We start from the raw sequence: 144,179 nt of genomic DNA, 5'->3' as shown, positions 1-144,179 counted from the left end.
TGCGTGTGCGTGTGCGTGTGCGTGTGTGTGTGTGTGTGTGTGTGTGTATGTATGTGTGTGTGTGTGTGTCCATCTATATTGGTTTCTCCCATCAGTGTGTCTATACACTGTGTGTGCTGTTTTGTAACTGTGTGATTTCTGAGTTGATTTGCTCATGCTGGTGTACTCACATGCCTCCATATGTTTCATAATCCAGGAGACTGGCACACATCATAGAGTTGGGAGCTGGGGAATTCAGAGCTGTTCTGCCACATTCATCAGTCAAAAGAAAACAGAAAGAGAGAACTTATGTGGTTGTGTTTAGCATATTACACAAAATAAAGAAGGATTCTGGCTGTGCGCAGGGAATGGCTGCCTCACTGAATGAGGAATCTGCTGTGGAGAAGATTCAAAGGGGCAATTTTACACCAGCTTATGAGTAAGGGAGTGAATAGACGGATGCACACAGCCTAGGGACCGCCAGATGTTACACAAGGGAATCCAATCACAGCAAGACTGACCAAGGGTGGAATGATTCTAAATTGGCTCTGAAAAATTGGGTCCTCACATACAAAGATGAAGGGAATATTTAGTGAACAGGGTGTCTTATAAAAATGGTTGCCAGTTTAATTCAGGTTCTTTTTCATTATCTCTGCCAAGGAGCTCCGTGTCTGCTTGTTTGTTTGTAAGATATCTCAAAAACTACAAAACAGATTTTAATCAAATTGGGTGAGAAGTCAAGGAGGAAGAGGGAACAAATAGTTTTTGGTGTCAGATTTTTTAAGGATTTCTAAACGCAACATTCTCACTATTTTTCCATCAACTACTGCATAAACTTGAACACATTACCAAACATATGTATCCTCTTCACACAACTACTTCAAAACATCCCTACAATACATTCATTGAAATAATAACACACGAATATGCTCTGACTGCTTTCCTTAGTTGAGTCAGCAGATACATGCTACCATGCTTTTTACAATGTGAATGAATGTGAGTGTGAAGTGAGATGGATAAATAAAAAAACAAAAAAAATATAGGTCACATAGGGAAACACACATGTGCAATACAATATGCCCTTTATGAAGGTTTGCTGTGAAATCCATTTGCTGTCATTACCTCATAAGTCCCACAGGAACAACGTCATAGTGAGGTTAACACACAACAAAAGTTTCAGAGAAATAGCCACAAACAAGAACTGTCAGATTAACATGGTTACCACAGTAGATATTAACAATTTAACCTTTTTTTAAAGCTACAATGGTGCAAAAGAATGAGATGAATTTCTACTCTAATTCAAATACACTGCTTCAGATGGCTAGTCCTATAAACACAATAAAACACACCTCAGTGTGAGACTGCTGTTTGTTCAAACTCTGTTATCTATCTCCAGAGAAGATGTGATTCTATAGCAATTGAGAGTAGTGACAGGGAACATCATATTGCACACGTATCATTACATTGTGTGTGTGTGTGTGTGTGTGTGTGTGTGTGTATGTGTGTGTGTGTGTGTGTGTGTGTGTGTGTGTGTGTGTGTGTGTGCGTGTGTGTGTGTGTGTGTGTGTGTGTGTGTGTGTGTGTGTGTGTGTGTGTGTGTGTGTGTGTGTGTTCATCCTTGAGATTAATCATTCACTGTGTTAGCTACGGCAGGTGGCTGGCAGTAAGGCTTGCTCCATGTTAAATCCAACTCCTGTTGCGTTTATTGATCTTTTATCTTTTAAGAAGTAACAGACAGGGCTTTTGTTTTTGCATCTGTAAACACTGGTGGGGATTGTAGGCCATGGAGTTGATTGGTTGTGACTGATTGCAGGGTGCTGTATATTAATTTAGTGCGTATAGATATGAAGAAGTTGCCCCTTCAAATTGGTGGTACATTTCTTGTGAAACCATAAATATACATGGATTTGGATAGGGAACGTCCTTCAACACAGGCTAACATAATCTAAATCAAGCAGCCATTTTTCTTAGCTTGTGTTACAGTGCATGTTGTTACCTCACTATTACTGTATTGTAATGATGTGGCTCTATGAGATAAACACCCAAGCTACTGTGGTTCTCACATTCAAACTAATAAGTTCTTCATTTATTCTCTCTGTTTTAAAAGGTTTTCTCACATTCTGTAAGCTTTCAGTCCTTCTTTGACTTCCTTCTCTATCTTGCACCAGCTGGGAAAAAAAAAAAAAAAGAAAACCCACAGAGATGAAACCGGAATGGAAATTCTGCCAGGCACTGCCACCTCCTCAGATGCAGTGGTGAACTAAGCAAGGGGATCTTAGGGGAAGCAAAGAGACTTTTAATGAACAGGCCCTTTATTGATCTGTGGACAAAATAGTCGTTAATTATGTGTGGATGGGCATTTAATTGAGGGAGTGAAACAAGGTCCCTGCTTGCTAAGCTAATGCATGGTCAAGAATGAGGAGAATTTGATAGAGTCCTGTGCCAGTGGGGTAAAGGATGAGACACAAACGATCACTCAACCAATGCCTCCGGATCTTCCTTTCTCCCTCTCACACTTTTTTAACTTCAGACTCTCTGCCTCTCCTTTTGTTACCAAATTTGGAAGACTTGCCCTCCATCTCCTCATTTTCCTCAACTCTGCATGCTCTTTATCATCTCTTCATCCCTGTCTGCGTAGCACATCTTTGATATTCTGACTTGTGTTATTGGCAGCAGGGAGGAGGTATTTTAAGCTACAGAGAATCTGAAAAATGAGCACATTTACTCAGTATGTGTATGTTTGTGTTATTATGGAACCCATGTTTTTGTATTTAGTGTAATCTCGTGTCCGTCTTTGAGTTGTCAGTCATCATCAGTCATCAGCAGTCGTAGTTTTGCTTAGTGAGTCTTACTATGCGCAACTCTCATCATCATGTGTTTTATTGCCTCTGTGATCCTCTGAAACTGATGGTCATTTAATAATGTCTACAGTTATTTAAGTCAGGGATTCTAACTGTTGTTTACAATTTTAATGGTTATTTCCTTTTCAAAGAGTTGAGAAATAAAGCAAAAGAGATGGATTAACTGAAGATAACACAAATTGCAATAGGCAATTGCTAATGACAAATAAACGCAGATATCATTGAGATATGACTTTTATATACGAGAAACAAGATAAAGTAACAATAAATTACTACATTAATTTCTGACCTATTGTTTCAGAAAAATAACACAATCTGTGTAGGGCAATTGGGTGAGGCTTAAGCAGTCAGTCTCGGTGTGGTGTATAACATAAGCAACAATATAACCACAGTCACTCACATGACACACAAATCTGGAGATGAATGGAAGTGTTTAACTGAAGCACTACACAAGGTGTAATCCCTACAGGGGATGAGTTGTGTTGCAGGAGCATGAGTATAAGCTCAGCATGAGTTAGATTCTCATTAAAAGAGGCTTATTTATCTCTACACTTCCTAAAGAATCAAGGCTGGCGTCTTCAAGTCTTTGGGCTGGCAGCAATTACCATACCGATCAAGTAGCTTTTATAACGCCTGTTCTGTGTCATAAGAAAGATGTGCCAAGCTATTACTCAAGCTGCTGGCACTTTTCACAAGGTGCAAGTTCTGAATGTGCTCTCAGAATGGATTTATGTAAAGGGATCAGTTTCTGTGCAAGCAAAAAAAAACAAAAACATTTATTTTAGAAGTTAAAAATATAGCTTTGCCATTTTTGCCTGACTGAAGAAAGGGAAGTGTAGGTTGTAGTTGTAATTTGTTAGAACATCGTGTGATTTAAACTGCAGCTTTTGTCAACACTAAGTTTAGAAAATGTTTTACTCATCAATCAGGAATGTATTACATCAAACAAGCATTTGCCTTGATGATACTGGCAATCAGCTACATATAGATATAGAATATTAATTACTTTTTAATAGTTGATTTAACCATTAATAAATCATCCCAGTTCAGCCAAAATTCATGCCCAATATTTAAGTTCCAGTGATTTCAATAAGAGGTAATGTAAAGAAAGCGGGTCATTAGTGCGAATTGAACCCAGACTTATTCAATGTCTGTTATTCAGAAATAACAGACTGCAGAGCGCTGTAATTGACCAATCCGAATAGAGTATTTAACAAAGCTGTGCAAAAACACAAAATAATACACAGATTTTTTTTAAAGTAATTAGCGATACAGTAGATTATTTGGCATACATCACGACGGAACAACTAAAGCCTAATTAAATGCAATTTTGTAAATTAAAGAAACTGTACAACACATACTGTATAATGGCTGGGCCATATATCTCGCCTGAACAGCGCATTTTTGTGGCCAAACCTGTTGCTTTTTTTTCAGTGCCCATGTTAACAGGTTTAAGCAGCCACAGCCCGCCTGAGCAGCACAGCTTAACTGCGTGTCCACTGCGGAATCTCCCGAGATTCAAATTCTCGCCTTTAATTACTGTGATATATGCGTGGTTCAGAGCACAAAGAGACAGTGAATGGATATATTGACATGATCACATAATGATAACATGTCCACTACAGTTCTGACCTGTTTATATCTAAAATGTTTCACAAATATTCAAAAAATGTAGATATTTATATCTAACTCAACACATTCTGTGTTTTTCTATGGACAGAATCTTACCCTTCTCTGTCTAAAACAAAGAGAGATGATATTTATAATGAAATGAAATTAAACATTATTTTATTTATGGCCATTGTCATAAGAAAAACTCGATGTAGAAAGACAGGTAGCGCTGCAGCAGTATGCAGCAGCAAGTGTTTGGACACGCACATGTTGGCTGCAGCAGCGAGGCAGCTGTCATGCACTGCTCATGCAAGATGGTATGGTTAGGGGCTCAGTCTTCATTTGTTTATTCAGTGTGAAAATGCACAATGGTCATCTTTACTGTGATGTGTGCTATGGCACAAGCAATTTCAAAGCCATGAAATAATTTCCATTGCATCTCTTCCATCTCACGACAACAACATAGTATGGGTGTCGCAAACAAAAATATAATTCATTCTCAAATTAAAATGTTTACTCCATGCTTAGAGGGAATTTAGGATATCTCACAATTGAGTCAAGTCATGCTGGTAGTATTGTTGGTGCTAGTTTAATTTCCAGCGCAATTATTGTGAGTGAGAATGCAGTGCTTGATAAATATGAGTTTTGACCCTATATGATAAAACCAAAAGTAACTCCTTGGACTCAGGGTATCCAAAGTAAATTTATCACATGTAAAGATAAATCCATTTATTAGTCCTAGTTGAGCTAGACCTCTTTAATAATACAATTCAGTCCTCCAAATGTTCACCTAATGTCAGGCTCTGGTTGTAGAAAATTCCTCTGCTGATATTATTGTGACTAGCCATAATATCCTACTGCTGCTTGGAGGGCTATTACTGTCATAGTAAACCAACAGGGTTTCATTATATTGCTAGCAGCTGCAACTATTTGTTTTTTCCTTTGTTAGCACAGCTTCACAGCTGTGATTGTGTCTGTGTATGAGCATGGAAAGAAATGCGTATGTGAAAAGTTGCTTGTGTGTGTGTTCAGGCCTTCGCATTTGTGTGTGCTCAACATGCATTTGCTTGTGCAGCATGTATCAAGTGCGTCTGTGTGTGTAACCTAATGCGTTTTCTCCCAGGTCCATAACCTCCGATTGCTCTATGATAAATGTGTGGTACTTTGGTGCACGTGTGGCCTTAAAATGAAACGGCCGTCTGGCTATTGTGTTTAGAGACATCATTACCCCTATGGATTTATTGATTGTTTGTTTGTGTGTTTTTTTTCTTTCTTTTTTTTCTTTTCAATTAGCTGCACTTCCACACACATTAAATTCAAATTCAAAATGATGCCCAACTGAAGTATCAATTGAGGTATTGTCATTTTAGACTGTCCTCAGTGGAAAAAAATAGCACTGATCATTTAAATGCTTAAAATGACCTGTGTTGTACATTTTTCAAATAGGCAGCCTTGAAGGTGTGTGAAAAATTGTTGTTGTTGTTGTTGTTGATTGTAGGTAGCTAACTGTAGCTGTAGCCATAAAAGGAGCAGTTGGCTGGAGAGCAGTGGGAACACAGGGTTTATGGTCCCTCAGCCTCACTCCCCAGCGCTAAGTGCCAACTCTTCCAGCGGGGAATGAGTGCTTTGTGACGGAGCAGTGTATCCGGACGTAGCTTTATCAAGCTTTAAAATAGCTTCATCATTGGCCCAGCAACTGTGATTCATAACGAAACAGAGAGAAAACAGGTGGAAAGCATTACTGTAAATTTACCTGTAATTGTGTCTAAATCTGCTTTTGTCCATGAGGTCGGAGGAGAGACATGCGAGTACAGCGAAAAAATGAGCGAGCAGTGTGCAAAGTGCTGTTTGCCTCACTAATCACATTTCCTCTGCAGGGATATGTGTTCATGTGTTTCAGGCAGAAAAAAAAATCTTTTTACACATAGGTTTACACCCGCACCCGCTACTGCATTCCTTAGACTTTGCATGGCAGCTTTTCACCGGCCCTATACAGTTTGTGGGGAAGGTTATGTGTTGCTTGTCTGTAAATAGATCATTTCTTACTTGAATAGGAATACAGCACTAATTTCTGACCTTCTTTACACTTGGTTTTGAAATGCGTCTTTGGTAGGCATAGGAATCGAGAACCAGTCAAAATTGAGAACCGGTGACAAATGGAAACAGAACTGGAATTGTGTGTGTCTGAACTTCATCTCATCTCATCTCATCTTCAACCGCGTAGCCGGGGTCAGGTCACTGGGGCAGCAGCTTTAGCAGGGGACACCAAACTTCCCTTTCCCGGGCCACATTAACCAGCTCTAACTGGGGGATCCCGAGGCGTTCCTAGGCCAGTGTGGAGATATAATCCCTCCACCTGGTCCTGGGTCTTCCCCGAGGCCTCCTCCCAGCTGGACGTGCCTGGAACACCTCCCTAGGAAGGCGCCCAGGGGACAGCCTTACTAGATGCCTGAAACACCTCAACTGGCTCCTTTCAACGCAAAGGAGCAGCGGCTCTACTCCGAGTTCCTCACGGATGGCTGAACTTCTCGCCCTATCTCTATGGGAGACTCCAGCCACCCTCCTGAGAAAACCCATTGCGGCCGCTTGCACCCGCGACCTTGTTCTCTCGGTCATGACCCAGCTTTCATGACCATAGGTGAGGGGAGGAACGAAGATTGGCCGGTAGATCGAGAGCTTTGCCTTCCGGTTCAGCTCTCTTTTTGTCACAATGGTGCGGTAAAGCGAATGCAGCACCGCCCCCGGGGCTCCGATTCTCCGGCCAAACTCACGCTCCATCGCCCCCTCAGATTTAGAGGTGCTGATCCTCATCCCAGCCATTTCACACTCAGCTGCGAACCGATCAAGTGAGTGCTGAAGGTCACTGACCGACGATGCCATCAGGACCACATCATCTGCAAAAAGCAGAGACGAGATCCTCAGCCCACCGAACTTAAACCCCTCCCCACCCCGACTACGCTTCGATATCCTGTCCATGAAAATCACAAACAGGATTGGTGACAAAGCGCACCCCTGGCGGAGGCCAACCCCCATCGGGAACAAATCCGACTTACTGCCGAGGACCCGGACACAGCTCTCGCTTTAGGTGTACAGAGATTGGGTGGCCCACAGAAGTGACCCCCTCACTCCATACTCCCGTAGCCCCTCCCACCTTATCTCCTGAGGGACCCGGTCATATGCTTTCCAGATCCACAAAGCACATGTATACTGGATGGGAATACTACCAGGCCCACTCCAGGATCCTTGCGAGAGTGAAGAGCTGGTCCGTTGTTCCAAGTCCAGGACGGAATCCGCATTGTTCCTTTTCAATCTGAGGTTCGACTATAGGACAAACCCTCCTTTCCAGCACCTTGAAGTAGACTTTACCAGGGAGGCTGAGTAGTGTGTTACCCTTGTAATTGACACATACCTTCTGGTCCCCCTTTTTAAACAGAGGAACCACCACCCCAGTCTGCCACTCCCTTGGCACTGTCCCAGACTTCCACGCAATGTTGAAGAGACGTGTCAACCAAGACAGCCCCTCCAAACCCAAAGCTTTCAGCATTTCTGGACGAATCTCATCAATCCCTGGGGCTTTGACACTCTGGAGTTGTTTGATGACCTCAGTGACTTCCGCCAGAGGTATTGACAGCTGTGTAAAAGCCAATGTAGGCCTACTTTTTTCCCACACAGAAAATTGATCAGGAATCACTACAATAATTAATAAAGTAACAATACTATCAATTTCCGTTGATCAGGTTAATAGTTATCAATGCAGGACATGATGGTTATTTTCGTGGCAGTGTTTTATGTGACTGTTGATTATTTTTACCTATGGAAGAGATGTGTTGGATTCAGCTTACAGTGATAGATCCAGCTGTACTGAAATACCTGCTAACATGAGTGGTGGAGGTGTGGACGTAATAAATGTGTAGCTTTGACCTTCTAGCAGAAATGATGTTCGCAGTAATGAAATCTAAACACAAATTAAGTCAGTTGCAAATGCATAATAGAAGAAAAGGTATGAACCAAGATGTCCCTCAGCTGTCCACTTGTGTTCAGAGTAGGGAAATGCATTTAAAACCTAGTGTAAATAGGGCCTTTGATGCAGTACCAATTTGCCTTCACGTATCATTGCAGTCGTACCCTCTTCTCCCCTTCTCATAAAAACTTCAAAAAACTGACAAGAGACTTTTAATTTCCAGCAGCGATTTTTACAACCTGGCCTACCAGAATCTATAAGGCCATTATCATTCATAGGAACAACAAGAAACGAGGCAGAGCAGATGTCCCATAAGACTAACAGCAAAGCTATCGTCTTGTCTCCTTGTGTTTTATCAGCATCATGCTCTGAGAAAATAGTTTATCTTGAAGTGATGCTCCGACTGTTTGTATGTTTGCTGTCTGTGAAAATGTGTTTTCTCTGAAGTAGGATCAGACAAGCCCTAATTCTTTATTTTGGCAAAGCGGCACGACTAACTTAGAGGACTCTGATTGCTTGTGTCCTCCACTCTAATGTTCTTGTTAATTCTCCAATGAAGCTGATTGCCACATTCAGATGTGTGCATGAGGTTAGAGAGGAAAACTGTTAGCGGTGCAGTGACGAGGTCCTGCAGCAGCCTGCTGTTAATTCAGCTACTGAGTTGTTTCACCTCTTGTCTTTCCTTCTCCTCTGACCCTCTCTCTCTCTCTTCCTTTTTCTGTCCCTTAACCGCTTCACATAATGCTCTAGGAATTAAATTAGAGCTTGCAAAATCTTTAGACATGCTTATTACCGGGCTGGCATTGTTGTAATGTGTCTGACCTTGACCTGTTAAGGATTAATCCAAGCAGACAGGGCTGAGCAGGCATCCTGGCTGATTCCCATGCAGAGCACAGACACCAGTTGTGTTTACCAATCTGAGATAGAAGAGAAGAACAAACAAGTACCAGCTCCTCACTCAGGGAGAGTAGTTTGAACTGAACTCACTGTGTCACATCAGATGACAGGAGGGGAGAGATGTGACAATGACTGTCGCATGTGTGTGTGTGTGTGTGTGTGTGTGTGTGTGTGTGTGTGTGTGTGTGTGTGTGTGTGTGTGTGTGTGTGTGTGGTAAAGCTGCACCAACCAATGTTCTCAATGTCCCTATGGTCCACATCCACATCAGTGTGTATTTTAATATTCAATGAGTAAAGGTTAAGACAGAAAAACACACTTATCTCCAGCCATCATGTCCATGTGCTCCAAACTTAGGATCATGAGAGGCTGGCATTTGGTCTCAGTTTGGGCTGCGAATATGAGCTCCATGTATGTATGTATGACAGTGTTGTTTGCTAAAAGGGCCCACATAGGGGCCATGTGAGCAACCATCCTTAGCTTACATGGGTCATTTTGTCTGTTAGGGCCAATGTAGGCTAACAAAAGGTAGAATGTAAATGAAAATGATTGTATTATTTTTGCACTGTATTCTCCTTTTCATCCTAGCCGTTCCCTCTCATTTTTAAACACAGAAAGCAAATATCAACAGCATTTACCCAAGGAATTATCCATATGTTTTCTTACAGAAAAAAACCCCAATAATGAATCAAACAAGCCTATGATTTGAAAGCAATACTGATCCCCCATGAGCAGCAGAATAGACTATACTGCAATAAGCCTCTAATAAAACAAACCTTTGCATGCAGCCAACTTCAGCTTTAGCAAAAAACAATATTCGTTATGACATATTTAGTGGGAGCAAATAAATTCTGTAGATGGAGCTATCAACTAATCTAGATTTGTCTTTGTATGAAAGCAAATTCAAGGCAAGGCAACTGTATGGCATATGGTTAGGTAAAAGAGAAAAGTAAATGCTTGGGAAAACAAAAATGTTAAATGAAAGGTTCAGTACCTATCCCATTAATGATTAAAAACAGCGATGAACAAACACACTGTTGGCTTGATTTTAAGGTAACAATTCTTGCTCTCAAGTCGTTGCACTAAAGCTAAGAGCAGCTTCATCATTATTGGAATTTGGAAACAAGCTTGACCTGAGAGGTGAAGTAGCTTGATAATGAAGGAGGTCAAAGATGTATTTTCGTCTGTAAAACATAAAAAAGGGGCTGAAAGCCAGTGTAGAGATTTGAGAACTCAAGGGATGGGATTTGCTTTCTTTCTCTAAGACTGAAGCAACAGTGTTTTGAATTAGCTATAGCAACCAGAGGGCTTTCAAAGAGACAAAAATCCCATTACAATCAGGGAGGGAAACATTATGCAGAATTCTATGTCAACATCATACAGTATACGACCATCTTTAAGGCAACGTTTGAATTAATTGTTCCAGTGTTTAAACAGTTGTCACAGTCAGCCATTGTTTACTATGCTGTAGGAACATTTCACAAGGTATTTTTGTTTTTTCTTATTTTCTGTTAAGAATTTTAATGCCGTGGAAACGACAGGGGGTTTTAGTGCCAGCAAGTAAATTATTAAGTGGAAAGGTGATGCTTTTCCAAAATAGAACCATATACTCTAGGTCATTGGTTCTTAAAATCATCTACTCTCAACAGTGCTAAGCGTTTGTCTAAATTTGGTAATCCTGTTGGCACTGAGGGCAGAGATTCTCTGAGTTGTGGTTCTGCAACACTTCTGAGGAGCCTGAAGAAATGTTGTCTCACAGGTTTATCTAGTTACAATGTTTTTAAATGCAGAAATAGCTCCCTGAGTTATACAGTTATTTTTGTTGTTTTGTTGTCAGTGTGACATAATTGAACAAGTATTTTACAAAAGGCAATAAAATCTAATACAATATGATTCTGTGAAACTTTTTTGGGGCTACATGGAAGAGGTGATATTTGAGGTTTGTTTATGGGGGTGAAGAAAATACTATAGGCTACACCTAACAATATAATGCCAAAAAACTGGTGCTGGATTAAATTAGACTGTACAATGTGCTACAGTATGTGTCGTCAAATGGCACGTATCAACATGACAGCTCCATAACAGCTTAACAACAGAAAATGTGTTAACTGTTAACTGTTAAAATGTATTTTCAGTTATTGTATATCATGTGGTTGTGTCTATGTGTTTTAATTGCATTCACATTCTCCGAAAATTCCAACAGTATAGACTCATGTTTTACATACCAGTGTAGTGGCATCTAGCATTGAAGTTGCAGATTGCAAACAATTGAAACATCTCCTATGTGACAGGCATGTAGGAGAACTACAGTAGCCCATACAAAAACATCAATGGCCCTATCTACAGCCAGTGTTTGGTTTGTCCATTCTGGGCTACTGTAGACACATTGCGGCTCAACATGGCGGACCCCATAGAATTGGACCTGTACGATATGTAGATATATGGGGATTATACACTAAGTAAAACATACTTATTATCATTCTATTCCACTTCTGCCAATAGATCACCCTCTGGAGCCTCATTATTTAGAGTAATATCATACTGTAAGCAACCCCCCCCCCCCCCCCAAACACACACACACAAACATCTGCATTTTCTTGTGTCTTCATGTGAAGGAAATTAAATGTTGATTTCCAAAATAAGGAGGCAGCACCGATGCATACAACCCACCGCTGCATGGTCTTTGTCTCTGTCCTTCTTTCGTGCAATCTAATGCAAGTGTTTACCCAGGCTTCAATTAGAATAAAATATTCTATGAATTTCTAGCACGCTGAGTCTTATCTACGACAGAATTATGGAAAACGAAAAGGAATTAAATGATCTCCTTTTCCAGTCGTTTCCATAGCAGCCAGCAAACTTGAGTCCCTGACCCCTCATTTGGCCCTATACCCCCTATTAGCCCTAAAATATTCTTTCTCTTTTCTGTATCACTTATTCAGTAGACTTTTTTTGCCTAATTTTATATCTTTTTAACTCCGTTACTGCAGTGGCTTATCCTTTCTTTCTGGTTCTGCTTTTTACATTTCTGTGTCTCACACTCTCTCTCTATGTCCGTTTTTTTTGTCTCCATTTTTCTTTTCACCCTAAGCAATGTTTTGTGATTGGCAGCTGAAGCTAGACTGCAGTGAAGTTAATAGAGAATAGAGAGGAATACCTTGAGGATTTACAGCTGGGTAGAGACGTACAAATAAGATAATGACTTGGGAATAACAATTTTGCTACACCGTTTTGGAAAGCACTGCAGAGAGAGAGAGAGAGAGAGAGAGAGAGAGAGAGAGAGAGAGAGAGAGAGAGAGAGAGAGAGAGAGAGAGAGAGAGAGAGAGAGAGAGAGATAGAGAGAGAGACACACAGACAAACGACAGACAAAGAAAGCCTTAAAGACAGTGAGGAAGAAGGAAAAAAAAGTATGCATAAGTGAACAGATTCTAGGGGCGGGCGACTTAACAAGATTTTTCTAAATTGGAGAAAATAGTCTGAATCCCCTGTGGGTTTTTCCGAAAAGATAAAGCTTTGTATTTTTAGACAAGTAGTGTGATGAACTGAAACTGTTATTTTCTGTCCTGATGCATTTGTCCAGTTGATTGCTGACCATATCTTTTGTTTCCTAACGGGATACAGTAGACATTTTGAATATTAATACTTTCAAGGCAATGCTCATTGAGTGTGTGTTTGGTGAAGAGTGTCACTACATTTGTCTTAGCTTGTTTGTGCATTCCTCATCTGAAACAATGGCTAAGTACCAATAAAAGGATATTTTTCCCTCAACGGAGAGGCATCTGGTGAGGAGAGATAACCCACTAAAATTCATAACACCCAAGCATCCCTTTAACTTGCCAGACAGGAGTGGGTCACCCATCAAAACCATAATCTATAGTCATTTGGTTGTCAGAGTTATTGGCTGAGTTATAGAGGCTGGCGGCACTCAGAAGGGACCTAATCTCAGACGAAAGACAAGGGCTCTTGGTGATATCATTTCCCCCCTCTCGCCTCACTGCTCTGTCCCTCCATCATCTCTTTGACATCACTCGGTGCTCAACAAAGTAGCTAATGAAGCCGAAGAGAAGAGAATATTTGCCCAGTAATTAGGAAAAATGAAAGGATGTGGAGTTTGAAAACTGACATGGGTGCATACTATAATTGTCCTCTCCTTGATGTCAGAATATGGTGTAGGCTATACTTTTCCAGTACACCCAGTTCAAGTCTTATTAGCTTCTCACTCTTTTTTGCCCTAAGATCTCCGCCTGTCCCACAATATCTTTTTCATTTAATTTCTCTGTCTTTCTCAGTGTCTTTGTCCACTGCCTCAGTTAAGTTGGCATATATTACATCTGCAAACAAATTGAAAGGGCTGATTTAAAAAGTATATATGTTTTAAAAGATGTATCAGCCATTTTCTGTTGAATGTGTTCATCTTAGACAAGTTCTGTCTTTGATTAGGACAAACTACACACTGTTTGAGGTATTTCTATAAATCCTCAAAAACTCTAAACAAAGCACTGAGTTCAAAGCTTTCATATTAAATCATCTCCCTAAACCCATTCTGGAAAAACTACTTAAAAGGCTGAAATGATGACCTCAGATTATTAGTATTATGCTGCTGAATACAACCAGCATTGAATGCAAAGTCTCGTAAGTGTGCTAAGCCACTTTTGCACAGTATAGGAAATGTTGCTCTTGTTGAGAACATAGTTCACAGTCTATTATTCAGAAACTATTCAGAAATGTACTATTACTAAACTGGCCCCAGGTTCCAATTTCTCACAGTTTCCTTATAATCCTTGGTGCCCTATATGTGGATATAGGCTCATTTTATATTTCAGGCAATGGCAAACACCTGGTAGGTGTCACAGTCTGCCCTCTCATTCACCTCACCTCCCAGTACATTTTCACTGGCCCCTCCCTCTACTCACCTGCCTGCCTGCTACTCCCTCCTCATTAGGCCAACTCTCCACACCTGTTGCACTTCGATCACCAATTTAACCAATACATAAACTCTCCTCACCATTCATTCTCTGCCAAATTGTTCTTAGCTCTCATGCAAGACTCGCCAGCGATTTCCGGACTGCCTACACGGTTTCTAACCTGCCTGCCCCTAACCATCCTGTCCTGTCATCTTCCTGGATATCTACATTATCAGAACATCACAAATTACACTTTAACCTCTCATGATAGTTGTGATTAATACATGCAGGAATCACACATGTTTATATGTGTCTTATACAGTGGTGTTTTCTTTTCTCTGGGATTCAGAGGGGATACTACAGACACATAGCAACCATTGGTGGCTGGGTAATCAAAGCAATTTATAGTTAAGTAAAAGCCTGAACACATTATTATATCCCAAAGGGAATAGTTTGGCTATGTAAGCCACAGTTTAAAGAGGTTTAAAATGGATGACTAATTTGGTGCCAAGTGTAGAATTTGACCTTTAGTTTTTACATTGATAAACAATATTTTCACATCATAATTTAGTTACATTTTTCTTATTTCAGGGTATTAGTATGCAAATTGCATGAGATTGTTTATATTTTTTAAGCTCATTATTAAATAGATGAGTATACTAATGTGTAATGTTTAAATAGTGTCTCTCTTATATTCACCATTTTTAAATCATCCTTATCCTTAAAGTAGCTTCCAATGTATCCACTCAAAATGAAAAAAAATAACAAATGAGTATACTAGATTTCCCTCTCACTGGTAGTCCAGTTCCTATATTTTCCGAAGGCTGCAGACTAATGTATGCACATTTACAGCAATTATTTTAAAGCTATAGTAGTTTAAAAAAAAACATATAAAACCGATTTTTTATTTCTGCAATGTTCCGTTTGCATCATACTGTAAACACCAGTGAAATGAGGTGTTTTTACTTGCTAAAGAAGTCCAAAAAGTCAAGCCAACTCAGTTGAATTTAACCCCACTATAATGCAGTCAACCCTCCTCCTGCCGGTCCACTTCTGGCCACATGCCGTGATTCTGATTGACTTCTGATGGACATTATTCTTTTTATGATGGTAATAATAACTTCAATGCCATCCTAATGATAGTGATCATAACGCTATGAACTCACTCTCCCAACAGTTGGCTGATAGCTGTGTGGCAACCTCAGCAGGGAGTGAGTGAGTTGCCTTTTAAAAGGTGTGATTTACCTCACAGTGGAGTGTAGGACATTGCAACACCCGTGGGCGGCTGTCATTTTCTCAGTGAACTCGTCCTTTTTGATCCTGTGGTTCAATATTGGTGCCGCTCACTGGCCAGGTACTTGAGGACTGAGAAAAGGGCTTGAAAGGTCTTTTCTGATTTTGTTTCAGATAGTGGAGCTTGTACCTTCACCTCCATATACTATATTTATAGATAGTCCATCCATTTTGTAATATTACTATTATGCTGATCTTGACCATGCACTGAAGTGCCAATTTGGATTAGATAGAGAAGGAAAGTTATACAGAGCTCATCTTGACATTGATATTGATCAGTTCGCCAGTAAACGCCACAACTCTGCTCGGCTGCAAATTGAACCCTAACACTCATCCACTCCCCTCATCTCTCCCTGAAATCCTTCCTGCACTAGCGTGGTCATTTTCATGCAAAAGATTGCCTTTTCTCCCTTGAGGAGAATACAATGAATGGATTGATTGGGCAATATTGTAATGGAGATAGGGTAATGAGCCTGTCAATCATACAGCAGACAGCTTCTGCCAGACAAAATATGCCCATGCAGCAGAATTACTTTGCAAGTATATAGGACAAAAAATAATTTTAGGATGAGTCAAAGAAGACAGTGAAAACAGAAACTCTTCAGGCAATAGACTCTTTCGGCAAAAGAGAAAATAACTCAATACAGAATGGAAAAGAGCCACAAATTGCAGTTGAGGCTTTATTAATTTCATCTATTATGTACTTGCTTATTATGTACACAATGAGGATTTGTATTCATCAAGGAAAGGGTTAGGAAAAGATCACAGAATTGCATAAAATGAGTCATGGACACAACTACGTCAATGATGTAACTACGTACGTAACAGACTTCTGTTCCTGACAAAAGCTAACTTAAGTTAACTTCTGGTTTCACATGGCACATGAAAAGTGGTCTCTTTGGTGAAAGTTATGTGCTTGTTTGACCGATCTTCCAATCTGATCTTCCTTGCTACATGGACTTTGGCACTCATGCCATAATTGCTACGGCCACTAAATGAGAGCACTGTTTGGGAATTTCACCTGGTATTCTCTATCATGCACCTTTGTTTTGCAAAGCTGTACATGCAGCATACACTGATATAAATTTCATTCAGTGCCCGGTGTGATCAAGTGCTTTATAAACCTAAAAGGAAAGAAACCTTCTTCTTGCCATCTCATTAGTTTTGCTGCTGGGCACGGAGAGCAAATTTGCTTGTATCCGAGGCTGAGGCAATTTGTTTTATTTGACTTCTCGCCCCATAAACTGTCAACTCTGGTTCCCCTAACCCAGAAGAGGTTTGCTACGGAAACAAATGGGAGCTGTAATGACCCTCTCTAACAGAGTTCAGTTTTAGGGTGTGATCTATGTAGTTATCCAGGTTTTATCTACGGCCAGGCAGATAACTAGCGATTTTCTCCTTCTGTGCCTCACTGCTTTTCCTTATATATTTTCATGTATCATATCCTCAGAGGGTTTTAAGAAATTGGGGAACAACTCAAAATATTTATAGGTCTTCAGAAAAGCTGTTATAAAATCCACAACACTTTTAAAGTTGTGTTTTTCACAAACACCTTTAATACACTTTATGGAGACACTAGTATTGGTGTTTGTCTTTTTGTATTTGTGTCTTTGTATGCTGCAGAGAGACAAAGTAGAGAGAGGGAGAAGAATTTGTGTTCACTTGTGTGCAACTATGAAGAAGGGAATGTTCAGCCAACTATTGATTTTGGTAAAGGCTTTTACTGAGATGATGAGAAGGTGTGTCCCGTGAAGTGGCTATTATGTGAAATCAGTTGCCATTGCCTGATTCTAGGCGCTTTATATTCATTGCTTCCAGTTCTCTAAAACAGCTTAGGCTGCATCTGCTTAGGATGCACACATTGCATTCAAATTCCATAGTTGAAAGAGCACACCAGTGCCTAAACATTGTTGCAGGTGCATCCAGCTCTAAACAGAATTATATTAATCGTCTTGTTTTTCTTGGCTCTGGCAGATTCGAAGTGAGAAGTGAGATTTGTGTGGAAAAGTCACTAATTTTAATGTTCATAAATTATTTAAAGAAAGTGTTAGTTGCTGCAATGAATTTTCACTATTAATCCATTTGAAAAAATTGTGGGAGGACGTTTTTTTTCTTTCTCTTAAAATGATCCAGGATATAGGATCCAGGATTTTAAACACAATTGATAGCTGGTGTTTGGGGTAAGGCGTTACTGTTAATTACTCCTCCCACTGTAGTCTAATGCACTATATTTTCCTCATGCCCCATCTTCAACCACTTATCCGAGGTCGGGTCACAGGGGCAGCAGCTTCAGCAGGGGATCCCAAACGTCCCTTTCCCGGGCCACATTAACCAGCTCTAACTGAGGGATCCCAATGCATTCCCAGGCAAGTGTGGAGATATAATCCACCTAGTCCTGGGTCTTCCCCGAGGCCTCCTCCCAGCTGGACTTGCCTGGAAAACCTCCCTAGGGAGGTGCCTAGGGAGCATCCTTACCAGATGCCCAAACCACCTCAACTGGCTCCTTTCAAGCAGCGGCTCTACTCCGAGTTTCTCATGGATGGCTGAGCTTCTCACCCTATCTCTAAAGGAGACGTCGACCACCCTCCAGAAAAAACCTGTTTAGGATGTTTGTACACGCAACCTCCTTCTTTCGGTAATGACCCAGCTTTCATGACCATAGGTGAGGGTAGAAATGAAGATTAGCCGGTAGATCGAGAGATTTGCCTCCCGGCTCAGCTCTGTTTTCATCACAACAGTGCGGAAAAGAAAATGCAATACCACCCTGCTGCTCCGATTCTCCGCCCAAACTCAGGCTCCATCGTCCCCTCACTCGTGAGCAAGGCAAGTACCCAGGGTACTTGAACTCCTTCACTTGGGGTAAGGACTCATTTCATTTTTTGTAATTACAGTACAGTTACTAGCCTGATGAAAATTCTAAATCTTTGTATGCTTTACAAGAGATGGGAATCAGACTTGCACTTATATTACTTCACCGGACTTTAATCCATTGCCCTCACCATAATTACTATGACCAATATAGGTCACTGTCTGACAAACATAAATATGGGTTGTAATAATAATTTGCTTGCAAAATTGGCCTATACGGCCGTTTTTAGTCAGAATAGTTCGACACTAAATTCTTGAATGCTCACAACGAAGTGTGCAAGAATTTAAAAAGCAATTATACTTGTAGTTAATGTTATAGTTATAGTAGTCACGTTGAGATCAAAATACTGTTACCAAAAATGTAAGAAGTGAAGGCCTACAGGTCAGAAAGGCATGCCTACAGTGGCAAACTTGGAATACCATACCATAATGGAATACCAATACTAGGCAACAGCCTTGGTCCTATTTAACTTCCTGTCAGCTGATGTCGTTCACATTCACTGCAACAGGAATCAGACTTGGACACATTTAGAATATTTATGTTTACAACTTTGAAACTTGAGTATTTTCTTTCCATGCTACTTTATACTTCTACTCCTCTACAAATCAGTGGGAAATATTCTACTTTTTAAGCCACTACATTTATCTGATTACGTCAGTTACTAGTAATTTTGCCAGTCTTACAAGCACATATGATAATTTTTTATTCATCAAAAACTGGACTGACAAAAATTAATGTAACGTAATTGCAGAGTATTTTTCACAGTTCAGTGGGAAAGTGGTGTTGAAGTTAGGATTTATCTTAAAATGCCTTCTCAACTTATATTCTTTACACACCTATATGGCTGCAGATTAAACACAGGCTTCTAGGTGACAGAAACAAAAAACCTCTCTGTCTATTCACTGGTGAACTGACGGTTTTCTGTGTCATCCTTTCTTTTTTTCAGAGTAAAAAGAGACATTGCGGTGGTGATTTAACCACAGATTTTACCAGTCTGAAATTATTGAGAAAAACAACAGAGCGGAGCTTGGCGAGCTGTTGCAAAGACAATTCAGAAACCCACGAAGAAGAGTGTAGCAGGAGCGTGCGGAGCGTTGTGGCCGCGCGCCTACAGGCGTGAAGCAAGTCTCCCAGCGTGCCGGTATTTGATGCGGTGAGATCAGAGAGGACAGTAGTCAACATCGGCCACCACGGCCATGAATTAGTTTCACACATCAAAGGACCAGAAAATATTCCATTGTTCCTCACATGTTGGTAGTTCACTGATACCTGGTATACCTCCATGTCCCGTCCATAACCCCCCTCTCCACTCAAAAATGTTTTCAATATTTATAATATATTTCAGCCGATCTACACGATTCAAATAGGTCACCTATTTTGATTTCATAATGGCGAATTTCGCCAAAAAGTGAGTGATTCCTGACATACCTTTCATCCCAATGCTGTCGTGATTGAACGCTGAGAACCACTCGCTGCTTGTAGTACGGCTGAATACTTCCACATGCATTTGCGGTCTTTGTCGTCATCGACCAACTTAAAGTGGCTCCATACTGCGCTCCATTTTGCCCTCTTCATCCTGTCAGTGTACCGCTTCTTGTTTGTTTTGTTGTTGTTGTCAGATAACTGTTTCGTTTGTGTTCCCGCGTGTACGTCTGGCCCAAATCGTGCCGTCACACGGACTGGCAGGGAATTACAGGTTCAAAACGCAATTAATTGCATTTCATTTCTTATAATTGAGTTATTTCTTATCAACAATTAATCGATAATCAAAAAATAGTTTGCATCTCTTATTGCTATGTTATATTTTGTGGTTATGGTTTCTTGGTGGTTCTTTGAGGATCAGCAAAGTGAAAGGAAGACTACTGATGAATAAAAAAATATTTTATAAAAATAAAAAAAAACTTTGCGAGACATGGTTTTACATCAATATATAAATTTAGGTTGGTGGCTTGAATGAAGTTTTGTTTCACCATCATAATTCTACTGTTTTAAATATAACATAGCCACAAATAGATGCATATCCTTATTGCTATGCTATATTAAAAAAGAAAAAAAGTTTTTTTCATTTCCTTTTAAAACAAATGCACACATTAGCCAGATCATGCTTTTTATGAATTAAAGAATTCATTGGCTCGACTTCCTCAACGAGCGTTTGCAAACTGAAAGATGATAATAACAGCCTGTGCCTTGGTTCTTGACATTTGACATGAGGTTCCCTGAGCAGCTACATAGTAATTGCTGCAGTTGTACAACCTGTCCCCGGGCTTGGAGGTTTGACCTTTCTGCAAATAACATGTTAATTTACCTTAATGTGAAAACAAGGATGTCCCTTCCTATTGTGTACTCCAAACACAACAACACGGATGTGTACCTTTGTAAGTGCATGTGAGTGTGTGTGTGTTGTGTTTTTATGTGAACTGACAGCAGTGATAGCATCATATTCACCATAATGTGCCCATAATTCTTCTCTGTTGATGTTTTTCTTAATATGTTGGATTTTGATATCATCCAGCCTTGGACTTTAAAGAGAGGCATTTGGCAATCCCACACACACACAGACACTCAACCATCACAGAGTTGTAGAGTGTGAGAAGAAACAACCAGTCAAGTCAGGTTAGGTCCTTTTCGACCACAATGTGGCCTAATGGGAATCGTATGGCTCAGTGCACCACACAGCACACACAGTCAGGATGTATTGCCACCTAGTGAAAGCTTTCCAGCAGGAAAAATGTACTACAATGAGAAGAAACGTGGGGGCATATTATGGAGGGAATGATGTGATGACTGAGAGATGGTGGGGGGGCAGCTGGTTGGTGATGAAAACAACAATGTGCTTCTCTCCTTTATAAGACAGGAGAGCTCAGGGTCTCACCTTGTCTTTTCACGCATTTTAAAGGTCTGCGATCAATTATTATTCATAAAAACGCAGATGATTATTTTAAGTCAAGCTGGAAGAAGATGCCTAAGTACACAGCAGGCAAAGCTGTGTACATTGTTTTGACTTTGTACATATTTGCTCTTTGCTTTGAGATTTGAAATCGGCTGTTGTCTCAGCGAATAGCTTCGCTGGATTCACACTGTGGTAAAAAGTAAAATATGTTTATTCCTCTGAATATATTCAAGGATTAAAGATCACATGTTACATGATTATGAACAAAGCAGCTGAAGTGTGATCAAAGTGAGGGAGAGTTAACACACACACACACACACATACACACACACACACACTGATACACAGGCAGCAAAAAAGGTGAGGGATAAACAGAAATTATGATAAAAATAACAAAACAGGTTTTTATGTTAAGAGAATTCTTCCTAATTAACTTCCATTGGGCACTTACTATATGTTTCACAGTTGCAGGTTCCGCTCACAGTGTAAGCATTCAGTTAAGTGGCAAAAAATGATATGATTTGCAACCAATAATTAAGCGTGTTGTTATTCCAGCATGTTTTTTTTTCCCCCAACATGAATGGTTTTTGTTGTTAATGATGTAAAACATGCAGATGCTTATACGAGATACAAGGCAGTATTGGCTGAGCCAAAAGGCTGAAAAGTACAGACATGAAGTTTTACTCATGCATGATTGGGTTTTAGTAACTTAATCATTGTAAATGTCCTATTATTGTGTTTTATTCAACCGTGGTTAGCTAAATTGCTATTTAGTCAACAGTTAAAATGGATTTAGTGAAATAGATGTTGTCAACGAATTTTGATCTCTTATTTGTATTCCTGTGTTTTAATCTTTGAGCTACATTTTCTCACCTGATTTGCACTGCTTATTGCTTGCTTGCTTTTGCATTAATTAGATAAAATACATAATCATGTAGTTTATGTAAAGTCTATCCACATGTCTTGCAGAAGGTCTCAAGTCCATGCATTCAAGTTCAAAGTGGTATCATTTCCTGGTGTTATATTACAGATTAAGTCAGTAGTTTGGTTGCTCCTTCATTTAAAGCCAACACAACAACAGTCAAAAGAAAGCTGTCATGAGGTAGAACATCTAGGTTGTGTCTTGCAGTCAGGCCAGCAGGGTGCAGGGTAATGTGTGGAACAAGATAAAGCAAAGTAGCTGCCGAATAAGTCTCAATTAAATCATGTTCTTTTGATTAGAGTCCTGGATTATAATAATGTCCCTTGTGTTTCTACTGACATGGAGGTACTTTACTGATTTCCCAAGAGCCTTATATAGCCATAAATAATTGTGTAACTACTTCCTTAAGTAGCTTTGAGACTTGACTTAAATTACTAAAAAAATGTAACATCCCCAAATCCCTGATCCTGATCACTTCCCCCCTTTGGCTCTTGACACTGTGCTTTCTCTAAAAACATTGGGAGATATATAATGTACAGGTGACAGATGTGGCGAATTATAATTTTGCTTAGAATGGAAAAAAGCAATGACAAATTAAGAACTACAAGCAGGTATCAAGGGGATCCAAGCCCCCAGTGCAACTTGGACCTGGCGACATGCAAAGGCGATGCAATTTGGAACCGCAGGTCCATAGGAACGATGCAGGTTGCAGCTTAAACGCGGCACTGATTGTATTTTGAAAAAGTACATGTAGGTATTCAAATTAGTAGATATTGCATTTGTTCACATAATGCATGCATTACTCGTACATAACAGCCAAAGCTTGTCGCCCATTGATGTCAGATTTCACACAGACCCTCAGTGTGGCACGGGAAATAACTTTACCAAGTTGTGTGATAATCAGAGAAACTACTTCAAAGTAATGCACCACTTCCTGTTTTGACTACAGTGCACCAAGTCTTTCCTCTATAACTTTCATATGGTTTTGATTATGAAAATTATTTTGATAACTGTTGATTGTAGGGTTATAAAGATTATTTGTGCAAAATATCCTGATGATAAGACTCTTGGCCTACAACGAGTTCGCATAAGTATGTTTTGAATATTTTTTGCATAGTTTGTGTATTTTTCAATTTTGTGTAACAGCGCCAACTAATGTCAGATTGACCTCAAATTTTGCATGGTGCCTGAAGTTTCCATGGAGAACTACCACTCCGAGTTTGAAGATATACAATACTTCCTGTTATGAGTAGAACATACAGAAAGTTGTTTCTTCATAACAGACAGGTTTTGGACTATAACAATTCTATGATAACTTATCATTAAGATGATTAAAGGATAAATCCCGCAAAGTTTCATCGTGATCGGACTCTTAGCCCAGGAGGAGTTAAAAAAAATATTTTGTTGAGGCACCAATCTATACCTCCCCTGATAGTTTTGTTTCCATAACTTGCACAGTCAATGCTCCAGTATGATTGATATTCAAAACAGTGCCATATCCTTGCTGATTATGTCATATTTTTCTCAAAGCCTCAGACAAGAATCAGAAACTATTATTCTAATTTTCTTGTTTATCTGATTTATAATTGCTAAGATATGATGAATTCTGCATAACAGCGCCACTAGGTAGTTGGTTCTTATCAAATTTTGTAGCAGGCCTCAGTAAGACATAGGAAACTAGATTACCAAGTTTTGTGTTGATTCGACAACATTTGGAGATGTGCATCACTTCCTGTTTTGACTGTAATTTACAGGACGTTGTTCCTTTATAACTTAAGCATTTATAAGAGTATTTAAATTATTTTGATAAGCTTTGGTCAGGACAATCCAAACATTACTTGTACCAACTTTTAACTTGATCGGACAGTCTGCTTTGGAGGAGTTCAAAAAAGTAGCTTTTGCATATATCACGATCCTGTAAATAAAAAAGGTCTGGGCGGAAATGGGCGTGGTCTATATCTCGAGATTCACATAGGTTCAGGGAAAGCCTGAATGTAAGAATTTTGAATGGGGGAGCTACGATGTGGGAGTTACAGGCAAAAACGCGTTCAACTTGATTATAGCACCAGCTGCTGGTGAACATGTGTCATTTTTGGTGTCAGCCGTACATGCAGGGGTCTTAACCAAAGTTCAAAGTTTCAACTTCCATAACTTGTATTGTGTAGGCTTCACTATGAGTTTTACTGATGGAAAAAAAAGAATAAATAAATAAATAAATAAAAATAGAAATCCGCTGGTACTGGGAGCCATGCTGCTCCTTGCATCGCTTCGCCCCAGCCTCCTCGGGCTTGACCCCTAATAAGCAGGCATTCAGATTTGGATCAGACATTCTGGATAATACGTCCTCCCAATCATTTTGAAGACTTGTCAGTCTGTTTTGAGCTGGTGTGAAGGTACACAAGAGGTCACTTGTGGACTCTTGTGTACAACATTCCCACCGCCACACAACCCTGTTGCGAATCGTCAGAGCTGCTGGAGGCTGTGTGTATTTGGCTTAAGAGCAAATTGGATAACATGATGTGCAATGCTGAATTGGCCCTCTATACCTATATGTCTATTTTTATGTTTTAAATGAGTAACACATAGTTCAAATATTTGTTGTTTATCTATCTGTGTCTGTCTTGCAGCTTTACACGCCAGAACAGGTAGCAAAGGAAGCTAGTGCCCATGGCTCAGTATTCCCATTTTAAACAGATGTTATCAGGACTTCATTACAAATGGACCCAGGGCCATAGTCAAAGATTTCATTGGCTTAAAATGCTTGTTGTATGAAATTAATTCCTTTTCTCCAGACTAGACTCAGAAAGAGCAAAGAAACCCGTCATACTTGTTATGCAAGATGTTCAACTTGTTGACATCATGGCAGTCCATCCAACTCGCTTAGGTTTTCATTTGCATTGCCTGGAAGCAGCTCTGATAGGCACCAGTGGTCTCTGGTTATCCTGTGAGGGTCCTAAGTATAGTCCACCTGAAGCTATAAGGGCAGAGTCAGAGCAGTGTGTTGACAGACACCAGTGCTCTTTTACCATCCTGGACCCATGTGCACTGACAGCTGTCAACTACCTCGGTCATCACCTGTCTTTCACAGAGACACACACATGTACCCGCATGGATGCGTGAATGCATACACTGATACTCAGAATATTTCCCTTGCACACATGCATGCACGTACTGTTGCGTAGAAACACACAGACAAAGAGGGGCAAGCTTTTGGCTTGGGCTCTTAGTCAGATACCACTACCCTTTCCTTTTTTTCTTTCATTCATATGCCATGTCTTTTTCTGTCTCCCTGAGTGCCCAACGTCTCGCTCTCTTTCTGATTATTTTCCTTCTCTCTCTCTCTCCCTCTCTCTCTCTCTCTCTCTCTCTCTCTCTCTCTCTCTCTCTGTCTCTCTCTCTCTCTCTCTCTCTCTCTCTCTCTCTCTCTCTCTCTCTCTCTCTCCCAACCAAAGCTTGACATACAGAGCGCCAGCCACCCGTGAGATGAGCGATTTAGTAATTGTGCAGCTGGCAGCCCAGGCATGGGGCTTGTGCAGCAGTAGCGATCCTGTGGCATATATGGGCACAAAGGCTAGTCCAGTGGGGAAAGGAAAGTCAAATAAAAAGACGGAAAAGCAAAGGTGGAGAGACAGACAACAATGACTTGAAGGGGGTAGTTTGTGAAAAAGAGATTCAAGAACAATTAATGTACGTAAAGCCTGTGGATGTTCTCATTTGTACAGGTCATCGCTCTCCCCAGCTTCTTCCTAGACAAATAACCAAGTCCAGTTGCTTTTGACTGAAATTGCTTTGGGGATAATGGACGTAAAGAGGAAGTGAGAAAAAAGAGAGTGGGTGCATGCTCATATGTGGGTGGAAGCTTTTGAGTTTTGAAGAGTAGTAGCGGTATTGGCATTGGAGAGAAGGAACAAAGGAGAGGGAGGAAGGGGTGGTAGAGATTTGAAGAGAAAGGGAGGGATGGGGGTGGAAAAGCAGCAATTAGTGTAATTAGGAGACCAGCTTTAGCAAGGCACTGACAATATGTCACCTCTCATTATAACCCATAAGCAAACAGCAGCCTAATGCAAGGCAGCACCCATTCTCTCGACAGTTCCCTGTGTCAATGCAGATTTTGTTCTCCCCAGTCAAGCTCCGCTGCATATCATTGACTTGCCAATACAACATGGGGTTTTAGATTCAGAATATAGAGTCCAGTTGGGGAGACCCAAACAATTGCAATGTCGAACTAGCATGCTGCTGGAGTACGGGATGTTTTGCAGCCAAACAGAAAGGATCCTTGTTAAACTACATTGGGACTGATTAATTTTCATGGATGAAATATCTTACATGTTTGTGCAGAGGTGGTTTGAATGGGGGATTACACGTTGTGGTCCGTTGGAATTGAATTTTGGATGATCATGGCATGAGATCTGACTTGTGCTTTAAAGTAGTGCACAAGTATTATTTTTTTTCATACAACATAACCAGTATACAACATAACTTAATAATTTTTGAGTTGCAGACATGTTTATCATTGTTGAATGTTTGCCTGTTTATAAATATTTACGCAGCTTCCATGAACCAGTACACTTGTTTTCATGGCAAGTCTTCTGCCCTCCTTATTTCTTTTTATATTGTGAGTCTCACAGCAAACAGCCCATTAAAACTTTACCATTGCTTTATAAACACTATAAAGAGACATATTTTCTGTTATGCATTTTTTTCACTCATCTGTGACATGGCACGGGGCCGCTGAACCTAGTGACTGTGACAAATTGGGATTGGAAATGACAAAATGGGCTATTTAATAAGCATGGCGTAGGGGATTGAACTCTGGTGTCGGGTTCATTCGAACAAGCAGACTGTCTGAACTCCTCCTGGGCCCGGCTTTGATGGCAGCTTTCATCCATCTGATGTGGAGATTCTGGCAACGGAAGATGAAGCCGGGCCTGTCTTCCTATCTACGGTGTGTGTTAAGTTGGGCATGCTTGTGTGTGTGTGTGTGTGTGTGTGTGTGTGTGTGTGTGTGTGTGTGTGTGTGTGTGTGTGTGTGTGTGTGTGTGTGTGTGTGTGTGTGTGTGTGTGTGTGTGTGTGTGTGTGTGTGTGTGTGTGTGTGTGTGTGTTTGTGTGTGAATGCGTGCGCTCGTATGCACAGGGATGTTTTTTGAGTAAATGCATAATCAGTGCACACATCAATCTGAGGCAAATGTATATACGGTGGAGAGGGAGTGGCGGGGGGGGATGAGTTAACCTCAGGCTTTTCACTTTAACTTTGAACTCATATATAAAATACTTCGTTTAGATAGTAATCATGTGTGCAATTTTTGTTTTGTTTTGTTTGTTTGATCTTTTTTCACTGTGGCCTCTGAAATGAATTATTATTAGAGAGCGTTGCAGAGTGATGATTATATTCACTAATGGCACCATGCTCATTTGAGTTGTCACATTGTATATTTTAGCATGTGAGGATACAGCGAGAAATGTTGGCATATGCATACAGCACGTGTAAGAATGTAAAGAAAACACAAGAGGAAGTTGATGGCTCGTCATACAAGACTGACATAAGTAAATATGTTTTAAAGTAATACAGGATGGATTTGAAAAACTATAAAGAAATGAGAGGGGAGATCGATAAAAAAAAAACATTTAGAAAAACGGGACAAACATAAAACTACGTAGGAAGCCTAACTGAAGGAACCTGCCAAGACTGTCAAGCAGACAACAGGCAAAAAAGGCAATAAAAGAACAAATAAAAGTGACAGTGGAGTGCAAAGGAGAAATAAGTGTGAAAGACGGTGTCGATGGGCAGAGAGCAAAAGGGATGATAGAAAAGTGGTAAGGGCAGGGTGACGAAGGAGAAAAGTGAGCAGAAAGCCAAAGGAGAAGACAACAAAACAAAATGACACAGAGAAAGAGATGAGAGTTAAAGGATGAAAGGCAATAGGTTTTAGAACTTGTTGCCAGTGAGTTAGACAGAGACAAACAAAGATAGAAAAGGCAAAGAGGTGCATCGAATGATGAAGGAAAGTGAGAAATGAAGAGTGAAGAAGAGAATTAATGTAGGATGGGTGGTGGATGGAAAGGGAGTGTGCGTCTGTGTGTGTATACTTGCATGTATTACTAAAATCAAATGTTTTGTAAGTTTACGTTGCATTTTCTGCACATTTGTTTTTGTGTTTTGATTACACTAGCCTCCCAGGAAGGAAAAAAGTTTCAGCCCAACATGAGAACTCTTTTGACAAGCTTCAACACACACCAATGTCTGTATAAGCATGAATTATGAATAAAATACATTTTCTACTAATGCGCAATTCAATCCTATGAGGAATTTTATAATTGCAGTCTGATTCATAATTTTTTTCCCAAGTTAAACGGTGTGTCTGTGCAAAAAGGAGAAGCCTTGTATTTTTCAATCAATAATTCACAGTACTCATGTGCAGTCCACACAACTCTCTGAAGTGGCATCTAATCTGATTGGTCAGGGAAGGCACAATAGAGAGTGGGCTAACGGCAGAGCAGGGAGGCAAAGATAACAAGCTTATCACAGTTTGGAAAATAAGTAAGACAAAACTTGTTTTGGAGACAAGCTCAAATAAGCCACTGACCAATTAGCTGGTGTGTCAGCCTCATTCAAAAATCAATCCTGAATATTGAACCTGACATAGCATCAGGAAAATCACAACAATGGATTATTAGCAGCTGTGACATGACACTGGTATTATTTCTAACTTCGTAGGCTGTGTGTGTGTGTGTGTGTGTATGTGTGTGTGTGTGTGTGTGTGTGTGTGTGTGTGTGTGTGTGTGTGTGTGTGTGTGTGTGTGTGTGTGTGTGTGTGTGTGTGTGTGTGTGTGTGTGTGTGTGTGTGTGTGTGTGTGTGTGTGTGTGTGTGTGTGTGTGTGTGTGTGTGTGTGTGTGTGTGTGTGTCATCAGGGCAAAATGTGGTCCTGAAGGCGGTTTCGCATACTTTGGGAGATGTTTGTCTGTCTGTGGCCAGATTCTGTCACCGCAATAGCATCATAACCATGCAAGATACAGTCGCGAAACGTTACAGGTTATGGTTGCTGTGATCAAAATAAAGGTTGATTTCAAAGATGAGTGTGGTCCAAGCAAGGGTGCTGGAAGTATGGGGGGTAGGAAGAAGGGAAAGGAAAATTGGCCCTCTATTTTCAGCATCTGGCTCGATTTGGCTGATGTGATCCCATCGCAAGATGCTCTCTAGGGTTATAATCTATTACTAACTTGCACTACTTAAAGTTTAAACGTGTTCTCACGAACACATTCGTAGGAAATCCTACGTAAACTAACGCACAGAAATTCAAAGAAGTTCCTACTAAAAAAAAAAACAAGTTGGTGGACCGCAGGACGGACCGGAAGTCAAAATACGCTCAACCGAGGTGCAACAACATGACTGGTTTTAGACAACAAAAGGTTACGGTTAAGCATAAAAAACACTTGGTCAGGATTAGAAAAAAAGCCGTAATGGACCAATAGTCCAGAATAGTGCAGAAAATCGCCAACTCAAAAGTGCTCATTTTGTTCTTGCCTTATAAGCATTGTTGGAGGGAGATTTTCTTTGCCAACGACTGGTTGCCAGTCATTGTTGTGCACATGATAAATAAAATAAGAACCTTGAACCTTGAATTTGCTAGAGGTTCCATTTATTTCTCTTTCTGTTGTTCAAATATTTTCTATTGTGTGTTTTGTATGCTGCATTTCCCCACAATGTTTATTCAACAATATTCAATTTTTTTTAGATACAAGCTTTCGAGAATATGGGTCATATTTTCTCCAGTAAAGGCAGGCATTTGAATGTATTCTCCCCTTCCATCTTGTACTGTTCCCAATCTACAAAGTCTGATAAGGTGTATGTAACATGGAACAAAATATTTAATTCATCATCACATGCAATTACATCATCCTCTTGCATTTTTATGATAAAAACACATTATGTAACATTAGTATACGCTGTAGACAAAAACATAGCATTAGATTCTTAGTCCATAAAAACATACTTTCCTCCAAGCTGAACAATAGATACAGAGAGAAAGTTATGGATTTATGAATTCATGAAGTGTGTAAAATTTGCTTAAAAATTTAAACTGGCACGTATTTGAGTCATAATCCACTTCCACAACAACCATTATGAAGCTTTATTTGTAAAGCTACATTAATCTTACTGAAACATAGTCAACAATAAGCCAATTACAGCTAAAACGGTCACCAGTTGACACAGTACATGTTCCAAGATACCCAATGTAATGTGATGAAGCGGGTAATAAACAGGATGTAAACACACTTTGCTGCAATATGGACACATAAAAAACACAACAGTCATGCAACATATCCTTAGTTTTAGGCAAACATCTAAGCCAAACATAATTACTGTGTCATCCACAACATAATTAAGAACAGCTCACTTTACATCATGTTACATCAATGGCATCATTGTGTGCTGAACCTGAGCTTTGCAGGCTATTTCACAATGATAAGGATGTATTTTATTTTTGATTTTAAAGTACTATTTTCTTCAGTGTAATATTGCTATCTATTTAGTTACCAGCATAAAGTGACACAACCTGTGTGATCCCATTGCAAGATGGTCTCCAGTTTATTTATTCAGTTAATGATAACTTATTCAGATTTTTGCTCAGAGCAGCATGTCAGCAAAAGGGGGCCAATGATTTGAGCCACTAGGGCCACTGTACTTTGCATGCTGCGGGTCAAATGCATTGTAACACACACTGCTACATTACGTACTTGCATGCCCTTAAATGTTTGTGCATGTAAGACTGTGTGACAGAGAGACAGAGAAGACTGTCTGCCCACTCTTGGTCACATGCTTATAAGTTTGCAGTGATCAGCCTTGCCTGGTTGTCGTCTGTCTATTGCCAACTGTCAAAGGGCGTGCTCTGGGCATGCCCACAAATGAGAGGCTGCATCCATGCTCTAGAATCAATCCAGCACTCTAATAGGTCACGCATGGCTGCACAGTGCTTGCCAATAGCTTTGGATTGGAGAATGACTAGAGAGTGGAAAGAGGAAAGAGATACACAGACTGATATGTCAGCTGCATTTTCATTTTCCACAACAAGTTTTGCTGGCCACGGCTAGAAAAGAGAGGCCATTAATTGACATGTTACAAATTTACCTCCACTAGCGATTGCTTCTGACTCAAATGTAGTGAGGGCCAAGTTTGAATGAAACCAGAATGCACTAATGTAAATCTCTTTTTTTCTCCCCCTCTGACTCATTAGAGCTCCCTACTTTTAGACCTACATGTAATTATGAGTAAATGTGTACACGCTTAATAAAATTCCCCAAGTGGGAAGGCAGATCAGAAGGAGGAGATTCATTGGAGGAGTGAGTATTTTGTTTTTAGATACCAAATAGCTCGGGCTCAGAAAATGTTAAACTTCACAAAGCAACTTCTGGGCCATTGGTGCACTCATCACAATATTTGATACAAATGCTTTCTAATTAAACATATTCAGTCTGCCTGCCGCAATGTTACATCATCTACTATAAGGGAACAGTCAAAGTGCAGATAGGCAAAAACAAATTAATTCTATCCTCCCTGTGACATTCGCCTTTGAGGCACAGAGGAATAAACATAATGTTTTTTTTGTTTTTTTTATTTCTTTGAAGTTATCACTCCACAGCTCAAAAATATCTAATAGGAAACTTGAGAAGAAATATTTTTGATCAATTTAAGTCAAGCAATGATTTTTTATATACTGTCATTCAAAGTTCAAACAGACCCCTGCACGTACGGCAGACACCAAAAATGACATGTTCACCAGCAGGTGGCGCTATAATCAAGTTGAACAATCAAGTTTTTGCCTGTAACTCCCACATAATAGCTCGCACGTTCAAAATTCTTACATTCAGGCATTCCCTGAACCTACGTGAATTTGGGGATACAGACTTTTTTCGCGATAAATGCAAAAACTACTTTTTTAAACTCCTCCTAGGCCGAGTATCAAATCAAGATGAAACTTGGTTCACGTAATGTTTGGATGGTCCTGTCCTAAAAGTTATCAAAAGAATTCCAATAAAATGCAGAACTTATTAAGGAACAACTTCCTGTAGATTACAGTCAAAACAGGAAGCGCTGCGTATCTCCCTCAAGTTGTGTCAATCGACACAAAACTTCAATTTCCCACTAATCAACCCTAGGTGGCGCTGTTGTGCCAAATTCATCATATCTTAGCAATTACAATTCAGATTAACAAGAAACTTAGAACAATAGTTTCTGATGCTCGTCTGAGGCTTTGAGAAAAATATGACATCAATCATCCAGGAGGTGGCGCAGTTTTGAATATCACTCATACTGGAGCATCAACCGTACAAGTTATGAAAACAAAACTTTCAGGGAAGGTATAGACTGGTGCCCCCACACACAGCGAAAATGACACGTCCACCACAAGGTGGCAAAGGCTTTTTGGGATCTAACTTCCACATCGTATATTGCAAATATAGATTTATTGTACGTTGTTCTTTGAAAGGCGCTGAATCTTGGGATTTAGACCACAACACATTTCTACCTAGTATTTTTGCACAAAATTGCAAGAAATTAAAAAAATATTTTATCAAACTCTTCCTAGGCTAAGACTTCGATCACCACGAAACTTCGCAGGAATTATCCGTTCGTCTTGATTTAAAGTTATCAAAATAATTGTAATGGTCCAAAACATGTGTCTGTCATGAAAAAACAACTTCATGTATGTTCTACTCATAACAGGAAGTATTATATTTATTTGCAATTACTAGTCTGATTACCTTCAAACTCGGATTGGGAGTTCTCCATGGTAACATCAGGCTCTGTGCAAAATTTGAGGTCAATCTAACATTAGTTGTCGCTGTTACACAAAATTAAAAAATACACAAACCATGCGAAAAATATTCAAGACCTACTTTTGCGAACTCGTCCCAGGCCAATAGTCTCATCAGCATGAAATTTTGCACACATAATCTTTTTAACCATAGCATCAAAAGTAGAATTTCACAATATGACAGTTATAGAGGAAAGACTTGGTACACTCTCAAAACAGGAAATGGTGCGTTACTTTTAAGTAGTTTCTCTGATTATCACACAACTCGGAAAAGTTATTTCCCGAGCTGCACTGAGGGTCTGTGCAGAATCTGACATAAATCAGTGACAAGCTGGGGCTGTTATGTAAAATTGAGTAATGCATGCATTATGTGAACAAACACAAAATCTACTCATTAAAATACCTACACTTTCTTTTTTCAAACTACAATCTGTGCTGCGTTTAAGCTGCAACTTGTGTCTTGCCCATGGACCTGCAGGTCCGAATTGCATCGACTCTGCGGGTCGCCAGGTCCAAGTTGCATTGGGGGGCTTGGACTCTGTTGTTACCTGCTTTCAGGTCTAGTCATTATTATTATTATTATTAGGGAAAGAAGAGGGAGAAACATTATTTCAACGGATAAGAGATTACTAACTCCAAGGTTCTTTGCACCTCAGGTAGGAGGCAACGAAGCAGACAGGATTGTCTTTTGCAGACAGTCAGCCACAAACAGCGACTGTGGAACTTTAGGCAGTAATGTTGGAACTTCCTGTTTAGCAATACAACCAGGGGTGGCCTGGCTGCAGAGCGACACAGCACTGCTTTACCAGAAAGTGATAATAATGTGTCAACTCCACTGCCAGGCAGCCTCGATTGGCCATCATCCTCCTCTGCAGTGGCAAGTGGTGGATCTTAAGAGATGTACACAGGGCAGTCGGAAGAGCCCAGTCTCATTCTGTCTGACTGCTGTCAGAAAAGGGATAATGCTGGAAAAAAGGGCCACCACTGCCAACAAGCACAATCCTACTGTAAGTGGATGCAGGCAGTGTGGCATGCTCATTGCTGAGGCACACAGTGAACCACTAGTGATGGTCTGCCATGCCAAATCCAGGACACAAGTATGTCTGTGTAGAGAGACAAAGTGGTCCATAACTGCTGAATTGTCTCTCTGGAGTTCAGTGTTGTTATGTCTAGTACTAAATCAATATGTATGGGGAATGGGGTGATCGTAGCCCAATGGCTGTTGGCAGGCTTATCATTGATTTTCTGACCATACATGTTTTTTACTTGATCCATATTAGCAACTAAAAGACAACATACCGCCTCTTCTTTAACTTATTTTTTTAGCCGCACGTTGTTATGTTGGCCAGTCAAACCCTTTTATCCTGACTGAGATATCTATACATGATATAAAACTAGGTAATTGATTGCCATGGATGCCCTTGCTTTGAATGATGTCAGCACATCTATGTCCACAGGACATCACTAGTTTCTCACACTGTTCTGGTTTGATCTTGGTCCATTCTTCTTGCAGTCTCTTCTATAGTTGGGTAACTGTAGTGGGTTTCGTAGTCATTACTCTGCTGCTAAGGATTTTTCGGAGATTCTCTATTCAGTCTTTCCCCAGTCCTACGCCAAACATAATAATTCCCATCAGAAACAAATAAAGTGCACTCTGGATCACTTCTTCTCTGTCCACACAACATGCTCCTAAGCAAAGGCAAGCCTTGCCTTTTAAAACTTTTGCTGATGAGAGATTTGGTCAATGCAGAGTGGGATTTCAGTCCAAAAAGTCTTGAACAGCGAGACAATGTGTGTCGAGATCGATCCTTGGGGTGTTAAGCATCGTACTGGCGAGCAACTCCAGCTGCAGTGTTGAACCGATTCCCCATTGAGTCTTTGCATAATCCTGTGCTCTTGTGCACTTGTTTAACATACACAACCGGCCTTTTTGAGGGACATGAATTAATCTGTGATTTAGTAAGTTTTAGTAAGTTTTACTGTTTTTGAAATCACAGACACAGACGCCCAACCTCTCTTGCAGTGTATGAGAGGGTCATCCCTTTGGCCTTCATCTGGACAACCTGCTGTCGCAGGATTTCAGTCACCTTAGAGCGGCTTGTCATCTTTCAAAGTAACCAGGGGTGCACTTACACTGTCCATTTGTATCATGCCCAAGGATGCTTCACGGCTAACGTCTAGTTCATTTGATCAACGTGAGTACAACTGTACCGCTCCCAGGCGTGGCAAGCTTGCCGGCCGCGGCCCGGTTGAGAGAGGTGGGCTTTTCAAAAGCACGGATGCACATGTAAGGACATGAGCGGGTGCACATGTATGAGCACAACTGCGAGCATTGACAGCGGTCCTGATGTCTATTCATATACGACTGTTCCTCGCGACGGACATTTAAAAAGATGCCGCCAAATTTACTCTTTTATCAAATTCTGAACCAAAATAATAACTATTTCAGAATAAATCAAGTATTTATAATTTTTTCTCTAATTTTCATCTCCATTGTATGTATATAGATACATATATGAGTACACAGTGGCAACGAAAACCTTCCCTTTGACCAGCAGGAACGTCGGACAGACCCAGCTCTATGAAGGACGGACATCTGTCTTGATCGGTTGGGGAGGAAGAAAAGGAGAGAGAAAGAGAGAAGAGACAGACAGACAGATGGACAGAGAGAGATAAAGACAGACACTAAGACAGAGAGAGAGACAATCCAAGAGATGCAAGCAACCACAAAAGTAAAAGTAACTATAATAATATCTATAGTAATGTGAATATGCAGTTAATATAGTAGAATTTTATAAACAAGCATAGCTAAGCTGGTAGAATATGACAGTGACAATGATTATGGTGGTAAATATGATCAATAATGAGTAGTGGTAATAACAGCTGTGACACAATTAGATATATTACTGTTGATGTTTTTATGGCTACAAATTTATAATTTATAAAACTAATTATTTTATATGAGTTATAGTGATAATATCAGCAGGAAGCGTCATGCAGGAGCACAAACCACTCCGGGGGAATAAGTTGAATTAGTAACATGCATTAAAAGGACATGAATGATACAGATTGACAGGATAGAAGCTCAGAGTATCCGGAAAAGTATTATCACATGGCAGACTAGGCCTATAGCAGCATAAGCCCTAACTATAAGCTTTATCAAAGAGGAAAGTTAAAGTTTACTTTTAAATATAGGGACGGTGTCTGCCTCCCGAATAACACTTGGGAGTTGGTTCCACAGAAGTGGAGCTTGGTTTGCTTCCCATTCTACTTTTGGGGACTCTAGGAACGTCTAGTAGCCCGGCATTCTCAGAGCGCAGCCATCAGTAATACGGTACTATGAGCTCTTTAAGATACAACGGAGCCTGACCAATAAGCGCTTTGTAAGTAAAAATAAGGATTTGAAATTATATTCTAGATTTAACAGGTAGCCAATACAAAGAGGCTAAAACAGGAGAAATATGTTCTCTTCGATTGGTTTTAGTTAGTATACAAACTGCAGTATTTTGGACAATTGGAGACTCTTAACACACTTATCAGAGCAGCCTGATAATAAGGAGTTGCAATAATCCAGCCTAGAAGTAACAAATGCATGGACTAGTTTTTCTGTATCTTTCTGAGACACAATGTTCCTAATTTTCGCAATATTACGCAGTTGAAAATGTGCAGTCCTTCCGTTAGTCTTATGTAAGAGAGCATATCCTGATCAAATATATCGCCCAAATTCCTTACTGTGGGACTGGGGGACAACACAATACCATCCAGAGTAACAATATATTTAGATATCAAGTTTCAGAGGCCTAAGGTTCCAAGTACAATAACTTCAGTTTTATCTGAGTTTAAGATAAATTGTCTCTAATAGTTATAATTTTATCATTAAAGAAGGTCATAAAGTTGTTGCTACTGAGGGTTATAGAAATACAAGGCTTAGTCACCTAACAAGTGCCAGATTTCATTGCGGTATTGCTACTTAATTGGGTGTAGCTAATCAATTCCGGCATCACATGACTTAATACACCATATGCACTATAACATCACCAATATGTTATGCATATGTTATGTTATGTGCAATCCCCACATAGTTCCTCTATCAACTGTACGGATTGAACAAAGAGGGCTAAGCTGTTTAAGTTGCCCCTCAACTGTTGAGATTGGACAACCCTAGAGCAGTTGGTTTCCAATACCACGGACATTGCCTTGACCAACAGTCTGAGAAGGAATTATTTCCGGAAGCTCCAAGAGCGCCACCAGGCAGGAGGAGAGTGAGATTAGAAGTCCTCTCCCAGCAGGCAGAAATACAATAGGTTTAACCACCTGCTGGCCTGAGGATCTTTTATTTGACTGGTGTTGCAATCATCCTTTCTTGAGGTCACAAGGCCAGAGACATACTAAATGTTATTGTTTCTTCTTTTTCTGTTATCCACCTTTTGTTCTGAATGTTTCAAAGAGACCATTAATCACACCAACAGCCACACTCAGTCTATTTCACTCATTATTTTTCAGTTCTCTTTCATTTTCCTTTTGTCTTGCTCTTTTTCATTTACCCTTCATCCTTCTAACCTCTGTGTGTGTGTCTCTGCTCCATCAGCTCTGTCTTTCTGTCTAACCTCTGTGCATGTTTCACAACAGCCGAGGACTGTATCTGCTCCCCCTACTACTCTCCGGTGTTTGTCTGAAGTATTAGGGGGTTGTTGCCTTATTGGATAGAATTAATAGATTAATACTTTTATCCAATTAGTGCTCCCTCATGCAATTAATCAGCTGGCTGATGTAAGGGCCGCTTCACCAGTCGGACGAAAGGCAGACAGATGCTTTGGATCTGGTGTGTGATGAACAATGACCTCTCTCTTGCCTGTTTTCTCTCTCTCTCTCTCTCTCTCTCTCTCTCTCTCTCTCTCTCTCTCTCTCTCTCTCTCTCTCTCTCTCTCTCTCTCTCTCTCTCTCTCTCTCTCTCCTTCCTATTTCATCACACCTGTATTTTCTTTCCCTTTTTCATTCTATTGCCATCGCTCTCCAGCTTGCGGCACATTGTTGAAACTTTTGCTGAACACAAAAACTCTGGCGGGCAAACATTTCCTTCAGATATACAAAATAATCTCATCTCATCTCATCTCATCTTCATCCGCTTATCCGGGGTCGGGTTGCGGGGGCAGCAGCTTTAGCAGGGGACCCCAAACTTCCCTTTCCCGGGCCACATTAACCAGCTCTAACTGGGGGATCCCGAGGCGTTCCCAGGCCAGTGTGGAGATATAATCTCTCCACCTAGTCCTGGGTCTTCCCCGAGGCCTCCTCCCAGCTGGACGTGCCTGGAACACCTCCCTAGGGAGGCGCCCAGGGGGCATCCTTACTAGATGCCCAAACCACCTCAACTGGCTCCTTTCAACGCTAAGGAGCAGCGGCTCTACTCCGAGTTCCTCACGGATGGCTGAACTTCTCACCCTATCTCTAAGGGAGACTGCAGCCACCCTCCTGAGAAAACCCATTTCGTCCGCTTGTACCCGCGACCTCGTTCTTTCGGTCATGACCATAGATGAGGGTAGGAACGAAGATTGACCGGTAGATCGAGAGCTTTGCCTTCCGGCTCAGCTCTCTTTTCGTCACAACGGTGCGGTAGAGTGACTGCAACACCGCCCCTGCTGCTCCGATTCTCTGACCAAACTCACGCTCCATCGTCCCCTCACTCGTGAACATGATCCCGAGGTACTTGAACTCCTTCACTTGCTTACTCCAGGTAGGGAATGAGTCCTTACCCCAAGTGAAGGAGTATACAAAATAAAACCAACATATTTTGGGTTTTGTGACTTGGATCACACATATAGGTGGTGTTGTTTGTGTTTGTTTTATTGTTTACAATTTCCAACGCATTTAGAATTATAGGGCATACATACCAATGATGTCATTCTAAATCCCGACTGATTTTGAAGGACCTTTAAAAGTATCGAGTAGAAAACATCTTCAGATTCAGCCTCTTTGTAATTATAACATATATTTCCTTTTCTGTCTTTCTGACAGGTTTTCCCTGTTCCTGCCTTTGAATCACTGATGGAGTTATCATGATGGCCGAAAAAATACCATAGGACCTTTTGAAGAATGAACTTTCCAGACCACTGGATTGTTCTGGAGGGAAAAGCCATTGAATATCAAACAAAATCACCAACAGTAAAATTAGTTGGCCTTTTCTCAGTTCAATGATTCTGTTTGAGAAGGCAAAACTGTTCATAACTTTTCAAGGAACTGGATAACAGAAGAGGTTTCTTTGCAAAAAAGTTCCATTTAGTAATTTTTAGACAGCTTAGTATTAAAACACTTGAAAAACGCACCAACCATAGGAATGTTTGGCTAGAACATCAGATGCAGTGAAGCAGTAACAACTGAGTCAAAAATGGATGGAAACCACCACTCTTCAAGGGCGTGTTTCTCAAGGCCATAGTTTGCCTGTCTCTCCCTGATTCCCCACTGATTAGTGAGACAGCTCAGTAAAATCTGATCTTTTTGTTTCCTTCAAAAATTTCAATTAGAAAGACAGTCCTTCACTACTTTAGGTCATTATCGGAAAAGGTGCTATACGAGGTTGGGCAGATACTGACTGTGTTACAATACAAACCTGCACTCTGCAGGTGGTAGGAATCCAATATGCTACATGATGTGCCCTGTATTCAAGTGATAACCTCAGATATATTTGTGATCCCATGGATTAACTTTCAAGTTCTTACTTTTAAGTTTGCCCTTGCAGAGTTTTATTTGGTATAGAACTACAACTGAAACACTCTTCTTGTCTACGTCTTTTATATTCCATGTAGACCCAGAACAAATTTATTTTTTATCTTTTCCTATTAACTTATTTGCTTTATTGAAAATGACGCCTTCTTGGACAACAGGGGCTTGGACACTGTTGGCTTTTCTTAGCTGCTGTAGTTTTGGCTTGTGCAAGGCCTCAAGGACTAGTGGTTCGACCACAGGAGGGAGTAGACAGGAGCAAGGACCCTCGTCGTTGGATCGCGTGAAGAGAGGATGGGTGTGGAACCAGTTTTTTGTGGTGGAGGAGTACACAGGCACAGAGCCACTTTACGTAGGAAAGGTAAGACATTTACTATAATTATCATCATCTTATTACCATCCCATTCATCAGCTGTCTCTCGAAAAAAACTTCAGCGAGTTCATTGGAGTAGACAGCATGTTAGATTTGATTGCCTTATAGGACATGATTTGAAAAGATAGGATATTAATGCAGGCAGCACGAGACTCAGCGATGAGTCATACACATCCATCATGTGATCCCCTTGTTTCTAATCATTTAGACATTGCGGTTGACCGGCTAATATTGCATCTGCATATATTGATCTCTCTATTCCTACAAATTAATGGAGATGTTTCTACAGAAGGGTTGGGTGTTACAGAATAATTATCATTTGGCCATTAATTGTCTGCGATTGTGATTGTGCTGTATTTCTGTCTGTTGGGAGACGGAGAGATAAATAAAGAGAAACTGAGTGGTACATGAGGAAAGAGTGGAGGAAGAGGGGAGGCTGCTAAGAGATACTTCATACACTGACTAGTGATTCATTAAAGGACAGGGTGCCAGGGAAGTGAACAGATATAAAAGAGCTGATGAAAACTCGTGGGAGTGACACAGCAGGAGGTGGAACTAGATGATTTTATTAATGATTTTATTAATAACATTATCTAACGTTATTGCACTTCATGTGACTAGGACATCGACCAGTGCTATCGGTATAATAAATGGTTTGTGTGAGTGTAGTTGCAGTGTTGTCTGTGTGTAACTCTCTCTCTCACACACAGATGGACAATTTTTGGTGTCAACACTTTAAATTGAGCAGTAGAGGATTAAAGCCAAGCAGTGTGCCTCTGTACTGGATAATTACAACAAGGATTTTTTTCACATTAATTACATAACTCAGCAAACTTGCCAAGCTGGCTCACACTTTGGCTGCCACTATTCTGCTAATGAAATCAGATCTACCAATAAAATGACCACTCACATGGCATTAAATTGGCAGCTTTGGTCAGTAAGTTTGATATAATAAATCCTTGGTGACTTAAATGATTCAACTATATTTTTACTTCTTGCCATTTACTTTTCAAAAAAATGTGTTGTAATAAAATGAAGGGAATAGGGAACACTCAGAAAGTGGACTTTTGTCAGAGGCAGAGCTACTGTTGAGCCCAGATAATCCTAAATGGCTGTTGTTAAAGGCAAAAATGACACATTCTTTTTTTCCTCTGCCATGTTTCTTTATCCTCTATCTTGACAAAAGCTGACAGAAATAACTCTATTTTAAGAGAGTGTTTGTGTGGAGTTTGTATGTAGCATGTGCTTTTATATTTTTTGCAACAATTTTTATGGCTGTATCTGACATGGATTTCTTTATCCTGTCTCAGCATGAAACTTAAACACACTCCTTGTCCATGTCCAAGGTGATTTTTTTTTGGCCCTTTTGTTTTTACTTGTCTTTCAACTTGAAGCCAAATGAAAAAGATGGCTCATCTTTTTTGTCAACCAAAATGTCTACATCCTTCTTATATAAAGAAGATATATCTTTATTATATATATTATATATTTATTATTATTATTATTATATATATATAATTGATTTATGGCTTATCACATCCTTGGTTTGGTGAAGTTTAGTATGGTGTAATCCTCAAAATAAGCATATTCTAAGTAGTTTTCAACTTGCTGTTTCCTTTCCTTCTATCATAGCAGTTGTCAGAGGAAATACGTTAAAAAAAAAGAAGATATTTATGAGATCTTTACTGTCTGTAGAGTTCCTTTGTGATACCCGAGCAGCCTTGGGTGACATAATTTGAATGCCTTGTGTGTGTGTGTGTTTATGAATGAGAGGAAAAAGTCTTTGGCCATGGACACAGTTAATCAAACAACAGAAAAATACACATACTATGCCAGTTAAAGAAATTCTCCTCATTGCAATGATCCAAGCTATAATTAGTCAAACCTAGGTCCAAACATCGCAAGGTTGTCATCAAAGAGAAACAAAAAAATATCAGAAGCTGCGGTGCTGTTGTACACGGTGTTGTATGGAGCCACATTTCCCATTTAAAAGCATAAGAATGCTTTTTGTTGACTCTGCTCTGACATCTTTTGAAATTGTTTTTAAATAATGTCATTACCATTTTATGTGGCTCTTTTCTGTCCTATGTGCATGCTTCCATCCACTTACTAGTCTGCCACCTATCCCAGCATGATCGCCCCCTGATCTTTATTTGTCTTCTCCCTCTGACTTTCTTCTTTATCTTTTACTCTCCACTATGCCACCATTGATTCTCCCCTCTCGTCTTTGGCTCTGTCTCCCATGGTCTGTAACCTTCCTTCCCCATAGCTGTCTCCACCTTGGCTGTCTCTAATACAGTCACCTTGTTAACACTTTGAAGTTGTTAAGATCAGAGAGCTTGACAAGCTGCAGTGAAATGTGGCAGGCCTACTCCTGATTATACAGACTTAAATATAAGACAGCCAATTTGCTCCTGCTTTGAAACCCTCAATAAACCAAGGATTCAGTGCAGTCCACATTTTGATAGCTCCACTGGAAATGTGAAATTGTGCTCCACAAACGTCTCGCCATTCTATTCTATTCTTCTCTACTGTTATGAGATTCTGTTATTAGATAGTACATTTGCTTGTGCATAGAGTCTGTAAACATCTTCGATTCAAATTCACAAGCGTGTCAATAGACTTGCAGGGTTTGGGTTGCAGATCCTACAGATGTAAAAGCAATGTCTTTCCAATACTAAATTTTTACTAACCACTCCGTCATGCATTTACTTAAGATGAGTTTGTTCTTTCACATACTTTTGATGTACAAACTCAAAAGAGCTGACTACCAACAAGGAAACTTTCCATCACTGCATGTGAGTCATATGTCACCCCCTTCAGTGACAGCTAGACACTGTTATGACCCAAAGGTGAACCTGACAGGGCATCAACAACCTCATTATGCCCTTAGTCACCCCACAGCCCTCCACTGTAAACCCGAAGGCATTGCCAACTACTGCTTTTGTAACGTTTAACTTAAAGCCAGATGCTGAATCATAATAACTGCTAAGTTATGATAACAAATGCACATTTTTTGTTGGTTTAAGGAATAGGTTCCGACTTTTAGCCATCTACCCTATATTGCTATGCCCTACTGTATGTTGAGGGAGTTACCGGTTGCTATAATCATTCTTTCCATGCTGGTTATGAAGTAATTTGAATTTAAAAAATCCACATTCTTTCTATATTAATTGTATTATATTGGTAAATTACCAACAATTAGTATGCCAAATTACTTAGAAGTTCATGTTTCCTGTTTAACCATGGATGTACAGACAGTAATCACTGAATTCATTTTATGTGGAAGAAAACTTGAAAATGTAATGATCTCCAGCACGATACGGTGTGCATGTTCCTGACCAAACTGTCGGAAACAGTTGCCATTAATGTGCCATGAGGGCCCAGCGTTCTCTTGTGGGGTCTGTGCTCCCAGCCCAGCACTGGACTGGCATCCGCGAGAGAACACCAGAATTGGCAGGTCTGCCATTGGTGCTGCGTTCTCTTCACAGACGAGAACAGGTTGACACTGAGCACATGTGACAGACTTGAAAGAGTTTGGCGGTGCGTCTGTGGTGGTCTAGGTAAGGATTTAATTGTAGGCTCGCACAGACCTCCATGACATGCTGTTAGGTACAGGGATGAAATCCTCAGAGTGATTGTCAGATCTTCAGTGGTGCAGTGGGCCTCAGTTACTCCTGGTGCAGGACAATGCCTGGGCTCATGTGGCCAGAGAGAGTAGGCAGTTCCCGAACAACGAAGGCATTGGTGCTACTGACTGGCCCTCAGGTTCCCCTGACAAAAATCCAATTCTGCATGTTATGTATCAGTGCATACATTGCCAAAAAGTACAGTCACAGACTGCCCAAGAGCTCCCTGATGCCCTGATCCAGGTCTGCGAGGAGATCCTCCAGGATACTATCTGCCAACTCATCAGAAGCCCAGACGTCGTCCAGAGTGCATACAGGCACATACACACTAGGTAGTCACATTATGAGTTGCCATGATCAGTGTGATTTTGAAATCCAGCTTTCAGTGGGATGATGATTCTGTTTTCCTTTGACCATTGTTACATAATTTTGTTCTCAACAAATTATACAGTGTACTAATTGTAATATAATGTTATTATATATTAATTGAGCTTTTCAACTTTATTTATTTGATCTTCAAGATCTGATTTGTTATTTAAGTGTTCCCATAAGTATTTTGAGCAGTATTTTGCTAGGGCACTGTTGCTGCAACAGGGGCTTAGGGCTGTCCAACCCCCACAGCAGTTTGCTGCAGATGTTGAAGGACTGCAGTCTCCTCAGGAAGTACAACCTGTTTGTGTCTTCCTGTACAGGTGGCTGGTGTGAGTTGTCCAGTCCAGCTTATTGTCCAGCCACAGCCTGGGATATTTGTATGAGTGCACAGCCTCCACCTCAGCACCTTCTAGCAAGACTGGTAGTGGTCTTGGTCTGGACCTCCGAATATCAATGAACAGCTCCTTTGTCTTGGAGGTATTGAGCTGTAGGTGGTTAGTGTGGCACCAGAGAGCAAAGTCGCCCACCAGACTCCGATAACCCTCCTCTCTGTCACCCCTGATACATCACAAGATGGCTTTGTCATTGGTGTACTTCTGTATGTGACACAGCTCCGAGTTGTAACAGATGTCCGAGGTGGCAGGTCCTGAGGTGCTCCAGTGCTGCTGACCACAGTGTCAGACGTGGTGTGCTTCAGCCTGACGTCATGTGGCCTGTCAGTGAGGTAGTCTCTGACCCAGTCCACCAGATAGGGGTCCAGTCCCATCCTGTTCAGTTTGTTCTGAAGTATAGGAGGCTGGATGGTATTAAAGGCACTGGAGAAGTCCAAAAAGAGAATCTTCACCTCCCTTATCCAGATGGGAGTGGACTCGGTGCAGCATGTAGAGGCTGGCATCCTCCACACCAACATCTAGCTGATACACAATCTGCAGGCAGTCCTGGAACTTGTTGTACCTGGGGTCTGAGGAGGATGAGGAAGAGCTGCTCCATCGTCTTCATCAGGTGTGAAGTGAGTGCCAGCGGTCGGAAGTCATTCAGCTTGCTGGGCCTGTTCTCCTTGGGAACCAGGACAATGCAGGAAGTCTTCTAGAGGGTAGGCACTCTCCCAAGCTGCAGGCTAAGATTGAAGATCCATTGTAGTGGTTCCCCGAGTTCTGCAGTGCAGGTCTTCAGTAGTCTCGGACACACTTTAGCCTGCTGCTTTCCTGGGTCGGAGCTTCCTCAGCTGTGCTCTGACCTGGTCTGTGGTGATGTGAGGCGGCGATTGTGTTGAGGTGGAGGAGGGGGGTGTTGTGGTTTCAGGGTGGAGGTGTGTAGAGGGAAGAAGGAGAGATGGCTGTAGTGAGGGTGGGGGGGGGCAAGGATTGGTTAAATCTGTTGAAGAAGTCATTCAGCTCATTTGCGCTCTCTATTGTCTCCCCTGTAGCTCTGGTCCTTGTGTTGTGACCTGTGATGCTCCTCACACCTTCCCAGACCTCCCTCATGTTGTTCTCCCACAGCTTCTGCTCCACCTTTATCCTGTAGCTGTCCTTAGCTTCCCTCACACAGTGTTTCACCTCCTGCTGTGCTGCCTTAATGGCCTCCCTGTCCTTGCTCCTGAAGAAAGCCTTCTTGCTGAGGACAGCCTTAACTTCCCACCTTACCCATGGCTTCTTATTAGGCTAACAGCGGACAGTCTTGACAGGGGAGACCACGTCTGCGCAGAAGTTCAGGTACTCCGTCAGACAGTGTGTCATCCCCTCTATGTCCTCACCGTGCGGGTAGATCCGCACATCCCAGACTGTGGAGTCTCTCAGGGCACTTTCCATCTCGGGACCAACTCCTGATGCTGTGAATTGTCACCAGCTGTTTTTGGACTAGGGGGGTATACAGTGGCTAAAGGTCAACTAGGTTTTGATCAGACTTCCACAGTGGAGGGAGGGGAGTCGCTCTGTATGCATCCCCTACATAGCATGCCTCAGGGTGATGGGCTGCAGCCTTGCAGTGACTGAGTGGATCTTGTCACAGGCAGTGGCTACGTCCGCTCTGGGAGGGATGTAAATAGAGACGGTGATCACGTGACTGAACTCCCTTGGCAGATAATATGGCATAGGCAGCTCGAGGTCCCGGCAACATACGACTGTCTTTACTTTAGATATGTCCTGGGTTACACCAACGGTTGTTCACATACATGATGAGTCACCTACCTTTGCTTTTTCCGCTCGCTGTGTTTCTGACGGCTCTCACGGTAGTGAATCCTGGCAGATCCACATTAGCATCCCGTAAGAGGTGGTTTAGCCATGTCTCAAGCTGCTCTCATGGTAGATCCACTGGTTGTTCAGTGCGGACAGCTCGTCGATGTTGTTCGGCAGCGAGTTCACATTCCCCATGATTACGAATGGAATCGATGGCTTGTAGCGTCTCCGATTCTCCGCATGCTTGGTCTTTAGCTTCACTCCAGCCTAGCTTTGCCCCAGCCTTGTAGCCCCTGGGTCTTCCCCAGCTCATCCCTTTGTGCACAGAGCCAGCAGTTCCTCTCTTGAGTAATTGAAAAACTGGTTCTTGGTTGCATTTTAAAGTTAGAAATATCCATAGGATATACTGTATATAAAACACATGATATCTTCACAAGAAGAGTAAAAAAGTAGAAAGAAAGAGGTTAAAATAGGGTAAAATAACTAAAAAAAAACAGTGCTACTTCTGATGCAAATGAGCCTGAGCTTTTTTCCCCTATCCAAGAATATTAAGCATTGTAGCCGGACTCTACAGTGCTGTGTCAGCTGTGCAGTCTGACTACAATGGGGATTGAGCTATGAATTTGAGAAGGAGTATACATTTTCACACAAATTGTGCATTAAGTGTTCTAACATACCTTTATTGTCTCCAAAGCTGTGTCACACCCTGTGATGCAGCAGGCCAAACCACTGACCTAAACAACATCGACTTAATTCCTATTGTTTGTCTGTCCTTTTCACCTCAGGCAGTATCTTTCACTCACATGTTTCTCTCCATATTCAGTCACATCAAAGATTTACTAAATTAAGTGGAAAAGGTGGAATGTTTTTTTCTCTCCATCTTCTTCTCATGTAAATTTGTTAAGGGTGGACTAGGTATTTTTGGCTAAAAAACTGATGTCCTGTCTCTGACCTTTTGTTTGCTAAGAACAACTTAGCTAAGCGTAGTGTGTGTGTTTTTCAAGCTGTCAACTTGAATCACTCCAGTGAAGATAGACTGACTGACGGACGGGTATATCCCGCCGGAGGGGGGAGAAATGGCTACATCCCAGCAGAATGATGAACTCACCATGTATGAATATGTGCATGTGTGTGTTTGTGCTTATGTAAGCAATGATGTACAATAGCCACAGTGTGTGTGGCTGGGTGAGCACATGTACAGTCGGTAGAAACTTACACGCATGGTGCCAGCATTTGTGCAATTGAATTACATGATGACAAATTACACACATTCTTATCTGCAGATTCTAATTTGGAAATAGAGAGAGAGAGTAAGCATCTGGAGCAAACATATCCAGTAGTGCATGACTGTGCACACTTTTATTGGATAACTTTCACAGTTTGGACCAATGAAACTTCCTTTATTATATCTGAAATATTGATACCGCCAAAGTATGTGGCAGTATATTTCCTCTGACTGTTCATGTATTTGTCTTCAGGATGATTCAGAATGGTGCGAAAAGGAAAAACAGATAGATAAAAAGGGAGGGTAAAATGGATGAGGGAAGCAATATCAAAGCACAGGCTTGCATTATTCTGTGGTTTTACGACAAATACTTAATGAAAACCCCTGCAAGGGTGATAGAAGCCTGTATTTAATTAAACCTTTATAAAATATTAACCAGGGAGGCCAGGGCGATTTCCCCTCTCCCCTGGTCTGCTCAGTAGATTGAGTCACAGTTATACGGCATAGACAGCTCTGAATTATAATTTCAGCGAGAGAGCGAAAGAAAGAGAAAGAGAGATAGGGAGAGAGAGCAGGTCTAGTGCTCACTAAAGAGCCAAAGGGGAGGTTGGGATGGGGGACCAATGCTGCTCCTATTGCTGCCTCTGGAATGTCTTCTAATCACATTAGGGTAGAACTTTAGCTCTGATTTATAAGGGCTCTTTTAAGTTCATTTTTCAGCATGGCACCTCTATGTCTCTACCTTTACCAATCTTTGAAATGACTTTGATCTCCTAATTTGGGCATCACATCCTGTGAAGGGCACACTGTAAAGAAACGGTGTAAATCATCACTAGAACTGTGGGGCCTTTTTTTCATGACAACGATGATGGTTGGTCTGTAGGGAGCTCTGAGAAGCCCTTAAGCTGCAATTGCTATAGGGGGGGATAAGATAAGGGCATGGGTGGAGGGAATGTATTAATTTCTTTTGGTCACGGCTGGTGACCAAATGTCATTTTCTGACTATCAACACAAAACACAAACCATCAGTATTCACAGCAGTATAAACAAAACAGAAAAGTCCATGCAAAATGTGTGATGTAGTAATCTCAATGAAAAATAGCTACTGCAACACTATGAAACCATTTTCAAGAAGGACAACTTTGTTTTTATTTATGTAGCAGTATGAATGATGTCTAATTAAACAATTTATCCTGCCTTTCTTTAGGTTTTGGCAACAAATTATTTTGGTTGGGGAGAGATTTTGGTTACGTTTACATGATAGAATAGTACATTTGGCCTATTTTGTTTTTCAAATCACTATTGAATTTTGCAGCATTAACCAACTCTGTTGGTAAAGGAATGGAGCTTAAACATGACCATAAAAAAATGAAATCAGGCTTTTGTTGCTACGGATGGATGTTGTAGTGCAAGAGCCCATATTACAGGGAAAATAAATGTAAGACATTTTCTGTGAACAATTGTCAATATCAACATTTTCCTCCTTGGTAACAACATAATCTTGGCACAGTATTGCTGTAGGTTTCCTATAAAATGTATTTCATGTTGCAAAGTACTATTAGAAACATTACTTCAGGGTGTAAGGATTGCCATTATGTTACAGTGAAATAAAATAAAAATATAGGCCTATGGGGGTGCCTCCTTTTTATGAACTGTCCTCACATTTATTTTGTGCTAATTTACAGATCCATACAGACTCTGACGAAGGTGAGGGCAACATCAAGTACACTATCTCTGGAGAAGGGGCAGGCACCATCTTCCTCATCGATGAGCTAACAGGAGACATCCATGCTACAGAGAGACTGGACCGAGAAGAGAAGGCTTTTTACACACTTCGGGCTCGGGCCCGGGACCGACTTTCCAATGATCTTCTTGAACCGGAGTCAGAGTTTGTCATCAAGGTCCAAGACATCAATGACAGTGAGCCCAAGTTCTTGGAGGGTCCTTACATCGGTAGTGTGGCAGAGCTGTCACCCATAGGTAAGGCGAGAAACATGTAGTTTGGTCACTGGGTAGCTATTTAAAGCATTGAGCTCAGGATGGCCCAAAGTTGCACATAATATAGCCTACAGGGATGTGTAATGAGGTCAATAACAGGGTTATTAGGCTAAACCTAATGGAGTGTTTCTTCTTTTAGACAGGTTCAATATTGTCTAATATAAAGTTATATAAAATGTACACTGACTCACCAATCTTTGGTATATATCTTTATCCGTTTTAAGGTTGTGCAGCTCAGAGATCTCTGCGGTTGCCATGATGACACTGATATTGTTTGCCTATTTATGTTAGCTGCAAAGAGCTGACGTAGAGACATTGAAACCCAACTGTGCACATTTCCAGTGTGGAATCTCTATTTTCATACCTAATGAAGAGCATGTCTGGCATATTCATATAGGGCATTTCAGAATGTTTGTAAACAACAGGCGTCAATGTGTGTGCCATGTGTCGTGTTAATGGCCTAATTTAGCTTTGTGTTAGCAAGAGTGTTCAAAAGGACGCTAACACCGGTGAATTAGCCGTGTGCTCCTCTTGGCCTTAGTCGGAGTCGGACACCCCGATCTCCTCGCCGTAAACACTGGGAGCGGCTAGTTGTTCAAATTAACATCTATGCTGTTAAAACATCCGGGGTCATACTTCAGTCCTTCACACTAAAATAACATGCTTTAACAGCTCCAAAATATATCATAAAATCCTAAAGTAATTTTTAATGTAAACCACCGACAAGGTTCTTACAGCTTTCTCTCGTCAATGTCAATTTCTTATACTAATTAGACATGTAAATACCCATGCACAACTATGAAATCTACTTCCACTTTGGTGCAGATCACCCAGTAATACAAGCCATTTACCCTGGTTAAATTACACAGATGGCTTGTTTACTAGTGGTGCCATCCAGTTGCCATCAAGCTTCAGGCTTTTGCCAACTGGAAGAATGGATATTATTGTTGTGACATCATGGTGAATTGTTGTATAGGGAGGCATAGACGCATTCCAATCGAAGTGTCCACTCTCAACATGATTTTTGCATTCACAATGATCAGGTATTAGAAGAACTGTTTATTTCCCCATTTATTGTCATATTGTACACATAAATACAAGTTTATTGTATGAAACATTAAAACCTTTTCATGATGCATAAGTAGGGTATGTAACATAATGTTTTGTCCAGGACTCATGGGAAGTCAGAAAATGCCAAGAGCAATATGCTAAAATTCTCCCCAATTGTTGAGATGGAAAAAAATCAGTAGATCTTAGATGAAAATAGATGTGCAGTCAGTGAATTCAGTGTGGATGAGAGGGAAGTAGAATGGTGACATGGGCATTTGAAGGGGATCCCCCCGTCAGGGCTCTGACCCATAGGTAGGAATGATATGGGAAATGAAGGGGGCCAGTGAAGACACATAAAGAAAGGAGAGGCAAATTGCATTACTCCCAGATGAGCTTTGTAGCTGTATCCTGACACACTGTTATGAGGCAAATGATGAAGGTGGAAATAAAGGGGAAACAGGAGCAGAGGAGAGGTGCTCCAGAAGAGTATGTAATAGTAAGGGTGCACTGTATTTTCATAAAGGCTTTTGACATTGAAACCACAATGCTTTTAATCTTGATGTGTGTTTATTGTGAGCAACAGTATTAGTGGGACACGTGGCTGCTTAAAATTCTTAGGGAAATGAAAAAGACGGTTGAACAAGGGTGTCAGGGGTTTCAATAGCATGGTATTAATGTCAAAGACACCGCTGATGTTTAATAAACTAAAGTCTGTTTGGCTACCAAGCGGTATCAAAATACCATGTGTGCTCAGACGTTTGTGCGTGATGCTGATTTGTGGTAAATGGACTTGTACTTCACCCATTCACACAGACATTCACACTGATGGCAGTGGACATCTACATACCATCTAATCTGATCGAACCATTCACACCACATTTACACACCCATGCGCAGCACGGGGAGCAATTCAGGGTTCAGTGTCTTGCCCAAGGACACTTCGACATGTGGACCGGGGGGAGATGGGGATCGAACCACCAATCTCTCGAACAGAGGACGACCCACTCTTCCACCAAGCCACAGCCGCCCTTGTGCATGTGTATGTGTGTATTTGATCATGCATATGTAGCAGAGGTGGGGTTACTTCATATTTGAGTGACTCCAGAAGAGGAACAGAATAGAATGGCTCTTTCCTGTTCAAGCTGATTGGAATTAATTCCTGCTTCCTCAGCATGATGCAAACCGTGGGCATTTCTGCCTACATTGCTCTCTAAAAGTGGATGGTCTGTGTGTGTGTGTGTGTGTGGGGGGGGGGGGGGGGGGGGGGGGCAGAGCTATTGAAGGGTAAATAAAATAGGATAGAGATAAATAGAAAAAAAAATGCAGAGTTTTAGAGAAAGATGGAAAACCTCCTCAAGGAGATTGATGTAGTCATAGAAACTATGCTTGGTAATGTTAGTTAATGCGATCTTAATGATCATGACCCTTCCACTTTGGCGGATCTCCCTTGTTCGACCCTGTTGTACCTCAGTCAAATTACGCACAAAATGAGTGTGCAGTTCATGTTTTAAACATCGTTGTGTCCTAATGAGGTAACAGCTACTGCTTAGTCAGGCATTTTCCTGCCCTGTCCCTGTTTCTTTTCTTTCTGCTGTTCCCCTGTGGAACATCAGCCAAGGCTTGCAGTATTTTTTTGGCATGTCAGTGATAAGGTCACAAGCACAAGGGCAATAAATGAAAGGAGTAAGAACAAAATAAAGGTGCTACAACAGCTTAACTGCCACCTGTCACTCACCAGCTCATGGGTTTTGCTGCAGATTATTGCCAGGTTGGAAGCACAGCTCAAATAGGTGGAGAATACCACTTAATGGAGAGGGCTTGCCATATTGAGTTAGTCTTAAGGTCAACAAATCCCAAACCAACTGGAATGACCTTACTAACAAGTATTGCCTTTGTAACCAAGGCCTGATATAGACTTTATCCATATTTGTCCCCAAACTAAGACATCAGTGTCCACGTATTAACGTCTAAAAATAATCCCCAACAAATGTACTGTCTCCTTGGAAATGGGTTTTCGGCTGAATTCTGTATACAAAGGAGTCAGAAAATATATTGAGAGACAGAATAAATGCATTGCTGCCTTTGTCTTTAGACGTTTATTTGCTTTTGCAATGTGTCCTTTGAGCTGTCTCAACAGCATCCAACAATTGCTGTCTTTTTTCAGAGCTGTGAGCAGGTCCTCTATTTATTTTGTTTGTTGCATGATCCGAAAATACTGTTTGTTAAAACCACATACAGTAAGCGTGCCATCTTTTTAAGTGAAGACTTTATTTTTTTTTAAACTTTTACTAGAATCAGTATTTTTTATGTAATCCGGACACAGCTCCTGTGATCTTAGGCAGGGTTGCATTTTATGCCCTTATGGAAGCCGTTTGCAAGCATAAGTCACACCAGTCATATGCTCACTGTGCTGTTTTATGACCAACCACAGAGCAAACTGCTTTGGAAAACGTGAGGCCGTAATAGTAAGAAAGTAATCAGTAGTCAGCTGCCTGAGGCATATTAATTTTTACTTATCACTCCCGTCATGTCTCCCAGTGCACATCTTTGTCATAGCTTTACAGCCAAAAGGGGGAGACTTTTTTGCAGAGGCATTCTGTCTGTCTTTCTGTCTGCTCAGCATCTGCGACCAAAAATAATACTTGTGTATGTTGTCCATTTTTTAAGGGCTGGTTAACTCTGCAAAGGAGAAGAGAGGGCAAATAAAAAAGGGGAAGCAAAGATGATGATGAAATGTGAGGGCATGAGCTTCGGTGTTGTCCTTTGGAAAATGTGCGGCTAATGAAATTGCAGTCTTAAATCAAATTTGTAGTGTGCGGATGATTGAATGTTACTCTGAGAACCGTGCATGTCTTAATGTTGGATAAGAAGAGGGAACATGGATGGATTAAACTCTGCTAGCTGTGTCCTCTGACTCATGATGATAAAGACTATGAAAAATAAATTTAATACAGTGTCTTGGTAGGGGACATCATGGACCGAATGCATCCAAAAAGAAACTGACTAGTAGATGTGGATTAGGGATTATTTGTATCCATTACAGCTCAAACAAATGTGTGTTCTATTACTTTAATATACAGATTTGTAATATATTATATGCAGTTTAATTGAAGCAAACTGAGACAACAGTGTGTCCTGGAGGTAAAGCGCTTCACTGACAAATGACAGTTTGCTCACTAACTCACCACCAATGGGAGGGTGTATTTTTAGCTATTGCTGAGCAAATAAATAACACACACACAATACAAATCACACACACAAGAAATTAGTTAACCAAGAGTTTAATTATAGTGTACAGCAATAGTACACTAACCAGCAGGACAGTGGCTCAGTGTTGAGCACTACAGCAGGAAGGTGCTTGGTTCAAGGTCAACTGGGGTAAACACAATATTTTGTGTAGTTTGCATGTTCCCCCATGTTGCCACTCTGTAGAACTGCTGGCTGCCTATTTCATGGTGTTTTCCTGCATCACTCCAAGTGAGAGCATCAGGTTGAGAGAATTCATGGATATGGCTATGTCATTTTACTAACATAGAGGTGTGTTGAAGCCATGAATCCTCCATCTGCCTTTTTTTCTACCTTCCCTGGCTTTGGTATGGACTTATACCCTTGAGCTGCTTTCTTTTGTCTCAAACTGTTTTCAAGGTTAGATGCACTTCATGTGTAAGCACCTTGTATGTGGAAAGACATTCTTTTTTATCTGATATGAGAATTGCCTTGTATTTTAGTTTTAATTTATTTCATATTTCAGTATGTTTTTCTGGCTTGTATGTTGATTAATGGGTACTCATTGGGCATTTTTTTTTCTTTATGGCTCACCATCCACTGTATCTTCTGAAAAAATATCCATCATTGTGTACTGTAAATCACCTGTAATGTTAAAAGCTAATGTTGCCTAATACCTAATAACTACTTATCTTCTCTTGACTTTGGTTTAAAGATAGGAAAAATTAAATCTTCCCATAACAGAATTGATCTTTACTGAAATCCAAACTCCAATATTTAACTTGATTCTTAAATCGGCACTCCTACTGCCATGCCTATACCTTTGTAGAATATAATGAGTTTAAAGGATTTCCAAAAAATCAATCAAATGGTTTTAAAATAATTTTTCTTTGGTCAAATTATTGATTACTTTATCACACCCCTATTTAGTAAAGCAATTACTTATTAGTCTACTAATAAACCAAAATGGGGAATTTTAAGCATCATCATTTGAGTATATCCACTGCCTTGGCCGCCCACCATTGTGCTGGGTCTGTTTCGATGTCCTAGCCTGTATAAAGGAAGGTTTACGTCAATCATTAATTATTTCGGTGTTCATGTTGTTCCCAAATCCTCTTTGTCATTGCCATGTCTAACAACAGGGTTGCTGAGACTTTTGGCAGTTTTTTTGTATTTAGGACAGGGTTAATGCATTCTAATTTAGGGTTCGTAACTCAGGAAATATTAAGTTAGTACACACACACACACGCACGCACCCACGCACGCACACACAAGCAGGCACACACAGACAATGGAGTGAGAGTCAGCAGCTCGGTAGCCAAGCTCAGCATAAAGACTGAAAAGAGGATGACACAGATAGCCTCTTTCCAAAGGCCAAAAAAAAAATGCCTCCTATAATACGTTATATCCCACATGTTTAAGCTGTACAAAACGGACATGTTAAAACTGCATGTTTTTACAGGGAGTTACAATCTTGAACCATTTCTTTCCTTCAGTAAGTCACTGACCTGATAAATTAATAGTTCCAACAAACAGCTTCCTACAAAAGCAACTTATAACAATGTCTAAGTCAAAGAGTAGAGGGTATGAATTTCATCAGATAAATGAGGACATGGCTGACAGGAAAACTACAATCTGTTTAGTTTTACATAATGTGTGTGTGAAGAACTAAAGGTATGCCTATGTGCATCATTTTATGTAAGGGTATGAACTTGTTGTATTTTACTATATTAGCCATTTAATTGTTGAGTATGTGTTCATGCAGGTGAATCTCAACCTGATGGCTTTTTGTAATGACAATGAAGGGTTTTGTAGAAAGAGCAATGTTTCATTTGCATAAAGGCTGATTTTAAGTTAGGTGTTAAGCGGTGCAGATAACTTATCTAATATGACTTAATGTAAAACTTATTTAAGTACTTTAGGAGACAGTGTGGGTTTCCTTGCAGAGTTTATTTATTCTTTTACTTTAGTAACTGATATTTTTCTTTTGTCATTTAAACAGGAACAACTTGATTCAGTCCCTACAGGGATATAACATGAGCTATTGACAAGATTGAAGGGAAAGCGCAGTATGAACCCATCATTCATCCACCTTCTCTCTTCATCAACATACACACACACACACACACACACCTATAAGGAGCTATGCTATAACATCCTCCACACCTGTGCCAGTCTGTCACTGTCACACACTCAACCTGGCATCCATGGCATCCAAGGTTATCTTCAAACGTTGCATTTTATATTTTCTTTACATGGTGAATATGATCAATGGTAAACTATTGACATATAGTGACAGGGTACTGAACGTTTTTGCTTTCCCTCATATTTTTCTCTTTTCTTGTGGCCCTCCCCCCTCCAGGGCCCAGGACAACTGTACGGGTGTTCCTACCCTGACAGCAGGCCTGCAATTACCAATCAAAGTTCTTAAATATATAACATTAAGTCAAGGAAATAGCACAAGAGACAAAAAAGGATTTTTAAGTGTTCTTCTATTCAGAAAGATACAGACTTAAAGATGTCCATCTCTGCACATAAACCTCCCTTGTCCTTTTCAATTCTGAAGTGATTCATTCAGTTCTCAATCTGTTATTCCATCACTCCACTGTAGAGTGATGGAATTTACGTTTCCAGTCAAACCCCCAATATTTTTGATCTTATATGGCCTTTTTTATAACATAAGCTTCCAGTTCCTCTATTCCTTTAAGATAAAATCATCTCCTGAATCATCTAATTGTATTTGTAAACATATTAGATATATGCTTTCTTTCCACCCATTTATTTGCTATCATGTTAATAGAGTACTGTTCTACACCTGTAGGTGTTAATTGCTTCCCATTTGCTGTGTCATTACATAATGCCTTATTTATAAGTCGCTTAACAGGTCTTTTGAAGACAACCCTAAACATTGCTGTAGCTGTGCAAATTATTTCAAACAATCTCCTTTTATTAATTGATTAGTGGTAGCTAGACCAGAGTCCACCAGACTGAACTTTCACCATCTCAAAATGTATTACCTGCTATCGGCACGTTTCCAATCTCCATTTTTTCCTTTGTGTTTTACCCAAGATAATTATTGATAGGAGCAGGTCGTCTGGGATACAATTTTGTTCAACATGTACCCATCCTATATCCAAGTCATTTTTATTTCAATGCATCAATATATGTAGTTGGTGTTTTTCTAATACTAGATTTTCTTATATTGTTTTTTTGGCTGGCCAAGACTGCCTTTGTGGAAATATTGCATTTTTAAACACAGTATCTAGTACACATACTGCAGAGTGATATTTGCATTGACAAAGTGGCACCCCAAGCTAATGCTTATGCTCCAAACGCCCAGCTAATATTGAAGTAATAAAGACACTGTGTTACAACATGCATATCGAGACATCCGTCACTCTGTTTTTGCAGTCTTTATGTGATCTGACTGACAAAACAGCACAGTTTGTTGAGTTTAAAACCATTTAATCATGGAGACATACATCCTTTCCTACCACTCAAAGGTCGGGTGACGACGAGGGAGTCGTGGAAAATGTGGCTAGAAGGGGCAGCTCTTGATGGTAGAATCACAACAGGTTGAGACATTTCCAAAGAGCTAATCCTGTGATAGACGTGGTTCAATTAGAGAGGACCTGAGGACATCTGAGAGGCAGAGATGTGGCATGACACAACATCTGTGCCCTAGTCCCTAACCTCAGGTAACAATGATTGAAAAGTTACAGTGTCCAAAGAACACCAGGCAGGCAAATAGCAGTCAGATAACAGACATTAACCTGACCACTATCCTCAGTTATAATCTGATATATAGTGTGGAATTACCAAACACAAGGAACAACAGTTCAAAGTAGCACAATACTAGCCTTGGACTGAAATTTATCCTATTCTTTATCAAAGACTCTATATGAAGCCAGTTCTGAAGGAATTATCAAACTGCAAAGGACATAAACAACAGAGATATATATTAAGACAATGTCCTGCACTTTTATCTACTAAACAAATGTCAGCATGTGAGACTGCCTTGCAAAAAATGTATTATACCTTAAGGCATTTTATTTCTGTGAATGTCACAAAAACCTGTGCATTTATATACTTAGAATTTAACCAGCAGTTTGTTTTTGGAGCAAATATTTATTTCAGATTGTTAACAGGGTTTAACAATCGACCAGTAGTATTTCAAACTTTTTTGTGAAGTCCAAAATTACTCTTCCAAATATTAACCAATGACCACACACACAGAAAATCATACATTACAACAACTAAAATGCCTTTGTATGAATGTTGTTGTAACATAATAAAATAAAGCATTTAAGTAGGGGTATTTTAGTGGACAAGTCATTCAAAACAAGCAACATATCTAATTTCTTGAGATTTTTCTCTTTTTTACCTTTATCTTGCTGTCTTTTTCTCTCATTCTTACCCTAGCTCAGCAAAGTCAGCATTATGTATAAATCCCCCATTACCTTTGTATATAATGTGAAAACTCCACCAGAGAATTAAAGTAATAATCACCCCTGCTGTTGCTGTGGTTCAGAGAATTTGCCCAGGAGGCTGAAAATTGCTTCAGCCACCACTAGGACAGCTGGGGCCTGCCATGCTAACAGAAGATGAGACATTTAGAGCAGCAGGATCACAGGAGAGAGCAATACAACAACGCAGGAGCAACTTACAATCAATATTCTCTGCCAACCTCCTTCATGTATATGACCAGTAACATCCACCATCATTTGCTCAACCACAGTGCTTAACATAATTGATTTAGGCTATTGTGTGTGTGGTCATGTGTATGAATCAGTGTGTTCACAAGAGAGAGTGAATGTGTGATTCAGTGTGTGAGGAGGCATTGAAGCTGTATGATAACAGCAGAATAATAGATTTGCAATTGGGAAATTGATTTAGGCTCTCACTTAGTCATTGTGATGTGATCAATTAGTGCATTTTATATTCTGACATTTGACAAACAAGAATACCTTCTAAAAACATATGTTGAAACCTTCCTGCAGATACTGGAAGGTACTGCTTTTCTCTCTGTTCTTTCTCGTTTTAAAGTAGACACAAAAATTTACAAAAAACAATGGGGGAAAAAAGTGAAGGGTATAATTTGTAGTAATATCCTAAAAAAAACAGAATGTCAAAATAGCGCATTAAACCAATATACATTTTGGGGAAAGCACAATGAGTATGAAGAAGCAAAATATTCTCATACTTGAACAAGCAAAGGGAAGCTAATTTGGAATAAAAAGTAGTGAAACCCAGAATGAATTAAAGACTTTATCTAAATGATATATTAAACTCAGTTTCTAATGGCAACAAATCTAAATACATGGAAAAATCTAATTCAACAACAATAAAATATCACAGAAAAAAATAACGTATCAAAAAAATAATGCAGATTAATTGTGCTCTATGATGTTCCTTAACCCCATACATTACTGAACACACAGCTGTTCGCAAAAGGTTTAGAATCCTAGAAGCCGATACATTGCTTGGCCCAGTAAATGAAATAGCAAAGCCTTGCATAGCAAGACCCATCTCCATATCTTTGTGTCAGCCGGGAGAAGCAGCATGACTTTGGAGAGACTCACCAGCCAGCGCAGCACTAGAGTGCAGGCACTATGCACTATGATCACTGTATTTACCTTCATAAAATCACCTGAAGATGAAACTTGTTTGCTACAGTACAACCATACAGACCTCTAAACACATCAGATCGGTCAATATTAAGTCCACATTCCTCCATTCTCAGGTGTAATGGACAGGATAGCACTGTTGTGTTTGAGTGTTTAGACTTGCCACGCTGGCCCAAAGTATTGTCTGCAAAATAAACAATGATACAATCTATTCAGAAACGCAAGTTTTTTTTTGTTTTTTTTTTGTAGATTTACAATCTCTGTTAGGAGGATTGAAAAATATCACCAAACCTTGTAGAGATCAGGAAAAGGTTCAATGTAAGTGAGCCATTGGCTTTTATGACATGGCACATTTTTCTCCCCTTTATACTTCATTCTCTCTGACCCTCCTTTTCTTTCCCTCATTTTTTTCCCACCTCTCTCTCCTGGGGCATTTATGTGGATGAGAGAGGAATGAATCACAGTGGAAGTAGTGAAGAAATAACTTTTCATGTGAAAACACCTCAGTTTTTATGGCTTTACTAAATGATCCATAATGCGGGCGGGGAGCACTCAGTCCTGCAGATTAAGGCGGGTTGTAGCGGGGAAAGAGGCTCAGTGCTGCAGCCATTAGACCCCTCCACTGAAGCTCGCGCAAGTACAGCACCAGCTACGATAGGCACAAATCTCTTTTATGAGGCTGCCTCTTAAATAGCTGTCAGTCTAGTGTCTCACACGTGGCACACTCCTCCAGCTCCCCTCAAAGTAATTGAACCATCTCTCCCAGAGTGCTGAAATGGTGTGGGAAGTCATTCCGACAGCCTGTGTTGATACCATTAAACCAAACTTATGCATAAATCTAACTATAAAGCCATCGTCAGCCACCATCCACCGAATCCTCCACGCCCCAAAAAACACTAATCCTTACTCCATTTAACCAGAGATTGTCCCGGGGGTAGTTTTCATCTGAATATTATGTACATTATCCTTTAAGGGATACTGTACATTGCTTAAATATAATTTGCAACACAAACTGTATGTTATTATTTTGGAATCAGAATCAGAAATACTTTAATAATCCCAGGGGGAAATTGTTTATGAATGACTGTTGCTTCCTTCATGTTCTCCCCATCATGACAATGTTATATAGCCTTGTCAAAATAATGTGTACTGGTAAGAAGCAGACTAGATCATAGAGAGGAATAATGTCTAAGCTTATTATTTCTATTTAATTTACTTGATTAGCTGTTAATCCCACACACCTGCTGGGACTTTGTGATTTAAAAAGGAGTAATAATATCACAATAGAATTATTGAAATTAACAACTACATAGAAGTGGTAAATAACATTTGATAAACACCTACCATTCAAAATCAATTATGTCTGAAGCATTTTAATCTGGAAGGAGATTAAATGAATTACAAAGCTGAAGCAAAATTACTGAGGATACATATGTTTAAAGATTTACATACTACCAAGCTCCAAGGTATTACTTGACTGATCTCGTCTGGTTGACAGTTGCTCTATTTACCTCCCCTGATTTGCTGAACAGGTCGCCCAACAGTGATGCTGGGGTGTAGTTAACACACACCCGTCTTCACAAATGCAGCAAAGATAATATCAAGCACTGGGTTTAAGTAAAATAATGCATTTTCGGTTTTAAACTCAGTAAAACAATTGACTGTGTCATTCAATTTAACCATTGATGTTGCAAAGTTCGTAAGTCACCTAGCCAGTGGCTAGGCTAACAGCTGATTGGTGCTGCTGTGGACAATCTGTTGGAATGTATAACAATTGAAATCTGTAGAGAAAAAACTAAAATGTAGTAATCAGCTGTATATGTAGGGCACCAGGTTCTAGCATAGTATCATTTAATAACTGGATGGGGGCATCTTTTTCAAAGGTTAACCAAAAAGTCATTTTCATCTGTGGCGACCTCAATATTGATCTTTTGAATCCAAACAAGCACAAAGCAACAGATTCAATTAGATTAGATTCAATTCATTAATACAATGTACAGCATGAGCCTTTAACCAAAAATCACCAGACCTAGCAGAATCACACCTCACTGTTCCACATTAATTGACAACATCTTCACCAATGATATTGAAGACAACACTGTCAGTGGATTACTCATCATTGACATCAGTATTTTAAGGAAAATTAAAAAGGAATTCAATTATGAGTTATTAAATAAAAATAAAATAAATATTAAAGGAATATGGGATATACTAAACAACATTATCAAAAATGGATTTAGACAATGTTACCCTCAGTATTTCATAGATAATTATATCAGAAAGGAAAACATGGAGGATATAGTGAATAGCTTTAATCGGTTCTTTGTGAGTGTTGGACAAAACCTGGCTGAAAAAATTCCTGATCCCTCATCATCACAGGATTGGAATGATAAGCTTATAGACAGAAACACTAACTCAATGTTCCTCACAGCAGTGGAAGAGAAATAAATAATTGATATTGTAAATAAATGTAAAGATAAAACATCTACTGATGGCAATAACATTGATATGAAAATTGTGAAAAAGGTCATTGAGGGGATTTTAGAACCACTAACTTTCATCTGTAATTTATCATTTCAAACTGGCAAATTTCCAAGCAAAATGAAAATGGCTAAAGTTGTCCCGCTGTATAAATCCAGAGTTAGACACTAATTCACAAATTACAGACCCGTCTTATTACTACCACAATTTTCAAAAATTCTAGAAAAAGTATTCAATAATCGATTAGACAAATTCATAGTCAAACATAAATTACTCACTGACAAAGAGTACGGATTCGGACCAAACAATTCAACATCACTGGCATTAATGGAATCATTAGAAGTAATCTCTAATGCCATAGAAAATAAACAATATGCAATTGGAATATTCATTGATCTTAAGAAAGCCTTTTACACAATCTTTCATGACATATTAATCAATAAACTGGAACGGCATTGGATCAGGGGTAAAGTTTTGCACTGGGTTGAGAGTTATTTAAAGGGCTGGAGTCAATTTGTGAAGTTGGCAGACTATAGCTCATCCTACTTGGACATTGCCTGTGACGTCCCTCAGGGGCCAGTGCTGGGTCCCAAACTGTTTATTCTATATATACATGATATATGTAACGTCTCAAATATGTTGAAATTGGTACTATTTGCTGACGACACAAACATGTTTTGCTCAGGGGAGAATTTACAGGAGCTTCTGGGGTGTATCACTAAAGAAATGTGTAAATTAAAAAGGTGGTTTGATAGGAAAAAAATAATCTTTAAATTTAAACAAAACCAAATTCATGTTATTTGGTAACTGCAAAATGAACACTCAAGCAATAATACAGATAGACAGGGTGGACATGCAAGGGTACATGAAAATACATTTCTGGATGTAATTATAGACAAAAAAAATAACATGGAAACCTCACATAAAGCATGTTCTAGGCAAACTGTCATGAAGCATCTCAGTACTAAGTAAGGCTAAACACTTTCTGGACCACAAATCACTTGACAATTCTTTACACTTCACTGATATTACCGTATTTGAGTTACTGTGCAGAGATTTGGGGCAATACTTATGAATCTACACTACAACTACTGTCGATTCTGCAAAAAAGAGCAATCAGGATAATTCATAACACTGGTTACAGAAAACACACTAACCCCTTATTCTCAAAATCAAAAATACTGAAACTCACTGATCTGGTAAGCTTTCAAATAGCACAAATCATGTATAGAGCAACAAACAACATGTTACCAATAAATATCCAAGCATGTTTTTTTCCAAGAGAAGGGGGATATAATCTGAGCGAGAACTAAATCTAAAACATCTGTATGTACGCTCAATTTAAAAAAACCTTTTGCAGTTCAATATGTGGAGTGAAACTGTTGAACAGACTACCGGAGGAGCTCAGACAATGTCCAACCAATGACATTTTGTCATTTATTTTATTTGTGCCCGGGAAAGGGAAGTTTGGGGTCCCCTGCTAAAGCTGCTGCCCCCGCGACCCGACCCCGGATAAGCGGATGAAGATGAGATGAGATGAGATGAGATGATTTTATTTTTAACACAAGCGGTTCTTGTGTTGTTTGTTGGTGATTGTTTGTTTTTATTGAGCGTATTAAAAAAAATTAAAAACTAAAAACAGGCTACAGAGGAAGTAAGATAACCTATACTAATAGGTACTAAGTAGAGAACGGGTAGGAATTGATATACTAATGCTTCTTCCTACTGCTTTTCAAACATACAAAGGGTTTCAATGACTAGTGCTTCAAGTGTAATATATTTTTAACATGTTTGAAATAAAGCATTCATCCATTCATTCATTCATTCATTCATGTTATTGTATGGATATGAAAGTTTTGTTGTAATACCAAACAGACTCAAAAAAAATGCCCATTGAGGGATGAGAAACAAACCTGTATATTTTTTAAATTAAAATTATTATTGCTACAGTGCATGTTGTCTCGTCTAAAAGCAATCTTTGATTGACGTTTTAGTTGGTGAGAGAAAAACAACTCTTTAGCTAATGACTGATCTTAAGCTTTTCTCCATTAGACATACGTATACTGCAGTAAGCATTACATTCGATTCTGAGAAAGTCAATCATTTTTATAAACTCCCACAAATACATCAACAGTAGTGAGCTGCCAACCATACCTATAAGGACTCCTCCTTCTGAAAAGACTGATACAAGCCAGAACTTTAATAAGAGCCCAAGTGCAAAACTCCCTGCTTCACTTCTTTTATTTTTAATATAAACACAATAAAGAGACATTTGCATTTATATAGTTCTTCCAAGCCATCTGACGTTGCTGCCAGCCAGAACCCAGAAACAGCTGAGCATCAAACTGATTGTTACCTAGGGAAAATTAAGATATGGGAGTAATCCATGGACGAAAATGTCTTTGTTGGACCAACAGTGCTAGGAATAACCAGGTAGGCAGAATTAGCGAACCCCTGCCTGTTGCCAGTAATGAATATACCTATACAGCCTTGTGTTGCCAATATGATAAGAATGATATCTTACTGATCCCCCAACTGGGATGCAGCATATCTTGATCTTCTAAAGATCAGGGTATGCACTTTGGTATATTTGGATGGGGGAATGACTGTATGATATAAATAGGAATTAAGCTCATTCCAAACAAGTTAATATGCAGGGCTTTGAATCCACTGGGAGGTACAATATATCTGGATTTAAGTAAGACACAAATAAGGTTGTTGACAGTGCCAGGATCCAGGATTCTCTGGTAAAGAATCACTCATCCAATTTTGTGTGTCCTTGCATCTTTTACACAAAATGTTTCTTAGGATAATTGACCTTTGAGCTAATTTGTCACATTGCCTCTAATAGTTCCAAATCGCTGAAAAATAGCATCTCTCTCATATCTCTGCATGCCTATTGGCCAGCTATCTACATGCAGGGAGAGGAAAATAATTCTTTAGGTGACAGCAGTCACAACAGTGATGCTGAGCTGTCTGATTTAATGGTCGGGTGACTTTAATGATAATCCACTGGCCTCTCCTTCAGCTTTCCCCCTCAGGAGCTCCATTGGATGACAGGAAACAAACAGTGCTCTGACACTTCCCGCTAATTAGCATCATTAACATATGGCCATTATGGGGCTGGACAGTAGCTTGACAGGACTCTGAGAAAGGCTACAGCGGTGACCTTTGGTGGACAACACCAGCTGTCAGTAATTACCCATAGCATTGGCCAGAGGGATGGAGACAAAGACCAAATCCTTGTCCTTGAGGAGCTATGGCGCCGAGTAACATTGCCCTTTTTATTTACATTTCCCTTTATTCGAAATTATTTATAAAAAGAACAAATGTGCTCGTTTGCTAAAAGACACATTTTTTATTTTAAAAAAAAAAAATGAAAATCTTAGAAGTTTTATGAGCTTTAGGCCAAGTTTTAACTAAAATTTGTGACTAAATGGGTATATGTGGCGGGGTATTTGCTGCCAGAGGCTTCTGTATGCACACTAGTGACAAATAGACTTCTCTGGGAAATATTGACTTAAACATTGTTTTTCCACAAATCCAAATTTGTGAGGCTTCATGTGGGAAAGAATCTCTTCTCTACCTAAGTTCCAGTAATCACAAGTAATTGTTTGCTGTAGATTTCTTGAGCGTCTAACAGTCTTTGAAGATATAATGTTGGCTTTATGACTCCATGTTTCCTTTCATCTCTGATCGCACTTCTGTGCGGATGAGAGGCAAAACAACTCTGAGTATCAGTGTAGTAAAAAGGTAATTTGAAACATCAAAAAATGTGTTTACAAAAGTCTGTGCATAGAGATTAAATTGCTTCCTGGTGCAGTAGTACCCAAATGTCTTAACCGCCCTCTCCCAAGTATTATCACAGACAAGTTTGCATGAATGGATACACAGATGTGTGCACACATGCATTACTGCAACTATACTTGTAAGTCCCCATTATTAATATGATGCATTCCCTACCCCACAACCTTAATCATCAGCTATGTGCCTATCCCCAACCCTTACCCTAACCAAAGTTTAGAAGTACTCACACTCACACAACACAACACAAAGAAAACATCCACATCTTCACATCTGCCCTTCCATATACAGTATAACTTAACTAAACTCCACTTGTCTAAAATGTCCCCCAGTGGTCTCCTGGCTAAGAATCTTTTATTCTCTCTCCCGAAAATGTGTTGTCTCTTTTCAACAGGGACGTCTGTTATGAAGGTTACTGCATCAGATGCTGACGACCCTACATACGGTAGCAGTGCCAGAGTGGTGTACAGTGTACTGGATGGAGAAAAGATTTTCACTGTTGACAGGCACACAGGTAAGAATGATAACAACCACACATCTAGCCCTACCTTCACCAGCAATTTTTTTCTTTTGAGAATTTCTTGTGCTCATTTTTTCTACAAATGCTAGCAATCTAAAGCCCAGAGACAACAATTCCCAGATCAATCAAAGCCTGTGGACAAAAAAAAATAAAATCAATTGGCCAAAAACAAGCCAGTTTATAAAGTTTTAGCCAATAACTACTGACTTCTCCTAGCAAACACTCAAAATACCATATGGCAGAAATGACTTGGCTCAGCACAGTGTTTCGTGCCACCTTCAAGCCTTAAATTGATTTTGTAAGTAGGCAGAAAACATTACAGATATTACCTTGGCATTCAAGGCGAGACACAAAAAAAACATTTTATTTAGCCTTTGCCATTAGACCAAATGTGCTGGGTGTTCAGCATAGTAAAATCTAAAAGTTTAAAATGTGTTTGCTCACTAGTGCTAAGGTTGAAAGAATAGCATGTAAATGTAATCACCTAACATAATATTAGACTCCTCGGTTATATCTCCACCACATCCAGATTCACCCTATGAATAATCTTCCCCAGCCATAGTATACTATATAGTCTTGGGCTTATAAGAGTGACGTATTGCTTTTCAGGAGTATTGCAGTTTTGCCGTTGCCTTCGAATGGCCCACTCCCCAGGGAAAAGCCCTAAAGTTTTAATTATTCCTTTTTTTGGTCTCCTGATTTGGTCAGCCTGTGTGTTTGAATAATAAATGGCTTTGCCTTGGTGGACAAGGCAGGAGACTGGATGGTTTATTCTAGATTCTGTCACAGGACCCCCGTTCCACCCACCCCCTTTCCCTTTTTTGTAGACAGACGGGCCAGCCTAATAGGTGTGAGTCTAAAAGGTCAAAATGAAGGGACAAAAAAGCTGTGAAATTTGCCTTATTTATTTTACGCTAACTCACCCTGACAACAAACGGAACAGCAACAGTCTGTGTTATTTCTGTGGCTTTGGTGATGCTGGAATTTTCCTGAGGTGTTGTTGAGTATCTCAGTCAAAGGGTGTTTTAACAAGAACTAAACCATACACTGTATATGAGGGTATTTCCTTGTTACATTATTATATCATCGTCATAGACAGTTCTACTTTGCTAATCTGTAATGTTGTGGGAATTTTGGATATTTGTAATTCATAATCATAGTTTTGTCAGGTCTAACACAGTTCAGTGTCTCCTCTGTCTCACCTTCTTAATGGATAATGCAAATAACTAACTCATGATGATATATTGGCATATTTGTGCATCTGTACCATGTGTTAGAGACCTTGTGATGAGAGAGGTTCAGAATGTTCAGAGTTGTAATGTCTAAGGCATGTTTTTGTTTGGTCTAAAGACGTCACCCAACCAAGGCTATTCGCATCCTGTCCCTCTCCCTAAAAGACTGTGCGAGATTTGGCGCATCGTCATTTTCTACTAGACTCTAACTTTGTGAGGATGTAGGGATGAACGTATTTTTGTCTGCAGAAGAAAATGCTTTGGCAAAATAAACCACGGAGGAAAAGCTGATCCTGTTTGTTGATCTTTATTGAAGAATCTATTTCCACAACAGTAACCTATTATCATACCACTATTATAATTTAACAATAGACTAAACAAATGTTCACTTGCATCCAGGCATACAGTATTTGATATCAACTTCAGTAGTTTGAAGGGATATTTGGGGTTTTTCTTTTTTGGAGGTGTCTAAAAGACTCATGCCTGCTTCTCCGAATTGGGGGTGTGCAAACCATCCTCTACTGAAGACTATGGATAACTACCTCATACAACCCCACTTCAAAATAACCAAAATAGCCCTTAAAACGGAATATCTTTGAGAAATACCATTCTACAGATGCAAAAGAAAACACCTAAGCCTGGCAAAACGGCTCATTTTTAGATAGATAGTTAGATAGATAGTTAGACAGATAGTTTTGTTGATACAGTAGAACTACTACTGTAGATTTCCATTGCCTAGAAAGATGAAAACAGAAATGCATTTGGTGTAAGTAAAAGGAACGTTATCATTTATTTTATATATTAAGGTAATGCATTAGAATACTGGCTGTGCTATTTCACAGCTGGTGTACATGGCCATATTACTCTTTTAAATTGGTTAATGTAAAGGATGCGGGTTATGCATTGGAATATGGACCGCATAGATTTAACTGACTGCATTGATGAATGCAGACCATGTAGACTCATCTATGTATAGTCTCAACCAGGATGTTGGACTAAGGTTGCTGCATTCGAGCTGTGGTTTGGGGCTTTACTTGTGACATCCCTGATTCAGATGCATCCCTTCTGGCCTTTTGCGGATAAAAGAGGAGCATGTCATCTGTCTCCCTCCCTAACTCCAGTGCTGCATGCACTGTATTTTGGGTACTCATAGAACTTGGCCCTGGGCTAAATGTGACTGGAATCAGTGAGTTGTGTAACCAACACAATGCAAACCTTTGGGTATTGAGACAGCCCACCAAGCCCAGGAAATGCATCAATACATTTCTGATGTGGAAAATCCCAAGGGCTAAAGTGGAATTATATTACTACTGCACAGTAAGGCAGCCAACTACTGCTGCTGCTAGGCCAACAAGGAGAATGTCCCCTTTTAACTATGTGCTAGTTTGTGAGGGATACAGATATATAATAAAGAGAGGGACCCCAGTACTGGCTGTAACCAACTATATTTTGATTCAAATTTTACAAAGCGAATGTCAAATATTCTCACCAATAGTGACAAGACATTATTTTCCTGTTATCACATAATTTAGGGACAGCATATTTTGAATTGATGTTATTATGTGCTTTGAGGTTCCTACTGTTCCTATATTTCTATATAATATGTATTATATTTAGTGGCTATATGTGCCTTTCTTAAAGTGACAACAGATTTTTTAAGAGTTTTCCTAGCATTCCCACTTGATTTTACCCTGGAAATCCATTCCCTCCGCCAGCAGATTTCAATTTGCTCTGCTGTTGGCTCTAGGAACTCTCCAATGGAGCTCAATTACTATGTCAGAACATCCCAACTCACCAATCAAATAATATTTTCTGTTGTGAGTGTGTGTAACTGATGATGACAGTGACGTGTCGTCGAAGTCTTGATAATAAACAATAAAGATGGCTGCGGATGATGAACAGCAACCTCCACTCTACACAACTTTGACTTAGGTTTTCTTGAAAAAATTGACTGAAGACGGCATTTAAATCTTTCATTTTAAGAAAGATATATTTGCTGTTTAATAGACAAAATTTCAATTTACCATTTAGCCCAGCAGGTCGCTAAATGAATGGGGCTTAGTCAATACTACACATGTCACCTTGTGCATTACTCTGATTGGTCGTAAGCGGTCGTAGTGTTATCCAATTGCGTGCAGTGGTATTTTGAAATGAATGCTTTGGTGCTGCCAGATCCTACATTTTGATATACGTGGGTCTGGATTTCCAGGCTAACTTGCTTTATTATCTCGGTAAACATTTCCTAATGTATTTATGGCCTCAGACGCTAGTTTGAGTAGTAGTCTTCTTCAATACAGAATGATGTTCATTTTATAAATTCTGGTCATAGTTAGAGTAAAATAGATGATTAAGTAGGGTATGCTTTAGGTTGGGACTACCTTGTGACTTGTGTGAGCCGGTTGAAACAGTTTCCCTATTAAGCACTTGGCTTAGCACACGTGGAATATATTAAATAACTAATATTGTAAGTATCCAGTATATATTGTCATAATAATTCTTTACATTTTTATAAAGAGTGTGTGTGCCAATAGGTCGTGTGATTAAACGTTATCTCGACGGGGAAACAGGGAAAGGGTTTTGAGAGCGAAATAAATGCCAAAGCAACTTTATATGTATGTGGCTACTAGTGGTGGTAGAGGTGTCCGTACATCAAGCTTTGTTTACTTAAATCCGCAGTCGCAGTGAAGTTGTTCCAACAGAAGCCACGTATGATTATAAACAAGAATGTTTTAATGCAAAGATGGTGCAGGAACCACTAAAATCATTATGTTAGTGTGATTGTTTGCATTAAAGGGGTAAATTGAGCATTTAGGAAGTGATTTAGAGGGGATTTCAAATATTACGATATATATCGTGTATTGCAATTTAGCATAAAATATTGCAATATTATTTATAGGCCATATTGTCCAGGCGTATAGTATGCTCACTACAATATATCACTTTCTCTATGTCCCTCACTTGCTCTTTGGAAGTCTGCTTCTCAGGTTTGAATGCAGTCTTACCTACCAGGAGGTGTGTTGTCATTCAGGGTGGCTTAGGTGTGCCTTCATTTTACCCCTATATATTATTCAATTTAATACTGCTGAGCCATAAAATGGTGTATGAGCAGAGGCGCAAATGTGACACAATCTCTTCTATCCAGCCAGTCTGAGGAGGTGAAATGTAATGTGTGCACTTGTGTCTCCATAATACAGTGCTTAGCAGAAGTTGATATTCAGACTGAGAAGGGAAATATACTTGGTTGTTGCGTAAGTCCTAACTGCTAATTAAACCTTGCCATTGGCTTCACTTACTACTCCTACTCTTCCCCACTCTCTCTTCCCCTCTCTCATTCAATCTCTTCTCCTTACCTCCATCATTAGGGATCATTATGACAGCAGTAGCTGATTTGGACCGCGAGACACAGGATCGATATGAGTTGGTCGTCAAGGCAACAGACATGGCAGGACAAATGGGCGGCCTCTCCGGCTCCACCACAGTGACCATAGTGATCACAGACGTTAATGACAACCCACCACGCTTCCCACAGAGTGAGTGTCTCCTGCATATGATCTTACTTTAGGCAGAGAAAGAGATGGTGAGGCACAGGAGGAGAGTGAGGAAATGGCAAAATAGTAGGAAATTGCTGAGAATATCAAAGACAACAGTCACAATTAAGAGAGAGAGGAGAGGAGAAAAGGGAAAGCCGAGACAAAGTAACACTTAAACGATGATAAAATACAAACAATATATGTTGCGAAATGCAGGCCGCTGACACAAATAAACAATAACAGTATCAGCAACCAAACTGAAGGGCCTGCATTTAGTCTGAGAAAATCAACTAACTGAAATTCATAAACCAATCAAACCTGCCGTCCATAACAAACTAGATCATAAAATTATTGATACATTTCACCAAACATTTGATTATTATTTCTAAGTGAGCCTCAAGAGAGGACTGGCTCAATATGGTTGATTGTTCCCTCATTATAATGTTATGGGTTCATGATGGTGAAGGTGATGGTTTTTGGGCTAAATTCCTTTCAATGCACACATGCAAAACAGGTGGAGTAAAAACATGCAGCTAAAAATGCTATTGTTTGACGCTAACTGCTATAGAGTCCTGTTAACTCGGGTACAAGTTGCAAATTTGACAATTTTGACATAATGCACAAACATAAGTACATGTAGCACAATTTGAAGTGTTATTTCAAATGCAATGATTGTGTTATGCTAGACTACTGCTAACCTGACTCTCGCCAGATGACTTTAGTTCCGCCTCCCTTCCGTCTTGACTCCGCTTAGCTCCACTCAACCATCTGGATTCGCTCCATTGGAAAATGATTTCAGGGTACGCAAAAAATGGTCAGGCCAATCAGGACAGTCGGGCGGAGTTTTATAGATGTGACGTAGCAGAGAAACAACTGTGGTGGCTCACATCCATGAAGCAGATGTCAACATCGATGCTGCTATTTCATCCGTGTTGTCTAATATAATGAATATTTCTTTTTTTTAAAGAACACCAGAGAACAGCTCTGAAGGCTTTTGTTTGTGGAAACAATGTCGGCTGTTCTGTTTGGCTTTTTCCTGCATCACTCTCATCAGCGTAACGGGTTGGTTTTGATGTGAATGGTTGAAGTAGCACGTCAATAAAGATGACAGACAAGTGGTTTATCCAATCATAAGCAAGGATTTTTGATAAGGCCCAGCCTCCTGAAATCGTTTCTCAGTCAAGCGATCCCAGATGGATGAGGGAAGCAAGGCGGAGCGAAATTCATCTGGCGAGAGTCAGGTTAGACAACTACTACTCCTTACTGAATAATAATTTGTTCTGTGGATAAAACAGTACTTACCTTTCATGCTTTCATTCCAGCTCTTAAGTCCACTCTCATTTTTTGAGCTAAACCTTAACACTATTACTTTTGTTACAGCTTGGGGAGTGACATTGACAGCCTGGTTGATTGTATTTGATATGTCTCCTTATTTCTGTATAAATCTTTTTTTTTTCTATCTCAGTAAATCATATTTACCCAGTCAGAGGAATAAATCCTGCAGGATTATCTCTACTGTATGGTATAGGGAATAGATAGAGTTTGTAATGCAGCTTCATAAATGAGATGCAGAGGAAGATGGCATGCTGTTTATGTCAGGACGTTGATGTTTTTCACATTATTTCTCAATACAGTTTTTATCCTGTTTTATCTTTTATATCTTGTCCATGATGAACTCTGGCAGAGTTTTACATTTTTTGAATACAACTTCAGAATTGCCGACATGTCAGCATACATAAAATCTATCACATACATTCACACTTAATATAAAACATACTTAATAATTACTATTTTTATATGATGACCATTCCATGTTATATTGTTATGTTTATATTGTAACAGGGATATAATGTTAATAAATGTTTATAGATTTATAGATAGACAAATAAGTAGAGCTAGTGTCAACTATTTATGTAGTTCTATCACATGTTCTCCCATCCTTCTTCTTTTGTGGGATTTTTTCAACGACAGTTTTTTGTCACTTCACTGTTGCATTGTTAAACTTTACTCTCCTTGTTTTATCCACAAATGCGATTTTCCACCACCTTTCCACCTACTCCATATACCAGAGATGTACCAGTTTTCTGTGTCAGAGGGGGCAGCTGTGGGGACACCTGTTGGACGCGTCATTGCCACAGATGCAGACATGGGAGAGAACACAGACATGAGCTATCTGATCAAAGAGGAAGGGGACCTTTTCAAGGTTACTACCGATGTAGAGACACAAGAAGCTGTTGTCTCCATCAAAAAGGTACAGTTAAAGGAATGCTGCACGGCTATTACTGCTGCTACTATTGCAAAAAACAAAGTTAAAAAACAACTTTTCATAGATAACAATGTTTGGTTTTTCAGTTTATTTCCTTCGCAGCTTGTGAACAAGCTAAATGAGCTAGCTAAGAGCATGGTTACATGTTTGAAATCAGTGATTTTTTTTAAGGCAACAAGACAGTTATAAAGGCAATAATATTTACCTTTATAATAATAATTAGTGATTTACAAACACAGGTCAGTAATTGGAAAACAAAAGCAATGAATACATGGATTTATTTATGGGGAAAACATTATTTGCTACTGAACACATCCAAAGTTTTTGAAAATTGGCAGGAGACTCTGCTGGCAGTGAGTTAAAGTGTCCAGAAGCATACCCTGACAAACACTGTATAACTATGTAAAAGCTCTGTGTTACATTTATTCACACTGAGTTACTTGTGAATCACACTTGAAACTCACACAAACTGAATGAAACTGAATCTTGTTGCTCTTTCAGCCGCTGGACTTTGAGAGCAAGCGAACACACAATGTGGTGGTGGAGGCAGTAAATAAGCATGTTGACCCGCGTTTCGTGGACCTGGGTTCCTTCCGAGACCAGACCATTGTTCGCGTCAGTGTTTCAGACATAGATGAGCCGCCCATCTTCCAACCAGCAGAGGGCTCTATCATGGAAGTGCAGGAGGATGCCAAAGTAGGAGTGCTGGTTGGCGTCATCACTGCCAGGGATCCAGATGTGAAGAACAAACCAGTCAGGTACGGCAAGTACTTGAAGACCAACTTCACTCTGATGTTTTTTAAAGTCCCAAACCCTGATTAGTGTATACTGTCCATATGAATAACATAGGACAAACACATTGGCCATTAGAATGCAAACAACTATGTATGTACTGTATGTGATTTGATTTGGTAATTATATTAAATTAGCTATAAATGAAAATTGTTTGGCTGTGTTTAAAATGTGGCATATAAAAATGTATGAAAATGCAGAAATAAGATTTAAAAAGAGTACTTTGATACTGTAGGCACACAGCTGCTTTTCGCAAGAGTAGGTAGCCTGATAACATACATCAATCAAAACATTGGCAGTAAACTATTGCTGTGGAAAGATTACTGCTAAATAAGAATAATGTTATAGAGCCAAGTTTTGCATGACAATGAGTACCTCGTGTTTATATGCCGTGGAGGGGACACTGCGGCACTGCCACATGGGAAGCCACTCTGTAAGCCCACTATAATGTACTCACTGCATGAACCTGCATTACTTCATGACTGTAGATACATTTTTATTGGCACCAAATGTGTACTATGAAAAATCTAACTTTTAAAGTACTATGATTCACTAGCAGAGTGTACATACATAGGTAGCTGATGGGCTTTAAAGCAAAATCTTTTTTTAACCATTCCTCTTGAAGATGGAAGTAAAGCCCATGCAAACAGTGAACGGTGGGACTTGTACAATGGATGAAGCTGTACTGTATGCCTCTTTATTCTTTCAGATCACTGTGTGTGATAAAAACAATATCGTCAAGTAATTGTCTGTACCAAGGTCTGTGGTTTATATGTCCTCAGAAGAGCAATTGCAATGTGAGAGGGGAATGTAGATAAGCGCTAAGACAGTCTCACTGACAGAGTATACACCGACACGCAGTGTCTGTGCAAATTACCTTGATTAAAAATGCATGAGGCTCAGAGTTTCAGGTGTAATAAAGTACAACACAATGGCAGAGCTGTCGTTCACCAGTGTCTTGGCAGCCTGGAGCTGAAAGTGTGCGTGTGATACGTGTGCAAGCATATATAATAGTGTGAGTGTGTGTGCGTGCTTCCGCATGCATTTGAGTAAGTGTGTGAGTGAGTGAGTGAAAGGGAGGGAGAGAGGTGAGCCAGGAGCCACCTACTGGGCAGAATTAGGGGGTTCATGGCCTCTGTCATTAGGCAAAAGGGATTCTTTGAACTCTGCATAATCATGCACCCTGAATGATGAGGTTTTAGTGCAAAATATGTATGCACTGTGGATCTGATCAGTAAGACTACCTTCTATTGGTGACAGATTGATTCTGCCAAAATAAAAATAAGCTGCTGCAAATGGAGCCTTGTGTAAAACAAAGAAAGTCTGACATACAAGGTTTTTTAGATAGTTGGCAGCTTAAATGCACTTATAAGAATATTCTCTTCGATACAAAACAAATGAGATACAATTATGCTCTAGTTCAAATGAAATAAATTCTACTTTGCCCATGTTGGGTAAGTAAAAAACCATGTGTGGCGGATTGTGTTGGAAAGAAAGATTTTTGATTCTGGAGGTGTGAGACTCAGTGTCTGTGCAAAAGGATTGTTAAAAGATTAAAAACATGATGGTGATGCTGCCCACTCCAATCCCTCCCCCCACAAAACTGTCATATACTGGAAACCAAAGGATCTTTATTTCTGTTTACTTGTGAATAATATCGATGGTAGGCGCATGTGGAGAAAAGGATGGCCAAAACCTATTACGAGTTGTTGTTTTTTACTGTTGGACTGTTGAAAACTGGACTAGACTGAAAGAAAAAAAAAGATAAAACAAGACATTGTGCAGCACAATCAGATGTTTAGTTAAGGAGAAATAAATCTAGTTATATCGTGTTTGTTTATGTATTCCAGCCAAATCCAATCATTACCCTTAATGGGGTGGATGTTAATTTTAGATGTAACAGGGCTGACAGATAAAATAATAGACCTATAGATACATGTACACTGTATGTTTGTTTCTATGGAAGTGTGTAACCTAAGTTCTTAAGCACTGAGTGGTTCACAGTTAATTGCAAGAGCTATATTTTCATGTGGACAGGCAAAATCATAAACTTAGATTATCTTGAGGGCATTTTATCCAAAACTAGTTCCTAACAAACATGAAAGAAATATTTTTTCCTCCAGGAGTTATAATCAGAATCAGTTTCATATATTGACATTTGCTGACATGATTTAAATACAAATGCAAATGCTCTTCTACACCCACACTATTTAAAAAATGAATGTGCGATGAGAAACCTATTTAACCCACGTGCTGTTCTGTATACCACATCAGTTTAGCATATGGTATCATTCTCATGATACAGGAGAATTCTGTCTAGCATGTTTGTGAGAGAGGCTTTAAGAGTCCATCATGCCCGGGGTACTTTATTATGGTTTATGTGGGCATGAGTAAGCCAGCCAGCTGTGCGTGTGTGTCGTGGGGGAGAGCAACTAAGAACAAAGAAACCTTTCAGCGGATTTTTGTTGACTCACCAATCTTTACCGAGCTCCAAGTACCCCAAGAAGGGAAGATACTTTTGTGGTTTTTCTAAAGTGCACAATGAAAATTTAATGATTATTTTCTAAATCTGAATAGGTAAAGAAAGAATTACTATATAGCCGCTTGCAGGTAAGACACATTGTGCTATTAGGGTCACAGGACTAGTTACAAGTCTCCAGTAAATGCCTTTAAAATAGAAGTACTTTAACCCTGGCACTTCTGTATAAGCTGTTTTTATTTAATGCAGCCAAAAGTCGACTCTTCAAGTTTTAGGTAAGTTCTTGGGGGAAAAAAAAATATGAAAACCTAACTGAAAAATGTAGTTTTCTGTATAATTATTGTCTCTCTCTTTCAGCTCACTTCTGCTTCTCTTCCTCAACATCTATTTGGTTTTTTTGGTTCTGTTGTTGCAGGTTCTCCATTGATCGGACCACAGACCAGGAGATGATTTTCCACATTGATCCTGATTCAGGTGCCATTACACTGGGAAAGATTTTGGACCGAGAGACCGCAGGCTGGCACAATATCACTGTGAGGGCTGTAGAAGCAGGTACATTGCTTACCATTTCAAATTGTGCTTATCCGACATGTACAATTTGTACGATGCCATGCTTGGAAGAGTGGGGTATTATCTAGTGTATTTTTCACCTTGCCAAATTTCTGAAAGTTGGTGAAACTATTGTGTAAAATCCAGTCCAACAAGTATTAATAATCATGTACAATCTGAGCCAAGATAAGTTGTTTTCAAGTCTTTAAAGAGACTTTTGGATCTTAACATGTTAAAACAAAGCCTTAGAAATATGTCATCTATATAACACCAATACATCAGCAATGAAATTAACAAAAAATTTTAATAAAACTTTATAATCAATAGAGTTAATCTAGCAGCCAGGTATTCCCCCTCATATCACAGGAAAAACTAAATAAACAATAACAAAATATAGATGAGGGGCAACTAAAACTGCTCTAATAAAGGTCAGTTGTATATGTTTTTAACACTTCACAGCCCATTTTTAAATCAAGAATGTTAAAATTGCTTTGATGATTGGCAAGCTGTGAATACACCCAGTACCTGCCAGTGATGAAGACTGAGCAAGTTGAATTAGCTCTCCCTAGATTTCTAAAGTGCTGTGATCATTAGCTAGCAATGCTTTTGGCACATTTTCAGCAGAAGAGTGTTGTGGCTTTTAGCTTAGAGACAGACAGGTAATGGTTTGAAAGTAATGTACAGTAGCAAAAAGGCACTTTAGTAGGCACAATATTTTGTTGTAAACAAAATTAGACAGGATGCAGTATATATTATATTATATTATATTTATATATATAATATAATATTACAAATGTACAGTATTATTCATTTATAGAGTTAATCTGTGTAATCATATGTACTTTTACATACTGTAAAGTACCAGTCATAACTAAAAATACTGTTACTTAACTTTAATAATCTAAACACAAGCTTTACATTCATTTCTTATTTAGTCCTTCCTTTTACTTGGCCCAACTTTGGTAGTTGGGCCATTTTCTTTACTTTTGGGTCACAAATATTCCAAATATATTGTTCAGCTTCATAGACTTCAGCAGGAAATCCATAGTGAGCTGGTTTCCAAGTGTTCTGCCAACCCATTAAGGATATCATAGTCCTCAGTGGTAGCCATCAATGATATCTCTTTGACACCAGGTGGAAAATAGTAATTTGTTGTTGCTTGTCTTGGAGCTGAAAATGAAGGAAGAGCTAACATGCTTTCATCTCATTTGGTCCTTTTGTCATAGTGAAGAAAATGAAGAATGTAATAACTTTGGGGAGCTGGGAAGTTATTACTATACCATTAGAAGTAAACTTTAGAGAAGAGGAGGCCTGGTTTCCCCCACTTTTTCAATCTCATACAGATTAAGTGATTTTGGGATTGCAGTGAAAGCAGAGGAGATTGCATTCTGCATCTAACTGGTATCCACCACCGCACACAAAAAGGAAGAAGGAAACAATGTGCATAAACAAAGCTGATTTTAAATTGTTTTCATATGTGTTCCTTTCTCATATAGCCTCAAACTGTGATTACTCCAATAATCAATAAAGCCTAAAAAGAACAGTACGCAGTCTCACACAACACAAACATTACAACAAAATTAGACTTTCTGAGTTTTTTTTTTCTTCCAACTTGTAATTCCCAGAGCAATTTGGGCGCTTTTGTGCTCTGCTTCTTTGTGCTTGGCATTATGTCATTGGCACATTTTAATGTTAATTAACTATTTAATGCAGTCCTAACCCTCCCAATATCAGACAAAGACATGCCTGCATTTGATAGATAAAAGCCTCTCACATTGCTTTCCAAGGAAACATCCGGACAGACAGAGTCAGTGGTCAACAGCATCAGAATTTCCATCCAGAATGTTTCTTTATCACCAGTTAGCTCACGGAATCCTGAGAGCAGTAGACTCACAGACAGACTGAAGAAAAAAAAATTTAGACATAGAAAACAAAAAAGCGGGGGGGGGGATATGACTTGTGAAGCAGCTACCAAGAGTATTGTATGAAAGGACTTTTTTTTCTCAATAATAATTCTTTTCTTGGGTCCCTCTGCTCATTAACGCAGGGGAGCCACCAAGTTGACTTGTCTGAAGACATTGTTAAAACTGTTTTGTGGCGCCAATCTGTAATTATTCCCCCAATCCATTACTGACCTTTGAACTATTGTATTGCCACTGTATCAGTATTGGACAAGTGACAACAGCTTTCTGATAGTGCTGGATTAACCCCAGCCACAAAACTGTAAGACACACACTAAATGTTAACCACCACACATCCCACATCCCTGTGCACAAAATAAATACAATAATCTAAATGTTTAGTTCAAGTGCAAATCTTAACTGCACTGTGATGACACCACCATTCAAACATATACTTACACAGCATGTCCTCAAATTCACCCAATTAAAAGTAGCATCACCTGCAGACTTTGTATGACAATTTGTGTGCAAATATTGTTAGGAACAGACACTGGGAAACTGGGACCCAAATGTAAGACACTGACTCAGAGTCAAAATACAAGTGATTTAATGGGTGGTTAAATATATGTAAATACCAAGTGGACGGTGCACAAGGGGAAAAGGAGTGTGTGTGTGTGTGTGTGTGTGTGTGTGTGTGTGTGTGTGTGTGTGTGTGTGTGTGTGGGGGGGGGGGGGGGGGGGGTTGTTGAGTGACGGTGTGCTCTCCTGAGCGTGCCCTGTGTCGGTGAGGTCCGTAGATCCATGCTAAGCGTCCCTCCATGTGGTAATGGTGGCCACCGGGGAAGGTAAGTAGAGGAGAAGGCAGGGGCAGGCAGGCAGGCAGACAGAGGGAACGGGGGACTGCAGCAAAAAACACAGGCGCAAGTTACAAACAATTCCATTAAACACAGAGAAAACAGAGCACAGTTACGCAGCTCACTACCGCTCTTGCTGAGGAAACGATCTGGCGACAAATGAGTCTCAGGCCAGTCTTCTTTTACTGGAGAGGGGATGATTAGTGGAGATGGATGCTGCCAGCAGGAGATCGCCACGCCCCCAGCTCCCAGACACACACACACACACACACACACACACACACACACACACACACACACACACACACACACACACACACACACACACACACACACACACACACACACACACACACACACACACACACAAATAGGGGAGAAACATGTAGGAAAACAAACAGGGGAAAACAAACACAGAAACAAGAAGGAAAAGGTCTGCCATGATGCCATCATGACACATATTTGATCTTACTTGAACTTTTGTAGCATTCACCCATATTTCTGTACTTCACACTTAGGCAAGACCACACTGAAGCCAATACGCACAAATGCCAACTTGCTTTTGTGCCATGAAACATTAATAATGATAACAAAAAAATGATTTACTTTTTGAAAACACCGTAGGAAATGTATTACGATGATTTATATATTCAACTTATAATTTTAAATGTTGCATGACTCTTTCATACTACTGCACAACAGTAGTATGGGTAGGTGGTTGGATCAAGGTGCTGCTGGAGATGGATAGCTAAAGTGTTATTAAATTATAGAATTTTATAAATGATTACCTTTCAAAGTAAATCCAAACTGACGTGCACTCACTCAGTGGTGAAGGGGAACATTCAATATACTGAAAGAGTGGCTGGTTGTTGGTGGCTAGTGCTTAGCTCTTACACACTGATGTGCAGTGCATCACAGTGTACTCTCCACCCCACACCTGGAAACATGGGTGAAGGTTTCTGTGGATCTGACCACAGACGTGGCGACTAAATAGCTACTCATTTCACTTTTTTAACATGTAAGCAGATCACTTTTGGGCGGCTGTAGCTCAGAGGTAGAGCGGGTCGTCTTCCATTCGAGACAGTTTGATCCCCGGCTCCTACTGTCTGCATGTTGAAGTGTCCTTGGTCAAGACACTAAACCCCAAATTGCTCCCCGTGCTGTGCATGAGTGTGTGAATGTGGTGTGAATGGGTGGATGTGGCAAGTTGTGTGAAAGCGCCTTGAGTAGTCAGAAGACTAGAAAAGCAATATATAAGTACAAGTCCATTTACCATTTACATTGTCACAGAAGGAAATTGACATTAGCATTGGACTTGCAAGGTTAGAGATGATTTAAAACAGAAGGGGGCAGGTTGGGAAATTTCCAACCCATGTATGCCAATTTTTTATAAATATGCTGAGAGTTGTCAATATTAACACCAGTATTGATGTGTTTCATCACAAGGCAGTTTTAGCATTTAGTTAACAGATCAAACACATGTTTAAGTGTGCAGTAAGTCTTTAACAAAATTTTATTAAGTAAAGATTATTTTCCTCTTATTGCTTTGTGCAAGAACAAATGTAAGAGAAAAATAAGAAAACACGAATGCATGAGGCCCATTGTCTGTATACTACTTATCTCCCTTCCAGAGAACACAGAGCCCCCTGAGTAGGAGCATTTAACTGCACTGTCACTAGCAGGAGTACTCATACTTTCTGACAGTCTTCTATAAAGAAACATATCAGGGAAAGTTAGAATGACATATAATTTTCAATAACCGATAGCAACTATGATATCACCTTGCGAAACTGCTTTTTTACCCAGACAGGTAGGTGGGGAAAAGAGCATCACCCTAAGGGCAAAAAAATACAGAAGTCGCTCAAAAGTCTTTATCTCTTGCACTGTTAGAGACATTTTCTACAGCATAACTTTTCTCACCTGCAAACAAATACAGACTTTTTGATATTTTTGCCATTAGAACATTTTCTCTCCTGACTCCAAATGAATCACTTGTTGCAACATTGTGAGGGGAGATAAGAGTCACTTTTCAATCACAGCTGGAAAATGCAAAAGAAAATGGATCTAGAGAATAAAGGGGGAAAAAAAGGTTGTCATATTTGCAGAGCATAATGTGGTTCACATAAACTGGGTGTCAAAATGAGAAGAAATCTGGTAAAGTGCAAAACAAGGGATGTTATTTATTATTATTATTATTTTTACAAATTATGCACCACTGAGTGCTCTGCTTGAATGAATATATTAAATGTTATTATTCTGTGCTCACCCTTACATATCTGGACAAGGCTAGACAGGTAGTGTACAAAAACTCAGCCAAACCGTCTTCAGGTGTATGGTTTTTAACTGACACTGTTTCTGTAAAACTAAGAAATACAGAAAATAATTTACTTACTTACAATACATAAACATACATAAAATAATGACATTGTAAACATGTGCAGAATCACTTTTACAAACAATACTTACGGACAAATCTATTCCAAGGCTGAAACATGAAGAAAACACTGCACACTGCAGGCTGCTAGGTTTTGACAGAAGCACATGGAGAAGGGAAAATGAAACTTAAGGAAAACTAAGCTTAAAGAAGTGACCAGTACCAAATGTCACCAGTAGGTGGCAACAAGGGCAGCCCAATGCCCAATGGGCCACTCATTGCGTTTGACTTGACCATCTTTAAGCAATACAACATCGCCTTCCTGTACATTTTGCTTATCGCCCTGACATTTTCTTCTTGTTTGCAATGTTGCAAGGTTCTCTTGCTTCCATTTCCTACAGAAACAATTTGCAAGACCTTGAACCTGTCTCCACTGACTTTTATAGAGGTCTTTGAGTTCAAAGTCTCTTGGTGGCACTGACACAACACTGGCCTTCTGGGTCAGAAGCATTGCAGGTGAGAGACCTTCAGGGGCTTCAGGATCTGTTGAGACAGGAACCAATGGTCTGGCATTCATTATAGCCATTACTTCAGCCATTAGAGTGGTGAGCACCTCATGTGTGAGGCGTGTAGTTGAGGATTTCAACAACAGACCATCAAGTATGCGTCGCACAACACCAATCATACGTTCCCACACAACGCCCATGTGAGATGAATGGGGTATGTTCAACGTCCATGAACAGCCTTGATCCTGAAAGTACTCTTTGACCTCTGGGTCACTGATGTCAAATTTTTAGCTCCTTGCAGGCCCCAACGAAATTTGTGCCTTGGTCGGACCGGAGGTTCTCTGATTGACAAGAATTGATGCAAGGCATCAATAAAGCTTGAGGTTGACATTGCCTCCACAACTTCCAAATGCACTGCTCTGGTGCTCAGGAAAGTAAACATTACAGCCCATCTTTTCCTTTAAGGACTGTGGCCTCTTGTGCGACGGAAATCCATGTTCCACAGCCTAAACACATCCAGGCCGACGTGTGAAAGGTGGGTCTATGACGTCTCTGTCTGCAGGCAAGTTAGCCATTTTTTTTTACCTCCATCTGCCCTCTCAGCTTTCTACAGGTAACACACTTATGCACCACGCTGGCAATGAGCCTCTTGGCCTCCAACAATCCACAGTCCTGCCGTGCGTAAGGCCCCTTTGGTGAACTGATGGCCTTGGTGAGCTACTTGGTCATGGTAATGCCTGACTTGCAGAACAGCAGCATGGTAATCGGCTGGGATTGTCAGGGGATGTTTCTCTGCTTCTGAGAAATCGGCTGACTGCAAACGACCTCCGACTCTTAGCAACCCCTCCTGATCAATAAAGGGGTCCAGTTTGTTAAGAGGACTTTGTGATGAACCTCTTTCTCCTTTGACAGACACTTTTAAACTCTGCTTTATAAACTTCACACTGTACACACAGAATGATCACTATTTTTGCTTGTGAGAGGTCTGTGGAGTGCAGACCGTTGCAGCAGTGCCAGCCTCTTCTTTGTATCTGGAGCCTTGCACAACCCAGTGTTCTTGTAGGCCATATGGAAGCTTTTCTATAATAGGATTGACTCCTTGTGAAGTGTCAAGATAAGTTAAACCAGGTAAGTGGCCACCTGCCTTTGCTGACTCCATCTCAAGTAAGATGTAAAAGTAAGTCTCCTGAATCTGGAGGAGTTGGCTGTCTTTGTTAGAGATAATTCTCCAGTTTTAGTTAGTTAGTTAGTTAGTTAATTCTTTATTGTCCACGGTGTGGAGATTCGTCTTTGGTCTCAACCAGCAGGACAACAACAACAACAGCAACAACAACAACAACAACATTTACACACAGACATCTTCAGGGCAAGAAGCAGGGCAGCAGTGACAGTATACACATCAGCGGGATATGGTGTTCAGTACCCCAATCGCTTTCGGAATGAAGGAATTTTGTAGCAGGGCATGCTCAATGACCTCAAGAGAGCACTCCTCTCTGTCTGCAGCACATACAGACTGGCTTCACCTCACAGCAAGAAGGTCAAAGGTTCGCATCCCGACCTCGGCCTTTCTGTGCGGAATTTGCATGTTCTCCGGGTACTCCGGTTTCCTCCCACAGTCCAAAGACATGCACGTGTTAGGTTAATTGATGAGTCAACCATTCACACCCGTAGGTGTGAATGGTTGTCTGTCTCTGTACATCTCTATGTGCCCTGTGATCGACTGGCGTCCTGTCCAGGGTGTACCCCGCCTCACGCCCGATGTCAGCTGGGATCGGCTCCAGCACCCCCGCGACCCCGACCCCGGGATAAGCGGTTGAAGATGAATGAATGAATGAATGCCTCAGCCTGCATTTTCTGTTGCGCTGCCTCCATTCTAGCTTTTCCCCTCATCATTGCAGCCTCCTTTCCGGCGTATGAAACCTGTACGCCAGCTGCTTCGGCTTTGGCCCTTGCCTTAGTTGCTACTGTGCTGGCTGAAGATCTGCTTGATCTGATCGATAACCTAGAGCCAGAGACTTTTGACCTAACCTAAGTGTTGCTGCATATGATCAGCGTCATGTTGTTTCTCCATGGCGTAGCTGCACAGTGTTTGATTCTTGTGTCTTAGCCTAGCTGTGTGGATATCCTTTTACTATACTGTCCTCACTCTCGTATATCTGGACAAGGCTAGACAGATAGTGTACACAAACTCAGCCAAACCGTCTTCAGGTGTATGGTTTTTAACTGATGCTGTTTCTGTAAAACTGAGCAATACAGAACAGAATTTACTTATTTACAATACATAAACATACATAAAATACTGACATTGTAAACATGTGCAGAATCACTTTTACAAACAATACTAGAGAAATCTACTCTGAGGCTGAAATATGAAGAAAATACTGCACACTGCAGGCTGCTAGGTTTTGACTGAAGTGCATGAAGAAGGGAAAATGAAACCTAAGGGAAAAGAAACTTAAAGAAGTAACGAATACCAAAAGTCACCAGTAGGTGGCAACAAGGGCAGGGGCTCAGCACAGTTATTGTATTAAGAAGCACATCCGTCACCAAGGGTGGAGAGACATTATAATGTGGAATCAGGGACTATGACCTTGTTTATGTGTACTGTCCTCTTATTCTTTCCTGTCCTTACTTTCAGTGTAGTTGCGGTCGATGAGAAGACCCTGTCTCAGTTGTAACAGTTGTTTGATGCATTTGGTTTTCCTACATTTGGTAGGTTTACATTATTTATTTGTGCAGTCATGCATAGTGCTTGTAGGAAAATTATATAATTCAAAGCTCACTTCCATTGTATCAGTCTCAGAATATTGTTAACATGAATGGTTGCATGGACATGAAAGTCAAGGTTATGTAAATTGATGTGGTTTATAGAGTAGCATTGTTGTTTGGTTGCTTCATCATCTATGAATTGATGATTCAAACTCCACTGAATTTTGACGAGACTTGATACATCCACCACTGGAATGCAACATGTTTATAATCATGATATTGCACTGATTACTATTACTTATTTGACTACTATGACTATGACTACAATAAAATGTCTTACAATTCTAAGTTAGATTTTACCCACCCTAACAGTAAAGTTGCCATTGCGATAAAATAATGAACTAAAATGTATGTGAAAGACTCCACCACCAATCAGTCAGTCAAGTAAGCACTCAGTTAAAAAAATAGTGGAAGGTTGTGAAATATCTTTACATGTAACTCTAACAAATTTCTAAACTCCGAAAAGCGCACTACACCAAGCCGATGATAGAGCTCCTTCACAGTTTTTGTTCATCAGCAGACGTGTGTTGGCAAACACACACTACGAGGTTACGATCACCGCAAGTTTATTTGTTTTGAAACAAAAAAAAACGAATGCTGGAAGTTGCTTTCTGAAAAGGGAAACACTGGCAGCATTACCCAGTTCTATGAGTCACATTGACAAAAGAGTCTTGTACTATTACAGTGTGAGATGTCTTGACATCAGGCATGTAAAGGCACCTCACTCATGACTGATCAAGATTGTGTGGATACCTCAGAAGGAGAATGAGGAGATAAGGGTTGCTTTCAGAATGGTTAAAACCTGCTAATATGCACTCTGTCCTTGGAACAAGTTCATTCAAGAGGTCATGCAAGGATTAGGATTGTATAATGACTCTTAATGTCCAGCATCGACACAAGAAACACTTAATCATGTCACATTATTAGACCGCAACAAAGCTTCCCAAGGAATATTAATCTGGACAAGATTTGATTGACACATGTATTTTCCTTATAAAGAACGAATACCAGTGCTTGGAAATTGTGTTCCTGCAATCATTAGCTTGCTGTCATAGGTTTAGCAAGATTATTGTTTTCATTATTTTTTTCTTGGGGATTTTTTTGTCATTGAATTGAATGAAAAGATGTCAACTCAGCACAAACAAAACCTATTCATTTAGAAATGTGTCTTGATACTCCTAGGTGTGTCTGACATATGTGTTTGCCCAGTTGCTTACCCTGTTTAATCTAGATCAGGGCTGCCAAATCCTGCTCCTGGAGGGCCACTGTCCTGCATGTTTTAGGTTTCTCCCTGCTCTAACACACTTGAGTCTAACGATTTTCAAACCTGTGACAAGCTTCAGCTGCTTGCTAACGAGCACATCATTAGATTCAGGTGTGTTGGAGCAGAGAGAAACCTTAAACATGCAGGACAGTGGCCCTCCAGGAGCAGGGTTGTGCAGCCCTGATCTAAATAATGGTGGAAATTATTTTCCATATTTGCTATCTAAATATTATTTATAATGGTCATGGCTTTCACTGCAAATGGGGATCAGCACTTGAATCTGTGCGCTTTTGTGAAAACCTCTGTGTTTTAAAAGGGCTGACTGCAAAATGTTTATTTTTCATTAATGCACGTGTTATATAATTTGACAATTTTAGTAATCTCAATTATTCAGTGTTCAGGAGGTCCCAAAGTGCTTTATTTTGTTTACTTGCAAAGCATTTACAGTTGTTAGGTCTTAAACACACAAAAACTCAAACTGTTATAAAGAGATGTTTGTTGTACATCGGGGAGTCTGTTTATTATTGAAATAATACAACTGAAGAAAAATGGCCGTAATACTTTTGCCTCTGTGCCAACGTGGCCAGGCCTCTGGCTCAGTAAAGAGACCAGAAGCAGACACTGCTGAGAACATCTGTATCCTCTATTTCCCCTCCTGACAAAAGGGACATTTTAAACCAAACTGTTTCCTCCAGCAAAGATGAGCCATTTGGTCACAGGAGCTTGAGACTCCTGACACAAAGCCACACATATGCAAACATGTGCATGTATGCAGAGACACAATCTTGCATCCTCTATCTCTCTTCCCTGTTGTGTCAGTATAATGCAGTGCCTGAGAGGTCTACTATACAGACATTCTGAAATATTTGCAACAGCTGGATAGTGCCGCACAGATGCAGAGTATGCCAATAATCTGTTAAAATCGATTTATTCTTCTCTGTATCTAAAGACATATTTAGAACAGCACCACTTGGTCCAGATGAATGAACCTGTCTCACTGAATAACAATTTTTTCCCCTGGAGGGTGTTTGGGGTGGATAGAAGTGGAGCATTTTCATATTGTTTCTTCTGTTTTAAACTTTGGGTATTGAAAACTTAAATGTGTAACTGATGGTTTTCATTATGGCACAGTTGAGAGAGCAGCATAATGTGAGGATGAAATTATAAGAAAAGTGGTGATATCCAGAACTGGTGGCGCTTTTTGCCAGAGTTGCAAGAATATAAATGCACAGTCAATTAAAACCCTGCATTGATGTGAGGATTATGCTGTTAGTTAAAACCAGCATTCCCATTAGCTGCTGTGACACTGTTGGGCAGAACTGAGTGGTGAGATAGAGGGAGAGAGCTTGAGATTTAGCCCACAAAGTTCTGTTTATTTTCAGTTTACCTGAATGTCTCCAGTAAACCTCTCTTGTCTTTTTGTTTTATCAGAGCTGTGGGTCTGTCTGATGTTCCTGCCTGTTATAGGGAAGGTTTTCGTTGTCAATGTACTCAACGGGGGAATTGTTGGGTCAATGTTTATCATAAATAAGTCATTGAGTGTGGTCTTTACCTAGTTTGTAAAGTGTCCTGAGATAACTTTTGTTATGATTTGGCACTATAAATAAAATTGAATTGAATTGAATTGAATTGGCCAATAGACACAGTAACTTTGACTTTACCCACGTTTCTTTTGTACTTTTAAGTACAAGTCCGAAATTTACCCTTGACACCATCTTGCTTGAGCATGTGTGGGCAACAAAGACGAAACTGGGTGAAGTTGAGGTTGGGCAGGAAAGCAACAATTACCACGGCTGAGTGTGGAGGACATTTATCAATTAAAGCAAACACGCCCCCGAACATGGCACCCTTAATGTCTTTTTTATGGAACAATAATTTTGAATTAAAAAAAATTTATTTAATTTTTTTAATTTCTGTGAGAATATAAATTGAAGGTAAAGTGACTGTAAGGAATAAAAGGCTTTGTAGCGAGAAGTTAACGGCCTTTCTAAGGACTTCAGTCCAGTCTCCAGGACTACCAGAAGACCAAGTGGCAAACACTGGATTAGTCACTGTTAAAACTACCAATGTGTAGTTTTTCTTCTAACATGTAACTTTTAACAACTGTGCAAAAAGCGTTTATAGAAATTACATATTTGTATTTACAGTGGTATTTTTTTATTTATACAGGTATTTTAAGATCTACCAGCAGCCAATGTGTTGGCAACTTTTTTCAAATGAAAGAAGGTAGCTACCCCCAAAAGTTGCTAAAAGTCAGCAGATGATGTCTTAAGCTCATTTGCATATCCGTGGCATCTTCAAGCTTAATTTGCATAAAGCGTAGTGGTTGTGTTTGCCTGCGCATGGCACAAGGACAGCCATAGTCATTACTCAGAGCAGCACACATGGGAATTGATTACATGATAATATATATATAGCTTTCTACCTGATGGTCTGCATAAGTTGCTTAATTTGTTGCAAGTTCCTCTTTTAAAGTTGCTAAATCTAGCAAGAAAATAGTCAAGGCAACACTGCAATCTCTTTACTTAATTTTTCACCTGTACTTTGTTATTTCACAGAGTGAAGATGCTCATTTTTAAGAGAGAGTTCACTTAATTGCAATGAAATCTGCACTATTTACATAATTACAGCTATTTAAATTAATTCACTGAAACACTTTTTACTCTAATGATTTATGTGTTTTTACATTATTAGATTTTTTTTTCAGTAGCTGCATTTTCTGCAGGGTGCATGAACTGGCGACATCTGTGTGTAGGACTACTGATTTATTCATGAAATATGTATTATCTTTAACCAGAATATCAAGACCTACACTTAAAGTGATCTGATCTACCATTTAAAGCAGAGATAATATATTCACTCACTCACGCACGCACAGACACACAAACACTGGGGGCCTATGGCTTCCTTCTGTACAGTATATAGTGTTTTATGAGTATAATGGAAAGTCCAATAGACATTATCATATGATTACAAATTAGAATTATGTTTCAAGGAGAAGTCAAGCTGATTTGAAGTGGGTTTTGATTGTAGTAATTATGTAATCTTTTCCACTCCCACGTTTACATTCTGGCCCATTAAGAAAAATACTTTGAGAGTGCATGGTGGTGTTATTCATTGTGTTTTATCTTGTTGTAAATGGCAGAAACAAAATTACAGAATTGCATTGCAATTTTGTCAAAAGCATTTATTTGTCATTATCGTGCTGAGGGGTGCCACTTGGACTCAGACTATTAAGCAGCTATAGAGTCATTATCAGATAGTGAGGACCTAGAGACAAAAATCTCTGGTGACTTTTTCATGTCAGTCACTGGTGCCAGAAAGTGTTATTCAAGTAATGGGTGCAATTCGAGGAGGCATTAGATTAAAACACAATGCCAAACCAACTGTCTGTTTTCTTGTGGGAAATTGTGTTTGTTCATACTGAACATATTGAATTCATATTCATATTGAATTCATTACTGAACTATTCATACATGAATAGCATTAAAATAATCGGTTCCCATGACCTCTAACACCTTATCTAAACCAGCCTCATGTCAAAATCAACATCAGCAACTACCAAGATGACACTGGCCAGAGCCACCCACATTGAGTTTTACAACGACTCTTCATAAACCTATGGGTGATGTCACAGACTATGTCCATATTTTAAACAGTCTTTGGTAATAAAACACTTTGGGATGCAGTTTCCTCAGTTGCCAGGCACTAGCATTATCTGTGGTCATCTTACCCTTCATTTATCCTATCGCTATACTAACTACAATTTCATTGCTGTGTGGCAGAAACCTTGTATCTCCATATTTTGCCATTTTTATTTTTATTTATAAATCAGTGCTATTGGGCACTCTTTATGTCTGTGTATGGGATATATTAAGTTGTAACCAATTACAATTATTGAAAAGTGCTTGCACACAGCTATTTATGCTATGGAAATGTGTCCAGATATGTCAGATGTGTTTTCTTTCTGCCTCTCCTGTAGATAACCATACAATGGCATCCCACTCAGCAGTGAGTATTCGGATTCTGGATGTAAATGACAATCCTCCTGAACTGGCCACACCGTACGAAGCCTCCATATGTGAAGATGCCAAACCAGGCCAGGTGAGATTATCCTGATTCAACATTAAAATCAGACCTGTCTTTCCTGTCTTTTTAAATTAAGAATTGAATCTGTACATGTATGAAGGTAAAAAATTAGATGGGCAAAACTTTATATCTGTTTGCTAAGTAACAAGTAATAGTCCAAGTTATTGTAGTTTCACAGCTTGATCCTCCATTTCATTAGTGTTGATGATAATAACACCTGGAAACAGTGCTGTGCCAAAGCACTAATAAATTACATTAACATCATGAGAAAACAAAAAACACTTGCCACAAACAGCAATGGCACAAAAGACCTATTAGCAATGGGTAATGCAGTTTGAAGGACAGCTCCAAAAACATTGCACAGCCCCCACAATATTGAGCACACCAAATGTATTAGATTACAAAATTCAAAGCTAGTTATTGATGGGAAGTGAGCTGAAGTGTACTCTGTAGTTTTGTAGTTTCCCACAGCTGTGGGTAGTATATTAGAACAGCAGTGATGGATTTTTGCATTATGAACATTATACATGCAATTCATAGATTCAAACAATGGAAACAAACATATTGGAGTTGCAAAGCTCTATTTAAATCAATCCAAACATAACATCAAACATCATGAAAATGAAAAAAAAAAAAAGACAAACATTGATTAATATCTGGTCTTTTTTTCCCAAAAGCCATGTTGTTAAAACTGGTAAATCATTAAGCAACTCAGCCAGGAAAACAGAAGCAAAGAGTGATCTTAATTCTAACATTTATCCTCACAAAAAAAAAATAATAATAAAGAAAATAGAAAGAGGAATGATTTCCACCAATGTCATTGCCAGTGTTTGAAGGCCTGGAATGATATTGAATGTGCAATGGAATTACATGTCATAGCTTTTATATGTGCGTATTATATCATGGCTATGAAACAACTGGATTGATTGATTGCAGCTACCTGTTTTGTAATCTAAATTCAAGCTTTCCACCATATCCCACATTACCTTGCAGATGGATTCACATCAAACGAGAATCACAAGATCACATGATCCAATCAAATTCCAGTTTTATTCCAATTAAATTTTTCATATTAATAATATATAATATAATAATATAATATTTCATATTGTCAGGCTTAAGTGATGAAAGTGAAAAAAAAATGTTTTTGCATTTCCCCTGACGGCTTTACCTACAGTTTGATAGAAAGTTGGTCGATCCAATCGCCTGCTAGGTATTTTTTTGAAAGTGCCTGCCCTTATAAGGTTTTACAGTTTCCAATGGCAGCTTCTCAGATTGTTCTTTGTAACAAACCATCTGATGTTTTGTATTGTATTGTATTGTATTGTATGCATCTTTAGCAAATTGAAGTTGCTCAGGTGTGATAATGTGACCTACATTACTTTAGTCACATTATAACAGTTGGTTGTATATCCTTCCTATTACACATGATAATAACTGAGTAAGCTCCATTCACTGAATAGGACCCTAAGATATGGTCCAAAGCCTCAGAAAAAAAATTGGATTGTTTTCAAGTGCACACTTTGATCTATCTTACACTTCATATTAAAGGCAATTCATAACTCAGCTTTTGGTCAAAGACAAAATTTGCCAATGATTGCCCAATCTGAATAATTAATAAACTCAATACTTGTTTTTTTCTGTTTTTTTATGCTGGATGCAGATTGAAGTCACTAGGATTTAATATTTTACAAATGTGAATATTGGATATATTTTCATGTCAACACTAAATAGAATGGACTTCATATGTGAATGTTTGTATGGCAATACTGCCTGCCAAAAGGATTATTGCATGTCATTAACAAGCTTCCCATGAAAAAACATTAATCTTTTGTCTGTTATACAAGCTACAGTCAGAGAAATGTAGTTCTGTTAATGGTTCTCTATTTTTTCGTCAAATCATGTCACACAAATAGTGACACAGCAGTTAGCACGGTTGAACATAAGTTTCTAATAGGGCTGAACAATATATCTTGTTTTTTGTTTATTTTAAATTGTCATTGTGATTTCATCATGTAAAATACACATATTGTGAAAAACTGCACCACATTGTGAAATATGCTCAGGGATATTTTAGTTTGTTGAAAGAGAATCAGCAGAAAACTGTACTTTAAGACGTAACTATTAGATGTAAATATATGGCTTTTTAAACAAAAAGCACTTTGTTGCATTTTGGCACTACCAAAAACAGCAGCAAGGCACAACTGAGTACCCATATATGATTTATTTAATTTAAGCTTTAATGTTCTATGTATTTAAGTAATATTGTTATTGTGATATTCAACTATGGGACCACATCACATGTTCTTCATTTAGTGCAGAAATTATTCCAAACAGCTGAAAAAGAATAAAACAAACTAGAATTTTGCATAATTACCCAGCACCAATCAAAGAGTTGAAATCTGTCAAAAATCAAGACAAAGGGTAATACCATTATTTTTATTCCAGTAGGATGCCAGGTCTTTCCACTGGTCACCATTAAAAATGAACAAAGTCATTAAGGTGTTTTATTCTCCTTACACAGTCAACAGGCCTTGGGCTGAGTTAAACCCAATTATCATGTGCAGAGCAAAGGAATAATTAAAAAAGCTAGGCTTTAAAGTAGGGCCTCCATGCTGGAAGCTGCATTTACATGTGTAATGAGGCTCAGGCCTTTCCTCCCCTTGATTCACAGACTCTTAACCACTTATAGCCCCCCTGTGCCTCAGCAACGCCACCCGCCCACGCCTTTCTCGAACATTGTCTGGTCTTATCTCCCTCTCTTCTAACTCCCTCCCTCCTCCATCTGTGAGAGCCCACATTAACCTTCAGCTCCTAATCACACTGAGATGATTAGTCTTCCAGCAAGAAGATCATTGCTGGCTTCCAGCATTGTAAAATAAAAGGTTTTTGATGCTCTCATTGGAGAGAAATGCCACAAAATGTTTCACAGTATAATTACAAACCAAAGAAATGGATTCCAAAATATAAACTGGAGAATATGACATTCAGCTTCATTACCATCTCTATGTATGTCTGTCTTTCTGTGTTTTACCTATATTTATTACTGTCAAGGGCTGTCAAATGAACGTAACAACTGACCATATTTGTTCATTTTCTTTCTTCCCCAGTTTTGTCTCTTTCTAAAACAGTCTCTTTTTGTATGTTGTTTTGGGGAACTCGGCTGGTGAGATTGAATGAAAATGTGTTAGCCTGCCCTTGGGTCAAAGACTTTCTCATGCTCATTTTCAGCCTCAGGGGTAACCACTGGTGGGAACAGGGGAAAGTATTTTCTCATCCATGTTATTTTCAGAATAACATATATAAAAATAGCTTTCCACTAGTTGCTGTAATTCACTGCATCTTTACCTTTGAGAAATGGAGTGAGTGGTATGAAGAAAATGTTTTAGGTCTGTGGATTCGCTGTGTCTACACTTTTTTCTTGTCTGATTAATGGAAATGATAGACCTTTTCTATTGTTGACCTTCCAACTTGGAGAGAGTGGTGAATGATTAGAATGTATCTATTATTATATACCTTTCGGTAAAAGCAAGACCAAAAAAAGTTCATGTTACAGCACTCAACCAAGAAATTGCCTTTCCTCTGGCAAACGTCAGTTTTATGCTACTGAATTTCTCCTAGTCAATAAGTGAGATTTTGATTTAAAATACTATAAGAAGATCAAAAGGTGCTGGCACTCTGCCCTCGAGTAAAAACCCTTGGTCTCTTGGGAGGTAATTGAGTTGTTTGGCAATTGCCCAATCAGAGCAATTTGGCCGCTAGCTAGCGCTTGCATAAAATGAGACAAAACAAAACAAAATTATATCATACAGCCATTATGAATCCTTACCACTGAAAATTAATGCATATTTTACAATCCTCATTCTGCCTCTGCAGAATATAGAGGTTCTGTGCCACTAAGATATCAGTCATAAATTCACACACACCCGTATGCACATACACAAACAAATATCTTATAATTTTGAATTAATGTTAATATATATGATAAAAATCACACAAATACATTTATAGTCATGTGTGACTGTGTCACAACACATACAAGCAAAAGTGATACTTTGGATAGGTTTTCTGGGTTTCCACTGAGGCAGCATGTGAATAATAAACATTTTTCTCATCTGAAAGCAGGTCTGATGATACAGTTGTACAGACAAAGTTCATGATGAAGATATAGATTACAACTGGCAAAACTACATTTGTAGGTCTGTTTCTGCTTGGAACTGATAGCTTTACAGTCAGACATAAAAAAAAAAAGCTTGCTATGAACTATAACATTAGAACAAGGTTCCCTACATTTGTGACATTTCCTTTGGCGTCCTCTCACCTTACAATATAAATTCAGAGGTTAAAATAAAAAAGGTTTATTGAAGCAGAGGGCTATTGAAACACTTTGATGTACCAGACTCACTTATTTATTCAGTAAAATACACTGCCAAAGGAGGAGATATGAGCATCAGCCAACAGATGTTTTCGTGTAAAATTAGCTTCAATTTTGTTTCAGCTCCCCAGAATGTTGTTAATCAATTTTATTACTTGGACAGGGCAACAGCATAATTAAGTCCATTTTCCCTTCAGTTGGAACAGACGTCAAACACTGGCGAGCTTTGCCTTATGCATATGCCTCCGGACCCACAGTCCTTTGCTCACTTCATCTGGCCTCTGTGAAACGCATATCTGAAGTTACAAAAGGTTTTTCCTGCCTTGCCAAGTGTTAGGTCTGCTTCACCCTCTTTATAGGACATCTACTCTGGCAGAATTAATTAGAGCTACACAACACCTGTTATCTTTCAATTTAATCGACTGTCATATTACTTGGCTCGACATTCTAAACTTTTCACAGAAGAGTGGTCTTTTAGTTCCATATTGTCATTGCGAAACGGCTAAAAACCCACTCATGAGGCATTATGAGCATCACTTGATTGACAGTGGGACTTAATTGTGGCTCATTAAGTAAACTGTAACCTATTTTATATTTACTTTTTCAAATATTTTTTTTATGTTAAAACACAGGTCAGCACGTCATGCGTTTTTGTCATTTTGTTTTGGGTATGTGTGTCAATTTTTATAGTGACATTCAGGTGGGTCCTATCTGGGGACTGTTCCCAACATAACCATCAACGCATCCATCTTGTTTGTCTGTCTGTCTCAGCTGAATCTGCTAACTATTTCTATTAACCACTAATTTTATCATAAATACAAGCACATATGCTTGCCACTGCACAGACGTATGCTACAATGATATAAAGACATGCATGCACACATTCATACACATGCTGTATATGCACATTCTTCACTGTCACACTTGATAAGGCAGATCAACCCCCAGTTTACTAAGCTAATGAAGAGCATTCCATTGTCTGCTGTTGTGTGCTGTGTTATCATCCAGTCTCGTTCATGGAGTGTCAGCTTCCTGGCTGTCGTCTAGCTTTCGGTGGAACCACAGAGAAAATATGATTAACCTAAGCCTTTTAACCGCAGTTGGATTTGATCCCATTTGAGAGTTGGCAACCTATTTTGTTTGTGTTCAGAGGGAGAATGCAAGTGGAGGGAGGAGGAAAGGTTGGCAAGAGAAGAAAAAAAATATATAATAAAAAATATTGGGTGACACCGGCTAAGTAGCTTGTGGTTGGAGACACAGTTCAAGACAGGGCTATGACACTAAGTGTTAAATACCTTTACATCTTCTATTTAAAGGGTATTTAAGGGGTCATTATGCAGGTAGATATTCACAGATAGAAGGAAATCAAAAAAGTTACCTTTTAGTAACAAAGGATGAGATAAATACATACAAGGAGAAGGCAATTTATCAATACAGATTGGATTCACACTCCTATCATACTATCATGTCGAACATGTGCAAAACCATGCCAAAAAGACATACATTCTTAATCAAGTATGTATCACGTATTTTTTTTGTGTAGTTTTGATCTTTGGACAAAAATAGTAAGCCATTCAGAAAAAGACAAAATATTGAAAAATTAAGGTTTCTTTGAGCCAGTTCAAGTTTTTGTATGTCTTTGGAATGTTCTTAAGATTCGACTGGAAGCAAGTTCTCATTAGCAATACCTGCATAAAGCAAGCCTTTTTTGCCTTGGGCCTTAAAACTCTCTGAAACCTCTCCTGTTAACAACACAAACACATTTTAACACATTGAGCCCATAACCTTAACACTTACAACTAACCCAGCTCTTTCCTTAACTTAAATAAATAATTCTACCCTTAAGCCAAGTCCTAATCCTCAAACAAGCTCTCTAGAAAGTGAGGACTGGCCATGTCACTTTCCAAACGTGCTTTCACTTTTAAACTAAACAAAAGAAAAAGTGTGATGATTTACAGTGTGCATCTTTGCAAGTTTTAAAAACCTGAGGACTATTTAGGCTCCAAAACATGTAAACATACATCAGATGTGCTCTCTTTGATGACACAGGGCTTTAGCTTTCATATTATTTTGTTAAAAAAACATTAACACAATCATATTTCCTTAAAACTAATATTTAATTAGTATACACTTAAAGTCATGCTTAAAGTTCACAAGATTTAAATCCTTTCTTGATTTTTACTATTCTGCATTGCTAATTTGCCCACTGATTGATGTGAACACAATCTTCGCCTCTCAGCCCATTCCTCATATATATTGTGGTATTAATCTGACTGAATGTAGGACAGATATCATATAGAGCCATGTGTGCAGGAAAAGGGCTGGGTAGAAAGCCAATACTAAGTATGGCCTGAGGTAATGGAGGCCTGTCAGCTCTGCTGTGCAGTCTCACAGCTGGTCGAGTGGGTCACTACGACAAATCACCTCAGTTTGGCCACATCCCTGCCAACCTCCAACCCCTTGGAGAGTGAGTTCCAAAGAGCTAATTGCTCATACTTAAAGACTACTAAAATAAATACATGCATGCATATATAAGACAAACAATAAGTGGGTAAAAGGAGAAGCGAATCAACACAGATAAGGAAAAAAGACAGAAAGACTCAGATTTGCCAGACAGTGTTTCATGAGTAGGGTACTGAGTTAGTCCTCTGTTCTACTCACCAAATCCCTCTTCCTTTTGTCTCTAAAATGTTAAATCAGAAAAAATACAGCAAGAGGGATGTGAAAATTCACCGTTTCCTGCAATATCGATTTAGATTGGCCTTGTTCATGTCAATTTTTTTACAGTTTAAAGGTCTATATGCATTGTATGGCACTTTTGACGTGTAGTTGATGCAGCCCTTTGCTATTGCAGTGGTTCTCTGTAGATAGAAATTCCTCAAGCCTAAATTATGTTTATCAGTGTAAAGGTATTTCTACAGCACCTTGTGACCTGCTTTATAATTAAAAAAAATGGAAATCTCACTTTTTACAAAATGGGACCTTTATACTAGTGCACATACTTTATCTATTCTATCTAGACTCAATGGCTAGCAACTTACTTACTTTTATTAAATGCTTGGTAATTAAAGGTCCTTCGAATGATGCACTGTAGTGTGGCCGTAATAATTGAGTTTATCATATGACCTTGTAACAAAAAAAAGCTTGACTTTAAATCCCATTTAAACTTTTGACACTGTAATGCCTAAAAGTATACAAACAGCTAATATTTTCTCCTGAAATTGAATCAAGTTTAGAGCAATGCATTTAGACATTTAATGCTATGCTGGACTCCATGAAGATGCTTTTTACCAATGCCTGAAAACACACATCAGACGCTAATAGTATATTCCAGGCTTCAGAGATAAACCTCTCTCCACCCATTTTAAGTTGTGTGTTAGTTTTGTGTTTGTATATTTATTTATCATTACCTCCATACTGCCATTATGAAATGGTTGATTTTATGCTGCTACAAATGAGAAAGCCGCCTCTTGACAACCTTGACCTTTCAGACAAGTCTAGTGCAGATGGGATATACTTTTGGGAAAATCTCCCCTTCTAGCTTTTCAGAGATGCAAGAGATTTAAGGGGGTCAGGAAAGGGGACTGCCAGATAGAAATCTAATTAGGTGATTGTGCTTGAGGGAGCTTCGCTAGCGGCTCGATGAACTCCCACACGCTCTCTCTGCTGCTCTCTCATTTCCCTCTCTCGCTTCACTCTCTATCTCTCGCTCAGCAGTTTGCGCTCACCCTGAGACGCTGGCTGAGAGTCCCCCTGCTGAGGGCACAGTCACAGGACGCAGATCATGGCTGACTTACCACATCTTCACTGCTGTTCATATCTCTTCAAAGAAATGAACAGATTCATCTGTCAAGTGATAACAAAGTTTTTGCTTTAAGTCTCTACTCTTTTCTGCTTATTTTGCTCATTATTCTTTCTACCTTCAGACTGAAGTAAACCTGAAAGGACTCCAAAGAATTAGAAGATAAAACCAAGCCTGTTTTTGTCATATATCACACTCAGTTGGATTCCTTATCACTGTGGATTGCCTTGATGTGTCTTTGAAATAATGAAACCTAACTAAAAAGAACATGGCGTAGTATGTGATGAACGTGTTGCAGCTTTTACAACTATCTCTTCTACAAATGTCATTTGTATGCATCTACTCTGCATTAGCAGCTTGTGCTTGTTAGTAATGTTCAGATCCAAAGAATTAAGAAGGAGAATATTTTACTAATCCTTACCATCAACGCACACCATTCAGTGGAGGAATTCATGGGACTGTAGTCAGGATGTTACCATGGCATATGGATTCTAGCAATACTACCAGATCACTTGAGAATCATGGGATCAAGAAATCACACAAATCCATCTTTTAGGCGTCAATTAATGGGTTTCTGGTTTAAAACGACAATGGCCACTCCTAAAGAGTTTAGCGTAGATGCATAGATTTCTGCAATTTCCCAACTTGGGATTCAATTCACTTATTTTTATTTATAGTGCCAAATCATAACAAAAGTTATCTCAGGACACAGAGTAGGTATAGACAACACTCTATGACTTATGTATGATTTACACAGACCCAACAATTCCCCCATTGAGTATGGTGGCAATGAAGACCTTCCCTAAAACAGGCAGGAAAGTTGGACAGACACACCTCTATGGTGGACTTGACCGGTTGGGGAGGAAGAAAAGAAGAGAGAAAGAGAGAAAAGATGGACAGATAGACAGAGAGAGACAAAGACGGACACAAAGACAGACAGACGACCACACTCCCAGAGATGCAAGCAACAACAAAAGTAACAGTGACTATAGTGATAGCTAAAGCAATGTAAATATGACTTCCAAGTTATGAGTAGCAATATCTTTAGCTATTGAGTTTTGGAGGCCTTCAGGGCCAAGTACGATAACTTCAGTTTTATCTGAGTTTAACATCAGAAAATTGCAGGTCATCCAGCTTTTTATTTCCTTAATGCACATTTGAAGTTTATCTAACTGATCGATTTCTTCAAGTTTGATCAATAAATATAATTGTGTATCATCAGCATAACAACAAAAATTTATGGAGTGCCTCCTCATAATATTTCCTAGGGGAAGCATATATAAGGTGAAGAGAAACGGTCAAGAACCCTGTGGGGCTCAGTGACTGACTTCAGTGTTCATGGAGGATTTGTCATTAACATGTACAAACTGAGATCTATCTAATAAATAAGACTTTAAGTAGCTTAATGTGCTTCCTTTAATGCCAATTAGATGCTCCAGTCTCTGTAGCAGGATGCAATGGTCAATAACGGCGAAGGCCGCACTAAGATCAAATAATAATAAGTACAGAGACAAGTCCTTTGCCTGAAGCTTTATTAGGAGGTCGTTAGTATTTTTTTCCAGTGCTCTCTCAGTGCTATGATTTGCTCTAAATCCTGACTGTAAGTCCTCAAATAACTCATTATTGTGTAAAAAGTCACACAGCTAATTGGCAACTAATTTCTCGAGGAGAGAAAAGGAAGGTTAGATATGTGTCCATAGTTGGCTAGAACCTTTGGATCAAGACTGGGCTTTTTAAGAAGAGGTTTAATTATTTTAAAAGACTGTACATAACAGTAAATAACCTGCCGATAAAGACATATTAATCATATCTAGTACAGGGGGGCTAACTAAAGGTAACACTTCTTTAAGTAACCTAGTCGGAATAGAGTCTAGGAGACAACTAGAAGGTTGTGATGCCGAAATAGCAGAGGTTAATTTGTTAATTTGTCAACTGTAGAAAAGCAGTCCAAGAATACATCAGGTCGTACAGTTGTTTCTAAGATTCCTGGGTTTCAAGAAAGATTGGTGCCAAGCGAGTTGATTTTTGTCTCAAATGGTTTAATAATTTTGTCATTAAAAAAGGTCATGAAGTCATTACCTACCTAGTCATACCTCTCCGGGAACCATCACCTTAGTGTGGTGGAGAGGTTTGTGTGTTCTTGTGAACCTAAAGGCTGTGTTGTCTGGAGCCTGGTTCTCCTGGTATGGTCTCCCATGGCAGAGTGGTCTCAGGCAAGGGGCAGGACAAAGGAGGAAGAGGAGAAGAGACCCTGCCCAGAGGAAGCCTGGGGCCCCCGTCTGGAGCCAGGCTTCCTCCCGAAAAAGTGACGTGGTACCTCCCTCCTCTCCATCCTGTGGGCCTATCACTCGCAGGAGGAACCACTTGGGTCGGGTGCGCTGCTGCACGGGTGGCAGTAAAGGTGAGGGGCCTCGACAGACCAGACACAGGCAGCACAAGCTGGCTCTGGGGACGTGGAATGTCACCTCTCTGTCGGTGAAGGAGCCGGAGCTTGTGCGGGAGGTGGAGCGCTACCAGTTAGATCTGCTTGGAAACAGACAGATGCAGATTTTGCAAATAGTTAAGGAAGACGCATTAGATTTAACCTGAAATAATGCCGTAACATTTTGTAATTACAAAGTAAGCCATATTATCCCAAACAACCTCCCTGAGGTCTGGGTATGACTATGCCTGTTCTGTGTCTATGATGCAGCGTCAGTGGTAAGGAGCTGTTTGTTATGAAGGTACATTTGTGGTCCAGAAGTATGCTTAGCAGTAGCTCAGTCGCATTATAGCCTAGCCACTGCTCAGGCTCATGAGTCAAGGGTGTGAGCAGTGTTCTAAGTGAATGAGGCCGTCTCGCAAAGAGACTTGAAAGACAGACAAAACATTAACAGAGCAACAGAACAAAACAAAATAAACACAAACACTGAATACAGGACAAGATATGTTAGTGTGTGTGTGTGTGTGTGTGTGTGTGTGTGTGTGTGTTTGTTTGTTTGTTTGTTTGTTTGTTTGTTTGTTTGTGAGCATGTGTGTTTCTACACAGTCTGTCTGGGTCTTAGTCTACAGTATAAGGCGGAAGGGTGCAAGAGGGGGCTGTGATGGTGAACTAACTGTGTCTAGACTCCATGCCATCAAGAGCATTTTTCACTCACCCCTCTCACGCAAAATATTTTCTGTATCGCTGGGGGAAGAGATACAGCATTGGTGTTTGAATTATAAATATGCAGGTGGATGATAAATTAGGGAGACACTTTTCAGGGAAGTTTAAGCATGAGAGGAAGACACTTTGGAGAAGATACATACAAAGAGGGAGCAATCTGAGGTAAAGGAATCACAATAACAAATAGAAAGAGCAGGCTGAAGAGCCAGACAGGAGAAGGGGAAAAGATGGACATAAGAAGGATCCCCTCCAGTAAACAGTGTCCTGCCCCTATTGTAACAGTTTAGTAATGGCTTGATACATTCCTCGATCTTATCTGACACAGTCATCCAACACCCTGCTTTAATCATTCTGGGAAGCACCTCACTTAGTAGTCTGGGGGTTATCTGTCATGGGAGTCGCTGAGCCTTCTTAACTGTGTGTGAGCGAAAAATAGGTATTTGTGCAAGATAGTCTTGCTTGACAACAGGAAAAAATACATTTATTGGGACATTCTGTTTGCAAAAGATTGTTGCTTAATAATCTAATTCTTGGAATTCCAAGTCAAAATATATTTGACTATATATATATATATATTTATTTTTTTTTACAAGGTTCTACAAAATGAAAAAATTATTGATTGCAATACACGGTGGTGTAGTGGTTAGCACTGTCGTCTCACAGCGAAAGGTTCCCAATTCGCGCCCCGGCTTGGGCCTTTCTGTGTGGAGTTTGCATGTTCTCCCCGTGTCTGCATGGGTTTTCTCCGGGTTCTCCGGTTTCCTCCCACAATCCAAAAGACATGCACATTAGGTTAATTGATGACTCTAAAATTGCCCGTAGGTGTGAATGGTTTTCTGTCTCTGTTTGTCTCTATGTGCCCTGTGATAGATAGACTGGCGTCCTATCCAGGGTGTACCCCGCCTCACGCCCGATGTCAGCTGGGATCGGCTCCAGCCCCCGCGAACCTGACAGTGACAAGCGGTTGAAGATGAATGAATGAATGAATATTTGCGATGGAAAAAATCTCTCCATGGTTTCTGAGTCCCCCTCAAGCAACTCGTTGAAGATTGTTGGTTATTTAAGGAATGCAGATCTGTTTACTTCCAGAGGGAATATCTTTTGTCAAGAAACCCTTTTGTGAAGAAAAAGAATAGGCCAATGAGAACAGCTGTGTGTGCAGTAATAGTAATGCTATAGACAGTTAGACAATATAGACCAAAAGCTGAACGGAGTGGGATGAACTGTTGCTAAACAAATATTTGAGCTATCAAGTATAATGCAAAAAATAAAGAAAGGGAGCTTCCATAAAGTCAGTGGCAGCACTCAGCTCTTCTCATAAACCAGAATAAACATTTTTGTATTATTGACACAATGACATTTGCCATCTGTGCTACGTGAATGCTTTATCCTGTGACGGACACGGTACATGTACACAGCTGATGTTTGGGATAAAAAAAAGAGGGCCAAGCATACAAAACTGTGCAAACGTGTTAAAACTTTACTGAATTAAAAAGTATTTCAATGTTTTGTGCTACTGCTATTCAATAACTGTAAAACTTTTCCTTAAAGGCATAGTTCTGCCTTTTTGAAGTGGGGTTGCATGAGTTACATATTGATAGTCAGTGTATTACCTACAGTTAATGGCAGATAGTGTGGCGCCATTTTGGAGAAGCCGAAAGGAGTACAGACACAGAAGCTGCTGCAGCAAAAAGTACTTTAGTCACCTTAAAAAAAGGGCCCACCTAAAAATAAAAAAGTAAGCTTTGTTTATAATATTTTCACTGCCTTTTCCTTAGGCACCACAATTTCTCAACAAGTGCACCTGTGCTGCACACTGTATTACGCTGCAGAACAGCTGTTTGAGTCAGACTAATATATAATAATCATTATAACAGCGAGAACAAAATGCCATTCTCAGTGGAGACAATAGGATATTTCACAAGTTAAGGAGCCTCACTGAAAAGAAGAAAACCGAAACAGCTGACGGATGTTCTTCAGCTTTTGGCTTGATGCTGGCTGCAGATTCATAGGATGGATTGTCACTGAGAGGCCTGTATTAAAGTGAAAGGATCTTCAGAGGCTGTTTGATGTCCTTAGCCTTTGTTCTTTCTTAGGTCCCTCTCTTATACTTTTAAGCGAGGCATTTTATGACAGTTTTGCGTTTCTAACATTATGACATTTTTTTATGTTGCAGTGTCAACTTTCTGGAGAAAGAAGTTTTTCATCTCTTTATGACTGTTGTCCCTTTGGACTGCACTTTCACTTAACACTTTATGAATCTGTTACATCCAAGTACACTCACTCCCTCCTGCATGAAAGAGACATTTGAAATGTTAAGTGTTTTCATATGCATTTCTTTATTCCCATTGAGTGTATCTGAGCAGAAAACTAATCTATGTTTATTTTCTTTCTTGTCCTTTTATTTTCCTCTCTGCTTTGGTTGCTTCTCTCTCTTAGTTAATTCATACCATCAGTGTAGTGGATAAAGATGAGCCACAGTCTGGACATCGCTTCTACTTCACTCTGGCTCCTGAAGCCTCCAGCAATCGACACTTCACCCTGTGGGATGTCAAAGGTGAGAGAGCAAAGGTCCTATATTGTGGTTATTGATGAGGAAGCATATTTGTTTAGCCAGTTTTCAGGGTATACTGGTACAAGCAGGAGTCTGTAAGATTGGTTGTTATGTTTTAATGAGTTGTTTGCATTTATTTAAGTTATTTTGTTGGCCTTTTTTCATGCATTAATTTTCAGGACAACTGAAAAGTGACAGATGGGAGAGAGGGGATGACATGCAGAAAAGGGCCACAGGTCGGAGTCGAACCTGAGACTCTGACCTGTGGAGTTTTAAATGTGTGCAGGTGCAGCAAAACTATGCATGACAGACAAATGTTAAAGATCATGATGAAGCTCAAAGAAGAAACATTTCCTGATGATCTCACATTTCCCTGATTTAGTTTGGTGATATGCTTGAGGGCATCCTGAAAATATAAACCTTGAGGCAATATTTAGTAAGTTAGAAAGACTTGTTTTTGTTTTATATGGGGGTGTTTTGACAATGTCATAGTTACCTCTATCAGGTACCAGATGGTTAACAACATTTTTGAAATGAGATAATTCAAAAAGTATACTTCTAAAAGAATTTGACAATCGCAGGAGCCGTGGGAAATAATAGTTTTATTTCTGTGACTACACATAATTATCTGAATCTTTTTTTAAAACATCATCCATTCTGGTCCACTTCGCAGAGTGATTCTATTAGACAGTATTATATATGCCATCCCAAGTCAGTTTTATACAGTTGGTCTGAAGAAATTTGCTTGACTGTACAAAGACTCACTAAGCTAAGCTTTTCCCCCAACAGTAGGCTTTCTCTTTTTGAACACTTTAACACAAAATATTTTCTTAATTCCAGTTTACATCATTTTGTCAAGTGTCATAATGAAAATTGCATTAATTAAAAAACACAACGTTTACTTGTATCTGCACAATATAGGGAGACATTAAAATCATTGTGCTCCCTGGTGAGGAATTTGCTTTGTCTGGAAGATGAGTTTTTTCATGCTTGTCTGTTTTTTGCAAACATGCTTGCTTGTGTACCTAAGTGAATGTGACATCTGGCTAAATCAAGATTGATCTGACACTGGGAAAATGTCAGGGGAGCAGCCTTAGCAAGGGAAATGTCACAGTGTGAAGGCACAGAGGCCTGCTGCAGTCCCGTTTACATGCGTGTGAATGAATAAACACAACATGTGCCTTGTGTAAAGTACGCACACATACCGTAAATGCATGTGACAGAAATGGCCCCTTTTGCTATTTTTTCTCTCTCTCCTCTGTGTGTGTATGCGTGTGCGTGTGTGTGTGTGTGTGCACGCACGCAGGTGAAATGGTGTGTATATATAATTAGGTAAATTAATAATCCCAGTATATTGATGCTTTGATTAAAATGTTACCTTTTTCATACATATAAACATCCATATGTTTACTCAAGAACACAAACACAACTATAGAGACCCTGTATATATTTTGGTGAAAGACAAAACCCTCCACAGACTTTTGATCCTCCAATCCGTATTTTTTTTCCACTCTGGTGTCTCTTTTCATTGACACATTTGTCAACCTGTCACTTTCAATCTGTCACTTCTTCTTTTCCCCATCATGGCCCCACATTGTGTTTTTTCTCCGAGTCTTGGGACACAATGAAGAAAAAGCCCCCCATGTTGCTTAACTCTTTTAAGTTGTTGCTGTAGAGCAAAACTTCCTCTTTACTAAATTAACCGTTGCTACTACACGACAAACTGCCAAGGTGCTACCTGGATAATGTTCCACATCATGCTTAACCAGACATTTCATGTCATAGTAAGCTGAAGGTGTTTACTTGTGTCATTCAAAGTATATATTTTTTTATTCCTTATTTTATTTTTTGCTAAAGTAAAGTAACAGCCACACAATGTTGCCATAGTAATCCTTCATGCACAAGTATGTTTTTACTCAGGCTGTAATATATCATGTCTTATTTTCTTACGTGCCTCTGTGCCTGTAAATGAATATAAAATAACTTACTATTTTTAGTTCACAATAGACAATTTTGTAAGCACCTCTCTCTTTCTCTTTCTCTTTCTCTTTCTCTTTCTCTTTCTCTTTCTCTTTCTCTTTCTCTTGGTGTTTCAAATCATGTCTTGACTTTGTGAGATTTTGGACAGAAGAATTAATAAACTTCAGGAGTGAAACCATATTTGTAAAAAGCATTCCCCTGCTTTGGGTCAGTAATCTTCAGGTCAGCTGATTAGTGTGATGAACTAAAGCCAAACTACTCAAGCAGATGAGTCAAGTAGTCTGCTGAAATGCTTCTGACATTTTTTCTATGTTTAACTCAATCCAATAGGTTTGAATTATTAGTGTTTATGTAACACACAGCTTTGAGAAAAAACAGGTCTTATCTCAGCCTCAAAGCTTTTCAGTCATCCCCACAATTATTTTAGGATTAACCATACTTGTATAAGGACAGTTATAATTTGCATTCAGACAACAGTAAGACTGTTCAAGTGATGTACACCAGAGGAAATAGCAGCTAAAACATTTTCTGCATCATCCCGCTGTGTTAAGGGTAGGCTATGCATGTTACGCAAATACAAAAATACACAACAGAGGACTTATGTTACAGATTTATCCTGTTTATTTCCCTCCTTTTTTAGTTATGACTTTGTCAAACAAAGGCAGCCTTCCAATAGGGATCATATATGCACCAATGTGCCGTTCTCAAAGGCAAAGAAAAAGGACAGTTTGTTGTAGTTTGGATGACTTGTCAGGTTCATTTCACATAATCTATATGGTCATTTAAAGTTCCAATAAGGGCAATATCACTTTATTTCCTGCTATGATATAAGGGTGGATGTGGGAGGTTGTTCTGATCAAACTTTATGGATGGCCAAGTTTTTAAGTTAATTGATTTTGATTCAAAAATTCATGCTATAATAGTGTACTATATATACTATACTATAATATTATATATCTTGAATCTTTTTCTAAAGCAGACAGCCAGGGAGGAGAATATTGTGTTAAAGTCAAAAGGACAAACTCAGGGCATAATGTTCCTGTACATAAACAGTAATATGAATATTGTTCTACATGAGCCAGAGGAGCTCTAGGGCGACATGGATAACGGTGATATATGTTCCAGGAGATGGATTGCTTGGAATCCACAAGTCTACCCGGAAAGCTTCTCAGAATATTTGTCAAAGCCTCCTCCTGTATTCTATTTTACATTTATCTATGTCTCCGGGAGAGGGCTCATATACACACCAGTGAAGTTTAATTTTAAACATTGGCTTTCATATTTTCTCTCCTGTTTTTGTTTGCTTAAAAAAAAACACACGATAAATGTTAACAGCACAAAAGCCGTTCTCTTCCCCAGTGAGATCATTCAACCCCAAGTTAAACTTGACAATCCTGAGTCCTTCTGGAGTCTTTGAACTATGCATTATGTCAACTGATTTCTGAAGACTATGTATAACAAGAATGATGCTTTGCTGTCAGTCTTTTCCTTCTCTATTGACCATTTCTCAGTGAAGTTGGCAAGCATCTTACATTGTCAAGTGTCAAGTCTTGAAAGCTATGATTTGTCCTGACATTTTAATAATGTCAAATAGGCCTGCATGATCAAAGCTCCCAGTTTTTTTTCTACTTCCATTAGTATAGTGTTTACTTCATGGAAGAACAAAAGGGAGTGATAAAAATTACTCACTGGAAGGACTTTGATCAATTCCATTGCAGCCTGGTAAAAACAGACATTAGTGAGCAGACAAAGTGGTTTTGTTCTTCAAATATTAAATAGCCCATATGTAATTCTCTGCTTTACCTCTCTCTGACCCCCACCCAGACAACACAGCTGGCATCCGGACCCAGCGGTCAGGCTTTAACCGTCATGAGCAGAACGTGTATTTCCTGCCTATCCTAGTGGTTGACAGCGGGCCTCCCTCCCTCAGCTCCACAGGCACTCTGACCATTCATGTCTGTGGCTGCGACACAGGTGAGAGCTACTGTAAGAGCTGCACCATAATAAACATTATCATCACATTAAATTAAATTACCTTTTCAGCAGTGCTGAAAAGGTAATTTACCTGCCATTGGTCAGAGAAAAGTGCTTATCAGCTTATATTTGTGGAAAAATAAAGCAGACAAATGGCCCTCAACAGGGATTTCAGTGGAGTAAAAATATATTTATGCATGATAAACTGTTTTTTCTCTTGATAAAACAGTGCTTAATCCTTGCCCACTGAAGTGACTTATTACTATTTTTTAATATTTAAGTAAATGCTATGTTTTTTCTTTTGCAACACAGAGGGAGCTATCCAGTCCTGTAATGCCACAGCCTATGTAATGAGCGCTGCTCTCAGCCCTGGGGCACTTATAGCACTACTGGTCTGCATGCTCATCCTCATAGGTAAGCACTTGGCTGTACTCATGTATGAATGAATAATGGGATATGTGCATGGGTGTATGATAAATGACTTGATAGGCCCAATCGTACGTATTGCTTTTCTGTTGTCATTCCAAAGTCAAACTACTCCAGCAGGACCACCACAAGCATTATACTCAAAAGAGGTACGGGACTTTCGGTTTGGCTGGGATGGAGTATACGTGTGTTGAGTGTCACTCCCGCAACTTTTGACAATTTTACATTTCAGGACCCCGAAAGTCACAGCAAATAGTAATATTTGTCTCGTTGGACGGACACACCACCGGAATATGTCTATGTATACAACCAGACAGACTGTAAAAGATCAGGGGGCGAAGGTTAGATGAGGCAGGCGACAAGTTTAGCATGGCGACCATCGTTAGCCTCTGTGAAGAGCACTGCAAAGACCTATCTGCTGACTTTAAAGCCCTATCCGCGGATTTCAAAGCCTCCATTTCAACGCTCGCAGCAAAGTTGGATCAAGTCCACGCCACAGTGTCTGACTAGGCTCAGAAGATGAGCTCCCTCGAGGTGAATGCAAATTTACAAGATGAGCGCCAGGCAATGCTAAAGTTAGCGACCAGGAGTCCCGGAGTCAGTGGAATAATATCAAACTTGTCTGCCTACCTGAATCAGTGGAGGGACCACCTTCTTTGTGGAGCTGCTCATGGAAGTTTTCGGCAAAGGTGTCATGAAATCACAGCAAGAATGTGACAGGGCTCACCGCATGCTATCCGAGAAGCCAAGGGCCATAGAGCATGGCCAGTCATTATCAGGCTGCACAGGTACCAGGTGAAGAAGATGATCATACGCGAAGCCTGAGCCAGGAGAGGCTAGCTACAGTACAGGGGCTCTCCCATCTGCATCTATGAGAACTCCCTGCTGGAGGTGGAGGAACAACGCCAGAAATTCAGAGAGGTTATGTTGGAAGCTTTACAACCTGGGCTTCAAACCCACGGCTATACCCTTCCAGGCTTGTCATCGTGATGGAGGACGAAGGTAAGAAGAGGCTCTCTTCGGTCACTGAGACTAAAGGCTTCATTACATCCACCCGCACGGAAGAGACCGGATGACCGTGGAGGGCTGATGATCTCACCACGGACGAGCCGCTGTCAGGCTATCTGGATAACCTTGAGTTCATGTGATGCTAACTGTATAGCTCTGCTTTAACTAGCCCCGGACGGGCTGCTGTTTATTTTTGGACTGCGGCATAGGTAGTTACGGTCTTGACGGACAGCTGATAATCTGACTGTCAAGAGTTTTGAACAGAAATTGCTAAGTGGACATTTTAACACACTAAGGTGACTCAAGGTCCGGTGTTTTCTGATATTTTTGAATTCCTGTATTTTCATTTTTTTTTTTTTTTATCTTTAATCGGTTCTCTTGCCATGTACTGGAAGCTCATTTGCATGTGGTTTTCAGTTTGTTATTATATTTTTTCTTCCCAGCCTTATTTTATTATTATTATTTTTATCACGTGACCAGACATCTTGGTGCTCTCGGCTGGCTAATTTATTTACATGTTTTTTTGCTGTTTGTTCTTTTTCCTCCTGTTTGACTCTTTTCCAAGAGTCAAATAATGTTATTGTTTGGGAAGAGACCCGGAAGCTCCGTTTAGCTGTTAGCTGCAAGGGAGAGCTCAGATGATGTTCTTTGTTATGGGAGTAGCCCTCAGAGTGGTCCCAAATGTTATTGTTTTATTTCCTTTTGTTGTTGTTGTTGTTGTTGTTGTTGTTTTGTTCTGAGTTTTGTGGGGGACTTTTTGCTCTGTTTTAGTCTCCTTCTCCACTCTCTTACTCCACTTCACTACAGAATACTTAAAGCCCAGTTCAGACCAAAGATTTGCAACGAGTCAAGTTGAAACTTGCAATTACTTGCAATTACTTGCAACGTGCAGGTCTGCAACGTTCTGAAACCTGCCAGTCCAGAACAAGGAGACAAGGCGTGACGTGTGATCATCGCCATAGCAACGCCTCTTTGTAATTCTGTTCTAACCTCTGACTTTTCAGCCTGGTTTTCGTAGCTGGATATGATTTGTAGCATTATAAAATATAAATGAGGACAGAGACAGTAAGATACTTGCTACAGCTGCATTTCTAGTTGTGAAAAATAACTTTGTATTTCCCCGATTCACTGCTTCGTTCTGGATTATGGCCGGCGCTCCCTCTCCTTATTCATTGTATTACTCGCTTGACCCTCTCTCTTTCCATCTCTCTCTCCGTCTCTTTTTCCTCTCTCTCTCTCTCTCTCTCACAAGCTCGTTGAGCCTCCAATTGATTGATATGCTGTTGAAACAGGGGACGTGTGTTACGTTCTAAAACCAGCCGCTGGTGATTTGACAAGCTGAATCGCTGGTGACAACATCAGCCGGCTAGATTTGCAACAAGACGGGTCAGTTCACAGCGCTGCAACTTTAAACTGCAACATTCTAAAACAGTTTTGTTGCATTGCGACGCATTGGCCTAAACTGAGCATTAGGCCATGCAGTGTCAATCTAACTCATTATTATTGTTCCTAAGGCTAATGCTGTAAAGACAGGTACTGGAGTGCGTCTGATTTCCTGTAATACTAAGGGCATGAACAACGTGATCAAAACTGGTAAGGTCTTGACACAGTTACAGCACCTTAAAGTGAAATTCTGGTGAAAATCATCCCAGGGTCTTTTTAGGCAAATCCGTTTATTAAATAAGCAATCAAGACAATTTTTTTCATGTGTGAACTATTAACATAGATTCGATTTTCCAGAGAGTCACTAACAGCCTGCTGAGGCTGACATGGGTCAGCTCGGGGCGGCGAGTTGAATGCATTAAAACGTCTTTTTTATAACCTAATTCTGCTCCCAATAACACCAAACCTCTGCAGTAGCATGATTAGAGTCCCAACACATTAATCAAAGCACCAACAATGTAGTATGTGAAAACGGAGTGTATTGAAAACAGTTTTGAAAGACTTACCTTCTGGCACCGGTATCAGCTGCTCCATTCAAGTCAACTACCAAGTGCAATCTACAGGGAAGGAGCCCATTGATGATTTATTCCAGCCAAACACATAAAAATTGTGGTTTGTGGCAGACACGGTAATCCCACTGCCTAAGCGTCTCAACCGATGTCTCAATGTCCAGTTTAAAACAATAAGCCACTGGTTTATCAGAGTATGGTCATCGTACCTCAATTGCAGCTTATGAAAAGTTTCTGAGTTGTAAGCTTTCATTTTTGTTTTCGCAGCCAGGAAAGATACAAACACGAACCATTCTGTCTCTCTTCACTTCAAGTTGCAGGCTTGACATCTTTCCCTGTGCATCTTACAGCAACACACGCACCCCGTCCCCTGACCCCTGCCCCCTGAGGTCTGCGTAATGTTTCGGTACTGCAGGGAAAGCTGTGTGGGACTTTTCCAAATCTTTTACCATCTATTATTAAGTTATGTTTCACCAAACTGCCACAAACCACAACGGATCCTTCCCTTTGGATTGCATTTGGTAATTGACTTGAATGGAGCAGCTGGTACCGGGGCCAGCAGGTAAGTCTTTAAAAACACTCTTTTATTACATACTGCGTTGTTGGTGCTTCATTTTATGTGTAAAGATACTTATCCTGCTACTGCAGAGGTTTGGTGTTATTTGGAGCAGTATTAGTGGTTAAAAAAGCTGTTAGCATCTCTCCGGAAAATCTATGTGAATAGTTCATACATGAAAAAAATTGTCTAAGTGGCTTATTTGATGACTGAATTTTCCTAAAAAGACCCTGGGATGTTTTTACACATGAATTTCACTTTTAGGTGGATGTGATGTCTGCAGAAAACACATGACATCAGTTGACAGCCCATGTATTAAGAGGGCATGGATGGACTTATTCCATTCGAAATGTGCAGATAGAGTTAGAGGGGCAGCCATCATCGTTCATAAAAGGGTCTTGTTTGAGCCAACAAATGTAATCCTAGATACTGACAGCGCTTCAGAACACACCAGTGGTGAACAGTTTTTCACGAAGCTATTTGCAAAAATCGGCAACAGTCACAACATTATCATGGCTGGGGACTTCAACCTGGTGCAGAATGTGACTCTCGACAGATCTTCCCCTACACAGATTACACTATCCAAATCATCCCACATAGTAAAAACATATGCATCACAGTTGGGAATTTTGGATCCTTGGAGGTTTAGAAATCCCCATGGTAAATCTTTCTCTTCTTTTTCCCATGTACACCACACATTCTCCTGAATTGATTCATTTTAACTCGATAAAAATCTCCTCGACTGCGAGAATGCATCTGCATATCACCCAGTAGTCACTTCTGACCATGATCCTACCACAGCTGACATTAGTTTTCCACAAGATACAATTCCACGTTCACCATGGATGTTCAGCTTGCTGTCGGATAGTTCTGAAGATTATGTTGAGACTGAAATACACTCTTACATAGAGTTTACCGACACCCCTGATGTCAGTAGTTGCACTCTGTAGGAGGCGCTTAAATTAAATTGATTAATATTTCTCAAATGAGAAGGGCTGAACTAGGCTGGTGGAAATTGCAGAGTAACTGTTAAAACTCGATCGAACTTACTCCACCTCTCCTTCCCCCTCCTTATATAAGAAACGGCTACTGCTACATTCGGAACACAGCGTCTTAGTGACATGTAGTGGAGAGTCAGCTGCGACAATCAAAACAAAGCTTTTTTGAGCAGAGAGATAAGGCTGGGAGACTCTTGGCGCAGCTAGTGCCTCTAGACTGATCTCTCAAATGCAACTACCGGACAGAAGCCACACTTCTGTTCCAGTGATTATCAGTAAGTCTTTTTCTGATTTATATACCACACTATATACTTCTAAATGCAACCCAATTACTGCACCGTTCTTCAACACCAGAAGGCTGCTCAACATCACATTCTCACCTGGGTTGGAGACTCCTGAAGCCTTCGAGCGGGTTGAGTGGGGTTTTCTATTTTTATTTTGGAGAAATTTGGCTTTGATTCTAATTTATTTCTTTGGTAAAGCTTCTGTATGTAACCCCCTCTGCCTCTGTAAACACTAATAGTGTCCGTTCAGCATATTTCCCTCTGAAACGTGGGACCCGACAGGGCTGTCCGCTTTGGCCCTTGTTGTTCAACATAGCCATCGAGCCATTAGCCATCTGGTCTAGTCCACAAATTTTCCTTATATGCGAACAACGTCCTCTAATTTATTTCAAACTCCACATTCTCCCTTTCTCCTGTTTTATCTATTCTGGATCAGTTTGGGCATTTATCGGGGTATAAATCGAATATTCAGAAAAGTGAGATATTTTTTGTCAACAACTTGGTGAGATCACTCCCACAATCCATTTTTCGCTTAAAAACAGCTGGGTTCAAATATTTGGGGGGTGTTTATCACCAGCTCCTTCAGGGACCTTTTTCAAAAGAACTTTCAGCTGCTATTAGATAAATGCAAGTCAGACTTGTCTACATGGGTGGGCCTTCCCCTGTTCCTTGCAGGCCAGGTTAATCTTATAAAGATGGTCCTTCTACAGAAGTTTCTGTATCTTTTTCAACACCTTCCTATTTGTCTTTATAAATTGTTTTTTTGCTTATCTAGACCAACAATTTAACACTTTTATTTGGCAGAATAATCCAGCCCGAGTCAAAAAACATATTCTCCAAGTCCCTAAATCTGAAGAGGGACGAGCACTCGCGGTGAAGTTGCAGATGTCTGCCCACCCAGGGCTCATACTGAGATAACATCTTCTCCCTGCTCTTTGCTTTCTATGATTTGCTCACAGCTCCCCATAATTGCCCATAAATTTTCACCTAATCTGGTCACTAATGCCAAATCTGGATCCACTTCAGGAATCAGCACAGCTTGCACAGGGCTTCGACCCCTGACCCAGTTTTGAATAATTATGCGTTTCTCCCTTCCTGCACCAATCCTACGTTTCGCATAGGGCCAGATAAGGGCCTCAAAATGCTTAATGACCTGTATTAAAAATACAGCCTGCCTAATAGCCAAGAGATAATTGCTACAATCTTTCAATTTGCAATACAAGCGTGAAAGTTGGCATGAGCAGTCTCCATGGATCACTTGAAAAGAAAATTCTCAGAAACATTTGAAATTTCAAGATGGCTGACACCTTAGTGGAGCAGTTAAGTGATATAATGGTTTATTTGGTGATACAAGCATGTAAATTGGCATGAGTAGTCTCTGTGGGTAACTTGACAATTCGCCACCAACAGCTACTCGAATTGTGAAGATGGCAGCCGTTTGTTCAGGATGATTCCCGCCCACCATGTGGATCTTTAAATGATACGTTTTCTCATAGAAATATATTGGGTTCCTCAAAAGGCTCTATCAAGAAAGGTTGTTTGACTGTGTTTTTTCTGATTCCTCGCCCATGACCTGTCCAGTTAGGTAAAACCTGTCAGGAGTTGCCTCCCACTCTGAGTTGCATAGCTCTTTCAGGGTTTACTGAGGTACACAAGCTCCCTTACCACAACAAGGTAACAGTCACAAGGGAGGTTTTTTCTTTATTTTTTTAAAACTAACAGACATTAAATTTGTCAAATAAATACTAAGGGATGGGGAAACTAGCACAGTTGTGGTGCTGAACGAACAGTGCCCCAAAATAATAATTAAGCAATGGCATTTTGATGGGAAATTATATGAAAGGGTCTCCATCAATACACACCATCAATTTCTGTATCCAGACCACCATACCAGTAAAGAAAGTAACAAGATACCCCAACTCTGAACCATGGATTACACCACAGTTTAGGAAAAGCCTGAAGGAAAAATACAGCCTTCAAGCTCAAGGACTGGACAGCTCTCAGTGCAGCAAACCTGGCAGTAAAAAATTAGGTCTTCAAAGCCAAACTACAATATAAGAATAAACTGGAACAAAGATTCAGCTTCATGAACAACAATCAAGCCTTTCAGATGGCCAAAACACTGACTGGAGGTGCACCCAGATCCAGCACTCGAATTTCACCGAAACAAGAACATCAGCTGAACAACTTCTTCAACCACTTCGACGCAGACAACTACTCGGAAGAGTGTCGCAGACAGGATGTACTCCCCCTACTCAACCCAAACGACCCAGTACCCTTCTCAGGGAGGATGACAGGCAGCAACTGAGGAGATGCAAGCCAGGCAAGGCTCCAGGGCCTGAAGGGATCTAAGCAATGGTGATAAAGACCTGTGTCACTGAACTTTCTGGAATAATCAATTGACTCATACCATCAATGTTAAATCCCCATCCCCTGGAAAACCGCTATAATTATTCTAGTACCCAAGAAACCACGATCCAAAGATCCAAGCGACTACCGTCCCATCACCCTCACATCCATCCTGATGAAGTGCCTGGAGTACCTGCTGCTTCACACCATCCTGCCACACGTCTGTTAACACCTGGATCCCCCAGGCACAACTGCCAGGATACTATTTGCTGATTTCAGCTCTGCATTCAATACTATCCAGAGACACTTGCTGATCCAGAAAGTGCTCCACCTCAACATCCCCTCCCACCCAATCCATCTCCTCCACAACTTCCTCACCAACAGACCATCTGGGTAAACACAACAACAAGCACAACAACTACACCTGTACTCACCTCCAACACAGGAACCCCACAGGGTTGTGTCCTAAGCCCCTTCCTAAACACCCAAAGTCTCGCACTTCACCCAGTGGTGCTGTCACAGTTTGCTCGGCTCCTCCCCTAATCTGCTGCTCAGCCATACCCCTGATCAGTCTACAGCTTTCACCTGCTGCTCTCACCTGCTCACCATCTCCAATCAAGCCAGTATATATGCAGCCTCACTCCACTCACTCTTTGCCAGATTGTCTTCGCTCTCATGCCTGACTCTCCAGCTCTTGTTGCCGGATTGCTTACCTGGTATCGACCCGACTTGCCTCTGACCTTCGCCTCTCGTCTAAGCCCCGGTAAATCCCACAGCCTTCTGTCCCTGACCACGAGTATTGCCTGCCTGTTTTCTGTTCCTCATCTGCCTGTGGCTGGTTGGCGCCTGGCCTGTTTCTGCTCCACCAAAAGACCTACCTAGCTTCAGCTTCACCTCAACAGCTCACATTCTCTGGTGAAATCATCTCAAGCTCTGGATCCAGTTCTCTGCTGCCCTCCCCTGGTCAACCGTGTACCTGCTTTTACCTGCTGAATAAAGACGGTTTTAAAACGAATACCTGGTTCATCTGTGCTGCAATTGGGTTCACTCCATATCCGTTACAGTACAATCTGGCCAGCTATGAACCCAGCAGTCAATCCCACACCACTTGAGGGGGTCCTGCAGCAGCATGAGGCCATGATGACTGCATCTGCTGCTGAAATCAGACAAGCTGCTGAGACTCATGGATGAGCACTAGCGGCGTTAGCCGGACAGATGCAACAGCTAGCAGCCCGCTTCTCCAAGCTCTCACCATCTGCTGTGTCTGTCCCCTCTTCTGGAGAACCAGCTTATGTTCATCAGCAGGTTGAGGATCCTGAACCCATGCAGTTGGGTCGCACCACCCTCTCCCTGGAAGAGAGGGGGCGCTGCCGCAAGGCTAATCTTTGCCTCTATTTTGGGGCAGTAGGACATTACATCTCCAACTGTTCCAGTAGTTGGGGAGATCCTGGTGAGCGCAACTGCCCTGTCACCTCCCCAAAGTTAGAGACCTCTGTTTCAAGGCCGCCTTCTCCTTCCAGGTGACCCCCACATCTTGGCCATCTTCATTGACTCTGGGGCTGATGCCTGTATCATTAATGAGTAGGTGGTCCTTCAGCTAGGTCTCAAACGGGTTCCTTTGCCTCATCCGGTTCCTGCTAGAGCCTTAGATGGACACATCTTGGGCACTGTCACGCATCAGACCTCCCTGGTTCACCTGCTCCTTTCTGGTAATCATCACGAGACAGTCCAGTTCCACATCCTAAGCTCTTCCTGTCTGCCTCTCATCCTGGGGTATCCATGGCTCCATCTTCACAACCCTCACATCGACTGGGGCCATTCTGGAGTAGAGCTCCTCCTGTCATCAAAGGTGCCTGCAGCATGCTCCATTTCACTCTTCCAGTACCAGCTCCAGCTCTTCACCTGACCTCTCCGGGGTGCCACCTGAATACTACGATTTCTGCAAGGTCTTCAGTAAAGCCAGAGCTACGTCTCTGCCCCCACACCGCCCCTATGACTATGCCATAGATCTCCTGCCTGGTACCTCACCTCCTAAGGGGCACCTGAACTCTCTCTCTCTGAGCCCGAGAGAAAAGTCATGGAGACTTACAATGACTCCCTGGCCGCGGGCATCATTTGTCCTTCTTTATCTCCTGCTGGAGCGGGTTTTTTCTTCGTTGAGAAGAAGGACAAGACTTTGAGACCCTGCATCGACTACAGAGGACTGAATGATATCACCATTAAGAACCGTTACACACTTCCACTCATCTCCACTGCCTTCGAACTGCTCCAGGGGGCCACCATTTTCTCCAAACTTGACCTGCGCAGCGCCTACCATCTCGTCCGCATCAGAGAAGGAGATGAGTGGAAGACGGCATTCAACACCCTAACTGGACACTATGAGTATCTCGTAATGCCGTTCGGCCTGACCAACGCCCCTGCCGTCTTCCAGGCAATGATAAACGATGTGCTCAGAGACATGCTCAATCGATATGTCTTTGTTTATCTTGATGACATCCTCACACATTCCTCACACATTCATCATGTCCAGTCCGTCATTCAGCGCCTCCTGGAGAATTCCCTGTATGGGAAAGCAGAGAAATGTTAGTTCCATGTGTCTTCAGTGTCTTTCCTGGGGAACATTGTGGCACAAGGCAACATCCAGATGGACCCAGCCAAAGTCTCTGCTGTCACTTCAAGGCCTGTTCCTGAAAACCGCAAAACAGCTTCAGCGTTTTCCGGGGTTTGCAAACTTTTACCGTCACTTCATCCGCAACTACAGCTCACATTCTCTGGTGAAATCATCTCAAGCTCTGGATCCAGTTCTCTGCTGCCCTCCCCTGGTCAGCAGTGTACCTGCTTTTACCTGCTGAATAAAGACTGTTTTAAAACGAATACCTGGTTCATCTGTGCTGCAATTGGGTTCACTCCATATCTGTTACAGGTGCGGAAAAAACTATCTCAAACTCAACTTCAGAAAGACAAAAGAAATGGTCTTTGGTTCCCCACAACCCCACCAATCCATTATCACTAACAACAAAACAGTAGAGAGAGAGTTTACCATTCCAAATACCTTGGACTCACAATTATCAACAACCTCACCTTTGAACACCACAAAACTTGGGACCCACTGTCGGGTTTTATTAGTAATAGTCTTACTGTTATTCCTGATGATGCTAAGGATGCTTCCTAATACTTGGAAGGAGAGAACCCCCCCCCCCCCCCCCCCTATATACACACACACACAAAACCTTTCTTTTCTTCAATTACTTTTACTATTATGTACAGGTTTTTTTTACTCTATTTTGTCTCATTGTACCTTAATTATTTACTTATGTTATATGTTAATTTTTATTTTTATTTATTTATTAAATTAAAGTCTTTAGGTGCAGACCTAAATGTCTGCTGCTCAAAAACATGCAACCAAGCATGGATTTTTTTTGATGGAATGAACACTTATAGAAGTTATCTATATTTCAGGGGGGAAATTGCAGTCAAATTACATAAAAAGAAGATCAACTTTTCATCTTTTATGAGCGGCTTTCCTGTTGGACATTTTAATGGCACCTTTCTGAGGAGAAGGCTTTTGTTTAGACAGGAGCACAGATGATCCCTGGGTTTATGAATGACATCCAGCTACTTTGATCCTTGGAACACAACCCAGAGATGCGATGAATGTAAGTGAAGTGGATGGGGGTTAGAGAGTGAGCAAACAAGCACAAGAGCTGCCTCAGCACTTGTATACCTCTGGAACAGAAGGCTTTAAATAGACAAGTCTTTCTAGACATTCTCTGATTTTTACACACAGACACATACACACACTAAAATACAGATGCATGCAAATGCTCGGCCTCTGAGAGCCTGAAGAGGGTTAGTATTGTCATATCTGAAAATTTTATAAGTTAACTTCTCGTTTTCCCCCCACTCTACATCTTAGCATCCCATTCCTCAGTGACAGAAATATATAGCAACGCTGTCATTGTGTTTTGTTTCCCCGGCTCACGCCTACATGTGTTTAATATTCTGCAGGCAGTGAATGATGGATGATGTGACCCCAAGTAACTTTAACCAACATTGCTATCTATTTCTTTTAAGAGCTATTAAAAGGAGAGTTGTTAAAACTCTGTCTCCATTAACCAAACCATCTACTGGAGGGAACTTCAAAAAGCAGAGCATCATTTATTCATCATGGATTCAAAAGCCTCAACAAAAATGTTATGCACAAATCTGAGGCCACCTCTGCTGGCTATAAAAAAAACTGTGTTTGCAGTGTATCATGGTTTTGGTGTTCTGGGCTTGATGGCATCCCCTAAAAGACTGTTGGAGTTGAAAACAGTTCCCTGGCTTTTAAACTTGTGAAAAACTAGACACTGTGCATGAGTTATGTGGGGCAAACACTTTTTCATTGCAGTCTTGGTGAGTTAGATTAAAACGTGCATTTTCCAGAGTGATATATGCTAAAGACTGTGATGCTTAAAGTAGTATTGCATTCAATATTTAGTGCCATTTCGATTCTACTAATGAAATCATGCTATGTATAATTCTTATAGTGTCAGTCTTTTGCCAGTCATCATGTGGACAGTAAGATCTCAGGGTTGCAAGGTCTGGGATCAGTGTGATTAATGTTTTCATAAGTATTGTGTGGTGTGAATAACGGACAGGAGCATGCGGTTGCAATCTTATCTTATCTTACACACACACACACACACACACCTTTAGTGTGTGTCTGCTCAAGCATGCTAAGCACGAATACACATGCTTATACAAATCACTCCTCACATATTAACTCCAATTACATCAATTGTTGGATTATGAGAAAAATGAAAACAAATTTCTGCCTAATTACCTTACAAACAAACAGTCCCTCCATCAGTTAATTTATAGGCCTGATGTGATGAATCCATTCCACAGCGTCGCAGCATCTGCATGCATCCATTCCAATTACCTCCCATCTGGTTGTGATGAACTCCTGGGTGGGGGCAACCAGCGCAGCCCAAGGGTAAAATAACTGTCTTGGCAGGAGCGCTTATCGAAACATCTGTACACATGGGGACCAGATTTGTATGCATAGGAGGCAGCTTTACACAGGTGTATATTCTTTCCACTAAGGTAAATGTTGTACCTGGTGTTGTAAAAAAATACCCTGAGACATGCTAATCTCCAAAGGACTAAATAGGTTTCCAATATCTTACAGCTTAAGCATCTGTGTACTTAATAGGCAGTGACACTCACATGTTATCAGTGAGGAAGGGTTTTTCAGAAGTGAGGTTATCTGATCCTCTTTGCTTGGAGACTGAACTGCTACATGCTGTCACTTCTTCAATACTATTAAGTGAAGAAATAATATGACCTGCACGTATGGGGGAGTTCAGGACATCAAGTTTTCTACCTCCTATTACTGTACTCATTAGTGTGAATTTAGAGTAATTGTCTCAGGGCTCGTTTAGTATGCATGGCTATTTGCAGCACAATTTAACACAAACCATGACGGTTTCCTCAACCCGGTGGCAATTAATTCACCCCATTCATAGAGAAGAATAAACATAATGGTTACAGACACCGCTTGCCTCAATGGAGCCCAGCAAACAATGTAAGAGGAGAATGATAGCACATTATCAGTCAGGGATACTGCATAAAATCTCCATTCAAGATCAGCAAGGCTCTTTAGGCCGGCACAGCTGTTTAGGCAAGGAACATTCTGCAAGATATTTTTGAGGCCATTCATACCAATTACAGACAATTACCAGGAGTAACAACAAGTCATATGTACAGATTATGTTTGAAACTGATGTATTTATTCAAATTTCTCTGGAGCAAGAAAAAGCAAAAGATGCTTTAGGTGATGAAAGGAAAGTGGTGAGAGCACACCAGCCTTGACACATTGGGTGATATTGATGAAACACACACACACACACACACACACGGTGAAAACGATACCAACGTTGCTGTTGCGGCAGGTAAATATGGTATTTTATAGCCACATCATGACTTTCAAGGTCACTTTGAAAAAGTGCTTTTTTCATGCCTCCTAATATATGTGCTTAAACATGTGTAAATTGCACAACACATACAGTCTGGTTAGACTGAGAAACAATGTGGGCATATTTTATTTTCAGGACGTATCGATGGGTGTTCTTGTGGGTTCAGAGCATCAAACAATCTGTGCCATCCCAAAAAGCGCAGGCCTCACTATAATTGATAGTATTTTTTATCTCTGTGGACTTAAAGGCATTTGTTTTGGGCAACAGGCTATCTGTTCCACAAGATGCATGGTGACTACTGTTTAATGATCTATCTAAATGTCCCTTCACTGGCATCCTTGTAGAACAGTTGCTTATTGCCCCAACTGAGAGGTAAGAAAAAAGGATTATTCCATTTTCACTGTTAAACAGTATCACAGTCCATAGCTGACCACAGGAAACACATCCTGCTACCAATTAAAGCTTAATAATTAAAGGAAAAACCTTTTAATCTATTAATCTGAGTACTGTGTCTCAGAAATTCCTCATTAATAAGCCTGACACTTAAAAAGGCCACTCATAACTCCTACTAATTCATATGATAATGTGAAGTGGGAAGAATTACATTTATTTGATTAATTATCATGTATAGAGAAGGATTAATGCACTGTGAATTCACACATTCTTGTATAACGGTTTTTAGATTTAATGTCATATTATATCTATATATTATATATCGTCATCTACTCCAATACCAGATATCAGAACTTTTTCATGTCACTTTCATGTCATGTACTATATATATATATATATATATATATATATATATATATGTATATACATAGAGTAGCTGTTACTGTGGTCAGACAACTAGAAATGACATGGTATCTAGATATCCTATATTAAGATAAAGTAAAGATGTTGGGTGTGTGAACACAATAATTATTACAAATAAAATGAATCACAGTTTTGCAGGTAGCGGACTGGATCAGTAGTAATGCAACTTTTAAAGGCCAACCACCTTTAAACACCAACTGAAGGGGCCTTCACATAAGCTTTTTTTGCTGGGTTCACCACGAGGATGGGGGCAGAGACCCAGTAAATGGCTGAATCAACGCAGTATATTACATATTAAAACAACCATTAGCTCATAAACTGCCTATTCACAAACCTGGTGTGACTGCTTCTCCACCTCAAAGCATAACATTTTCTTCCGAGATTGTGATAGGACTTTAATGTAACGTTAAATAGTTTAGGACTTTTTCTTACTTCCTCTCTCTAGCCAGCTTGATGGCGCTCTGTGTTTGCCTAGGGAACCTAGACATCTCACTCAAAGCTTCTACTTCATTTGTTGCTTTTGAAAGGTTAGCGGCAACTAGGTCAAAGTTCAGCTGATTTCAACTTTGAGCGCAGCGGCAGAGGCAAACCTGAGCAGTGCACGCCGCTACATTTGGTGCTGCCACTAGATTGGGTGCTGCCACTAGATTGGGTGCTGCCACTAGATTGGGTGCTACCGCCTCCTTCATAGGAAATTAATGGAATCCAAATTCAACCTTTAGGTCAGGGGTGGGGAACTCTACTCCTGGAGGGCCACTGTTCTGCATGTTTTAGGTTTCTCCTTGCTTTAACACACCTGATTCTAATGCTCTGCTTGTTATATGTAAGCAGCATGAGCTTTTCAGGGGTTTAATAATCGTTAGACTCAGGTGTTTTAGAGCAGGGAGAAACCTAAAACATGCAGGACAGTGGCCCTCCAGGAGCATGGGTTTTAAGTGAAGGAAGATTATGAAAATAAAATGCTCCTTTCTTGCAAGAAACATTATCAAAATTAATTTTAATATTAAAACTATTAAAATAAGGCATTTTCCACTGACAATAGAATGATGTCCACCATGTTCTTTTGTTTTCATATACAGACGCTTGGCAGTTATGTGACTGGGATGCAGGCCTTTAGAAAAGAATATGCATAACAAACGTAGATATATTTTATTTTTAGAGCTATTACACATCTTGATGTGAGACCGGGTTGTGTATAACAATCCCTGTCCACATCCTTATTTGCTCATTAATTACTTGATCAAAAAGAGGCTTGATTGTTGTTTATGCACAAGACCATTGTAAATGGAGTTGATGATATTTATCATGCTCCCTAGTATGCATAATTAATTCATAAATGTTTATAATATGATGTTATCATCACTGAAAATGACATTTGACGTTGCTGCAAGTCTGAGACAAATATACTGGAGGTTTCATGGGGAAAGTAGCAGCCCAGAGGAGGGCTGATGGAGTCGAGGGTTGGGTGTTGGAGCTAAGTGAGACTTGTCTAATCACAAATGTAGGCAGTAATTAAAAAAACTAAGCTGAAATTAAAGCCTCATTGATTTATCCCTGCATACAGCCTTTGTGTTCCTCCTGTCTCATTAGTTTATAAAGTGATCCATCTCAATTGCTTTCCCTTCTTTAATCCTGATTTAATTTTACAGGGCATTTCTTTCTCTTTGTACTGTAGGTGTTTGCCTCTGGTTTTGAATGGTGATGTAACCACAGAGTCTTAGTCTTCTTTTTAACTTGGATGAGTATTGATGTACAGATTGCTCTCCATTAGGACTTTAGAATCATATATCTGGCCAAGGCAATCAGGATTGTGAAAGATCAATGCTCATGCATTTGAAATATAAAACTTAATAATATATTATCTTAATAATATATTATCTTTCCCTACTGTGCCTTTGGTCTGAGAGGTGAAATCAAAATTACATTGGGAGTAGTCAGAAACTTTCCTATGAATGTAGCTTGTGTATCCATAATGCACAGTAAGAGCTTCAATGATTATATTGGCCTATATCTGTGTCTATAGGTATTTGCGTATATGTTTTCTGAAATGTGCCCAAATTAAAAATGTTTTTTACAGAACATATAATACAGAAAACGATGCTTGGGGTGATTTGGAAATGGTGTTATGTAGCCATTTCTTTTATTGTAAGTGAGTGATACTGACCTTTGCATTGTCAGCTCAAAAATTCACTATATTGGCAGCCTTATCTGTAAATGGTGATTTTTTTCCTGTCCAAAAGACTGTATTGGTAACAGTCACTCAATCGATATCTGCGTAGTGCATGTCTGATGTGAAGCATGCACCGTGCACACATTTAGCACATTTATTTTCCTACAGTTTTCTTCAGTACTGAATGCCCTGAATCTTGGTATGTCATTATTCTTAGCAAGATGAAGAGGAATTCCCTTTTTGCAAACAAGCAAAACATGGAGGGTGCAACATGTGCCAACACTTATTAGCAATGTTTTTCTTTTGAAGCTTTTTCGATTAACCTGCACTTATTTGACCATAGTGTGGATTTACAGTCGTTGTCTTTCTCTGTCTTGTCTTCTTCTCCATCAGTCCTTGTCCTGCTGATCCTGACCCTGAAACGTCACAGGAAGGGCCAGAGGATGGCGGAGGATGAGGAGGACATGAGGGATAACGTCATCAAGTACAATGATGAAGGCGGAGGGGAGCAGGACACTCAGGCATATGACATGAGTGCCCTGAGGAACCTCTATGACTTTCCAGAGGCCAAGAGCTGTGACTCTGGTCCAGATATCCGCTCACTGCCGCAGTGGATACAGGCTAACCGGGTTGGTGGTAGTGCAGAGGGAGCCGCAGCAGCTGCAGCAGACTTCTCCCTATTCAAAGGCTACATCCGAAAGAAGGTGGAACAGGCTGATGCTGACCTGTCTGTGCCGCCGTATGACTCCTTCCAGACGTATGCCTTTGAGGGCACAAGTTCACCAGCACTCTCACTAAGCTCCATCCACACGGTGTCCACCACCTCAGAGCAGGATTTCTCCTACCTCAGCGACTGGGGTCCACGTTTCAGGCAACTGGCGGGTTACTACGCTCCAGGAAATCCTGAGGAAGAACGGTCCTAGCACAGCTTCTCCTCTGCAGAGACGTCTAAACTGCTTCCTCCTCTTACTCAGCCTCCTCTTCTCACCCTCTGGCACTGCCAGCACTGTGTACTCCTTAAAGACAAGAGCACCACCTCATTATCTTTTTGAAAAGAAATCCCATTGTCAAAATTTGAACTCAATTTGCTGTTTTTGGAACACTTTTTTTCCACACTTGTGAGAGTTTTCAGACTTCAGCATGAAAGCTGTTGTGCAATTAGAAAGAGTAAAGAAAGATATCTGTCACCAAAATTGCCATTTAGTCTCAAGAATTTTCTCTCTCTGAAATCATAAATGAGAACTTTTATTTTAAGCTGTGAGACTGTTTTCAGAGTATCAGTATTGCCTAGGCAAATTATCTGACAAACATGTATTTATTTAAAGAAGGAACTATTTATGTATTTATTTGTTTTTATGTATTTATTTATGTATTTATTTACACACACCATGATCACTATGGTTACTGCATCAGTGAAAAGCTGAAGTGCTAAAGAAAAAGTGAGGGGAGGAGGACATTATAAAAAAGTATGAGAGACAACATGGAAGAAAAAAGAAAGATGGACTGCAGTGGCATATGGCTACAGAATACTGGTAAAGAGGTGACATCTGGGTCATATGAAATGGCATTCTGGAAAATATTTTTATTTATTTTCTATGACCACTTTTGTAAAATAACCAACTTAACACACTGAATAGCGGAAAGTAGAGGCAAGTAGAAAGAGGGAACAGATGGGGTAAAAGAACTGCAGAACAAATAAGCTGTCAGTTCAGTCTGAATGGTTGAGAGTGACATACTTTCGCTATATTTTAGTGATTTATAAATTGTTCTTTTGGAGGTTACAAACTGAGGACAATGGTGGGTTAACAATTTCTTTTTCTTCCAGCCACAGCCAATTGTACGGCAATAAGGCACAAACCGCAACAGTGATTTAAGACTAAACAAAATGACTGTTTCATGGAATTGGCTAGGGGAGCCAATTTTCCATTCCAGATTATGTTTGAATGTGTACAATATGTTCAATTCCTTTCATATCATGAGACATTTGATTTAGATTTTTTTGATGGAGGGAGGGGGGTGGGGCGCAGGATGGCTCTGTCTAATTAAGAGGGAATGTTGTAAAGGTAACATGATGACTGGTCACAGCCACCTGATATCCAAAAACGTGTTCAATGTTGACCTTGATTTGCAAATGTATTGAAAATAAAAAAAAAAAAAGATGAAAACAATAAATATTTAATTTCTTTTGGTAAAAATCTTTATCTTATTGTGTGAAATAAACTTAAATTAGTCAGTGAATTACTCAGTAAATAAGATCAGTGAAAAAGTAAATAGAGCACCTATATCACCAATTATTGTTTGCCAATTGTTTTGTAAATATGTCTCCTAAATTATGTGTGAAGCTAGCGTGTTTGCACCAGGGGTAGATTCAGAAAATAGTCCTAGATGGAAACAAACAGACATGACACGCCACAGCCAAACAAAGACTCTCCTTTCAGCATGGCTCCTTCCTGGCTGCCTTCTGCCAAACTACTGTAATTGTCGTAGTCACCAGAAGATGCTGAGGCATATGAAGTTACTTTCATCTTGATGATCTGCTGCTAAAATGGTGAGTAAGAGAGAAACTGGTAGTCACATTCACTTGCTTTCATAACTGGGTTTAAAGGAAAATGTCAACTTTTTGAGTCATTAGTAAGTCTACTGTATCTACTGATTGTGTGCTCAGAGCTGACATTGGATTGAGTTTCAGACAAATGATCCATCACTGCTAAACAAAGAGGTTTCTTCAAACTACACCCTTTTTTGTATACAGTGCCTATAGAAAGTCATGATACCCCTTTGAAATAGTCACTTATATATTTTTCCAGTGTAATTAACACATATTGCCTTACAACATTCCAATGAAATTTTTTTTCACAATTATTGAAAATTAATAAAAAATAAAAAAACTAGAATAGCAAGGTTGGAAAGGGAATAAGTCCTCAGATGTAATAATTCAAGGAGGCACCTTCTGCTTGAATTACAGCCATCAGTCTATTTGGATATGTCTATACCAGCTTTGCGCACCTAGATTGGGAAATATTTCCCCATTCTTTCTTGCAGAACTGTTCGAGTTCAGTCAAATTCTTTGGTGAGCGGTGATCCTGACCAATTGCCAGGCTGAAGAGAAGCCCACAACATAATGCTGCCACCACCATGCTTTACTGTATGTATGGTGTGGTTTGGGTGGTGTGCTTTGTTTGGTCTCTGCCAAACATAGCGCTTGTAGTTCAGCCTACAAAGTTCAATTTTGGTCTCATCTGACCATATAACCTTTTGCCACATGGCTTCAGAATCTTATAATATGTTTTTTTACAAGACTAAGGGACATTTTTTTCAGAAGAGGCTTCTTTCTTGCCACCCTGCCATACATGTAGAACTTGTGAAATTGTTGTCACATGCACAGATCGACCAATCTCTGCCATTAAGACTTGTAACTCCTTTGCGGTCACCATGGGGCTCTTGGTAGATTCCCTGATCGATCTTTTCCTGGCTCGGTCATCCTGTTTGGAGGGGCGGCCCTATCTAGGCTGGTTGTCTACTTCTTGATAATACTTTGAACGGTACTCAGAGGGATAGTTAAAGACTTTAAAATCTTTTTATATCCTTCTCCTAACTTGTGCCTATCCACAACTTTATCTTGAAAGCATCTTTCCAACCATGGTGAATTATTATTTGTGTTACCATGCACTACTAGGTGTGGAATAAAATCAACTCTTCCTCAAGGAAGAGTTAATTTTATTCTGAAGTAATCAGTATAATGGTTATTCTAAAGTGACTTTTCCAACCCTGCTATTCTAGTTTTTCATTTTTTATTCATTTTCAGGAATTTTGAAAAATAAAATCACTTGAATGTTGTAAAGCAAAATGTGTAAATCACGCTGGAAAAATATATAATTTTTAATGTATTATCATTTCAGGCTGTAAAACAAAAAAAGTGACGATTTCAAAAGGGTATTATGACTCTCTATAGGCACTGTGATAACATATCTGGGTTTTGGTGCAACAGTGGTGCAAGCTGTATAAATGCACCAGGCTTTCAACTGTATAATGGCAATAATGTACGCTCAGAGCCAGCATGGGTCAAACAGACAGAACTTTCACCCAGGAGACTGTGGTTTGTCCATGTCCCTTGTATACCTTGTGGCACTTTAGTTACGTTACAAACATACTTATTCTAACTCCGCCCACAATATTTTTTCAAACCCTAACCCAGAGTTTTGTTGCCTAATCAAAACCAAATAATGTGTTTTTAAACCACAATGTTTACAAAGTGTTCCCTGTTTAAAACACCGACCATGGTGGAGCTTCAAAGTTTGATGCTCAGGGCTATCCAGTGCATGGATAAGTTACACTAAGAGGCAATGACAAAGTGACCATATCTGATTAGTTGAGATGAGAACAGGTTAGGCTGAATAGTCTGGAGAAATGTTCAAAGAATAGTTAATTAAATGCAGAATAAGTAGGATTAGTCAGTTGCTGTTTGTAAACACAACATTCAAAGTTGGCCACTCTGCAGCTCAACAACATCAGAAGTGTGCATCCCCTGACTGCAGTTGCCAGAACACAGCCCAGTATACAACCTGCAGCATCACATACGGCAGCGCTTCACTCTTCATCCCAATTCTCTTCCTTAGTGCTCACCATGGGGTGAAAGCCAACCACACATTCACTCTGGTTTTAGAACAAGCTTTGCAGCCCAGACGCCAGGAAAAAAAACTTTGGCATTGTTTGTTTTAGCAAACCATAGATTGATATGAAATGCAGTTGCACCCTTTAATATCTGTATGAGACACACAAGACTTTTAACTTATTCCAATGTAATACCATCTGCATCAATATGACAGAAGGAGGTCGGAATGGACGGGTGTTTCATATGTTCCATGTGTCAAAAACGCATGGAACATACCATCTATGTGGTTTGCAGAAACATACAGTGCCAACTTTTTTTTTATGGAGACTGGTTTTGAGCTTTGTATACATGTTGATTAGCATGTTTTAAAGTCATTCATTTTTGCTTCCTCTCCCCCTCCTTCAAAGGAAGGCACCTACACACTGACAGCCCAAAGGCTGATATCCAGAATTGTTTGTAACGCAGCAAAATTAAAAGAAAGAGAAAATACAGGCAGGGGGCTTGGTCTCTGCAGATAACACACACTTCCAGTGGGTCATAAGTGATCATTAAGAGGGATTCCTTTTAAAATTCCATTAAATTACTGCTCATTCTGCCTTTAAGGTTAAAGTTCCAACTTGAGATTTAACTATTTGAATTACATTTTACATTACTGCCTTTATCCTGTGGGCAAACCACTCGCAGGAGGAACCGCTGGGGTCGGGTGCGCTGCTGCACGGGTGGCAGTGAAGGGGAGGGGCCTCGACGGACCAGACACTGGCAGCAGAGGCTGGCTCTGGGGACTGGAATGTCACCTCTCTGTGGGGGAAGGAGCCTGAGCTTGTGTGGGGGGTGGAGCGCTACCAGTTAGATCTGGTGGGGTTTACATCCATGCACAGTCTTGGTTCTGGAACCATACTCCTGGATAGGGGTTGGACCTTATTCTTCTCTGGAGTTGCCCAGGGTGTCAGGCGGGTGTGGGGATACTCACAAACCCCCGGCTGAGCGCCTTGGTGTTGGAGTTTATCCCGGTGGCCAAGAGGATTGCCTCCTTACGCCTGCGGGTGGTAGGGGGAGAAACTCTGACTGTTGTTTGTGCATATGCAGCGAACAGCACTTCAGAGTATTCAGCCTTCTTGGAGACCCTGGATTGGGAGCAACGGCCTCTCTGATCTAAATCCGAGCGGTCGTCTGTTATTAGACTTCTGTGGTAGTCACGGCTTGTCTATAACTAACACCATAAGACATAAGGATGCTCATAAGTGTACGTGGTACCAGAGCACCCTAAGCCAAAGGTCGATGATCGATTTTGTGATTGTATCATCTGATCTGAGGCCGTATGTTTTGGACACTCGAGTGAAGAGAGGGGCAGAGCTGTCAGAGGATGGGGGAAGTAAGCCCAAACGAGTAGTGCGGGTGAACTGGGAACGTCTGGAGGAGGCCCCTGTCCGACAGATCTTCAACTCACACCTCCGGCGGAGCATTTCTGGCATCCCTGTGTGGGGCAATGTTCAAAGCTTCCATTGCTGAAGCTGCAGCGGTGACCTGTGGCCTCAAGGTCTTAGGTGCCTCAAAGGGCGGTAACCCTCGAACACAGTGGTGGACACCGGTGGTCAGGGAAGCTGGCCAACTGAAGAAGGAGGCCTTCCGGGATATGTTATCCCAGAAGACTCCGGAGGCAGTTGCAAGGTACCAACGGGCCAGAAGGGCTGTAGCCTCTTCTGTGTCAGAGGCAAAGCAGCGGGTGTTGGAGAAGTTTGGAGAAGTCATGGAGAAGGACTTTCGGGCAGCACCAAGGTGCTTCTAGAAAACCATTTGACACCTAGGGAGGGGAAAACAGGGAATCGTCCAAGCTGTTTACAGTAAGGATGGGACGCTGGTGACCTCAGCATGAGGTAATCGGGCGGTGGAAGGAGCACTTTGAGGAACTCCTTAATCCAACTAACATGCCCTCTTTTGCAGAGGCAGAGCTGGAGGCTGATAGGGAATCATTGTCAATATATCTGGAGGAAGTCTCTGAGGTAGTCAATCAACTCCACAGTGGCAAAGCCCCTGGGATTGATGAGATTCGTCCTGAAATGCTGAAAGCTTTGTGTTGGAAGGGGCTGTCTTGGTTGACACGTCTCTTCAACATTGCATGGAAGTCTGGGGCAGTGCCAAGGGAGTGGCGGTGTGGTGGTGGTTCCCCTATTTAAAAAGGGGGACCAGAGGGCATGTGCCAATTACAGGGGTATCACACTACTCAGCCTCCCTGGTAAAGTGTACTCCAAGGTGCTGGAAAGGAGGGTTCGTCCTAAAGTCGAACCTTAGATTGAAGATGAACAATGCAGATTCCATCCTGGACGTGGAACAATGGACCAGATCTTCACTCTCGCAAGGATCCTGGAGGGGGCCTGGGAGTATGCCCATCCAGTCTACATGTGCTGTGTGGATCTGGAGAAGGCATATGACCGGGACCCCGGGGGAATATGTGGGAGGTGCTGTGGGAGTATGGGGTGAGGGGGTCACTTCTGAGGGCCATCCAATCGCTGTACACCCAAAGCAAGAGCTGTGTCCAGATCCTTTCATCTAGTAAGGATGCCCGCTCGGCAGCTCTCTAGGGAGTTGTTCCAGGGAGGAGGCCTAGGGGAAGACCCAGGACTAGGTGGAGAGATTATATCTCCACACTGGCCTGGGAGCACCTCGGGATCCCCTAGTTGGAGCAGGTTAATCTGGCCCGGAAAAGGGAAGGTTGGGGTCCCCTGCTAGAGCTGCCGCCCCCGCGACCCGACCCGGGATGAGCGGATGAAGATGAGATAAGATGAGATTACTGCCTTTACTAATTTGCAGCTAACTCTATTATACCGTATTGACCATACTGCTGGAGTGCATGCATTTATTTATGCATTTTTGCCAAGGACTGATTTAGCCATCCATTATTAATTATAGCCTTTAGTCCAACAGTATTTTCTAAGTGACAAGCAAAGTCATGGTCCGGATGGACATACACAAATGTAGGTCAGCATGAGTTTCACAGTCACAGTCATACAGGGAGCTGGGAATACGTGTGTGCCTTTAAAGAAGCTCTGTAGAAGACAATGTCATCCGGATGGCTACAGGTCATGTGACTAATACTGTGAAGGCTGAGGTTTAAGAGTAAGCAAATATTCAGGGGGAAAAAACTCATCTGGTCACTTCAAGCCTATTTTCCCTTCCAATAAGCATTTCATTTGTCTTCCATTATTGTCAGAGAAAATATCATTCCTTACGGATGGCCTGAACATGTGAACATATGAATGTGTTAACCATAAATCAGACCTAACATCATTTGTTATGCAGATGGATGTTTGATAATGGCCAGTTCTCTAGGGGAACACGTACCATTAAATATCCTTTTTTCTTCTCTCTGTACTTGACTGGGTAATGACAATTGATTAAGCATTGAGCAGAAATATGAATGTGCACTGCAGAGAATATGAGTCTTATACTGTATAGCTGAATGGCATTAGTTTCCAGACACACTCAAAACAAGGCCCTTACCTTTACCAAGGTAACATCAGATCCATTGAGCTAAAATAAATGCAAATAGAAGACTGACAAGCTGTATTAATATTTTAAGGCAAATATTTTAAGGCAAAATGTATTAACATGAACTATCACATTGGCTGTGTCAGTTATATTAACCATTCCTCATACAGCATAACCCTGCTACACATATGCATTATTAACAGTTTATCAGATTGCATAACCCAAATCTAAGCCAACATTAGACCAGTTAGAACACATTCATAATATTAACCAAAATGCATTTTGTTCAATTTGTTTAACTATATTGAATTTTCTTCTAGTCAAGTTCAGTCTATTAGGCTTTCTGATTTCTCTTGTGGTTCTTCTTAACTCAGGTTCACCAACAGTCCCTTGAGGAGTTTTTAACAGACTGCAACGATTGCAACTGAGGATTTGTCCATCACCAGTTCTCACAGTGTATGATCGTGGAGCAACTTCTCGCACGACAGTCACTTTTGTACTCTATCCATCAGCATCCTCAATCCTGACTGTGTTGTTGGTAGTCAGTGAAGGGAGATGCTTGGTTGTTCTGTCATAGAATTACTTTCTTTAAATTTTCTGCTATTGTAGCTAATGGGCAATCTTTAAGGGATTCTTTTGCTTTAAGTTGTCGTTTGGATGGCTTGGCAAAGTTGTTCAGAGCTACCTCTTCATCATACCCCTTCAGCTGGTGATCTGTAGCTCAATAGAGCCAGATACAGAACCTTCTGTAAGCGGCTTTCTTCAGTAGTTGCTTGAGAATGTAAACTCCCTTTTCAGCTTGCCAGTTTGACTGTGCATAGTGTGGGCTTGACGTCATATGCTTGAACTCCTATTGCACTGCAAACTTCTGCCATTCTTTGCTGTTGAAGCAGGGGCCATTATCGCTCACTACAGTGACATGCCTGGCGAAGATTAATTTTGCATTTGTTATCATACAGGTTGATGACAAGTTTGCCAGCAGTGCCATCTCAGAGAAGTTTGAGTAGTAAACTATTACCACTAAATAGTCTTTACCCCTTAGATGATACAGGCCCATTCTTATTTTAGGTTGTGGTGCTGTTGGCACTACAGCTACCACCATATGCTTTTTACTCTGCTTGTTTCTGTGCTTCTGGCATGTTTCACATTTACTTATAAGGGTTTCAATGTCTTTGTTAAGTCCAGGCCAGAAAACCCTCTCTCTCGCCCTCCTTTTGCACTTTTTCGATGCCGAGATTGGCTTTCATGTATCCTGTGCAACATGTCCATTCTCAAAGCCTGTGGAATGACAATCCTGACCTTTTTAAATAGCAGACAATCCACAGTACTAAGCTCACCTCTGACATAGTAAAATTGTGGACACGAACCAGCTGGCCATCTCTCATCCATGTCCCTCGAGACATGCTGTAGCTCTGCATCCTCTGCTGTAGCCTCAGCAATTTGTCCTGACTTTGTATCGAGAGTGTAGCAAACACCATGTTCACATGACACGGTATGTCCTCATCAGTTACTCTGGATAGGGCATCAGCCTGGAGTATATATCCATTCAAAATCATACCTTTGCATCCTCATCATTAACCGCTGATTTCGTTCGGATTCTTTTTGATGATGGCGACCAGTGGTCGATGATCAGTCTCGACAGGCCGTACACATAGCTATGAATCCGCTCTAAACCATATGCCAGTTCTTTTTCGATCTGAGCGTATCGGCATTCAGATATTGTCATAGCCCGAGATGCATAGGCTACTGGTTTCCAGTGCTCACCCTCAGTCTGGAGCAGAAAAGCACCAATAGAACATCTTTGGAGGCATCTGTAGACAGTTTTATCCTCTGGTGCTGTGGTCAGTGTCTTCTTGAGTTTTTGCCACTCATGCTTATGTTTCACTGTCCATATGCAATATGTCTTTGCTGTCAGATTGGGAATGAATTTACCTATGAAATTTACAATCCCCATGATGCCTAGCACATCTGTTTTGTCTGTGGGCCTTGGCATGATCTTTATTGCATGTATTTTGTTTTGATCTGGTTGGACACCACGTGCAGACAGCTTGTCTCCAAGGAAGAATATCTCTTGAAACTCTTACTCTTGTTAAGTTTTAGTCCATACTTTTGTATGCGCTCCATAACTCTGTTCAGCCTCTCATTGTGCTCTTGGGCTGTGGACCCCCGTATGATGATGTCATCAGTGAAAAGCGTAACTCCATCCAAGCCCTCAATGATCAGCTCTGTGAAGTATTTCAGGTGTTGACTTCATTCCTTAAGGCAGTCTGAGAAAGCAGTGTCTGCCGAAGGGAGTATTAAAGGGACAGGGGACAGCTTTCAACCAGTTTCAGCTGCCAGAAGTCTTGTGAGGCATCAAACTTTGTGAAATAGCTGGCCCCTGACATTTCACTGATGATCTCTTCACGTGTGGGTACTTGATAATGTTCACGCTTTATGTTCTCATTCAGGTCTTTAGGGTCCATACATATTATCAACTCTCCATTCTTTTTCTTTGTGATGACCATTGAGTTGACCCAATCTGTAAGCTCATCAATCTTTTTAATCCCCCCTAGCATGACCATTCTGTCAAGTTCTTTCGTCAGGCAGTCTTTCAGTGGAGCAGGAACTCTGCATGCTGCATGCACAACTGGTTGGGCACCTTCTTTCAACTGTATTTTATATGTGAAGGGCAAAACACCAAAACCGTTGAAAACATCTGAAAAGTTCTGGATGATTGTGTCCATAGAGTCATTTACTGGGTTTATGGTTGGAATGATGCGATACACTTGTAACCCAGGTCCCATGTAGTTAAAATAAAACTAGAGTGGTTAATACTATGAGACTGGGCCTGGGCTCGTTGTAGGAAAATACAACTTTTTTTATGTTAATTTTAGAATGTGTACCTTTAATAATGTTTATTACTTCACTAATAATGACCACCACAACTACATTTTAAATGCAAAAATAGTCCTTGAACAGGTATTTATTTACAGAAGATGAAATAAGAGTGAATGCTTTTTAGGAAAGATATATATAAAATAAAAAAACACAGAATTATCCACAACAACAACACAAAACCTCAAAAATTGTACCTGTGGGCCCACACACTCATATGACACACTTTAAATGAGTTAAACCCGTTGCAGGCCTGTTTACTGAAGCTTGTGTGCGGTGGGGCCTAAAAACTGAAATGGCCGCTTCACTCAAAGCTGAGCACAAAAATAAAAGCACGTGCATGTGTATGTTACTACTCACGATTTCAGAGTTTCAGTTAGTAGGGGTAGAAGGGGAATGGGGGATGAAAGTCTCACGGTGATAATGGCAATGGCGGTGATGATCCAAACACACACTCGCGGGCAATGGCGTAGCGCAGGAAAAACACGCAGCAGCAGCAGGACTCGGCACGACACAGCCGAACGCAGAAACAGGGCAGAAGAACACACACACAGCACAGCACAGCAGGGCCATCGGCTGGAAACCCGTCTCTCTCTCCAACGTCCGTGTCCTTGAAGCATATTATCTCTTGCAGGTCACACAGAAGTTTATATCAGGACCATGAGTAGTCGACCTCCACGATAAAACTTAATGCTTCCCACAACACGATGCCTCCTCTCTTTAGCTCTCTGGTCAATAGGTTCTGGTCCTTTTTTCGCGCGCGCTCCGACTTCCCACACTAACCTGCGGCACCAGTCCCGCCCCTTAAACGGTGACTTTACTCTGATTGTCTCGTGAGTTTTAACCACCAAAGGTAAAACAGGAATGAAATGATTGACAGGTAACAGGTTAGGTTACAAATAAACACGGCTTCTTCCTCTCTCTTTTTATCTCGGATCACAGATATTTTACAGATTTACTGAACTTAAAGACCTTTATATGAATATATCTTTTAACTGTAAATAGTCTTATTTATTAAACTGTACATATTATATTTATGCTTTTAACCAGAACACATTTTAACAGTTTTTAACTATTATAAACTCTATTTATTTATGAACTTATATTATACTGTTAGTTATTTTTTATGCTCTGTAACTTATATGATTTTTGTACAGGGCTACACACTCTTTTCACAAGCCCCAGTTCTTCACAGGCTCCATCACCGAGAAGTGATTCAAGTCCCTCATTCACAGCAAAGAAGAATAGGTGGTGCACCTTTCCTTTAACTGTGACACTCAACCTGCATGTTCCAATTGTAGTCTTTTAGTCCAGAGTCTTTCCTTTTTATTTGTGACTTAGTTTTCCTTGCTTTTACATCACACATGCTTATGAGATTTGCATACGCACCAGTGTCCAATCCCAGGTTTACTACAGTCTCATTTATCATTAGAGGTGATATCCATCTTCTCTAGTGACATCATTTACATTGTCTGGATTATTTATTTGTTCACTTTCACAATTTACCATACCAACAAAGAATGTGTCACTGAGATCAGGCTCTTCTACTAAGTTGACTGTTTATTCTTTCTTCCCCTCTTTCCGTTTGGAGAAGCATTGTTTAGCAAAATGATTCTTGCCTTGGCAACTGGAGCATTGCTTACCAAATACTGCACACTCACTGTCTCAGCTTGTGCTGTGATCCTCAGCATTTGCAGTTTATTATCACGTCCTCTGACTGCTGTGCAGGCTGGGTCTGTATGTGCCGTCTCCACTGATACAACACCGCTCGGAGAGCCACGCTGTCGCTCACCTGGGCTGAAGCAATTGCAGACATCTTGCTGAACATCTTTACAAGTTTTTGGGACAGCTCACTAGCCTGGCGATCTTAATGGCTCCTGCCAGAGTCAGCTCCGTTTCCCGTAGTAGCCTCTCTCAGACCTTTTTATCCTCCACGCCAAAGACAATCTGGTCCCGGATCATGGAGTCCTTCAGCGTTGCGAACTTGCGGGACTGCGTCCCTCGGGAAGCTATCGAAGGGCTCATGTTGCCACTGTGTACGAGACAGAAACACGTACCTCTCGTATGTCTCGTTCTTCTTCGAAGAACAGTGAGCATCATATTTACTTTTCACTATCATCAGGACTGTCAAACACGAACTTGTTAAATACTTCTATGGCCTGTGGCCCCGCTATTGTAAGTAGCAGCGCTACCTTTCTTGCCTCCGGCATTGTCTCAAAACCCATAGCCGCAACCTATAGGTGGAACTACTGTTTGAAGGTGTACCAGTTCTCTTCCACATTCCCCATTAATTTCAAACTTTCTGGTGGTTTCAAATCTATGTCATCGATTCCAGTTTACTCCTGGTACCATGTGGTGTTCCTGTTTGGAGGATGAGGCTGTGCTTACCGCAGTCTTGCTCTACTTCCTTATGGTAAGTTGACAAAACAGTATTGCCGCCTAGTGGTCAAACACGTAATAACAGCCAATCATAACATCGTTCATTTTAGGAGCTTCCTTTTAACCTAACCTGCATTGCTTTGGAAAGCAGGTAACCGGAGCATATGGAGAAAACCCATAGAGAAAAGAGCCTGCGGATTAAAAAAAAATGTTTTGCTTTGAGGCAAACAAAAAAAAACATCTACAAACTAGTTTTAAAGCCTTTAAAATGTTATCGACTCTCTGGTTGTTCCAAATCACAGAGGCCCTGATAGAAAAAGCCCTGTTAGCCCTTCTTTGAATTCTAGATGCCAGTTCAGAACTGATCAGCCAGAGGGGCCCTGCTGAAGGATCGTAGACTGTGCACTGGCTCGAGGGGTTCAATGTGTACAGTATAGCCAAGGGCCAGATCTAAATTGGCTTTAAAAAGGTGATCAGTAAAATGTCCATTAGAATAATGATTTTGCTTTTTACAGGCTGGTGATATGGATACTTTTGCTTTATACTCCAATAAAGAGAGTCACTGTAGTCTGAACAAGGATAATAATCCAACTCAACAGCTTAATGCAGGTTGCTATTTTGTTCTTTTATTTTTTGGTCTATGTGGATGAGTCAACTGTTTGCTCACATGCTAGTCAAAATAATTTAAGATGATTTATGGAAGCTTGTTCCTTTCTTATGGATTATTTTTTCTCCTTTTGGTCAAAAGTCTTCGGAGCGGATTTATGAATGATACTTCTTTTACACATTGATGAATCTTGTTTTTTGTTTAAGTAAGTAATAAAGTGTTTTAGTTTGACTGACAAGTATGCCGGAAAACTAACATCGACAACAGTGACATTATCAAATGGATTAGAGCACCATGTTGATGAATCATAGAACGACTTTGTGCATGAATGTCGACCGCTCCTTTTCTGTAATTGTCCTTGGTTCACGTGAGCTTTTTGCCACTGCCATGTTATTTAGCCCTAACAGAAAGCCTGCCAAAGATATGTTTAATATGTTTATCTTCATCCTTTATATTTATGGACCGGGAGCAAGTATAATTTCTTAGTGTCATTGAAATAAAAAAGCCAATCACACAGGTTTATATAAATGGTAAAAAAAAAAAAAAAAAAAAAGATTATCAATCAATCAATCAATCAATCAATTATACTTTATTCATCCCAGAGGGGAAATTCTTTTACCTTCTTTTTCCACAACAGATCTCTAATTAAAGCTGCAAGCACTGACAAACGAACCCTCGCACCGACACTTGTGGCAGTGTGCTTTAGATATTGAGAATTTAATTCAAATCTGATTCATTTTGTCATAAAAGTCTGATTTTCTGTTGCCAGTAGGTCAGTTTGTTAGATGAAATCGGCATGTCGTTGTCCTCAGGCCTTGACTCTAATCTTCTTTGGGAAATGTAAAGTAGTTTGGGCAATTTATACTAAGTTAGAGTGACTTCCTTCTTATGGCAGGCGTCACAAAAATGGCTACCATGCTATTACCCAACATACACAAAACATGCATTGTGTTTTCCTATATCGAGTGTAGAACCCACAATGTAAGTTTCATGTAAATCAGTTGATATTTGTCATTTTTCTTGTTGCCAGTAGGGGGTGCTATGATTATGACTAAATACTGAGATGCAGATGTGTTCACTTCAGAAGTTTGGGACAGATTGGACAATGTATGGTCATGTTAAAGACAACTTCCTGGTTTATGGCGTGGGGGCGAAATTTGAGGTCCTGCCATGGTCAAACTGATTGATGAAAATGCGTATGCTCCGAAATTTAGCATCGCCCATGTCTTGAAGGTGTAAAGACCAACTCTGAAAGTATTCAATTGAAATCTCTAGAAGGAGTTTGTTAAAGTACAGGGCATAGTTTTTGCAAAAATCGCAAAAATGTCCAAAAATTACATAGACGTCCTGTTATGTTTAGGGCATATCTCCAAGAGGATATTTTGTATGTCTCTGCATTCTGCACATGCCTACTGTGGTGGAAATTTAATAAACACTTTCCTGGTGAGAAATAAACGTATAAGTCGACTGAGTTTTAAAATTATTTAATAAGGAACAAGTTCAGTCAACAATTATACAGGCCAACAAATGGGCCAACAATCAAACAGACACAGTCATGCAATACTATTCAGCTGAGTAGGGTCATCCACCAGGCTGGTTTCAGAGTCTGACAATTTCTTGAAGTTGAGCAGGCCTTTTAATACACAGCTTCCATGTGCAGTAGAAGTGGAATGACGCACGGGCACCGTCCAGTTGTTTGCGCAGGGGCGAATTTTGTTCAAGGCTGTCTGAGCCCCTGTTTAACTTAGCCAGTCCATTAGGGGTTTCTCAGTTCAATTGAGACAAACATGTTTAAAGAGCAAAGGATAGTAATGATTAAGCAAAACAGGTTTAGAACAACAGGTTTACAATAACAAAAAAGCAAGGCTTATGAATATTGCTAAGTTTTTCCCCCTTTTTGTAATTCTCTGACAAACTTGTGAACTTAATCAAATAGCTAAGCAAACACCCAGATTACAATTCATAAGACCTTTAGAGCAACACATCCATGATGAAAATTCACCAAGATTCAGAACATTGCATCATTAAGTCTATATCCGAAAGTACTTGTACTGTCTTATTACCATCCCAAACCAACATGATATAGCATTGGATTATACATAACTTTCAAGCTCATCCTCATTATCAAGCCTGTCTGGATAAGGAGGAACCCAGTCTGGAATCGGATACAATTTGTTTGTCTATGCCTGAAACAGAAATAAAAATTATAGCAATTTTTTTTAACATAAATCTTTAAAGAATTACATTTCTGACGATGACAATCATAACCAAAATTAGCCTTATGAGGCTAAAATCAGGTCCAAGGCCACTCTATTTTGTAGCACCATTTGTCTAATTTCACTCAATTTATTTTGCATGTCAGAAAGAGCTATTGCTGTTTTATTCATGTGTCTTTCTAATACTGTGGACAATGCAACTATTTCCTCATGGCTCCTATATACGCCGTATGCTGGTATTATTATGCTCAGGATTCTTGATCCTGGGGAAATAGCCTGTTTGTGATGAACGTGAAATTGAGCGAGCTCACTGGAGTGAGCCTGTGTGATTAAAGGAATAAGATATAAATAAATAACACATTCCCACAACAGATCTTTTAAAAGTTTTACCCATCTCTGAAACACAACCATAGACGATGTTGCCACAAACTAAATCAACTTGTTCCGGTAGTGCGAGGTCTCTAGATTCTGTGTTGAGAATAATAATCTTGTCAGTACAGCTACTAGTGCCAATCTCTATGTTTTGGGATTGAAGGCTTCGTACAATTGTGCCTAGTCCAAGACGAATGGGTTACTCTAAAATCATTTGCCCAAGGTATGTTTTGAATGACTTTGAGTGTGTGACACTATTGTGCTGGGAACTCTTCACCCGTGTGCATATTCCGGTAAGAGAATACGAGGGACACCGTAGACATTTCACTTATTTTTTATAAAGAAAACCTTTTTTAGCCACTAGCTGCGTACACACATGTACCACCAAGGAGCAGTCAAAAACCTGGTGATATTTGCCATTGTGATGGATAAGGTGATGAGGTATGAACCATGTCTCACTGGAGCTCTTTGCCTCTTCCCCCTGGAGCTTTGTGACGCACCCACCATCTATAAGCTTCTGGATTTCTGCTTCAAACACTTTAGCTTTAACATGGTCTTTAGGTAGTCGTCTCTCTGTGCTGCGTAGCTTTGGCATAACTGCTTCAACATCGGCTTTCAGCGGTAGTGCGCTCTATGGAATGGAAGCACATCAAGCTGCCAGAGGCCCTCAACATGTTGGTCGATGTCATCTGGCGTTGGTTTGAAGGCAGTAGCATGAAGCAGCAGGGGATTGTGAACCATCTGGACCCTGGAGTATCCTACCAAGTGCTGTATGGATGGCTACAGGCCCTCCCTTTGGACCAAATCTGACAGGTTCTGTGGCGGTGATTAGGTGAGTATAATCTGCACCAATAAGCAGCAGTGGTTGCACCTTATTAAAGCTCTACAGTTGTAACCCTCTCAGGTGCCAGTAGCGTCTCTGGAGCGCTGCCATTGGGTAGGACTGCTCTGTCAGGGTAAGTCGACCTGCTGTGTAGGCTCTCTCGACCAAATGCAGTTTTGATGGCATTGCTGGAGACGCTACATGGAAGTCAACTGATGCTCCAGTGAGGTAAACAACATCCTGATGAAAAGTCCGCAGGGTGAGGGACTCCGCTTTGCTTCTAAGCCCCAGGTCACAAACTGCAGCTGGCAGTATTATGGTGCGCTCAGCCCCATCATCAAGGATTGCGTAGGTCCGCACTGATTTGGTCCCATGACTGATAACGATTGGCACCACCTTGAGGAATATTTTCCCTTGTTGCATAGAGTTAGTGGCTGAGGTGCAATCTTTTGGAGTGATAAGGTAGACACATGGGCCTGGCCTGGCGACATCATGCAGCACTCTCAGGTGAACCTCTTGACATTCACTGCATGGTTTCTTTAAGATGCAGCTCTCTTGGTCGTGGTTAGTTGCAACAGCGTTTGCCATCTGCTATCCACTTCTGAATCTCCTATGTTGAGCGTTGAATAATGTCTGGCAAATAGTACTGTACTCTTACAGAAAAGAAACATCATCTTAAACCTTTGCTGCCCAGTTGCTGGCTGGGGCATCCCGGCAGATCCGGGCTGGTCAGCGCTGTGGTACACAGAGACAGGGTCCAAGGTCGGGGAGTAGGGACGGGTCTGTCTCTCTTGGCAGGCTGTGCTCCTCTGCTCGGTGGCGCCGTGCCATTTTTGCGGACAGTCTCTGAGCCTCTGCCTTTAACTTGAGCCACTATGCCAGGTCTCTGAGGTTGTATGGGTTTAGGTTGCTGGTGCTGAGTTGTCCCTTATATGTCTAGGGAGTTTGCTAAGCAGCCGGTCAACATGGCCAGTAAACATCACTTCCATCCCGTTTGGCCCCTCCAATGAAGTAAGCATTCCCACTAGCAGATCAACGTTAAGGGTGAAAATCTGGAAGGCTTTGGGGTCCCCTGGTTTGAGATCAGGGGAGTTCAGGCTGGCTGCAATTTCGCTTCTATATCTTGTTTACATGCATGTATGGGCTTAGAATAAGTTATTCAAAGTCATGTTGATGCCAAATTCAGTTCAGTGTGATTGCTATGTGAATAACAAAACTAGTGAAAGTATTTGGCCAACAAGGTATGCTTAGTGCACGTATAGAGTGAGTCAGTCAGGTAGGAACTAAAAACCCACTTTACACTCTCACACACATTAACCCATTTTAACAAACAAATATACACACACACGCTAGTCACAGACACACACACACATACACACGCTAGTCACACACATTTGTTCTCAGCTCCAGTGGCTAAAGCTAGCGTTAAATCCGACACATTAACCATAGCCTCTTGTCGCATGAGCTTTCTAAAACAGAAAGTATCGTTACCTTATGTCTTGACTTACCTAAATTTAATTATGGGATGGCCTGAGATGGCTCTTAAGATTCGTGGTGTTTTTTCCTGTGATTTTGTGGTCGCATTTCTCCCTTTATTTTTCCACAACACATTCCGTTTTCTGTTCCACGTCTATGTAATGAAAGTGGGAGAAAAAGAATAAA

General features: G+C 40.3%; 1 protein-coding gene across 1 annotated transcript; it reads left to right on the top strand.

Moving 5' to 3' along the window:
- Positions 1 to 39,852: 39,852 nt before the first annotated feature.
- cdh22 (cadherin 22) lies at positions 39,853 to 126,068 on the top strand (the record flags this gene model as incomplete). The annotated part of the gene is made up of 12 exons (XM_083938947.1): positions 39,853 to 40,074; positions 49,172 to 49,466; positions 66,066 to 66,185; positions 70,786 to 70,953; positions 73,023 to 73,204; positions 73,721 to 73,977; positions 76,906 to 77,042; positions 90,690 to 90,811; positions 104,558 to 104,675; positions 108,477 to 108,626; positions 108,939 to 109,040; positions 125,539 to 126,068. The coding sequence occupies 12 exons, from the start codon at positions 39,853 to 39,855 to the stop codon at positions 126,066 to 126,068; spliced, it is 2,403 nt and encodes an 800-aa protein (XP_083795073.1).
- Between the last annotated feature and the right edge of the window lie 18,111 nt (positions 126,069 to 144,179).

This window comes from Echiichthys vipera, assembly GCF_963691815.1.
Source record: "Echiichthys vipera genome assembly, chromosome: X".
Taxonomy (NCBI): Eukaryota; Metazoa; Chordata; class Actinopteri; order Perciformes; family Trachinidae; genus Echiichthys; species Echiichthys vipera.
This window is presented reverse-complemented; position numbering and strand designations above follow the sequence as displayed.